This window comes from Gossypium arboreum, chromosome 4 (genome assembly GCF_025698485.1).
Source record: "Gossypium arboreum isolate Shixiya-1 chromosome 4, ASM2569848v2, whole genome shotgun sequence".
Taxonomy (NCBI): domain Eukaryota; kingdom Viridiplantae; phylum Streptophyta; class Magnoliopsida; order Malvales; family Malvaceae; genus Gossypium; species Gossypium arboreum.
Window position 1 is genome coordinate 118,167,690 of NC_069073.1, and position 135,873 is coordinate 118,303,562.

Genomic DNA, 135,873 nt, shown 5'->3' on the forward strand with positions numbered 1-135,873 from the left:
ATAATCAAATTTAGCTCAAAAAATGAGCAAATTAATTATATATATTGATTGCTAAATTTAATATTATAGTTTAAATTTTCATTTACATTAATAATGCTAAATTTTAATTAAATAATGCTAATCTTTCTATAAACTAACTTGGGACATTCCCAAGCATAGACAATTAAAAATATTAAATACATACATTAATTCTCAATACATTGAATCCCATACTAATCTCATACATGCATTTTTCTTATTATCTTGATTTCCATGCATTAAATTTCATACATGCATTTGATCCTCTTACAAGAACAAGCTTCTCATTTTTCCCATTAGGCTTTCAAAATCCAAAATGTGCTTAACTTGTTACTAGCAAATTAACAGATGCATCTACATCTAGGGTAGGTAAAATATAGGTGTATTTTTGTAAATTTAGAATTTATTTTTACACTTTTATTTTTAGAAATTTAGTTATTATTTATATATTTCAAAATTCAAATCTAATTTTTGACGTCATTAAAATTTTCCGTTAAATTTATTGATATGACATTTTGAAAGAAAAAAATATTCACCTAAAAATCATGTAACTAAAGAAATGATATTATAATGAACTTGAATTTATCGAAAAATTTTATGATATTAATAATTAATTTTACATTTTAAATAAAAAATAGAGGACTTATACCATATTTTAACCTAATGGTATGTATATACATATATATATATATATATATATATATATATATATTGTTGACAATCTTTTACTAAAGGGAATTTTCTTTTTAAAGCCAGCTGAATATGATGGTTGAAATTAAAGGTGTGTCTGTTGATTGGATCCAATGGCCATTTTATTCAGACACATTTTACTTTTAAGACGAGATGTAAAGTCGAACTTTAAATATAACTTTATTAAAAGAGATAGCTTCAAACTTTGAATATAAACTATAAAACCAACATAAAAAAATTAAAAAAATTTACTACTATGTCTCGGCAAGGAGAAATTATTTAATGACATTTCAACAAATTTTTTCATGTCATTGACAATTTTTTTTTACTCTGAACCAATAATCCTGAACTCAAAACCCTAGATCTTGAAACTTGAACCATGAATCTTGAACCCGAACCTCAAACAATATCGTTAAAAAAAATTAATGTTTTAGTTAGCATTTTCATTAAATGTTTTGACTCTTTTTTGAAAGGTTGAGCTAAATTTAACTCCAAAAAAAATAGAATAATTACCAAATTGATAAAAAAATTGTAAATATTGAGAGTTTAATTTGATATTATACCTTTTATGAATTAATATCGTGAAATTAAATTTTTTAGTGAAATCAATTACTTAATTACAGTAAAAAGAGTCTACTAAATTTTGAGTGTTAATTTTTATGTAACATGATATATTCAAGGGATTATAGTGAAGCAATTATTAACTTCAATTAATTGTGTGATTAATCTCACTAAAACCAACAGATTATGTTTTTTTTTAATTCACACAATCTATTTATTTTCAGGTTAAATTGTAAAAATAGTCACTCAACTATGATTTTAGTTTCATTTTAGTCATCCAAGTATTAATTTTTTCGATTTAATCATTCATTAAAATCAAATATATCTTAATTGTAGTTGGATTAGTGACGAAAAGATAACGTGGGCCAATTATTGGCTAATAATAAATTTAGCCTTTAATGTATACATATTCTATCAATTTGATTCAAAATATACCAAATCAACAAATTTAGCCCTTAATGTTTAAAAATTTATCATTTTAAATTCTAAAATTTACTAAATTTAACTATCAACATCTATAATATTTATCAATTTAGTTTTAAATTTAAAAAAAAGAGATAAACTAGTGATTCTTTTGGTGGTAAAGAAGATAAATTAGAGATAATAATAATAATTTGAAATGATTTTTATCTTATAATGTATTATTTTAAAATTATAAATGAAAATTTTAAGACAAAAGATTATTAGTAATAAAATTTGAACTAATTTTATGTACTTAAAATGTTTATTTATTTATTTTGAACTCATTTTTATATTATTTATCCTCTTATTTAATATTAAAAATTCAAAATAAAATATTATAATAATAAAAAAATTTATCTAATATTTTATCCTAATCATACTCATGAGTTGAAGAAATTTTTTTACAATAAATTATTTTATTATCATTTTATATAATAAACTATCACTTTTATCACATAATATTAATCATTTTAATTATTATTTAAGATAAATATCAAAACTATACATGAATTTTCATCCAATATGTGATGATGTACATGAACTTTGATTTGGTCAAATTTTCACAAATCAACGACAACATTATAATCGGATTAACACTATTTTATGTTTATATATCACATGTACAAACAATTATACTAATTAAATATGAAATTAAATGCATGTATTCATTTCTTTAATATATATACAATTGAATCAAAATCAAAATTTGATGTATACACGTGAATAACAATTCAAGTTTCATATATATAATTACCTCAAATCAAAATTAATGTATCAAATTGCACATTAAAAAAGTTCATGTATATATTTAATATTTATCCCATTTAATTCCAATATATACTGATTAAATTATGATATTAGTCCCTGCATTATGTATAAATTGCAAATTTTGACATACATACTGAATTATAGTATAGTTTATATTGAATTCAACATTTTCTTTGTACGAACAAATTTTGGTTCTTCTTCTTTTTTATCTTTTATTTGCTTGAAATTAGAGGTAGAAAAAATTCAAGTAATTTTATCTTTTTAAAAGATAAGTTGGAAAAATTTTATATTAAAATTTGAAGTAATTTATTTAAATTATGTCATGAACAGAATTTGTCCAATTTTTTTATTTTTTTATTTTATGTTAAATTATTTGAATATATATTTGTACTTATATTATATTCGTAAATATTTTGTATTTATAACTGTGAAACTTTAGATATATATTTAAAATCTCTAATCATTATTTATCATATTATTTAGTATTTACAAGGGTAAACTATAAAAATAGTTATTTTTGTTTGCTTCAAACTACTTTTTAGTCACTTATATTTGAAATGTTACGTTTTAGTCACTTATGTTATCGTTTTGTTACGAAGTGGTTATTCTACTGTTAAGCTTCGTTACCTCCCTAATGACGATCTTACGTGGCAGTCCAAATTAAATTTATTTAGTTAAAAACCTATTTCATCTAGCAATTGGATATTCAAATTGGCATTTAAAACTCATTTGGACTGCTACGTAGGGCTGTCGTTTGGGAGGTAACAGAGTTTAACGATAAAGTAACCACTTCGTAACAAAACGATAACATAAGTAAATAAAATGTAATATGAGGCAAATAAAAGTGACTATTTTTGTAGTTTAGCCTATTTACATGAAATAAATGATAAAATAAAAATTAAATAGTAAATTATTTTATTTTATTAACTCATTGCCTACAAGATTATCATTTTCAATTATTCTTGTCCATATTTTAATTATTATTTTAAGATAAATATAATTTTTTAAAATTAAGATAAATATTTATCTTCCATAAAAAAAGAAGATTAAATATTAAGATAAACATGTACCGTTATAATAACTGCTATCACAGCATTACAAAAATCTCCGCGGCCAGACCAGCATAATGGTCAATAGACCCGCAGTCACCGTATTAAATCGTTCACGCAAGGACTAAAACCCTAAAAGAAAAGGATTTGAGTAGTTTCTTGGTTTTTTAAAGAACAATTCCAAAATATTTGTTCTCCATTTTATTATTATCTCAATCCCCAAAAAATCTCTCCATTGTATCATTGAATTTCAAACCCACATTCATCTTCTTCCATTTTTACAAAAACCCATCAATGGAAGAACGAGAAATCAACAAGAAAAGAAAGAACAATCATCAAGAATTCACTGGTTTCAATAATGGAGGTGATGATGGTAATGAGCAGGACAACGATTTGCTTGAATTATCTTTATCGACGACGGCGGCGGCAAACAGAGTTTCATTTCCGATGGATTTGGTGACGTCGGCAATGTCTTTTCCGGTGGTACCGTACCAACGAGAACAGCTACAAATGGTTTCCCAACCGTCGTTAATGGAAACACTGCTTTATCAACCTCCACCTTCGTTACCACTACAGTTATCCCCTAACCATTCTATTATATGCCCCTCACAAGAGCTTGTCTTGTCTTCTTCTTCATCGTCGTCGTCTCCTGTGGCTGTTTCCGGCGTTGGATCAGTCACTGTCCCTGTCCCTGTCCCCTCTCCTGGACCTGGACCTTCACGGCCAATACGTGTTCGGAGGAACACAACAAACGCCTTACGAGAAGGTCAAAGCGAAACGGTTCCTCCACCGTACCCATGGGCTACATCCCATCGAGCCACCGTTCATACCCTAAACTACTTATTGTCGATACCGATACCAACCATCACCGGCGACGTTCAATGCAAGCGGTGTGAGAGACAGTACGAGATGGGGTACGATTTGAAAACCAAGTTCACTGAAATCGCCACTTACATTGCTCAGAACAAAGAATCCATGCACGACAGGGCACCATCTGTTTGGCGGAATCCCGTGTTGCCCAAATGCAAGTTTTGTGACCAAGAAAACAGTGCAAAACCAGTCATCTCCGACAAGAAGAAATCCATTAACTGGCTCTTTTTACTCCTCGGCCAACTCCTCGGTTGCTGTACACTTGAACAGTTGAAGTATTTTTGCAAACACACCAAGAACCACCGCACTGGTGCCAAAGATCGTGTCCTTTACCTCACTTACCTAGGCCTTTGCAAGCAACTAGACCCTAATGGCCCTTTCGATAGATAAAACCGCTTCCCATGGAGGATTGCAACTTGGTACGTATATCAAGCTACTATGTTGATGATTTTACGTTGATTATGTCGTTAATGCATAAACTATATTATTGGCAACATTTTCTTGTTCCATGAATGGGGGTACATATATATAGCAAGACAAGTGTTTGATAAAAATATTATTTTGCCTTTAAATATATTGTTTTCAGCTTGTTTCCTTTAATAGTTTGGTTAAGTCCATAAATGAATCATAAATTATTAGGAGATAAAAGTACAATTTTCTCATTATATTAAAATGTAATTTCATTTAAGAGGTCAAATAACAAATCTTCAAAGCCACTACTTGCACCCTTATCTTCATACTTGCCTGCAATATGAAAGGATGAAACTTTAATAATGTAGTACTTCTATTATCTATGTTATCCTGATTCGAAGAGAATGTTGAATATCGTATGTATACTTGGAGAGGGTGTCCGATATATGTCTATATCAGTTTGGTTCATAAGTAATGCTCAATGAAGCATGACGCTATCTAGATTCGAAGAGCATGTGCTATATTATATGTATATACACCGACAAGAGTATAAAGTTTTTCTTATATATAGAAGATTATAGTCTCCTGGTTATGTTTTAACATTAATGGAAAATGTAAATTTTGACTAACATAAACTATCTAGTTGAGGTTTTTTTATTCATAGGTTTATTTTTGGATGAAGGAGACATATGCTTTGAACCAGCTGCAAGGGAATTTGGTTGAATGAGAAAGGAGCAGAAAACAGTACCAAATTTTAGATTTTTATTTTGTGGAGGGTTAACCATCTTTGTTTTCTTAAATTCTCCAATGCAAAAACTCAAATATAGAAAGTAATATTTGTTCAAATCATATATAAGAAGATTGGTTGTTCTTTCTTTATCATGTTAATTAATATCTATATTACTCATACTATTCAGCATTGAATGTTGTATTCTATGTTTAAATATATATATTTAAAGGATGGTATATATCTTTAATCACAGAGTTGATTCTAATGGTTAAGGATTCAATCCTTATTTTAGGTATGTAACGGTTTTAAAACTCATGGCTAATATCTATTATTTTAATGGATTTACAAACGCATGTATAGTATTAATCACATTGGAAAACCCTAAAAAAATCGTATGTTTATAATTATGTATGTGTTTATGTTTTATGCAAATGTCATAAACATTGTGATATTTTAATGGGTCAATACTTGGCATTAAGAGGTAAACGAGACATAAATTAAAAAAAACTCTTAAATTCAGTTAATTTAATGTTAAGTTGAGTCTATAAAATATCCTCGTATTTTCATTATTGGCATGAATATTCTCAAATCTAATCCAACTTTTAAATTTTTTAATATGTGTTTTTAGTCTAAATTAATGTTAAAAATTTCAATTACAACTTTAAGTAACTCACACGCAAATAAATAAGTTAAAAAGTGATAATCATGAAGTTAATTTCTTTTTAACTAAATAAGTGAATAATAAAGTGAGTTCAAGTAAGTTAAAGGAATTTTATTTATTTAAGTCTTGAATTTTAATTAGAATTCCAACTCGATTGAGTTACACCTTTAAGTAGATATTTGGAAGTGTTTTTGGAGATAGAAGTACAAACTCGATTTTGTTGCCTTAATTCCTGTACTTTTATTATGTTAATTATATATTTTGTTTATATTTAATTTTATATATTTACAAATATTTCATTTTTTTCATATAATAATATGTTTTTATCACATTTTAATCACTCTTTTCGAAAGATTTTCCTTTATATGTTAATCATATAAATAATAGTTTACAGCAAATTGGAAACTAAAAGTTGGTGGAATTAGTTTTGAATAGAATTATATTGGTTCGTCAAATTGATTGGATTAAGAATTGATCGAAATATAGAATATTAGTCCGGAAAATGTTATTGATTAGTTGACTTAAGAATCAGTATTGATCAGTTGAATTGGACAAAACAACATTGAACTGGGTGATTAAACTGATTTTTTTTTTAATATTATTGAACTTTGTAATGATATATTTAATTGAAATGGACAGACGAATTGAACTAGTTGAATCAATGAACTGATGGCCTAATCGATTCGACCATGGATCCGATTTTGCTTTACAGTATATATATATTGAAGTGGAAAAAATTATCTAACAATTATATTTATAAAATATTGATAAAAGAAATAAATTAATTTTGATTGAAATGTTAAAGTTGAAACTTTGAAGATTATGATGTTTTTATGTAAAACTCATCATGTGTGTGCAATCTTATAAAGGCTAAAGAGGTATATATATAAGTCCCTTTGGTCAAAATATCAATTAAGCCCCTTCATGAAAAACACATTCAATTAAACCCTCAAATTCTTAAATTGCGTAAATTAAGCTCTTTAACCAAAGTTTTTCGTCTTTGATCATTACAACGCTAATGTGGCCGTTAATAGTGCAACGTGACGTTTCATGTCTAGATTCATTCTAGACTTAACTTTTAAATGGTTATTATTATTTTTTGAAAATTATTTAATATTTATATTGATAATGTTTTACAAATTTATAAAAAAATAAAAATCTAAAATCTTAAAAAATATTTTCTATAATTTAAAAAAAGTTTGAATGAATGAATGTTCAAGTTCATTACAGTAAACAATGTTCAAGTTCATTACAGTAAACATTTTTAAATATATTTTTTAAATTGAACCTTTTTTACTTACATGGCAGTTGGTGTGGCGTTGCCACATCAGCGTTGTAATGGTCAAAGACGGAAAACATTGGTCAAGGGACTTAATTGATGCAATTTGAGAGTTTGAACGCTTAAATGAGTTTGCTTTTCGTAGAAGGGCTTAATTAATTTTTTTTGCCAAAGTTCAGGGGCTTATATACCCCTTTAGCCTTTTATAAGGTTTATATAAAATGTAAAAGAGAAAAAACTATCTTAGTAATATTTGTTACTTTGAAACAATAATGAGTTTTTGGTAAATTCCCAATTAAATTGGGACTTGCTTGAAAGGTCACACTAACTCAGTTAAGGACTTATAAAAAAAATAGTGTAGATATCTATATAATCTATTCTAGTATTTAGTATTCATGTTGAATTCTGATTAAATTTAGAGTTAACTCTGGATTAGATTTTAAATGAGAGAAAAGTTCTTTAAGAACGTATTTAAAAAGCCATATTATAATTGGATATTTTGACTATAATTATATAAATGTGACCTGTTTGAGTAACCACTATAATTAATAGGTCTCACTGAATTGGGTGTAATCGAAACGTTCCACTAACACTCTTCAAATATCAAAATGAGGGTAAGAATTAGAGTAATTATGTGAGTAATTATAAACAATTACACTTAAATCTAAACACGTTCATACAATATTCAAGTTTTAAAAGTTGATTTTTATACAATAATGATTATATTTTAAATTTTAGGGTATATATTATATTTTTAAATGTAATTATATATTAATTTATTAATCTCATTTAAATAATTAAATAATTGAAAATTTTATTGACAGTAAAATAATTTTCTATACATTTTCACTTACTAGATAATTAACTAAATTATAGTTTATTTATACTAAATTAACTAAATTATATAGTTTTATTATTAATTATTTATATTTGGTTAATAATTAATTGATGATAACAATGAGTATATATTTAATGTTAAATGAAAATAGCTCAATAAATATGAAATTATATAGCGATAAAATCATAAAAATCTAAAAATGTAAAAATAAAAATAAAATCAGATTTATTTGGATTTTAGATTTTATAAAATTTTAATTATTTATTTAATTATTGTTGGTCGAACGGTCGAACTAATGAATCGAGAATTGGTGATCTAACTTATTCAATCATCGTTTAGTTATTAAAAACATTTAATATAAAACACATTGAGATTGTACCACATCATCATCTTTTTTTTTTAAAGTGATGATGTAACACAATCTCAAAGTGCGACATTATTAAACATTTAGAATTTTCAAGTTCAGGTATCATAATGGACCTAGTTGTCAAGTTCAAGTTCTAAAGTGAACAAAAAAAAAGTACATGTACCAAAATGAACCTAGTTGTTAAGTTCAGGGGCCAAAAGTTACATTATCCCTTTTTTAATACGCTCATTAATAGAATGGGCTTAAATGAATAATGATTTTCAAAGTGAAATTATTAATTAATTTTATTATTAGTAATTGTATTGTCAAATACTTTTTAAGACTAATGTATTACATATGATAGCTTGATTTTAGGTTTTGTTCCTTATTTAGATTTTTTTCCTGAAGTGTTATTGATGATTTTTATAATGACTAATATCCTTTTAGAATTTAAAATTATTTAATTATATAATTACAATTTTTACTATCAAACATAACATTGAAAATTACAACATAATTATATTTTACTAATGTCTAAAAATAAAAATTTCTATAATTATAAGCTAACGTAATTATTATTTTATTTCATCCGACTACTTTGTACCATCCAAACATACCCTAAATAAATAATACTTTGGGCACAAAATTCATTATCATTAGTATCAATTGGGTTGATAAAGTTGTTGAATATAAATGCGATTTAAATAAAAATAAAGAGTTAATTGCACTATTCATCCTTAAAACCATGACTTTCATTTTAAATTGTTTTTCAAGTTTTAAAATAGTCTAATTACATCTAAAAATATGGAGGTTATATTAGTTAGGTCATTTAAATTAGCAAAATTGTTAATTTAATCGTTAAATGACACGCCGATTTTATGTGGCATAATTTAAAATTAAAAATTTAAAGAGAAATGATTATAGTAAAATTTTTGGTTTTGAAGTTTTTAAAGTTTGGGGACTAATTTAAAATGTAGTTCATAATTTGGAGGTGTTTGATGTAACTATATCATATTATTTAATGTATTATTTGATGGTTTAGTTAACAATTTTAGTAATAGGACATAATTTATATAATCTCAATAGTTTAAAGATGTAATTAGAATAACTAGAAATTTGAGAACCAATTTAAAATATGTTGCCTGTCTTAGAGTTTATAACAATTTTACACTTTCTTTTCATCATTTTGGCCCATTATTGCTTATTCTTCACCTTTTACTTCAATCTTTTTCCTACAATTTAGTCATTTATTTAATTTCTTATCTTTTTAACCATTAAATTTATATTGCTTGTCAAATTATCTTAAAATAGATAAAAATAATATTATTATTTATTAATTTTGTTGACGTACAATCAAAGTGGATTGTTACGTAAACAATTAATTATTTTTAAAATTAAAATTTTAAAATTATTTGAAATATATTTTAAAAATTTTAAAATTAATTTATTGTTAATATAATAATTGATATACACATAGACTACCACGTGAATGTCGATCAAGAAAGTTAACATTTGCACTTCAATTTCACCAACTTTATCCAAGACTACTTTTTAATAGTTTTAGTTTTACATTTGAATTAATACTATGTATATTTATCATAATTTTGTTTTTTATTTTCATAAGTAGAAATAATTTTATTTAGAAAAACAATTTTCAATAAAATTTAGAGATATTATGCTAATTTTAATGTAAAATTCAAATATTCATTACTAGTAAAGAAAAGGGCGAAAACATCAATTAAGCCCCCTAAAAATAATTTTAAAATTAATCAAGTCCCTTGTCGAAAAGTACATCCAATTGATCCATTTGAACCATGATTTATACCCAATTGAGCCCCTTAAATTCATTTTGCTGTTGAAGCCCTTGATAACTGTTAACTGCTGATGTGGCGAGTGATATGGAAAAAATAACGACTTTTATCAAATCAACCTTAAAACTCGAATTGGATACTAAAAAGTTAACATCGACATTTTTGAATACCAAAATATATAAGTTTTATCAAATGCATGTATCGAGTTGGATAAAAATAATAATACAAATACTATATTAAAAAAGTGTCAAACTCGAATACCAAAAAATATATTAAACCTTAAAGAAATGGATATTTTAATTGAACTAATATTATATATTTTTGGTAGAAAATATTGTGTTTAATTCATGATGATATTCTAAAAGAGTGAGGTGGCGGATCAGATCTATCTATGCGAAATATACGAAATTAAATTTAATAATTAATACACCTGTGCCAGCCTGCCAGTTAAGACAAATTAAAGAACAAAAAAGAATCCGAGAAGCTCGAGGGGTAGGCGAAACAAAATTCGGCTTTAAATATTAAAATAGAAATGAAATGTTATATTTTTTGTATTAGTCCCTTTACTTTGTAAAAGTTACTAATTTAGTCTCTATATTTATTTCGATCAATTTTAGTCCCTACACTTTTTGAATTGGCCAAATTTAGTCTCTATGCTTTTCAGAATTTTAAATTTTAGTCATGACCCAAACAATACCATTTAAACACATTTGGTTATATTCAATTATTAGTCACATATAGGGGTGTAAATGAGACACTAGTGCTCGTAAGTTACTAACATTCGCCTCGAAAAAAAATTGAACTAGATTCGTTAGTTATCAAGTTGAGCTCAAGCTACTGATCGAGCCGAATTCAAGGTTAGTAATACTTGACTTGAATGATTCACGAGACTTATCGAGCTTTTTATGTGTTTATATTATTAAATTATGTTATGACCTTTAATATATATTATTAACCTAAGCTTAATTATTATTATTATTATTTTTTGGTGAAAACCCTAAGCTTAATTATTGAGTTGAGTTTGAGTACAAAAATTAGTAAATGAGCTTAATCGAGCTTGAGTAGTTCAATTATATCTCAAGCCGAGCTCACACTTAAAAATAAATGTTCTATTGAGCTTGAGCCGAGTATTGAGCTCCCAATTTTGAGTCAAGCTCTACCTCGAGCTCAGTAATATTTAGGCTCAGCTCGATTATTATTGGATCATTTGAAGTCCTTTTACTTTTTAAAATTTTAAATTTTATTATTGATGCAATTGATATTTATTAGTCCATTAACTGAATTTTTAGTGAGTAATATGTGAAAATAATAAATTAAAAATATAATTTAAGTTAATGAATTTAACAGTTATATGGATGAAAATTAAAAATTTGAAAACTGAAAACTACAATGACTAAAAGTACCAAATTAAAGTATGGGACTAAATCTACAACTTAAAAAAAAGTAAAGGACTAATAGCAGAAGTTAAATTCATTATAAACACATAATAAGAGGAAAAAAAGAAAAGAAAAAGAAGAGTACATGAAAAGCAGAGAAAGAGAGAGGAAATAAAAAGAGGCGACAATGGTAACAACGGCGACAAGTACATAACTGAACTAACAGCGACGTTACGAAGCTGCTTCTTCATATAGAAGAAGATATATGAGAAATCTGAAACCCTAATTTCTTTTTATTTTTTCTCATTCAGTTATGCGATCTTTTTAGTGACGAAATCTGGTGGCGAGAGTTGATTTTGATCGGATTTTTTCAGTCAGAATTTTGGTGATCGGAGATGGAGTCGATGATCGAACTGTGCGACATTATAGCGAATAATCCGGAGAAATTTAGCGATAAAATTGCCTGGATTTGCGGGAGGTGTCCACAGTCGGAGTTGTTACTGGGCGGATCGCCTAGAGTTTCGAGGTCACAGCTCAATGCGGTGCTCGTCGTCGCACGATTGCTCTCTAAGTGCCCCCATTCTACTGACAACCGCCCTAAATTGGTGATATTAGAGTTTATTCGGGCAATTCCGACTTCGTTTCACCGTTCCTTTTGGCCGCAGTCGTACAACAACGACTCAATTGCTTCCTTCTTCGTCGATTTCTTGAAATACGTGTCTGAATCTGCCGATTCGTCTCCTGATTTCGGTTTCGAGATCGCAGGGTTGGTTGGGGAGGTAGTTATGGCTGCGGTTAATAATCACGATACAAGCAGCAATGATTCGGCAATTTCTAGGGCTTTCTTGTTGGCTTTATCGCAGAATTTCCCTCCAATTTTACCGTCAGATGCTGATAATTTGATAAATTACCTTGTCGAGCAGTTGGCTATATCAGTTCCGGAATCACCGAGGGAGCTAATTCCAGGAAGCTCGGAGACATCGTCTTCTCAAAGTTCACCTTTGAGCGCCAAGCATTTTCAAGGCATTGAGATTTCAAGCCCGGCCAACGACTCATCCAGAGGGTCTTTGATGACAAATGGTGGTGGGGCTATGTTTAGGCAACAAGTTGCCTCCTTCGAGGAGGAGCCTGTGGAGAGTATGGAGAAACTAGAAATTGCTTTTAAATTGATTGCTCATATTTTGCACAAAGTAAGTATTGATCAAAAGCTTTTGGAGCAAGTGAGATTTATTGCTAAGAAGCAGCTTCAGTCTATGTCTGCATTTCTAAAGGTAAATGCCAACAAATATCTCGTGGCATTTTATTTCTCCTTTTTGGGCAACTGAATGATGAATTTTTAGGGAAAGTTATGAAATGAACACTATACAAGAAATGGTTAAAAAAGAGATGGGAGATAACTTGCGCTCGCAATAAATTTGTGTATTAAGTTGGTCTTTCAAATTTATATGAGCACTTAGTAAGGAAAAATGAGATGGACGTACTTTTTATTTTGACTTGGTTTGCAGATAAGGAAGCGTGATTGGACTGAACAGGGGCCACTTTTAAAATCCAGAGTAAATGCGAAACTTTCGGTATATCAAGCTGCTGTTAGGATGCAAATTAGAAGTCTTCTATCTCTTGAGGCAGATGCTAAGACCTCTAAGAAATTGGTTCTTGAGACTCTTGCGTTGTTGATAGATGCTGCTGAAGCATGTATAATCTCTGTATGGCGAAAGTTGAGAGTTTGTGAGGAGCTTTTCAGTACCTTGCTTTCTGGGATTGTACAAATTGCTGTCCCTAGGGGAGGGCAGCCTCTGCGTATTTTGCTCATTCGCCTTAAACCCCTTGTACTGGCTGCATGTATGCAGGTTTGTTTTATAGTTGGGATTTGGGTTCAGAATCTCTAAAATGGTCTTATAGGTTTATATATGTATTTTCTTTTCTTCTTTTATGTTTCTTACAACAAGATTACAACAGGCTGATACTTGGGGCAACAGCCAAGGAGCCATGTTTGAGAGTGTTCTTAAGACATGTTGTGAGATTATAGAATCTGGCTGGGCGAAAGACCGGGCTCCAATGGATACATTTATCATGGGATTAGCAACCAGCATTCGTGAGAGAAATGATTATGAGGAGCAGGTCTGTGTATAATATTAGCTTTATATTACCATATCTTCTCCGGTTGTGTTGTTATACAATCTCTTTTATCAATTTAGATTAAAATTCTTTTTTTTTTTTTCTTTTTCTGTCATTTCCTTTAGCTTGGATATTCTGTATTTTCATGTATAGAGGCTGCTCTCTCTCTCTCTCTCTCTAGGTGGTGGTTATGTTGCCTATATCTATGCTTGTATTAACCAACAAGTGATAACTATAAACTCCATTTAGTTTTGATATCTTGCAATGCCTACATGGGCAATTTGAATTGCAGGTTGATAAAGAGAAACAAGTAGTTCCAGCCGTACAGCTTAATGTAATACGTCTGTTGGCTGATTTAAATGTTGCTATCAGCAAGCCTGATGTGGTGGACATGATACTTCCGCTTTTTATTGAAAGCTTAGAAGAGGGTGATGCTATGACTCCTAGTTTACTACGGCTTCGAGTATGTATTTTCTAATCATAGATTTGAAAACTTTTTCCCCACTATCTACATATGCGAGTAACTTGAAGAGTTGACGTAATAATCATGCTTCTTTGAATATTGTTGGCATGTTTTCTCGGCTTTGACCTGTACTCTCAATTTGCTGCAGCTTCTTGATGCTGTTTCTCGCATGGCAAGTTTAGGTTTTGAGAAGTCATATCGGGAGACAGTTGTTCTAATGACAAGGAGTTACCTGAGTAAACTATCAAGTGTAGGGTCTGCTGAAAGCAAAACATTGGCCCCAGAGGCCACTACAGAACGTGTTGAGGTATGCATTATTTGTGAGATATACGTTACTATTTAGTTGTCTGGGAGTTTTTCTTCTTGATTAGATACTCACTGATTCAATCACATTCTAGACTCTTCCTGCAGGATTTCTTTTGATTGCTTCTGGTCTAAAGAGTGCTAAATTGCGTTCAGACTATCGCCTTCGCCTGTTATCTTTGTGTTCTGATGTAGGTTTGGCTGCTGAGTCAAAAAGTGGAAGGTAGATATTTTCTGAATAGCAATATATTTTTCTTGTTTAATATATTTCAAACATTGTGTTCTGCTGGTTCTGTGTCGTAAGGCTTACTTTCTACAACTTTTTTTATCCACCTTGTTGTGCATGCTTTAGATATTTTATGCTCGGTATTTCAAATTTTGCAGGAGTGGAGCTGATTTTCTGGGGCCCCTACTTCCTGCTGTTGCTGAAATATGTTCTGATTTTGATCCTACGCTAAATGTGGAACCTTCAATGCTGAAGTTATTTCGCAACTTGTGGTTCTATATTGCTCTTTTTGGACTGGCACCTCCTATACAGAAGACTCCAACACCTGCAAAACCAGTTTCCTCTACATTGAACAGTGTGGGAAGCATGGGTACCATTGCCCTTCAAGCAGTGGGTGGACCATATATGTGGAATGAACTTTGGTTTGCTGCTGTCCAGCGTATTGCTCAAGGGACTCCTCCCCTTGTAAGTACATCTTCAAGAATTCTTCCGTGAGCGCTGACATTATTTCCTCTGACAAATGAGTAGCTTATTTGAGAAATCATTAGCTTTTTCTTTAGTCTGCTGTCTTGCTAGTAACCTTTATCAGGCTGATTTATATTTAATAGTTGTATTTGACACTTTTTCTTATGTTTTTGATGTACTTGTTTATACACAAATAAGTTTGACATTAACACATTAATAAAGTTCTAATTGTCTAGTTGAAATGGTCTTAATCAGGTGCCTACACTTAGTAGTTGAGTTGATTAATAATATGTTGAACATTAGAAACTTTTTATGTTGGGCTGACTCATAGTGCAATGTCTCTTAAAGGCTTTTTCAACCTTCTACGTCTTTGGAGCAATGTGTATATTTTTTTGGATTGTGCTTGTATCAACTCAGTTTGAGTTTTTTTTGCTTCTGAAAATAGAACTGCATACCCATGCGCACAAATTATATCTAAGTTTGTGTTTCTTTGCAGGTTGTTAGCTCAGTGAAGTGGCTTGAAGATGAGTTGGAACTAAATGCCCTTCACAACCCTGGAAGTCGTCAAGGGAGTGGCAATGAGAAAGCTGCTGTTATCCACAGAACAGCTCTTTCTGCTGCTTTAGGTGGGCGAGTTGATGTTGGAGCAATGAGCACAATTTCAGGTCTGGTGAAGTTAATGCACTTTTACGGTGGATATAACTCTGTTCTCCATATTAATAATTCCTTGTGTTATAATAGCTTGTTATTTAGTGGAACTTATCATCTGCTGCTGTCTATACCATTATTTATTTATTTATTTGGGTTTTCTTTCCTAGGAGGCTCTTTCTTTTGTTGATAAAATACAATATTGGGGATGGGGAATGGGGGATTACAGGGTTTGAACCCATGTCATCTAGGTGACTAACGGGAGCTATAACCACTGCTTCACTCAAATGTCGGCTCCTAGGAGGCTCCTTTGATCAATGTCTCTTTTTGCTTTTTTAATTTTCAGGTGTAAAGGCAACATACCTTCTTGCTGTGGCTTTCCTGGAGATAATACGGTTCAGCAGTAATGGTGGCATCCTTAATGGTAGCACAAGTTTGACCGCTTCAAGAAGTGCCTTCAGTTGTGTCTTCGAGTACTTGAAAACTCCAAATCTTATGCCTGCTGTCTTGCAATGTTTGACAGCAATTGTGCACAGGGCATTTGAAACAGCAGTGTCATGGCTTGTATGTCTTCAATTAACTTGAAGTTTTTGGAGTATTATTTTATTCTTTTTTGTTGTACTTGTCAGTTTGAATACGATCTTCTTATTAGGAGATTTTATGAGGCATGCATCTACGCATCTTTGTTGTTAAAATTATAATTAATAATCTTATAATCAATGGACTTCTACTTTATTGAGCACTAGTTCCTTAACAAGTTGGATGTTCAATCTAGTGAACTGTCTCATTCTAAAAATATTTTACACTTCATTTCACTGGCTTACTTTACCTTTTCAGTTAGACATATGAAAAAGACACTTAGTGAAGAGTCATATACAAGATAGCATCAGGGCCCAAAAGCATAAGAGAATCAGTTATGCATCTATCATATATAAGTTCCTTGTTTCTTTTCCACTTTTTATTTAATTTCTTGTCAGCCTCAAATAAATTAAATAATCACTTTGAATGCTGATATATTTAAAGGGCCCAAATATATACAGATTGTTCTGCACATGATATTTTTTAGGAGAAGTACATTGAGAAGATCAGCATGTGCCATAAACTGTGGCTGTAGTATGAGGCACCTGTCTCTGGGATTTGGATTTCTACAACCATTTTACCTTCTTCTTTTTTTTTTTTTTATACTTATGATATTGTTGTTTTATTTTACTAATAAGCTCCCTTTTTCTTAAGTGCTGAAGATGGGATGATTCTTCTTGGGTAGTTAAGTTTCTTGTGCTCCAAAAATAGATTGTTCAAAAATATGTTATCCCTTGACGTCCTTTATAGTGCTGTCTGGGAAACTATTTGTTTTTGTGCTCAATCATCTGATTAGTTTATGCACAAGTACTCTGTTACTTTTCTTTCTCCTGTAAATTTTAAAATAAGTGCAACATTCTTAACGACAATGGTAAATAAATTTGTCTTTAACTTAATCCCTTCTTCCAATTAAGTTACATTCTCTTGGATGACATTACCAAACAGTACAAGGGCATCGTGTCTTTTGCTACCAGTACAATATTGGTTTCTTGTCCTGTTCTTTTATACACTTTCTTTCTGTGTTTTTCTGATTTGTGCATGCGCACTTAATCATACTATATGAACCTCACAATTTCTTCATATGCTTTCAGGAAGACCGAATAACTGAAACAGGCAATGAAGCTGTCCTTAGAGAATCTACCCTTTTTGCGCATGCTTGTTTTCTAATAAATAGTATGTCACAGAGGGAAGAGCGCATTCGTGATATTGCTGCGAACCTTTTGGTTCAGCTTAGAGATAGATTTCCTCAGGTGAAGTTATATTAGTGATGTTCTTCTTGCCTTGCAGTTATTCTACATTTTGCTTTCCCAGTATCCATGATTGGATTAACATGCTTGAGACAAATGGGCTAAATATGTGCAGGTTTTATGGAATTCATCTTGTCTTGATTCTCTGCTTTTTACTGTTCAAAATGACACACCTACTGTTGTCAATGATCCTGCTTGGGAAGCCGCTGTTCGCTCTTTGTACCAAAAAGTTGTTCGGGAATGGATTGTCATATCACTGTCTTATGCTCCATGTACTACTCAGGGTCTACTCCAGGTTGCTCACTGGATGACTGTATATGTTATTTGCTTTTTTGCTTATTATTCTCCCTCCTCCTTGAATATGTGAATCCTAAATGATTATTATGTAATATATCCATTGGGCATTGAATTTTAAACATCTCTGACAATTACTACTTTATTTTTTTGACTAATGACATTTAGTACTAGGATGCCTTGTCCCCCCCTTTTCAAAAGAAATTTGACTTCCCTTACATATATATAGAGACACACATACTCATTATTTAGCTTAACAAATTTCAGTTATGAATCTTTTGGTGGTTTCTTAGTTGTTTAAACATTAAGGCTGTTCTTTCTTTTTCTCTCTCCATCAAAACAATTCTCAAGATGACCTAGAGTTGTTCCTTTTTTCATATATCTTTTAGTAAGTTGTTTTTGGTTCCAAATATATACCACAGGAAAAGCTCTGCAAAGCAAATACATGGCAGCAGGCACGGCATAAAACTGATGTGGTATCTCTATTGTCTGAGATAAGGATTGGTACAGGAAAAAGTGATTGTTGGGCTGGAACACGAACTGCAAATATTCCTGCTGTCATAGCTGCAGCTGCTGCAGCATCAGGAGCAAATTTAAAATTGTCAGAAGCCTTCATTTTAGAGGTCCTCAGTACTGGTATTGTTAGTGCAACAGTAAAATGTAACTATGCTGGAGAAATTGCTGGCATGAGAAGGTTGTATAATAGCATTGGTGGGTTTCAATCTGATTCTCCACAAACAGGTCTTGGCGGTGGCCTCCAAAGGTTGATTGCGGGAGCATTCTCTCAACCGGCAGAAACTGAGAATGATTCATTTAATGAGATGTTGGTTTCGAAGTTCGTGCGTCTCCTTCAACAATTTGTCAATATTTCAGAGAAAGGTGGAGAAGTGGACAAGTCACAATTCCGCGAAACTTGTTCTCAAGCTACTGCTCTACTTCTGTCAAATCTGGTAAATCTGTCACTATTTTATATATGTATATACATATATATATTATATGTAGACTTAGTGCTGAAAAGTATTTTTAGTGCCATTCCACTCTTACCCTTTAAAAACATTCCAATTCTTTGCCAGGATTCTGACCGGAAAGCAAATTTGGAGGGCTTTGCAAAACTTCTGCGTCTTCTCTGCTGGTGTCCAGCTTATATTTCTACCCCTGATGCTATGGAGACTGGTGTCTTCATCTGGAGTTGGCTGGTTTCTGCTGCTCCGCAATGGGGGTCTCTTGTCCTTGCTGAACTTGTCGATGCATGGTTATGGACAATTGATACAAAACGAGGTCTCTTTGCATCTGATGTGAAATATTCAGGACCTGCTGCAAAATTAAGGCCCCACTTGGCCCCTGGGGAACCAGAGGCACTGCCTGATACTAATCCTGTTGACCAAATAATTGCTCATAGGTTGTGGTTGGGATTTTTTATTGACCGCTTTGAGGTAACAGATAATTTGTATTTGCTTTCTGACGCAAGTGTATTTCATGTCATTATGTTTATTGCTTCTTGTTTATCACTGAACTGCATTGGAACATAAATGGAGTAATATTTGTGTGTTTGTCAGCGTATATGCATGTGTGGTTGGGTTTCTTTTTCACCACCAAATGTTTTTGCACTTAATATTTATTATCTTGTGTTCTGAGGTCTGACTATATTTAGGTACATTCCAACATGGGATTCTCATTTTCTGATGGTAATCTCTTTATATTGTTTGGTTAATAGGTAGTTCGTCACAATAGTGTTGAGCAACTTTTGCTACTTGGTCGGATGTTGCAAGGAACAACCAAACGTCTCTGGAACTTTTCACATCATCCGGCAGCCACTGGCACCTTCTTCACTTTCATGCTTCTTGGTCTTAAGTTTTGCTCTTGCCAATCCCAAGGGAATTTGCAGAATTTCAGAGCTGGGCTTCAGTTGTTGGAAGATAGAATATACCGGTAACTGCAACTTACTCTTTTTTTTTTTTCGCTTTCAATATACAGCTTGTTAATTCTTTTGTTAAAATTTCTTTTTGGACAAGTAATTGACTTTTGGCTCCTGCTTTCTTAACTCTCTTTCACTTTCAAGCTATGCCTTTTCGATTATTTTTGCTTTGGTTTTCTTTTTGGACAATTCATTGACTTTTATTTCCTGGTTTCCTAGGACCCTGCAATCTCATTCTTCATATTATTCTAAAAATGTTTTTCCCCTTTGTAGTAAAAAACTTAAGAATCACTGTTTCAACACAAATGCACATGCAAATAAACACACATATACATGTACATGTATATGTACATATAATTATATATACCATTTACCCTGCTTATTTGAAGAATGTGCTACTGAACTTGTTATTAGACTCAAAGGATGATTACTATATATAGCCTATGGAAGTTTTGATTGCCAAAATGGGAATATAATGTCTGTATACTAGGCAACTGTCATGATTCCTAATTGGGATATTGCAATAAGTTTGGCATTTTATAAGATCACATATTTTTCCATTTCATTTTGCCTTTTCCATTTAAAATATCTATATGCTAAATGATAAAGTTCAAACACGTTAATCATGGTCCATGGTTGCATATGTTTTGCCATCAGGGCAAGACACTTATATTGATTTACACGGCTTCAGTTTCTGACCATTTACACATGCTTTTGAGTTCCATTTCTGGGACATTAATTGCTAATGGTGCATGTCAAGATAGAAGGAAATACAATTGATGATGGAGTTTTCAAACCCATCAAGGACTTTGGCTTTTGGTATTAAGGGATGAGATTGATTTTATTAAATTAAGTGTATTGAACAATCAGTGCTTGTCTGTTGGTCGTACCCCTTGTAAGGAGAGGTAAGGTTCTTAAGGTTTAAAACTGCCTTTTGGCCTCAGGCTTCATCATATGTGTGTGTAATTGCGTGTGTGTTATTAACTTCTATCTTTTGCAGCATACCTTTGCAATTGTATTCTAAGCTGTTTTTGGTGCATGCAGGGTCTCTTTGGGGTGGTTTTCCTATGAGCCTGAGTGGTATGACACAAACAATATAAATTTTGCACAGAGTGAGGCTCAATCCGTCTCTCTTTTTGTTCACTATCTCTCCAGTGGGAGGCTAGATTCTCTGCAGTCTGATTCCAAGGGGCGTGCAACTGAGAATGGGAACTCTTTGGTTGGGGCGGTAAGATGGTCATCTTTCAGTCCTGTGTTTTTAAAATGTTTCTACCTCAGAAAATTTATCTGGATTATATGCGTGTTCTGTTGTCATACAAATCCTAAAGTTATTTGAATATTTGCAGAATGATCAATATCACCCTCTCTGAATTGTATGTATGTTCTGTTGCCAATTGAATATTAAAGCTAGTAAAAAAATTGCAGAATGATCACCCTGTATGGGGCCAGATGGACAACTACATTGTTGGAAGAGAAAAACGAAAGCAGCTGCTTCTAATGCTGTGCCACCATGAGGTTGATCGGCTTGAAGTTTGGGCACAACCTCTTTCAAAGTATTTTCATTTTTCATTGGAATATATCTGTTGATATTTAGTTTCACAATAATTTTTTGGATCCTTTTGTTGCATTAATTTCTTTACTAATTTTTTTTTTTTTGTATTTATCTTTATATTCAGGGAAGGCACATCTTCGCGGCCCAAAATTAGCCCAGACAAATGGATCGAATATGCCAGGACTGCTTTCTCTGTGGATCCTCGAATTGCCTTTTCGTTAGCCTCAAGATTTCCAACAAACACTCATCTGAAGGCTGAAATAACTCAGCTAGTCCAGGTATGCCTTATAGAGTACGTAGCTGCATTGTAACGGCAAAGAAATGAAACTTGTAAATTACTGTGTGGCTATTAATTGTTTAGCTGGTAAGGTGATGGTTGCCACTGTCATTGTGGTTATAAGGCTGAGCATTTCAGAAACATCCATTGATTTGTTCTCTGATCTTCTACTTCTATTGTTATAGTTTTATTGTGCCATTATGGCATGATATTAGTTGATTGCTTCTTGATTTTTTGGCATTTCTCATGCAGTCACACATACTGGATATCCGCTGTATACCTGAGGCATTGCCATATTTTGTCACACCAAAGGCAGTTGATGAAAATTCAGTACTTTTACAACAATTGCCTCATTGGGCTGCTTGTTCAATTACACAAGCTCTTGAATTCCTTACTCCCGTATACAAGGGTCATCCACGTGTAATGGCTTATGTTCTAAGGGTTTTGGAGTCCTATCCTCCTGAACGTGTAACTTTCTTCATGCCACAACTTGTGCAAGCTCTGCGATACGATAAAGGGGTGAGTTATCACTGGAATTATGGGTATTTATCTATATTTTCTGTTGTCATTGAGGTGCAATACTAGAAAGTTAACCTCACATAGGGTAGTTTGTAGGCTTGATGCTTATTAGGTTAGGCTGAGAGCTTTCAGGCTCTATCTCAAAATTTTGACACAAGGTACTGAGCTATTCAAACGAATTTGGGCATGAGACATCATTCATACCAAGTGATAATCAACATTGCCTCTATTGCTGCATTTTGTATAAATTTATTTGGTACTAATCTGATTTTTCCATCCTCCTTCCCAAAACCACCAAAAAGACCTTAATATTTTTATCACTGTATGGTTTCCATTTATGTTTTCAAATGATTGGGAACTTGAGTCAGTTAGATGCATCAAAGTGTTTGATCATCGGGGTTAAAGGTTGGATAATCTTTCCTTGTCCTTATTGCCAGAATTGCAAACCTAAATTATCTTATTGCTCATACAACCTTCCTATTGTTTTTTACACATGTTAATTTTTGCATTGATGACTTTTCCTTTTTGCAGAGGTTAGTGGAAGGGTATTTGCTTAGAGCAGCTCAAAGAAGTGACTTATTCTCACATATTCTAATATGGCACCTGCAGGTGTGAAAAAAAAAAATATTTTTCCTGGAGTAGATAGTATGCCTTTTCAATTGGTTTTGTGGGGAATAGATGATCATCTTCACTTTTCATTACATCAGTTTTTGATTATATGTAAGTACTGAGTGCTTACTTTGTGATGGCAGGGTGAGACATGTGACCTTGGGAAAGATGCAAGTGGAAAGGTTTGTGTATTCGGTGTTCTCTTTTTATTGGAAACTTGCCTTATTGATTTGGAAAGCAGGACTGTACATTGGTTCCTAAAAGTGTCCGGATTTTGGGCTAGGGGACTGACTGCATATCTAATGGGGTTGAATGGTGACACAATCTAAGGTCATAAGCTACCTGTATTATATAACTAAGAAGGAAAATATGAATGAAAAATTACAGAGAAGTGTGAGGAGGTAACTAAAACTCTTCTCTGTATACATACTGGTAATTGACTCTAAAAGAGGGCATTTGTCTCAACGAGAAAAAAGTAGGTTATGAAAATGTTGATGACACGTGTACAGAATGGTAAAATTGCAATCTATCTTTAGACTAAAGGGAAACCTTGCATTCCTTTGGACAAGAATAATGTCAGTGGTTCTCTCAAATTATTTTTTTGTTCATATTTGAGGCTGCTTCAGATTGAACTCTAGTAACTGGAATTAAGAGTCTAGCACTCTACCAATAGATCACATGTTTGTTGGTAATGTCAATGGTTATCCTTGTCAAGTACCTTTTGCTTACTGTTGGTGAGGGCATATTGACTCTACTTAGCATCAATTCCGTACTTTCACTTCTATCGTTTGCCAAAAATTAAAAATTATATGATTTGAGTTATAGAGTCTACCGAACTGTTTTTTATAAAAAGTTAAATCATGCATTTTGTTCTTAAAACTAGTTTTGTAATTTATTAATTCTCCAATTTTGTTTTCTTTCATATCCAATTTTACCTTAGTGAATGCAAGGTTTTGATTGGTGATGGGTAGTGGAAAACTTATAATTGGGCTGGATTGGAATTTGATTAATGGTCCAATAAGATTTAAGGGTGTGGCATGGATTAGCATTGCTCAATCATATCAACAGAATTCCTTGTTATCAAGTGGTCATCTCAGACTGGGAATGTTCTGATGGGATTTTATGTTGAATGCTAAACATAACATGATTGTTCTGATGCCATTAATTTGTTGAACTTTTGAAGCTGTAAAGCATACGACTGTAGTCTTCCATTCTCTGATCAGTGACTTGTATACATTCTATTATTTCAGAATAGTGCATTTCTAGAACTGTTACCAATTGTTCGACAACATATTATTGATGGTTTCACGCCCAAGGCCCTTGATGCATTTCGAAGAGAATTTGAGTTCTTTGACAAAGTTACATCCATTTCTGGTGTCCTATTTCCTCTTCCAAAGGAGGAACGCCGGGCTGGCATCAGGAGGTATTTCCCTTTCTTAATGATTACAGTTATGTCATGTCTGATTTCTTTCTGGCAATTAAATTGGTTGAGTGGCATGCTATTGGTTTAGGGAGTTGGAGAAAATTCAAGTGCAAGGTGATGACCTTTATTTGCCAACTGCTCCTAATAAGCTTGTTAGGGGCATTCAGGTTGATAGTGGAATACCCTTACAATCGGCGGCAAAAGTTCCTATTATGATCACATTTAATGTGGTTGATCGGGATGGCGACCAGAATGATATAAAGCCCCAGGCTTGCATTTTCAAGGTAAACTCGTGTTTGAATTGGACAGGACACATTATGGGTTGAATTGCTTACACTTAAGCTCAAAATTCTATCTTGTACCAATAATTTTGGGATAATTCAAAACCCCCTTTATTTGCTTGGCTGCCCATGTTTGTACATTTATGCACCAATTATGGGGCCATCTCCCTTTTTTTCTCCTACAAAAGACAAGGGATACTGTGAGCACCAACCAGCTCTGAAAGGGGGTTTCCTTTTTAGTATGTTATAGGAGTTTTGGATTTTATAAAATTGATCTTTCCGCTGGATTTTAGTATGTTATAGGAGTTTAGCTTTCTTGTTTTGCTGGATAAAATGCATTATCTTGATTTCTTACATAAAGCCGCGCTGCCATCTTTTTATAATTGACTTTTATTCAAGGTTGGAGATGATTGTCGACAAGATGTTCTTGCTCTTCAAGTGATAGCTCTTCTAAGAGACATATTTGCAGCTGTTGGACTTAATCTCTATTTATTTCCCTATGGTGTTCTCCCAACTGGTCCAGAGAGAGGTATAATTGAGGTGAGCATATCTTCTAATCTGTTAAGCTCTTGTTTTGCATCTACATTAATTCTGTTACACTAGTGAAGGAACCTTTGTTGTGTAATTCTTTTTGACATAACTAATCTATAACAGCTAAATTTACAAGGAAAAAGACCTTTGAGGGAATATAATTCTCCCACTGCTGAGTTGTTTTTGGTTTTGTTTTGTCTTATTGTTGTCATTCTTGCAATTGTCTGTCCCAACTCGTAGGTCTTTCACCATCACAACAGAGAATGACTTTCTAAGAAGGTTTTGTTTAGTGAATTTAGGGAATACCACTGCTATTTTCACCTTGCTCCCCCAATGTGTACTATACAATCAAATATGACGATGTGGTTTGATTTATTAGTGAAGTTACTTGTGCATGTGTCTTGTTACAGGATAATCGTTCCTAGGGTACTATAATGAATATTTCACTTAATAAGTTCCCTCTCTTATTTTTTCCCCTTGATGCAGGTTGTGCCTAATACACGAAGCAGAAGCCAGATGGGTGAAACAACTGATGGTGGTTTGTATGAGATTTTTCAACAGGATTTTGGGCCTGTTGGCTCTCCTGGTTTCGAAGCTGCACGCAGAAACTTTATAATTAGCAGTGCAGGGTATGCTGTAGCAAGTCTTCTACTTCAACCGAAGGATCGACACAATGGCAACCTTCTTTTTGACGAGTATGACTCTGCTAGTTCCTTGACCAGTGATCGGTAGAATAGTTAAATTTTATAATTTATACTCCAAAACATGATTATAGATGATTGTAAAAACCGGCTAGGTCTTAATCTTTTACAAATCATTATACTTATGTTAATAAAAACTGTGAACAATTATTGCACTGATGTCATAAACACATAATCATATAGGAGTGAATTAGAAACAAACCAGCCATAGTACCAAACCCTATGTTGTCAGTTGATTTGCTTTTAGAAAACCTGAACCTGCGAAGAGGTAATCACTTAGGAATAGTTAAAAAAGACGCAAGTATTGAACTAATGACTGGAATACATAGCCATATATGAATTAATTAGATTTTAAATCCGGTTTGATGCACATGATTTTTTAATTATATTTTTTCATAACTCTAATTTGGCTTTTATTCTTTTAAATCATACTAATTTTTAGTTTATCTTAAGAGAACAATTAACATATTCTTCTAGATCTATTATTTATACAATCATATACATTTAAATTGTTAATTTTATGCGGCCATTTATTTTTTGGTAAACTTTGTACTTTTTTTTTTTTTTAATACAACTCAACCACTGTGATATGCATGCCAATGCAGTTTCGGGAGGCTTGTTCATATTGATTTTGGTTTCATCTTGGAAACATCACCTGGTGGAAATATGCGGTTCGAGAGTGCACATTTCAAGTTGAGCCATGAGATGACTCAATTACTAGATCCATCGGGAGTTATGAAAAGTGAAACCTGGGACAACTTTGTAAGGTGATTTCTTCTTTGCTCGATTTTATACTTCTATCTTATCTGCATACCCTTCATTTTATCTTTATTGTCCAAGTCGTGTTGAGTTTGTTCTTTGTCAAATGCTTGCAGCTTGTGTGTGAAGGGATACCTTGCCGCTCGCCGACATATGAATGGGATCATCAACACTGTGCTGCTTATGCTTGACAGTGGATTGCCTTGTTTCAGCAGGGGTGATCCCATTGGAAATCTTCGCAAGAGATTTCATCCTGAGATGAGCGAGCGTGAGGCCGCCAATTTCATGAAAAATGTCTGCACCGATGCTTACAACAAGTGGACAACTGCTGGCTATGACCTAATACAGTATCTGCAGCAAGGCATTGAGAAGTAGAGTCACGGGTAATTATCTTTGAGTGTACATTATCGTTTGTAATTTATAAATATTCTTTTACCCCCATAGTTACAGTTTTCTTGAGGAAATCCCACCTAAGCAAGGCTCGGAAGTATAAAATATGTGGCACAAGCAATTGATTTGATAAGAGAGAAAATGAGTTGAGTTCTTTGTAACCTAGTGGTGGACATCCTTGTTAGTTAGGTTTGTAAACGATTCCCCCCCAAAAAAAAAATGTTTGGGAAAGTAATAGTTTGAATGCACGTGGGGGATAGTTTCTGTTTGAAACAAAAATTCTATTGAATTCTTAATGTTTATGAACTGAGCCTGAGTTCCAAGGCTTATGATCTCTGTAGGAGATGATTGGTTAGCTTAGCTTCAGTTCTCAACTTCGATTGTGATGGATAGGGGTTCTTGATTGTACTGAAGATAGGATGTTTGGGGTCAGACCCTTAGCACGTCTGGTATTGTGTTCTTGCGGAGTCTATGCTCTGTTTTAGCTCCGAGATTTTAGCCTGCCACCCAGAAGAGCGGCTCAGGTGCACCTTTGTTTGTGGTTCACATGATGATGCCAAGAGCTAAGGGGTTCACAAGACCAAGCTAAGAGCCACCCATGTCGCAAATATGTCCTTTATATGTTAGACGCATGGGTTCGAACCCCACCTTGCGCCAACTCGTCAGTTTCTTGGCACGGTTGTGTTAACTCTCTGGGCATTCAACACCACTGTGTGAGCTATGACAAAGGCGCCTGCCTTCTTCAAGAATGGGGGACAAAACACAATGCTGGATGGGTTGATGGCCTGACCCCTTACCAGATTTACATATTTATTTTTGAAAGGTGACATCTAACAAAATCGACGTTTGAATTTCATCACTTGGATCTTATTCAATGCTTAAAACCTTTGAATTTTTACATCTATTAATGTCCTTAGCTACGTTAATGTTTTGAAGGTAATCATGAAAGGTTAACAGGATTTCGCGTTTGTTATATGGAAAATGCCCCGAGAATATATCCCCATGGTTGACGCTAGTGCTTCAATTTCTTGTGGTGCACGTATAATTCTCACCATTTTTAGCCGCACTTAGCTATACATACTTTTATACCTTTTCTGTAAGATTAATATTGTAAATATTTTGTTGTTATATTCCATCTTCTAATCTTTTACGTAATTGATTCATGAGTAAATTAAAATGTCCACTTATTTTTCGATTTAATAATTTCCAATCACTAAATATATATAAAATTAATATTCTTAATCAATATGATAAAATATTAGATTAATTCCAAGCTTCATGTACATTAACTGTTTTTATAAATTCAATGTAAAATTATTAAAATATTAATCATATAAAAGTTATAAAACGTATAAGATTATTTTAATTTCCTCTTCTCATAATTAAATGTAGGGTTAATGTTTTAATGTTTGACCTTGGTAAGTGTTCTTGAGATTTGAATTTTTATTTTCTTCAACTTAATTTTTAATTTGATTTTTAATTTGATAATTATTTTCAGGTTGAGACTTAGAAATTTATTTTCCTAAAATTAATGCCTAATATTTTTTTGAAAAAAAATTAGACGAAAGAAAATCCACATCCCAATGTAAGAACAAAATTCAAGATTAATTTATATATATATAAATTAAAACAATGTGGGAATCATGGCCAAGTATTTTCCTGTTAAAAAAAGTTTGAAGGAAAGCATATATATTAGTGCAACTACTAGCAGGGTTACTTTTGCCATTAAAGGAAAAGGAAAGAGAGATATAAACCCTCCACCTGGTCTTGGTTCCCAAGGGTGGAATCCCCTGTGTCATGATCCATTCCCGCCCTGTTGCGCTAGCCTGAATGTTCGTTGTTTAGTTCCCAATATCCTTTCTCTCGACACTGTTTCTGGTTGAAGACTTTAATACCGATTTCCCATTCCTGTTTTTGCATGAATGAGGTCGTTGAGAGATGGTTTAATATTCCACGTTCAATCAATCAAAGCTGGCTTGTCACCGCCCATTCTCACATCCAATCAACTCATTCATTTGTATTCTAAACATGGCCGTATTCATGAAGCTCGAAAACTGTTCGATGAAATGCCCGAACGAAACGTTTTCTCTTGGAACACAGTCATATCCGCCTACATAAAATTCCAAAACCTAACTCAAGCGCGTGCTTTCTTCGATGCTGCACCAGGGAAAGACTTGGTCACTTATAATTCCATGTTATCTGGTTATGTAAGCACCGATGGGTATGAAACTCCCGCGCTTGAATTATTTTACGACATGCAAACGGCTTGTGAGGATAAGATAAAAATCGACGAATTTACTGTAACTACAATACTGAACTTGAGTGCGAAGTTGGGTAAATTGAGCTATGGTGCTCAGTTACATTGTTTTATGGTGAAAACAAGGAATGACAAAACTGGGTTTGCTGTGAGTTCTCTCATTGACATGTATTCTAAATGTGGGTGTTTTAAAGAAGCCTTTCAAGTTTATAAAGGCGGTGGTGGGTTGGTTGATTTGGTTTCCAAGAATGCAATGGTGGCAGCTTTTTGTAGAGAAAATGAGATGGAAATGGCTTTGGAACTTTTTTGGAAAGACCCTGAGTTGAATGATGCTGTATCTTGGAATACTTTGATTTCAGGTTATCAACAACATGGTTATTTAGAAGAGTCCTTGAAGTTGTTTGTTATGATGAGAGAGAATGGGTTTAGATGGAATGAACATACTTTTACAACTGTTCTAAGTGCTTGCGCTACATTGAAGAATTTGAAAGCTGGAAAGGAAGTTCATGGGTGGGTTTTGAAGAATGGTTTGATTTCGAATCCGTTCGTAAGTAGTGGCATTGTTGATCTCTATTGCAAGTGTGGTAAAATGAAGTATGCAGAGTTAATGCATTTGTGTAGTGGGAGAAACAACTCCTTTTCAGTCACTTCAATGATTGTGGGATATTCATCTCAAGGTAATATGGTAGAAGCACGGCGGCTTTTCGATTCATTGGCTGAGAAGAATTCCGTGGTGTGGACAGCATTATTTTCTGGTTATCTCAAATCACGGAATTGTGATGCAGTGTTTCAACTCTTGAGTGAATATTGGGACAAAGAAGCAACTGTTCCTGATGGTTTGATACTTATGAGTGTCCTTGGTGCTTGTGCCATACAAGCTGCTCTGGACCCAGGAAAGCAGACTCATGGTTTTATGCTGAGAGTGGGAATTGAAATGGATGAGAAGCTATTTAGTGCTATGATTGATATGTACTCGAAATGCGGGAATATTGCATATGCAGAAAAGATGTTTCGAATGGTTAAGGTTAAGGATTCAGTCATTTATAATGTAATGATGGCTGGCTATGCTCACCATGGGCATGAAAGTAAAGTTTTCCTGCTGTTTGAGGAAATGCTGCATCAAGGAATCAAACCCGATGTTGTTACCTTTGTTGCACTTCTATCAGCTTGCCGTCACTGCGGTTTAGTAGAACTCGGAGAACAATACTTTAATTCCATGAAAGAAGTTTATAAGATATTGCCTGAGAATGACCACAATGCTTGTATGATTGATCTGTATGGGAGGGCTAACCGATTAGACAAAGCTGTGGCATTTATGAAAGCCATTCCGATAGAGCATGATGCTGCTATTATGGGGGCATTTCTGAATGCTTGTAGGGTAAATAAAAATGTGGAATTAGCCCGAGAAGCAGAAGAGATACTACTAAGAATTGAAGGAGATAACGGGGCTCGTTATGTTCAGCTGGCTAATATTTATGCTGCAGAAGGTAACTGGGCTGAGATGCGGAGGATAAGGAAGGAGATGAGAGGGAAAGTCAAGAAGTTTGCTGGTTGCAGTTGGGTTTTTGTGGAAAATGGAGTTAATACTTTTATCTCTAGTGACAGATCCCACTCGAAAGCTGAGACTATTTATGCAACATTAGACTGCTTAAGCAAAGAACTACAAGAACCTGTTGAGGCATTCCTTTGAAAGAACTCGAACATGTCATTCCATGTTGTCATCTGGTTTTTGTTGCTCATTCAGTGCCATGAATATTCAGGAGGTATGTTAATAGTTTCATTATGGTGAACAGGTTGTTCTTATACATATTCATTGTAGAATAACCATTCTTCATCTCTTTATTTATTATGTTTTTATTTTTAGATTGTTAAATGCAATACTATAACAGCATTTTTGCATCTTTGATGTCCTCTTAATACAAAGTTTGTACAACTTAATCCTTTATGGATGAAAATCATGTCTGTTTGTAATACTTTTTAGCTAAAATATTGGCACAATTATCATACTCTCCCTTTGTACTAGGAGTTGGATTGTATTTTACTTTTACTAAAAAATGAGCAAATTAGTCTCTGTACATTAGATCACATAGCAAATGACCAGTGTGTAGTAAAAGGAGCAAAATGCAATTTGACTTCTAGTAGAGGGCCTCCATGGTACTTTTACCATCATTTTTTGTTTCTCATCTTCATTTGCTTGCTTTTCCGACTCAAGGTTGTTGAATGTTACTCGGATTCAGGTTTGTGGGATCACATGGAATGTTGCATTGACAGTATTTTATTAACTTTGGCCTATGAAATCAAACTTGAAATTTACTGGTTTCATTGTTTTCTTTCTGAAATAGGTATCCTCTATTCGTTGTTTGGCGAAGAGTCGAAGCCAGAGATTCTTTTTAAGTGTCGTAGTTTTATGCATTGTATTAACTTATAATTTCATTATTTTTAAAGGAACTAACCCTTAAAAAATTTACAGGGCCAAGACTTTGGGAGCTTAATGATATAAACAATCAATTATCATTGAATTTGGTTCCATGGTGTCCATTCTGGTAATCCATTCATTTATCTTGTTTCTTCATAAAGATAGAAATGACATTTTACAACTGCAACAGCAATGCTAAACTAGGCCAAAATATGCAGAGCAAGACAAAGGTAGAGGCAGAGTTTATGTGAATATAAATTGATGTGTATTTGATTAACCCTTTATCTTTACAAATTTTATTCCAAATTTTATAATCATTGATTCCAAGGATATTATTGATTGTTAATTTTTTTTACACTCATATATCTTTTTTTAATATTTATTTTTAATATTTTACTATAACAACACTTGTCAAAAAATTTTACTTTAATATTAAAATCTAAAAATATTATATAAATATAATACTTTAAATATATAACAGAAAAATAACAAAATATTATATAAATATAAAAATTTTAAAGACCTTCAATTTACAAGGCCGATGCTCTACCACTAAGCTATTGGTACTTCCTTATAAAAAGCCCTTAAACATAAAAGATAGTTGGCTAATATACTAAAAAGCCCTTAAACTACTCCACTTTGTTTAAATAAGTCTTTAAACTATTTTTATAATTAAATAATCCTTTGAATTTTTACCCATAAAAGCATTTGATTTACATTTTATGCTGGTTCAAAATTTTTTTACTTTAATTTTAAAATCAAGTGTTTTCATGATAAAAATTATGGGTCATTTTGGTAGCAATACCAAAAACTCAAGCACCAAACTAAACATTAGAGTCAAATTCAGGTACCAAATGATAAATTAACCCATTTATTAATACTTAAGATTTTATGCGTTATACCAAATTGGAAAAAGTTTGTAACTACAGAGGCTAAAAGTTGTTTTATCCCTTTCTGGAAATAAAAGCAAAGAGATTAAATTGCAAAAGTTTGAAGATTTATGCGACTGGGGAATAGTAAAAAGACGAATTTTCTTATTGAATCCTGCTTCTGATTGTGAGTCCTCCAGTTTCCAATTCGAATTAGGGAATTCTTTAAAGCACCGCAATCGAAGTAATCAAACTTTCAACTGTACTCTGCAAATTCAACAATCTCCCTTCAAAACCCAATCTCTCTCTACAATTTCCAGAAAATTTCATGGATTTACCGAGCGAGGTCTCTCATTTCTTTTTTGTTTTGCAATTTATTTTTAATATTTAACTATGTTAACAAGTTTGAAATGGTTATTTATCAGTTAATTTAGGGTTTAGTTTATACATTTTCTGCATTCAATTAAGAATTAGTACTGTCTGCTTATTTTAACTTAAAAAGAAACGAAAAGAAAAGAAAATCATTGTTAAGAACAATTAGGGTTTAATTTATGTCGAGTTAGAAATAATTGGTTATTGAATTTGTCTAGGTTGGATTAAAACTGCTTTTCTCTCCAATTAGTTCCAATATTGTTGTTCGAACGGCATGGTAAGCTCTTAGTCAAAAATTTATCAAATCTTTTCTCCATTGATCATGATTCTGTTGCTAATTTTTTTTTTAAATTTTATTTCATAGTTGTACAGTTGGGACTGTAATACCAGTTTACTCGACTTTTAAGGCGATCGAAAACAAAGATCAAAACGAGCAGCAAAAATGGCTTCTTTATTGGACTGGTTACCCTGCTATTCCAATTTTTCAACTTATCTCTGTTTTACATGCATCATGAATTTGTTCAATTATATTATTGTCTAAAAGATGGCTTTTTATTGAATTTTGTTTCCGATGGACAAGTTATAGTTGGGAACAAACACGCACGATAAAGCACACAATGAAATCGCCATTTCACCGATGCATATACCCTATGCAAATTTTATTTTTATGTACTACTGATGGACTATGGAGTTAGATTATCCATTTTTTCATGCCCTGCTTGTCTTGTTTTCTTGTGCTGTTAATGTGTTTTAGATATTATATATTAAGATACATTTTGAGAAGTTAATAATGTGTTATATAGATTTAGACACATTCATACGTGTTCATGTTCCATTTTGTGTGTATTGTCTTCGTTTTGCGTAATCATGTCATATCCAAAAGTATTTGGTCTACTTGAAGCTGGGGCTAATGAACTTCATACTGATTAAGTTGCTTGAATGCATTATTCAACTCTGTTTTTACGTTTCACAGAAGTTCTTATTTTTTGTTTGCAGTTTATGGATCTTTTAGTGTTACTGAAGTGTTTGCTGACAAAATACTCTCCTGGTACCTTTTCTAAAACTTAATTGTTGCAGAAATGGTTTTTTTTTTTTTTTTTGGTAAAAAGACCTCTCCAGTCATTCTCAAATTTGAAATTGCGCAAATTGGTCCTTCTAAAAAAATCAGAGCAATTTAATCCCTATCAATTTCGAAAGTGAGCAATTAAGGACAATCAATCACGTCATTAATGTCTTCAGTCAATTGTACATAATTTTGATTGGTATAATAACAAATTTAGCTCTCGATGTTTACATGTTTTGTCAATTTGGTCTAGATTCTAAAAGATTCAACAAATGTTGCAGGCTAAATTTGTTTAATCATTGACAAATTGACAGAATGTGTAAACATCGAGGGCTAAATTTGTTATTATACCAATCAAAATTATGTACAATTGATAGAGGATTTAAACATAATGATTAGTTGTCCTTAATTGCTCACTTTCGAAATTGAGAGGAACTAGAGAGATCATTTTACCTTTCTTTTTTTTATGTTGTTCGGTTTTTTGCTTCATATTTACAAGTGAACTATCAGAATTAAAGTTTCATAATGAATTGTTCTTGCTACACTTTTTATGCAACTAATTTATTACATATATGGTTGATCAATGTTTGGATTTACTGATTATTTCTTTTGGTGCTGGTTCTTGCTTATTTCTAGGTTTAAAGCATTCTCTTTCAAGTGTTATAAGGAAGTTCATTTTGTTTGTTTCCTCAGGTTTCCTCTCTACTACCATGCAAAATTTGCTTTTCTAGTTTGGCTTCAACTTCCATCTTCCAATGTAAGCTCAGTTTTTGCTTCTGTTTCACAGATAGGATAGTTTATTACTTTGATCCTGCACGCACCAATTTTAAAAGGGTATCCATGTTTATTAGGGTATAATTGCACTGTTAAATCAAACCGAAAAAATAGATACTGTTATTCCGTATTTTTTGCAAACTGTATTTGAATATTCCTTTTTTGTTATTGTTTTTATATGCAACTAGATGAACAATATACACTTCATAACTGGTTGGTCTCTAACAGGGGGCCAAGCATTTGTATAAGAGCCATCTCCGTCCATTTCTACTTAGGCACCAAGCTACATTTGATAAAATATTGGAGTTCATTAACAGTGAAATGGTAAGAATTTGTTCCTTTGTTATATTACAAGTGTTTGTTGCGGCTCATGCCGATAATTTTCACTCATCAACCACTGGTTCGATCTTCATTCTTATTTCCACAAACATGATTTTGTCACTAAACTGGAGGGTGATTCCCTGGTTTCTATTTTAGACTAGGAATTTAAACATTTAACAGTAATTGTAAAATGTTGGAGGCCTGATTGATTTAATGAAACTGTAGAGCAAAATCGTTAGCGCACGCCAAGCAGAAATCAAGTTTGCAAGGACACTTATCGTGAAGCTCATGGCATCAGGTACATCATTGGACCATTATTAATTTTATTCTATGTTGGAAGTACCACGTTCACCTGCAAAGCTATATTTAAAGTTTCTGTATTTACATTTTTTTTAATTAAAGTACCTGGGAGATCCTTATATTATAGGGATTGGATCAAATTAGTCTCTCTTTCATTAAATTGATCAATTTACTCCCTATACTATTAAAAAGAATCAAAAAAGTCTAAATTGTAATAACAAAGTTAACATTTACAGTGTAAAAAATGTCTTGAAACTTATTTTTTCAGTTGCAGTTCAACAAACAGAAGACAAAAGACTTTGTTTATAGAACCATAAAAACTTAAAAAATATCAACTCTCTTAAACAGTAAATGTTAACTCTATTTCAATTTGGCCTTGTTTGATTCTTTTTAATAGTATAGAGACTAAATTGATCCATATAATAGTAGAGGGGCTATATTGATGAGGTCCCTATAATAGGGGGACCTCTTAAGCACATTCACCTATTTTTTTCTTAAATCTACCACTTCACTAAGCATTTTTCTAAACACATTGCTAGGTTTTAAGGCTCTAATTTGTTCTTATGGTTAGGTTTGATGCAATATAAAAGAAATTTAAAAAATCAAAATAAGTGTAAAAGCTTCAATGGAATTGAATCTCTCGTTTTCTTCTTATTACCAGTGAACCAGATTGTTTGGTATCTTATTCACCCTATGCAAACACCACAAAATCGTTCCATCGAAGGCCCAAGACAAGTAGATTCTTCAGATACACAATCAAACAGTGAAGACTGATGCGGTCATAATAAGCCTTAATTTGCAGACATAGCCTCTATTGGTAACCTCCTTACTCTACCACTTTTGGTTAAATACTTGTTTGTACCGATATTTCTCGAGTTTCGGATAAGCTTTAAAAAAGGTTCAGTATATACATACAGAGTTTCTGTTGGAAATATGATTTCTTGGATCCATCCTTCTATCATGTTTGTGTGTGTGTATATATATATTTGTAAATAGGAGTTTTTTATCTGTAATTTTTGCCTTTGCAGCTTTTGCTGAGGGAAAATGTGTACAAGGTATAGAAATTGTTATAGTCAACCCTTCTTCAATATCAATGTAAAACTAAAATATTCATAATCTTTTACATGATTTATATTTGTTTAATTTGGTGATTGTATTTCATCCTCTATTGATAGATTGTGTGCCTCCAGAATCATATATAATATATATATATGCATGCATTTAAGATTGTGGAGAGTTATATTTTGATGATTGAAATTTCAATATGCTATATCAAAGATTGAAGAGAAGCGATTAATTTAACATCACATAACATATCAGAAACATCTAATTATATAACAATATTATATTACATATTAAAAACAATCAAAATCTAGTGAAGTTTTTGAGTTGTTTGCTACTCTTGCACGGCTTGCTAAATTTTCTTGAAATGCATGCCAAACCCTTGGGCGGCTTTTGTTTGTCTAGGCAGAAAATATAGAGCCTTTTACAGCACTTATATCATCCATGCATAGTATATTGGCTTACCTCAAACTACACACCATTTTGTTGATCCGTGCAGCAAACATAACCATCGAAAATCTTGCTCGTGTTACCCGGAAACTTTAACTCATTTCCATCAACTCTAACATTAGATAGTGAGAAGGCGAGACAAAGCACATATTAAAAAACGAGGTTGATCTAACGGTTAGCAATAGAGAGCTGGAGTTAAGTGGTTCTAAAGTTGATTTTATTTCTAAAAATTGAGTTTTGAAGAAAAATGAGTGGGGATTTGTGAAGAAGCCATTGAGAGAAGCATTTTGATGCCTATTTTCGCTGGAGAAGGAACAGTTAAGATTCCAGAAAAAGGGAAAGGGTTAGATCGTCCATTGTTGCAGAGGAGGAAAGAAAAGAAATAATTTGATCAATAGTTTAGGAAATAATTTTTTAATCAAAGAAAACAATTCAGAAATAGGAAAAGGAAATAATTTTTTAAAATATGTGGAATAGTTAACATGTCACCTAAGATAAATAGTGTTAATGACACTGTAACAATTGGATGATTATTTTGTAATAATTTAATAATGTTAGTGATAATTTTATAAAATTTTGAAAGTTGGGTAGCTGAAATGTAATTTAAATCAAAGTTTAGGGATGGTTGTTGTAATTCACCCTTAATTATAATATTGTTGTTTAAAATAGTGTTGTTTAGTTTTAACTTGAAGAACACAACACCCCCACTTTACTCTCTCGCCTTTCAATATTTCCAAATTTACAGTTAAAAACACTGCAACTCCCCCCCGCCCCCGCCCTACCCAAAAAAATGATAGGCGGACGAAGGGAAGGTGGGTTGATGAGAAAAGCATCGCAGTCAGTGGTGAAATCAACAATATTAATAGCTGTTGCCATTGGGATTTCCATTGGTTGCCTCTTCGCTTTTCTTTATCCTCACGGTTTCCTCTCTTTCTATTCCCCTGCTTTCCACTCCCAGGTTCCTTTCATTTTCTGCATTTTCAGGAATTCAATTCACTTGCTCTTTAGATCGAATCTTGATTAACTTTATGCCTTAATTATATACCCTTTACTTCAATTTTCATTCCTTTGTTAATTGGGATGCTAAATTTGTTATTTATTTATATTTTTGCTTTGGACTGAAACTGGAGAATTCTGTATCGAGCTTTTAGCAATGTTAAGTAAAACTCCTCTATGTCCTTCTCAATCTCGATATTGATCAAATTGATCCCTCTCAAAAGATTAGAACAATTTAATCCCTCTCAGTTTTGAAAGTGAGCAACTAAGGATAGTTAATCATGGGGTTAACGTTGTCTGTCAATTGTACATAATTTTGATTGTTATAATAGCAAATTTAGCCTTGGATTTGTGTAAATGTTGCAGGCTAAATTTGTTATTATACCAATAAAAAATATGTTGTCTTTAGATGCTCGCTTTTGAAATTGATGGGACAAATTGCTCTAATTTTTTTTAGAGGGATCAATTTGCTCAAGATAGAATTTAAAAGTGACCAGAGGGGTCTTTTTACCGCAATGTTATGACTGACTTCTGCTCTTCATTTTTGTTCTTGGTTTATTGGAATTTTGAACCACGTTATTTAGTTAATTTGGTATTGAGAATTGATATATTTATGTTGTAAAATGTTTCTAAATCTGGTAATGGTTTATTTGGGTTTTTACAGAGTTTGTTGATGTTAGAATTGATCATCTAATCTAGTGTTTGTTAAGTGGGAATTTTTTTCAGCTCCAATGTGGTGATTAGTGAACAAAATGACTGCAATTTTTACTCGTCTCTGTGTTAGGTTCTATCTTCCAAATGTGAATCATCTCATAGGTTGAACGAGTTGAAAGCAGAGTATGCGGCCGAATTGGAGAAAAACGAAGAGTTGAGACAACAAGTTAAGGAGCTTACTGAGAAGGTTAGGTTGGCTGAACAAAAGAAAGATCATGCACAGAAACAAGTCGAGGCATTGGGTAAATGGCGTAAAGCGGGGCCTTCCGGAACTGTTAAAGGTTTAAGTACAAACCCCACAGTGATTCCAGATGAACCCGTTAATCCGAGATTGGCGGAAATTCTGGAAGCTGTTGCCGTCGGAAGAGAGCTTATAGTGGCACTTGCAAACTGGAACGTGAAGGAGTCGTTAGAGATTTGGTTCACAAACATTAAGAGAGTTGCCATAACTAATTATTTGGTTGTTGCTTTGGATGATAAGATCACTGAATTTTGCAAGTCAAATAATGTTCCAGTGTATAAGAGAGATGCAAATGATGGGATTGCTTCCATTGGGAGGACGGGGAATAACCATGCTGTTTCGGGATTGAAATTTCATATCTTGAGAGAGTTTTTGCAGCTGGGGTATAGTGTTCTCCTTTCGGATATCGATATTGTGTATTTGCAAAACCCTTTCGATTATCTTTATAGAGATTCAGATGTGGAATCCATGACCGACGGCCATGATAACATGACAGCTTATGGATTCGATGATGTCTTCGACGAACCTGCAATGGGATGGGCTCGATATGCACACACAATGCGTATATGGGTTTTTAACTCTGGTTTCTTCTATATCAGACCTACAATCCCTTCAATCGAGCTCTTAGATCGTGTGGCTGGTCGCCTTGCTAAGGAACCAAAGTCATGGGACCAGGCAGTTTTCAATGAGGAACTTTTTTTCCCTTCACATCTCGGGTACGAAGGGCTTCATGCTGCTCGGAGAACTATGGATTTCTATCTCTTTATGAACAGCAAAGTCCTTTTCAAGACTGTTAGGAAAGATGATAGACTGAGTAAGCTTAAGCCGGTCATTGTTCACATAAATTACCATCCTAATAAGCTCAAACGAATGAAAGCTGTCGTGGAATTCTACGTTGATGGCAACCGCGATGCATTGAAACCTTTTCCCGATGGTTCAGAATGGGAATGGTAAACTGTGCTTTACCCATCACAACTTCACAAGTCAGCAACTGGTGCGAAGGACTCATCCTGTAAATGGCTCAAACCGAAGCATATTCATTACACAGATACGAGTACACACATACACAAAAAAAAGGTGGTTCATTCTGTTTATTCCCTACTTGTGCAGAAAGTAAAAGCAACTACCCAAAGGTACATAGTTTTACTTTATTCTATCTTTGCTATTAAGATTTGTTCTTTGACTGCTTTGAGTTTTTCCTTTTGTAGCAGTTCAAAGTTTGTACCAATCGATACGAACTCCTTGATTCTTTCACCTTTTGATATGTCTATTCATGTGAAGAAGGCTTAACTAGGGTTTATGCTTGAAATTTTGAATATATTGAAGAACCTTTTTAGAACATCTACACTTCTTCCATTTAGAGTAAAAATATTACCCTTTTTCTTATTGAAGGATTCCCAAAAATAGGCGTATAAACGAGTGGCATGATCGTAGTGGATGTATTAATCTCATTTCGAATAAGAAAATGAAGACCTTTGTGTATATGAATGAGCGAACTACACATTTTATTAGACAAGTCTTTTTTGGTATATTCGATTTTGAATTAATCGGCTAATGGTTAATGATCAAGTAGAACTCACTTTTGGGATTCAATTAGTATCGAAATGAGCAAAGCCAGTGGATATATTGGTAAAACAATGAGAGTGCCTGAGAGGATGTATAGTAAGAAATTGTGGCTGCAATGCAATGCAATGGTCGCATTGTAACAGAAACGAACTTCTCCAAATCACGTCACGACTATTGCGGTCAAAATTCGTTACGTAACAGCCAATAAATAGTGGGACAACATTGCAACAATTTGTTACAAAGATGAGAGATCCTTAGGCAAGAAAGCATTAAAGCATAGCCACCCCCGTCTTTCCTATCTCTAGGCATTTTGTTGTATCTGTAAATTTTCAAGAATCAACAAGTTTCGTAACCGAATATCATAGTGTAAATTTTGGCTGTGACACAATGCATTTGTAACAAGCTTTTCAAAATCGAATTGAAGTTGAAACCGGTTCGACTATCAATTTTAGATTTGATCAGTCCGATCGGTTTTGTTTGGTTCAATTAATTAAATTATTAAAAATATATTTGAAAAAAGCGATTCAATTGGTTTGTATCGGTTCATGGATCAATTGGTTTAACCCCTTATTTCATATCAATATCCTGATTTGTTTGGTTTTGAAAACAATGTTAAGTAGATGAAAAAACAAAGAAATAGTGATTCTCAAATATCATTCTTTTATTTCTTCTTCTTTTTTTTTTTTATCATTCTTTTATTTCTTTTTCTTTTTTTCTTTTTAAGGGTGTTCTCCGATTTTCTATTCAACGATATCTAATCTCCTCAACAATTTGTAAATTTTATTAAATTGTTTTTCATTATGCTATTATGGGTTAATGTAATTTTTGAAAGAAAAATATCAAATTATAAATTTAAAAGCAAGTCAACCCTCAAGCTTTCAATATTAGAATTCGAGTCCGCCTATTTGGCTTATGTCACAATTTGACTGTTGAATTATATATATTTTCTCACTTTAGTATCTAAACATTTTTTTTACCAATTTAGTACTTAAGTTCAACTATCATTTCGTCTCAATTTACTAAAAAAAATAAAAGTTGCCTATAAGAACATAAAATGTGACATATTCGTATTGAACATAAGTAATTTTAAGGATAAAATGGGACAAAAATGACAATTTAGGTATCAAAGTAGGACAACAAAAGTTTAAGTGCCAAAATGATAAAAAAAAAATAGTTTAAGGCAAGGTTTTCAAAATCGGATTAGTAGTCAAATTAGTCAAGTTATCAGTTCGATCAATTCATTTAGTTTAATTAAATAAATTGTTAAAAATTTATAATAAAAAATAAAAAATCCAATTCAACTGATTTTTGTCTGGTTTAATCGCTTTGTACTAGTTCTTGGGTCAATCAGTCTAATTCTTTTCTCCTGACTAATATCTTAGTCGGTTCTCGATCTAATCAATCCAATCCAATTCAAACAACCATGGTTCAACGGTCTAATCATGACTTAAGCTTCTTCTTTTTTGTCAAAACTAATTTTTCGAGTCTAATATTTTTATCTAAATCTACTATTTGGTATTTTTTTAGCTATTTAAATTTGTCGGATAAAGTTAAAAATTAAAGTAGTTAACTGTAATTTTGTTAAAATCGCAGGCAATATTTGTTATTTTACCCTGAAGTTCATGGAAACCAGAAGTCCCCGAATCAAAGGCTAAGTCAACCCGGTGAAATAGTGGTAGTATATCCCAGAACCTGCCAAAATCCTCACACTTCACAGTTCAGTTCACACGACAAAAATCCCTAATCAAAAAATGGGGAAATTGTGGCTGATTTGCATTGCTTCGATCTCGATCCTTCTCCCATTTCTCTGCAATGCTTTCTCTCCCGAAACGCCGACGGATCGCCGAGTCCTTGTTCTCCTCGACGACTTCGCCATCATGTCGTCACATTCCCTCTATTTCAATGCCCTCAAATCACGTGGCTTCGACCTGGAATTCAAACTCGCCGATGATCCAAAGATCGCCTTGCAACGCTACGGCCAGTATCTTTACGATGCCTTGATCCTCTTCTGCCCCTCCGTTGAACGTCAGTTATTTCACATTACCTTTTTTCTTTCTTTCTTTTAATGTTTTCGAATTAATTAGAAATGTATTTTGTTTTATTAGGATTTGGAGGATCTATTGATGTTGCCGCCATTGTCAATTTTGTTGATTCGGGTCATGATTTAATTGTTGCGGCGGATGTTAATGCTTCGGATTTGATTCGGGAAGTTGGTACTGAATGTGGAGTTGATTTTGATGAGGTCTGATACGCATATATTTTTGTATAATTTTATGCTTCAGTCTTTGTTATCGCTTCGCTTGATTGTTCATTAAAGCTTGGTTGTTTGCCGTGTAGGATCCTTCGGCTATGGTTATTGATCACATTGGCTATGCTGTTTCGGGAACTGAGGGAGATCATACATTGATTGCCAGTGATGATTTTATTAAGTCTGATGTGATCTTAGGAGCCAAAAAAATTGAAGTAAGTATAAATGTCAGCCAGCTTTGTTACTCTTATCCTCTTATTAGGTTCTGGATACTTTTATGACCAAGTAAGTTTGGGTTGTTCCGATTATGATAATGATAAAATGTTATATGCTAGTGCACCTTTCTGAAGATGTTTTCTAGTTTGTTGTACTGAATTGGGGTTCTGGAGCCACTTGCTGATCATCTTCTAGGATGGATGCAGGATGGTAATCAATGGGACAAATTTATCGGAAGAACTCTGAATAATTTTATATAAATTTGTGCAAGCAAAATTATTGAATCATTTGCTTAGATTTAGTTTAAGTTGTAAAGAAGAAATGAAGTATCGAAACTTTTACCTGATTCTACTCATAAATGAAGATTAAAAGAAATGAAACTTTTAATCACTTATGATAGTTGTTAGAGATTTTGTTTTCAATTTAAGGGAACACAATTAATATATATATTGTTGACTGTTAACCCAGGAATATTCATATGCTCCAAATGCTAAATTTTGATAAATATTAGTGGGGAAAGTATTATTTTCATTAGAAGTTTTAAAATTTTCGATTTGTGGGGACTAAAATACTACTTCTATTAAATTTTAAAATTTCTATAATAATTTCAATATTATTTCAAAATTTAAGGGCATGATGACCTTTGATTATTTTTACCATAGCTGTATATTTTATGAGCCAACAGGAATTCTGATATATTTTTTTAAGCTCGTTGCATATTATGGACTTCTTAGATTACATCGATATTTCTGATTAGTTTTCATTAAACTTGCTGCAGGCTCCTATACTTTTCCGAGGCATCGGCCATGCAGTGAGTCCTGCCAATAGCTTGGTATGCTGCTTCCATCTGCTCTGAGGGAATTTAATCATGTACAATTTATCAATGACCACAATGGTCCTTTTTTCCCCCTTAACACATGCACTATTTTTAGGTGTTGAAAGTTCTCTCAGCTTCTCCATCTGCCTATTCTGCTAATCCCAAGTCGAAGCTGTCAACTCCTCCACCATTGACTGGTTCTGCTATCTCCTTAGTTTCAATTGTCCAGGTACATCTATGTAAACTGTTCATATATCTGCATGTCTAGAACATGAAAGTTTTGTCCTTTCCATCGTACTTTAAGATAGTTTCACTAAGGATGAAAGGAAGAAACTTAGGTTGTTGTGACTCAAATAACTATGCTGTTCAAATAAGTTTGTGATACTTTTTTTTTTTTTTTTTTCCTTTTGTAGGCAAGGAACAATGCACGGCTTCTGATTACTGGCTCACTAAGCATGTTCAGTAATAGGTATAATAACTGTTAACTGATTCCTCCATTGATGATTTTTTTTCTTTTTATGTTTTCTTTTATTATGAATTTAATAACATGTCATGTTTCTTAATGAACTTTTAAATATTTTCAGGTTTTTCAGATCTGGTGTGCAGAAAGCTGGGAGCCAAACTAAGTGAGTGAATTTTTAACTTTCTAAGCTACCTTTTCAATATAAGAACTTGAGTAATATTATCCAAAATTAGCAGTAATCTATCCTGAATAAATAAAAGGAAACAAATAAAGAAGTTTTTAGGTTGCCACCCTCATCATACAAAGTCCATATTAAAGCTTCAGCTTTTATATGGATCTTCTTATCTGGATGCATTTCCCAACTTGAGATTACGTTTTATATGTCTTTGCAGTTGCACCTGAGTGCATACTGGGTTTGTTGTTTAACTGATGTACTTAAAACACGATATATTTGAGAATGTTCTTTCTGATGGCAGACATGGGAAATCAGGCAATGAACAATTTTTGACTGAAATTAGCAAATGGATTTTCCATGAAAGAGGTCATCTTAAGGTAGGCATGTCGATCAATTTATTCATAAATATATGATTCTTTTATTACGGCATCATTTTAGGGCATGTTCTTGGTCTTTTTTATGTATATTTTGTATTCGTGTTTTTTACCCTTAGGCCATAAATGTGAAACACCACAGAGTTGGGGAAACAGATGAACCTGCATTATACAGGATTAATGATGAGTTGGTACTTTTTCTACCTTGTCTATTTTGACGTAATGCTGAGCTTCATTTTGTAGAAATTAACTGAAAAGAAATCTGTATATTTCAATCAGGAATACTCAGTTGAGATCTATGAGTGGTCTGGAACAAGCTGGGAGCCATATGTTGCTAATGATGTCCAATTGCAGTTTTACATGATGAGCCCCTATGTTTTGAAAACTTTATCATCTGACAAAAAGGTATTTCATTTGTCTCTTGAGCTCATATGGTTTGTGATATCAGTCTTCCCTCGATACGAAGTCATCCATGAATGGTTAAAAAAAATATTGGTCCATATTTTGTCTTGCAGGGTCTATATTCCACATCATTTAAGGTTCCCGATGTTTATGGTGTTTTCCAATTCAAGGTCGAGCACCAAAAGCTTGGTTATACAAGTTTATCCCTTTCAAAGCAGGTAACTAGTTTTGTTTTCTCATGATCCTGGATACAAATTTCTATCTTGAGACCGAAGTCTCTTACTAGTTATCTCATTTTATTCGAAGAATGGAAGCTTGTAACAGTAGAAGTTTAAATTCGAGAAACCTTGTTCTTTTTCTCTGTTCTTATTAGAAAAATTGTCTCAATTTCCCCTATCCAAATATTGTCATCTATGATTGCCTTTGTGGAGCTATTCCTTTGTGTCTTTCACAATTCGTGGTATATATTTTTCGAATTTGAGCGTAATTTGCTAATATATGGAATTGGATTGCAGATTCCTGTCAGGCCATATAGACACAATGAATATGAAAGATTCATACCTGCTGCTTACCCCTATTATGGAGCTGCATTTTCTATGGTACCACTTTTTTACTCTCTCAACCATTGTTTACGTTATAGCTTATAAGTAGACTTGTTAACACTGATCCGAACTTGAAAAAGCAACATGATTAATCTGAAACCGATTCAACCTGATATGACTATAAAAAGGCAACAGCCAAGAATTTGAACCAGGAATGATCCAAACTTGTTATGACCTGAATTAATCCGAAATGACTTGAACATGTGTCAAACTCAAATGACAGAACCCGAAATGACTTGATTGGCAATCCTGAATGTCTCTGACCCAAAATGAGGAATCCTGAAATGATCCGAGCTGACATCACCTGAATATTTTTGTAGATATCATCATCATCATCATAACTATGAGCTATTGTTTCTCAGAAAAATCACTAGGGTGACATATTAACTTTTGATATGGCCTTTTATTTTTGTAGATGGCTGGATTCTTTATCTTCTCGTTTGTTCATCTCTACAGCAAGTAAAACTGTAGCATCTCTAGCTTGCAGGCCGTGGACCGTTGGATTCGAAATTTTTGAGTGGCACAAATGATGCAATAGAAATGTTTAGGGTTTTGAAATTTATGCGTTATGTTATTTACTGGTTAGAGGAAAAAAATATGCCGTAGAGTTATCCGTTCAGTTTCCCCTACTTTCTCTTTTACGCTGTTATAATATTTCAGAAATACTATTATTATTTTTCATTTTTGACTTTCTTTGCTCTTTCTGGAAAACTTGCCTTTTACACATAACTTGATAATATCAATATATAAATGGAAAAGAAATGAGACAACAAAAACATCTAACAATGAATTTCTTTTCAATGAAAAATCATCAAAATTTGTTTTAAGACAAACAAATAATTAGACTTGTTCATGAGTAAAATTACTTGAAATTTAGAAGAGTTTAGATAAAAAATTTAGGTTTGAAAAATAAATTTAGGCAAAAAAATTAAGTTCGTTTAACATATGGATTGAACTTAAGCTTGAACATTTAAAACTTGAGTTTCTTGACTATTTTTAAGTTTATAATACTTTATATTATGTTATTTTTATATATTATGTAATTTATAATACATTAAAAAATAAACATATATTAAATATATAATACTACTCTAATATAAACATTAAAATAATATTAAGAAAATTATATAAAATTTCAATAAATAAAATTTATAAATTATTAAATTAAGATAATATAAAAAATTTAAATTAAACAAATATATGGTAGGCCTAAAATGAGCTTAAATTAATCTTTTACAAATATAAATAGATTTGGAGAAAATTTAAAGTTGATATTTCGGGTCAGGCCAAGCTTGGTGCTTAGCTAGACCTATGAACTATTCTACAAAGAATTTATTAAAACTTGGCAAAGAAGCGAAACTTTTCACTTTTTTTTACTTAATGCTCAATTTGACGCCCAAACTATGTTTCTTTTTTCACTTTGGTATTTAATTTTTTTGTCTCAAATTAATACTTAAACTATCATTTTATTATCTGGTTCAACTTTTTTTTGTATCGATGTTAAAAAAATTGGTCATCATGTGATGCTAATCGCAATATGTCATGTGGCATATCTAATCAATCACAATGTACCACATGATAGTTAAGTTTATTTAATTTAAAAACATTAAATTTAAATTAAAAACATTTTTTATTTTAACTCATCATTAAACGGTGTTGACCAATCATTGCTCGACGTTGGTCGTTATTAACCAGTCATTGATTAGTATTGGTCATTGTTAATAAGTCGTTGATTGATGTTGACCATGCACGTGGTCTATTAGAATGCATCAGTGTACTTTTTAAATTTTAATATTATATATATATATACTATATATATTAAAAATGTTAAAATTCATATATAATAAATTTTATTTTTAAATTTTCTTAAATTCTAGATTTAAAATAATATATTTAAATTCAAAACAATTTAAGTTTTTATAGAATATATATTTTTAAATTTAAGTTTTCCTTTTACAAATTTTTAAATTTAAATAATTTTTTAAAATTTTTTAAAATTTTTAAATATTATTTTGACATTTAAAATTATATTTATATATTTTTAATTTAAAAATTTAATTTTTATATATTATATATAATTTCTTTTACATTTTTAATCAAAATAATATATGATATATAACATATAATATGTAAGAAAATAGAAAAAGACACATGAAATGTTCTAATAACTGCATATGGATACTTAACAATGATAAAGGCCAATTAATGTTTGGTCAACGATAAATCAAAATCAAATATTTTTAAATTTAAATTTAACATTTTAATTTTAAATAAAATTAATTACCATGCGACATTTTGTGATTGATTGAATATGTTACATATATATCTTTATAATTTTTAAAAATTAAATTAAATTTTTATAATTTTAAAAAAGATTAAAATAATAATTTTTATTTTAAAGAAGCCATAATTTAAGTGTCAATATGAGATAAAAATAATAATAATAAGTATCAAAATGAAACATGAATAGTTTGAGGGTTAGCATTAAGCTTTCATTAATTTTACCTACCCTAAAACCTGAATGCAAAAAAAAAAACCAACCTTCCCTGGCTCCCTGCTGCAGTCGTTCCCCCGTCGCCTCCGATCCCCGTGCTTCACCTTTGTCCGTCGGCCTCTCCTCTCTTCTTTGCATCGTCATCGCCATCTGTCGGCTATCGGCCTCTGCTCCTCATATCTGTCCGTCGGCGTCGGAGTAAGGGCTCTCTCTCGTTTTCTCGCTGCCGCTGGTCAGTTCGCCTAAAAACTAACGCCTCTCTCAGTCTTTCTTCTTTTTTCTTTCTAATTATCATTTTCGTTTGCTGCGTTTTGGGGTTTATTGATATTTGAATGAAATGATTTCTGCTGTGATACCCATTACTTCATATTTGCATTTTGCAACTTCAATATTGGTTTGCAGGTTTGATAAATGATTTGAGCGTTAAGATTAAAAATAGTGGCTTGTTTTTTTGTATTATATATGTGTGTCTGTGGTTGATGGTTAATTGTTTGAAGCATGCATGTATGGCTGCTGCACAAACGCAGACAGAGAAAGCATATTAAACTCGGTTGGGTTGGTTAACCGACCGAAAATGACTCGGGTCGGGTTTTTTGGTTTTCTCTCATAGTCGGTTCGTTGTCGGTTTTCAGTTTTTCTGCACCGAACCAACCGACCTGACCGATTGCTCACCCCTACTTGTTTTAACAAATTTCCGTTCTCATTACTTTTTTTATCGGTTGTTTCTACAATAGGTGAAGCTTCAAGGTATCAAAGCAACGCGTCAATGTCCAGCAAGAGGCCTTTGGTTCTGTCCTTCAACTATCTCACCGCTTTATCTAAGGTACGTTCGTCACGGCGTTTCCCTCATTCAGTCACAATTTTCAGTAAGTTCCTCAGCACTGCCCCTGAAAGGTGGGATTTTCATAGGCCTAGTAGCACCTCTCAGTTTGAGGATTCTCCTTATGATACCCCAAGTTCACTAGGTTATGAGCAGAAACAAAATGGACAGGCCTTAAACCCAAACCAGGGTTTCATGGTATGTCCTATGGATGATTATGCGGGAAGTCCGGTTGGGGACAACCGTAATCGCTACAATAGTGGTTTGCAGCCAACAAGAAATCAGATGGGTGCCATGGGTCAAACTGGTTGGTATCATCATAGCCATGGGGAAACTAACGGGAACTTAGAGATAAGTCCAAACGGAATTTATGTAAATGGTTCTTGGAAGGGTGCTGAGCAAGGGTTTCATCAGAATCATGATGGAATGGACTGGGGAAACAAAAGAAATGAACTGCAGGATAACTCAGTTTATGGAAATGGAAACTTAAGAGGATATGAGGCTGATGCTCAAAGTACTTCCAATATGCAGAATCAAGTAGGTTCATATTGGGAAGGGCCTACAGAAATCAGACAGAATCAATATGATCTTAATTTACCAAGGTTTACAGAATCTCAAGGAAGCCATATGAATTCACAAGGCCCAAATTTCAGCCAGTACCGGCAGAAGCCACAAGATGTTTATAATTTTACTTCTTTTGGTCAAGTAACAAATAACATTAATTTTTATGGTCAAGTGTCTGCTACTTCTAATCTCAAGGAAGAGTTAACTGAGGATCCTGAAACTAACTCAAATAGTGCTACAGTTGAGATGCTAGAGGAATTTTGCAAAAAAGGGGATGTTAAAGAAGCTGTAGATGTTTTGGTGTTGATGAAACAGCAGGGTTTTCATGTGGATTTGGCCCAAATTTTGCAATTAATGAAGGCATGTGGGGAAGTGAAAGCTTTACAAGAAGCGAAAACTGTTCATGAACACCTCATAGGATCATTTTCACCTCTCAAAATAAGCATCTATAACAGGATTTTAGAGACATACTTAAAATGTGGTTCTACAGATGATGCATTTGATGTGTTTGAAAAGATGCCAAGGCGCAATCTGACATCTTGGGATACTATGATTACAGGGCTTGCTAGGAATGGGCTAGGAGAGGATGCCCTTGATCTGTTCTCTCAATTTAAGCAGGCAGGCTTGAAACCAGATGCCAAAATGTTCCTTGGAGTGTTTTACTCTTGTGGTGTCGTTGGTGATATTAATGAAGGAATGCTTCACTTTTCATTGATGAGCAGTGATTATGGTATTGTCCCTTCCATGGAGCATTATGTGGGTGTTGTTGACATGCTGGGAAGTACAGGGCATTTGGATGAAGCATTGGAATTCATTGAAAAGATGCCATTTGAAGCCAGTGCTGATGTCTGGGAAACTTTAATGAATCTCTGCAGAACTCATGGGCTCTTGGAACTTGGGGATCGTTGTGCTGAGCTTGTGAAGCAGCTAGATCCCTCTCGCTTGAATGAACAATCAAAGGCAGGTCTCATACCTTTGAAAGATTCAGACCTTAAAAAGAATGAGAAGAAGAAATTGGCAAGTCAAAGTCCTCTTGAAGTCAGAAGCAGGGTCAACGAGTATCGTGCAGGAGATACATCACATCCCGCGAATGATAGAATCTATGCACTGCTAAGGCGTTTGAAAGAACATATGAAAGAAGCTGGTTATGTTCCAGAAACAAGATTTGTTTTGCACGATATAGATCAGGAAAGTAAGGAAGAAGCTCTTCTTGCTCATAGTGAGAGACTTGCTCTTGCTAATGGTCTCCTCACTAGTCCAGCTCGTGGACAGATTCGTATTATCAAGAACCTTCGTGTTTGTGGTGATTGTCATGCTGCATTTAAGATCATGTCCAAGATTGTTGGCAGAGAGATCATAATGCGAGATGCCAAGAGGTTTCATCATTTCAGTGAAGGGTTATGCTCTTGTCGAGATTTTTGGTGATCAAAAATAGAACTTGAGGTATCATTTATCTTGACATTCTGTTTTACTTCTTCAATTTAAAAAAAAAAAATGAAATTTAGAAGCATCTGAAGCGAGTAATTTATAAGATAGTAAATTTATAGAGAAGATATAAATAACCTATCTAGTTATAATTCTCATCGTCTTGTTTATGATATTTACCTGCAAACCCTGTTTATATATCTTCTGCGTGTCTAGAACATGAAAGTTTTGTCCTTTCCTCATACTTTAAGATAGTTTCACTAAAGATGAATGGAAGAAACTTTTATTCTTTTATTCTTTTTTAGGCAAGGAACAATGCTTGGCTTCTGATTACTGGCAGTATGTTCAGTAATAGGTATGTGGTATAATAACTGTTTTAACTGATTCCTCCATTGATGATTTTTTTTTCTTTTGTTTTGAATTTAATAACATGTCATGTTTCTTGATGAACTTTTAAATATTTTCAGAATTTTCAGATCTGGTGTGCAGAAAGGTGGGAGCAAAATTGAGTGAATTTTTAACTAAGCTACCTTTTCAATGTAAGAAAGTGAGTAATATCATCCAAATTAGCACTAACCTATTCTGAATAAATAAAAGGAAACAAATAAAGAAGATTTTTTAGGTTGCCACCCTCATCATACAAAGTCCATATTAAAGCTTCATCTTTTAAAGAAGCTTTTTAGTTTTTTTTTTTTTTTGTCTTGCAGGGTCTATATTCCACTTCATTTAAGGTTCCCGATGTTTATGGTGTTTTCCAATTCAAGGTTGAGTACCAAAAGCTAGGTATAAAAGTTTATCCCTGTCAAAGCAGGTAACTATTTGTGTTTTTCATGATCCTGGATACAAATTTCTATCTTGAGACCTAAATCTCTTGCTAGTTATCTCATTTTATTTGAAGAATGGAAGCTTGTAACAATGGAAGTTAAAATTCGAGAAATATTTTTCTTTTTCTCTTTTCTTATTCGCAAATTTGTTTCATTTTTCCCCCATCCAAGTATTGTCATCTATGATTGCCTTTATGGAGGGAGCTATTGCTTTGGGTCTTTCACAATTCGTAGTATATATTTTTCGAATTTGTTACGTAATTTGCTAACATATGGAATTGGATTGCATTTTCCTGTCAGGCCATATAGACACAATGAATATGAAAGATTCATACCTGCTGCTTACCCTTATTATGGAGCTGCATTTTCTATGGTACCACCTTTTTACTCTCTCAACCGTTGTTAACTTCATAGAAGCTTATAGGTAGACCTGTCAATTTGATTCGAACTTGAAAACCCAACCTGATTAATTCGAATTTCAACCCAACCCAATTTGACTTTGGAAAGCCAACAAACCGAATCTGAAAGTGACCGAAACTAGGAATGATGGAGCCCAAAATGACCTGAACAGGTAATTCGAAACGACTTGAACATGAGTGTCAATTCTGAATGGCAAAACCTGAAATGACTTGACTGCAAACTCAAATGACCCAAACTCAAAGTAAGGAACCCATAAAAGAGCTTTAAATCCAGAATGATCCAAACCGAAATGAACTAGAAATTTTAGACCCAACTCAGACAGACATGATCACCATAATTATGAGCTTTGTTTCTCAGAGAAATCACTAGGGTGAAATATTAACTTCTAAAATGGCCGTTTATTTTTGTAGATGGCAGGATTCTTCATCTTCTCCTTTGTCCATCTCCACAATAAGTAAAGCTCTAGCATCTCTAGCATGCAGGCCATCGACCGTTGGATTCGAAATTTGAGTGAAACAATGATGCAATTGAAATGTTTAGAGTTTTGAATTTTATGCGTTATGATATTTATCGGATAAAGAAAAAAAATTCCCGTAGAGATATCCGTTCAGTTTACCCTACTTTCTCTGTTACGCTGTTATTATTATTTTTCATTTTTGACTTTATTTTGTTTTTTTTTTTATTGAAAACTTTCCTTTTACAAAATAACTTGATAATAACAATAAATAAATGGGAAAAAATGACATAACAAAAAGTATCCAACACAAATGTGATTAACTATTAAATTTTTCCAATAAAAATTGTTACTTAGTCAATTTTAATTATTAATTATTAAATCTTAGTTAAATTAGTCATATATTTTTATTATTGGCATATTTGATGAAATTTTCAATGATGTAATTCCTCAATTTATTTGATAATTTCTGATAAGCATGATAGACAAGTTCTGAAGTTGCAGGTGGTAAGTAGATGGAGTTAGGAGGATATCTTAAGTATTCAATTTTTTTATTTGAATTAAATTAAGGATAAATTATAAATTTTTGTTTGTCTTAGATTACATTTTAGTCACTTATATTAGAAATGTTAACTTGATGTTTAGTTGTTGAGATGAAAATAGGTTTTTATTTAATTTGGATTGTCACGTATGATATTTAAGTTAACATTTAAAACCTATTTTGATTGTCACGTAGGACCGTTGTTAAGGAGGTAATAGAGATTAACAGTAGAGTGATTACTTCGTAACAAAATGATAACGTAAATGAGTAAATGTAATATTTTAAATATAAGTAGTTAAAATATAATTTGAGGTAAATAAAAGTGATTATTTTTATAGTTTAAGTAATATCATAAATCAAGTTAAAATGAATGTTTATTTATTCTGTTTTTGACAAACTATTCAGAACATTACAAAAATGTTATATAAATAAAATTAAAATCTTAAAATTAGCACTTACAAACATTTGCAATTTATCAAACAAAAATAAAATTATATTTTAATAAATTATATTTAATTGTACTTTGTATTTTACAAAATCTGAGCAATGATTTTTATAGTGCTTACTAACTTCTCGGTTTTCTTTTAAGGATTAAATTGTGATAAATTAAAATAAAGAAGCTAATATCTCAATTTTTATAAAGTAGAAGATGGAATTCAAATTACACCAAAAAAATACTGTTTTACTTTGACAGTGAATAAAGAGAAGAAAAGACCGGAAAAGAAAAGAAATCCCATTAAATTAAAAAACAAAGAGAGAATTTATAAAAACTTGGCAAACAAGCGAAGCTCTTGACAATTGTTTTTTCTTTCTAATATTACTCCAATTTTAAAGAGATTTTTCACCGGTTTTTGTCACTCCCTAAAACCCCACGATGAGTTCCATGGAAATCGATTTCAAGCAATATGAACTCCGCTGCCAATTACGAGGCCACGAAGACGATGTAAGATCTCTATTTCCTTCGTTTCCTCTCAATTCCATTCGCCATTTTCCTTTTTAATTTCGAATCAGTTAGGTTTTGAAAAAAAATAGGGTTGCTGGAATTTTTATTTTTTAGGTTCGCGGAATATGTGTTTGTGGAAGTGAAGGTATAGCCACTTCTTCTAGAGACAGAACGGTTAGGTTCTGGTCTCTTGATTCGTCAGATAAGCGTAAGTATGTTTCGTCTAAGATGCTATTAGGGCATTCGAGTTTCGTCGGTCCATTGGCTTGGATTGCACCAGATGAGGAGTTTCCTGAAGGTAGAATTGTTTCCGGTGGGATGGATACCATGGTTTTTGTTTGGGACTTGAGGACTGGAGAGAAAGTGCAGTCATTGAAGGGTCACCAATTGCAGGTTACCGGTGTTGTATTGGACGGTGGGGATATCATTTCCTCATCGGTTGATTGGTGAGTTAATTACACTGTTGGATGGGAAATGGTTTGCATTTTGTGTGAAATAGTTATGTTTGGTTTTTTCATTTAATCTTCAAAATAGTTAACCATCTGTTTCGCAGCACTTTAAGACGATGGAGGAAGGGTCAACCTGTTGAATCCTGGGAGGCACACAAGTCAGCCATTCAAGCTGTAATAAAGCTTCCTTCAGGAGAGCTAGTTTCAGGTACATCTATTCTCTATGACATTGCAAAATTTAATGACACATTTTTTCATTGATCCTAATTCATTTACTTTGTTGGTATAAGTGTTGCCTTCTTGTCTGTCCATGCAATATAATCTTGCTGGCATTCAGTCTTTGTTATGCAAATTGACAAAAATTATTTGGTCATAACAGTTTTATCTGAATTGTGAATGCACACAAAAAGTTGGGGAAAAGAGTGTATGGTTTAAAATTTTTAAATTTACTCCAGGTTCAACTGACACAACCTTGAAACTTTGGAGAGGCAAGACTTGTTTGCACACTTTTTCTGGGCATACTGGTAAGTATCCTGCTCCCCAAATTTACCATGCTTTATTCTTACTGGATAGGTAGTTAGGTATGAACGCATTCTGTGTTTAATGGAATGCAATTACTCAGGAAGAGCATTTCTTGTTATAAAATGATGATATTAGTTTGCACAAGCACTCTCACACTTGTGGATTGTGCAGATACTGTTCGGGGTTTGGCAGTTATGCATGGATTGGGGATTCTTTCTGCGTCCCATGATGGGTTAGTATCCTTTACCCTTTCTTTCATCATTCTATCACTACAAGTTAAGACTACAAGGAGGCTTCTCTTTCAGTTCTAAATTCATCTTCATTTTCCCTCCTTTATCTCTCTTTTAGTTATTTATCATGTTTTTATTGCTTGAATGTATAGTTGCATTAACTCCTACCTGTTTTATTTTCGTACATTAGTTCCATCATGTTATGGGCACAAAGTGGTGAAGTATTAATGGTGATGGTTGGTCATACTTCCATTGTCTACTCAGTTGATGCTCATGTTTCTGGGCTTATTGTCAGTGGTAGCGAAGATCGTTTTGCAAAGATATGGAAAGGTGATTGTTTCTGCCATCTTTATCTCTGTTTAAAATAACCACACTCATGAATTAGTAACTAAGGGCTGAACCATATCTCACGGGGTCATAAGACAGAGTAATTTTTTAGTTGACTTCGGAGGACTATCAGTTCCTCATCATTAGATAGCTTAGTGAAGTTTTCAGGGAATCTTATTTGGTATTATTTATCAAGCATACCTGAAAGCATAACCTGTTCCTTAACTTGGGTATATTTCATCGCATAAGGGAACATATTATCTTCTTCTTCTTTTCGCTCTCGGTGGTAAGTTTTACTGATGTTTTACTTATCCCAAATACTCTGTAACTAACATAACTGGTTATAGGCTTTTATCTTTCTTATACTTATAGCTAAACATGGATTTTACATCATTGGAATTATTATTATCACAAGGATAAATCTTCTTATTGCAGATGGGGTCTGTGTGCAAAGCTTAGAGCACCCTGGTTGTGTTTGGGATGCTAAATTTTTGGAAAATGGAGATATTGTGACTGCATGTTCAGATGGAGTTGTAAGAATTTGGACAGTAGATCAGGAGAATATTGCAGATCCTGTGGAACTTGAGGCATATGCTTCAGAACTTTCCGAATACAAATTGAGTAGGTATGATCATATAACACTTTCCAATATCTTATGCTTACCTTATTGTTATAGTATGATCATCTCTGCTTTGTTCACCTTTTCTTAGTACAAACATGGGGACTGTTTGGTAACTATTTATGCCTTTTCCAATTCTCATTCTTCTTCTTGAATTTCAATAAAATATATTCTTCTCCCCAGTAGTTCATTGTGTAATTTTATGATTTGTATGTGGTCTTCCGGATCACTCAAGAGTTCTAAGGTTTTTAACTTTTCAGCTTTGCCTGATATCCATCTCTTACCTTTCTGTTTGTATTAGGAAGAGTGTTGGTGGCTTGAAATTGGTAGATTTACCTGGGCTTGAGGCTTTGCAGATTCCAGGTGTGTTCCCAATTGCCTGTACATAGTTAGTTTTCTTATGCTGTGCTTGAGTCATTCTTATTCTGTTTAATCTAAAGATGTAGAAATACTTAATTTCCCTTCTCATTGCATTTCTTTCTGATGATATCTTTGCTAGTAGCAGTTGAATATTGTTTAATGATTGGTGTATTTGGCCAGGAACTAGTGATGGCCAGACAAAAATTGTTAGAGAAGGCGACAATGGTGTAGCTTATTCATGGAATATGAGAGAACAGAAATGGGATAAGGTAACTTCATTCTAATACTTTGCAGTTATTTTCCTTATCATTTAGAAGTTTCGTTCTCACTCATCTTGAGTGCACTGTTCATTTTGACAATTAATATTCTGTGAGGAACATGAAAGCCTTGATGTTTTTGTTCCTATTTATTCTGCTCTTTTGTTTCATAAGTTGTTTTTATCAAATTGTTAGTGGTTAACATAAAAGAAATGTCTTTGTTTTTTTTTTTAAATTTCAAGACAAATCTGTTCCCATATAGAGGTAAAATTTCTGGTGGACCATTAACTGGTGATGTGGTCTGCCTTCTTGTTAATTTTGGCTTAACCATGCATCTACAAATTATTATATTTTGCATGTTGCTGTCTGATTCAGATTGGTGAAGTAGTTGATGGTCCAGATGACAGCATGAAGCGTTCAGTTCATGATGGAGTTCAATATGATTATGGTTAGCAGCTTTGCTTCTTACTCATTTAAGGTTAATGAATTAAATGTAAATGCATTCTTAATTTTATATATTCTGACTCAGTATTCGATGTTGATATTGGCGATGGGGAGCCTATTCGTAAGTTACCTTATAATCGATCAGGTATTTCTCTATTCTTAGCCTTGTGTTTTCTGTTTTTTCCAAATTAATGCATTTTGCTTCAGATCTTTTGGGTCTCGTTATCTTTTTGCCCTTCTCTCTTTCCCCAGCCTAGGTTCTTTGTAAAGCTAAAAAAATGACTACATCATCTTTTACCCTCTAATGAACTATAGGAAGCATGTGTTCTCCCAGCTTGTTATTCTTTGTGAAAATTTAACTATGGTTCAGGCATGCAATATTACCATATATAAACATGTTTTTAATGAGGAAAAAAACATTTTAAGGACTACCTCATTATTTCTTATGATCAAAATCATGATAGGGAACATGATTTTTAAAATTTACATTATAATTTGAATGACTTGCAAGTGGCATAAAGCAGACAAATTGGGAATGCAACATAACATAAAAGTGATAACATGGCCTGCTATCTTTCCAGATAATCCGTATGACACTGCTGATAAGTGGCTTCTGAAGGAGAACCTTCCTCTTTCTTACCGTCAACAAATCGTGGAGTTTATACTTCAAAATACTGGGCAAAAGGATTTCAATATTGATCCAACATTTCGTGATCCATATACTGGCTGTGAGTATAATATGTTTTCAGTCCTGAGCTTCGCTGTTGGAAGCCCTTTATGAGTTCCTACTCGTACTGGCTACTTTTTTGCAATGATTAATGTCTTCTTGTTTTTCATTGCAGCTAGTGCTTATGTACCTGGGCAGCCATCATATGCTTCTGGTTTGTACTTGGTTAATATATAGAGATAGATTCTTTTCTGTTTCCTTCTACCAGCTCTTGTTCTACTCTGCCAACATCAGGATTTCTTTTGAACCTTGATATATATTCACATCAATTTTGTATGCAGGTATTTCGGCTAAACCTACCTTTAAACATATCCCAAAGGTTTGTCACTACTCTCTACCTTTAAGCACATAACACTTACAAGTACAAAATAGATGTTCTTAAAATCTAACTCTTGCCTTCTCTACCAGAGGAGTATGCTCCTAGATGGAATTGATTGCTTAAAGTACCACAAATAATTGTGGTCAAAACTTTGCATTTAGTTAACTATGCTAAATATTCTCCCACTCCAAACCTATGTGTAAACTATCAGTATTGCATCTCTGAGCTGTTTTTTAACTTTCTTGTTGTCATTTTTCAATAAGAAAATTTGTTTTAGTTTATTCTTTGTTACTTTTTATTCCAGAGAGGAATGCTGGTTTTTGATGCGGCTCAATTTGATGGCATCCTCAAAAAGATTTCAGAGTTCAACAACACACTACTGGCTGACTTGGTAGGTTCTGCAATCAATAATTCTTATTTAAAAGTTTACATTTATTCTTAATTTTTGTCTATGATAGTCTTACGTTGTACCAGTATTCTTCATAATATTTTCTTAGCTTACTCTTTAACTTTTGAATCATCTTATACACGACTTTGTTGTGCTGATAGCTCATTCTTGTATATCAAACCTCAACTTGAGAAGCTATAACTTTTCTATTTGTGATTGCTTTGTGAGTCATAACAGTTCCCTTAATAGTATCCATCCCTGGTTTTAGTTTTATCCATTGGTTTCATAGGGACAAGTTTTGACTAGCCTAATGTTCTGTGTGCAATAACTTATTTGTCGGGATTTCCTCCCTGGTTTATTTTCGCTGCTACCTGCTATACCATTGTTATTCTGTTACATCTTTGTGGTTCTCTTGGATTGATATAATGGATCCATTGACATTCTTGTGAAGGAAAAAAAGGACTTGTCTTTGACAGAACCGGAGATCTCTAGACTGGGTGCTATTGTTAAAATTCTGAAGGACACATCACATTACCATACAAGCAGGTTTGCTGATGTTGACATTGCGTTGTTGCTGAAATTGTTGAAATCATGGCCAGTTGCCATGATATTTCCTGGTTAGTGTGGAGAAGATTTTAAGCTTTTAGTTTGCAGTCTCTTCTTTGGGTTGTTTATTTGGTATTGGGGTGTTATTTAAATTCTGCTTTGACGGAGTTTTGTTGGCAGTTCAACTCTATTTTATTCAAATTGAAGCACCACTCTATGTGAAAAGCTGATTTAGTTAATTATCCTTTCTTTTATTTTATGATTTTAGAGGGCTCTATGCTTGTTTATGTCAACTATAGTCCCCTCCTTACATGTTTCAAATCCTTTGTTCACCTTCCCAGTGGCTTGCTTCTATTTGTGCAGTTATTGACATGCTGAGGATGACCGTTCTGCACCCTGATGGGGCAACAGTACTTTTCAGGCATGTTGAAGTCAATGGTACCTAACTTAAAAACTTTCTCTGCTATTTAGTCTACCTTTCTCTTTGAAAAGTAATTGTTGCAACCAGAAATGTCTAAAAAATGTATATTTTACTTACGTCGTATAAATGAATCTATCCTAATATTATTTGACAAACTTCCAATGAACAGGTTAGCTCCTATTTTATTGGTGAAACCACTAGATAATTTTATATGCAACTATTCCTCTTTGTTATGTTCTGTTTTAAGTTTTAACTTTGAATTTATGTGCTGAACTAGATGCGGTGATGGAAATGATTATGAAAGCCACGACTGATCCTGCACTTCCTGCAAATCTTTTAACCAGCATCCGTGCTGTAACTAACTTTTTCAAGAATTCAAGCTACTATGGCTGGCTGCAAAAGCATCGTAGTGATGTAAGTTTGCCTCCTCTATTAACATTGAAATGTTATTTTGGTAAATCAAGGTTTTTGATATTGCTTTCGGATGCTTCTGGTCTGCTAGGTGTAGACTATTTTTGTTTTCCTCTTCAGTTTAGGGTTTTGCCTTATTCATCAAACAAAAAAATTTAATAATAATAAATTGTAATGATTTTATTCTCTTCTATTCTTGCAGATTCTTGATGCATTTTCAAGTTGTCTTGCATCACCAAACAAGAATTTACAGTTGGCTTATTCAACCCTGATACTAAAGTAAGCATTCTGTTTATGTAAATATGCTCACATGGGTTTACTTTAGTGAAACCATTTGGGACAGTTTAATTATTGCCCCTTCTTTTGGATATTGTTTGTCCTAAAAGCTCCTAGTTAACCTTTTCCTTAAGTTTTGTTAACTTTTTTACTATGGGTTTTGATGTTGAAGAGAAGAGGACGGAATTGCTTATATCTCCTTTATAAATTTGCTTTTATTTCTCAATTGTTTTATACATGTTTTTAGTTACACTCTTCGATGCAATTCTCATGAGTGTGCTTTGCAGTTATGCGGTGCTGCTAATTGAAAAGAAGGATGAAGAAGGTCAATCCCATGTTCTTTCAGCGGCTTTAGAGGTTTGCCTAACTCAATTATTCCCTAACTTTGGAATTGAATTCTATATATTCCTGATTTTATTTCTCTTCTCTAAGAACTCAACCTTGTGCATGTAGCAATCAAATGCACTGATATTTTGTTTAGTAACGATCTTCAGCTACAAAAATCATGAGCTTCTTTCATTGTTTTCCCTTTTGACACAGATTGCTGAACAGGAAACTCTAGAGATTGATTCAAGATTCCGAGCTTTAGTTGCCATTGGATCACTGGTATTGTCCTCTTAACTCATTCTTACCTGCAGCATGGTAGTTATGATTGACCCTGTTTTCATTTGGATTTGTTCACCACATGACTGCAAGCATAACAAACACTTTGTTCCTTTCCACTTGATTAGGCTAATAGTAAATAAAATATCCGCTAGCCCATTTCACAATCTACCTTTTGTTTCTTGGTTTGTTTGGCTTTCAAATGCTGTAATATATACATGTTCCGCCGTTTCATCTTTAAGGAAAAGAATATATTTAAACCCTGCATCAAAGTTGATGGAATAATTGATGTTTGTATCTTTGAGCTCATAAACATCTATAACCAGCTTTCTTTGAAGAAAATGCAATAAGATTTTTAAAATTATTTTTAAAAGGCTTATTCTCAAGAATTCTAAGCAGTGTTAAGTGATACCATTAGGCTTATTCCTCTTTATTTTGCAGATTTACTTGTTGGAGTTTTACTTAATTAACTTTTTTTCCCCAAAAGTAATTTTGGTTTTGTTTTGATAAATTAAATGCTCCATACAGATGCTTGAGGGTCTGGTGAAAAAACTAGCAATGGACTTTGATGTTGGGAACATTGCCAAAGCAGCAAAGGCTTCTAAGGAAGCCAAGATTGCAGAAATTGGAGCTGACATTGAACTGTTAACAAAACAGAGTTGAAAGCTGGTGGTTCCTAGTAAGTTGGCCTTTTATTTTCCTTTTCTTACCAAACTCGTATGAAGTTCGAACCTTCGAGTCACAGGGATTTTGTTGTATTATCCGAGGCATTTGCTGGAAAAGCTTAATACCTTTAATTTTTCCTAGAGGGGGGAAGTTTGGGGCTTTATTCTAGTTTGTGCACTGCAACAAAAAAATCCTTGTTCTATGGACTTATTAATAAATATGTCAAACTTTACATTGTTTGCAGGATGAGAGAGAATGGTCGAGAGTTTGGACAGATCTTCTGTGTAGGGATCAAATTGGAGATTGCGGAGAAAAGTGGGTCGGAAAAATTCATTTTAACCAATCATATATTCCGGGGAACTTGGGGGCATCATCTCATAAAACCCAACCGTTTGCAGCATATTTTGCTTGCTTTATATTACTGTTTACGGATGGTAAGACAGCTTGGGTGGTTGATCTTTAGGCTTCATTTGTTCACAGAAAACAGGCAAAGCAAAATGATGCAAAAATGGATCAAATTGCTGGTTTTCATTTGATTTAATGATGCGTAGTTTATGGTCACTTGCCAATAACTGGCGACATGAATGCACACATAAATAATTGAATACTTCTGCATCTGGATCGTATCATGCAAAAATGCCTTCATATTCAAGCGTATTCCAATTATAGTTTTAGTCCCTCGACTATGCTAAAATTTGAGATACAATACATTTGAAGTACATTCATCTATACGTGTGTTTGTATAAAAAAAATTAAGAGATCGTGGGTAAAAATAATTGTAAAAATGTTGCTAATCTAAATGAATGATAGTTTTGTAAATTATTGTATATTTGTAATTTAAACCCTCCAAATTTCATTTCCATTTAGAATAAAACCTATCATCACCTCCTAACAACATCCTATTCAATTTAATCCTAACATTCCTGTGTTTCAAATGCCAATGCCTTGGCTCAATCCTCTTATGCAAACTAAACCCAAAATACTGCGGAAACTCCTTCAATTCCTCCAAGCTCCTCTCCATTTCCCCCACTAAGAACTCATATTTCGGCCTCAAATTATCCTCCACATTGTACCCAAATATCGCTGGCATCCTCGCACAAACCATCGCTGCTTCTTCGTATCTCAACCCTATGCTCCTCAAGAACTTGATCTTAGCCTTCAATTTATCCACCCTCGTGTTCAATAGAAACGCCTTCTGTTTGCTCGGCTCGTTCAGTTTCTCGACGCCCAGTCCTTTGAGGTACTCGACCGTGGGTTTCAAACAGTATTCCACGTCTGAGAATAAGATGTAGGGGCAGTGAACGATCAATCCGCGGGATTCTTGTGCGGTGGCGTTTAGATCGGTGGTTAAGAAATCGAAAACCGGTTCGATTTCGGAGGTGGAGAAGTTGGAGGAGAAGAGTTGGGGACAAAGGAAGGTAAGGCGAGGGAAATCGGTATCGTGGATGCCTTTGGATTTGAGGAAGTTGACGGTGGAGATGAGGTAGTCGGCGGTTTGAGGGGATGGGAGATTGCGAGGGTTGGTGTTGGGATGGATAATGCCTATGGCTTTAAGGTAGCGGAGGTTTTCGCGGTGAGATGTGCGGAATTTGAGGTAGAGCGGCGGCGGAGGGGTTTTGGGTGGCGGGATGTGGAGACAAGGAAGCTGCATTGAGGATTTGTGTTTGGTTAGGCTGCGTTTATTGGAAGTAGATAAAGGAGCAAGTAGATAAGGCACGTATGAAGCTATGGTGCCACATAAGCCACTTGTTTATGGACTATGCTTCTTGCATGGGTAGGTAACAAATCCTTCTTGCAAGAATTTGAGATTTGAGTCATTTGACGACCATGATGGTGATTGGTGTGGCTGTCTGGCCTGTGGTAGCTGTGTCGGAGATCGGCACTCGACACTCGACAGTGTAATGGTTTAGCTTTTGGGAATTGGGAGAAATGAATTAGTCGATTAAGTTAGGCTTTTTACTTTTAGTTTTTTTAATTAAATTATTTACGTAATACATATTAAATTAATTATTAAATTGGGTTGGGTTTTAGTTTTATAAATTTATATTTATGTTGAGTTTATAATTAAATTTAGTTTATATTTATTTTTTAGGTTGGGTATAAAATTATTTTTTAATTTAAAACATTAAATTCGGTTTATTTGATTATTTCAGTTTAGATCCCAAAACCAAACTAAATTAATCATTTAAACTAAGATAATTAATCAAATAAATCGAAAACTGAGTTGATAAAAAATTTATTTATTTAATTCGGTGAGATCGATTTAATCAATTTTATTAACTAAGATTTCAACTGAAAAGATATGTTATGACTCAATTTTAACTGCAATATTGTAAGTGAAAGAAAATTACTATGAATACAAAATTATAAATTTATACCGTTTATTCAATTAAATTGATATCCAACATAATGGTTTAATTCAAAATTAACTATTAATTTATTTGATACAAAACATTATACTTGACTGGATTGATATGTCATGACTCATAATTTTAATATTTTTATATTTTAAATTAAAATACAAAAATAAGATTTTTTTAATGATTTTATTAATTGTTTTCTATAATTATGTTACAATAATAAGAATTTTATTATCATATATTAAATTAATATTATACATAAATTCGATTAATTGGAGAATTATATGCCCTACACCAGATTTCAATGGATGAAAAAATTTTAAAAATTTAATTGAATTCAAGTTTAGGGATAAATTAAAAATAATAACACGTTTTGGAATCAAAACGTGAAAAATTGTAAGTTTAGGACTAAATATTCGTGTTTTTTTTTCCCTTAACACTGAGGATTTGGTTAGGGTTTAAGGCCAGGAAACCCAGAGGTGAATAAAGAAGCACAAGGGAAAGAACTTAATAACCAAAAAGAAAAAAAAAATGGATACGGCTCAAAACCCAGATTCAGATCATAAAAAAACCGACCTTCCTTCATCGGCCTCGGTCTATCTTGATCCTAACTACTGGTAAACCATTTTTATGTTCTCCATTCTTGTCTCTCCATTTTTCTTTTGAATTTTTTTATTTATCCCAAAAAGAGAACTTTTTTTTTTAAAATTCTATGTGTGTTTTGATTTGTTATTCTTTGTTTGTATTTCAGGAACCAGCGTTTCTCTAATGAAGAACACTATGAATGGTTCAAAGATTATTCTCATTTTCGCCATCTCATGCAATCCCATATCAAACCCAATTCCTCAGTACATTCTCTCTCTGTCTCATTGTTTTAAATCCATTTTGCTTCATATTTTTTGTACTTATTTTGAAGGAAAACTCTAGTTATTCAGCTAAAAATCTATGCTTTAAGGCTTAAGAGAAAATGGGTAGTCGATTATTTTTGTTTCTGAGCTCTATTTGGGATACTGTATGAAATTCTTGATATTTTAGTTAAACATTGTAGCAAAATAGCAGTTAAATTTGTTGGGTTTTTGAGTTGGGGTTATAAGTTATTTGCTGCATTCATAATTATGGATTGCTAGTTCGATTTTCATTACGGTTTTGCTCAGTTCTGGTTAGAAAGGTATTCGGTTTACTTTAACATGATAATGATGAAAAGTTTTGCATGATGAAGGTGCTGGAACTGGGTTGTGGGAACTCACAGTTGTGTGAAGAGCTCTACAAGGATGGTATCACAGACATAACTTGCATTGATTTGTCATCTGTTGCGGTAGAGAGGATGAAGGAAAGGCTGTTGTCTAAGGGATACGAAGGTGTGTTTTGTGGATATTTTCTGAAGTTGCTATTGTGTTTTCTTTTCTTTTCTTTTCGGTTCGGCAGCCTATTAGAATTTGAAGCTTGATTTGAGTCTATGATGAGTATGCAAATATGAACTGTTGTCTGACTTTGTGATTCAATTTTATTGCCTTTGTCGTATGAGTTTTATTTGCTTATGTGGCATATCATTGAACTATTGCGCACAACATATTCAGAAAGAAACTCGTGCCGTATAATATGTTTATATGATATCTTATATGGTTAGTCTATCAATTCAATGTTCAAACTGAAATGATTGTATCGTAGATAAGTAGATGGCTTTTTTTAGTCTTTTCATTCGGAAAGTAGTAAGCCAGGCTCTAGAAAAATTGAGCATAAAACGATCATGTTGAGTGCTGAGGATATTAAGTGCTTGAGTGTGTTCGACCTCACATCCTCCAGGTTATTGCAACAGCAACAATGCCAACCGAGCTCAGACTCAATCGGCAGTGTCGGACTTTAACATTAAGTCTTCACTTGTTGGCCATATGAAAACAAAACTAGATAAGGTTTTAGGACTTAACCAAAAACCAAAACTAAATACCAGTGTCAACTTTCATTGGCAAATTCGTTCGTCAAATGTCCAAAAGATATCCATTTTCACTTAACTGTTACAAAAATATATGATTATTTTTCTTATTATCTTGATAATGGCGAAAATTGGTTTCATTCATCAGTTCTTTTTGCTTTCTTGTAACCTCTTTATCAGAAATAAAAGTCCTGGAAGCAGACATGCTAGACCTTCCCTTTAGCAATGAGTGTTTCGATGTGGTTATTGAGAAAGGAACCATGGTAAACCAAAAACCCAGGATGAATTTTCTTTCACATATCATATAATTAACATTTCTTTGCCACCAATTTACTTTTTAATTGCTTTCTCTTATTGAGTCCCATTATGCCGATACCTTTTTTCCCTCTTCGTTTTATCTTTTTTTGAAGGATGTACTGTTTGTGGACAGTGGGGACCCATGGAATCCACAGCCAGCAACAATATCCAAGGTCATGGCAATGCTTGAAGGTGTTCATAAAGTTTTGAAACCCAACGGCATTTTCATATCTATTACTTTCGGCCAGGTACAATAAAAAAATTCATTCAGATTGTCCTTTTAAAATGTTAAGCACATTGTTCTTACTTGGAACTTCATTCGTATAGCCACATTTCAGGAAACCTTTCTTTCATAATGCCAAGTTTACGTGGTCAATCGAATGGAGTACTTTTGGAGATGGATTTCACTATTTTTTCTATATATTGAGGAAGGTTAGTCTGGACTTCATGGTTGTTGCATGGCATTAATATGTTTAACAACTTTTCTTTCGAACATGCAAATTGTTTACTTACAGGATTTGAAAAGTCTGCTGTAAGCACTTCATGTTATATCATCTGAATTGCGTAATAAATAATACATCAACAAGTTTCTGTGATTAATCATCTTTCGAAGTTAAATTATGAACCGCGTAAGCATTGTATCTGCAATTTTCTGGTGTAAAATTAACACCTTTTCGCATTTTCAGGGAAGGCGGTCTTCAGATGATGAGGACTCCATCGAAAAGATCCAGATGCCATCAATTTCTCTATATCATGAAGAGTTAGAGGGTGAAGATTATATTTTTCGGACCAATATCGAAGAGTTAAACAGTTAGCTCGGGCAACTATCACTCTTCTACTTTCAGCTTCCCTGCCAGAACTGTGCTAATGAAGTCGAAACAAGGCAAATATGTACCTTGAATGCCATTCTATCTGTGCAATGTTTACATCGATGTGATAGGATTTAAGTTATCTGGAACTGTTGCTGACAATTTCGAGTCTGACTGGCTGTTCAACCTTTCAATTGTAAACTTCATCGATTCGGACCTTGTCTGAGTAATGTTACTATTGTAATGGAAACAAGTTACAGCTAAATGTAGTTTCTGCATTTTGAGCTAATGACTGTTCATTGTTGTAATGCAGGCTTCATCTAAAGGGTACTTTTATAGTTGTGTTAGATCCTGGATTGAGGTTGTCCCAAAAAATGGAAATTTTTTGATGCTTTATGTATCTTTTAGGTTTAAGCCATTTAGACTTCATCTCTGCAATAAATTTTTCACAATAAAAAATGGAACTTGTTTGTGATTTATTTATACTAGAAATCCTATCACACGTTTATACATGTAAAAACTTTGAATTTAGAATATTAAGGTGTATTTAAAACTTTGAATTTAGAATATTAAGGTGTATTTAAAAATCAGATGTAATAAATAATGAAAGGTGTGATTTAATATTAATTAATAATAACACTTTAAATATGTAAAATTTTAAAATAAAATTTAAATTAAATTGTGAGAAAAATTAAATTTAAACACATAAATACTTCAAGTTAAGAATATTAAATGAAAACAATTATTTATTATGGTATTGTTATCAATATTAAGTCAATATCGAGTTAATTTTGACGGAAGTAATAAAACTTTAATTGAGTGGTAAATTTAAGGTCTTACTAATACAATTTACATGTGTCAAAATTCTATCATATGCATATTTTTATATTTTTTAAATAAAAAGACTAAAGTATTCTCAAATAATATAACTTATCTTAAATATGAAAATATATTTTGTAATTTCCTCAATTGAGTTGGTGCTCAGTTGACTCGTGATATTAACTCAGTCAAGTTTAATAATAACATAGATAAGGTAGTCTAGTATAATTTGATGTGAAAAACCTTTAAATTAGAATGTAAAAATCATAATGTGTGAGTCTATCTAATTTTTAATCAGATTATGATTTGTGAGAAGTAAGCATGAGTAATACATTCAAATCCAAATTTTCAAACATTACCCAAACAATTGCTTCAACTTGATCCAAATATCCAAATAATTTAATTCAAAATAAATTTTGTTTATTTATCTATTAGTAAGTGGCCTTTTATCTTAATTATTTTTTCTTTTCATTTTAAATCACTTAACTGTAAAAATTATAAAAATATTCATACAATTATTGATAAATTTCTTTTTATCTACCAATTATACAAAGTTACAAACTAACTACTTAATTATTCAATTATTATTTTTAATCAATTTTTCATCTACTGCAATTTACTCTTTAAGATTCTGTCGTTTCCTCTCAAAACCCGGGCAAAATTGGTAGAAGAATTAACCGTTGAAATTGCCCAATTGATTGGTCCACACCTAGGGTCAAATAACCACATGAATCCATTATACCTGTTGAGCATTCACAAGTTCCCTTAACAATTTACTTTCAAATACACCCAACAAAAATATCAAGTTTCAACCCAAACACAAATAAAACATAAAACAGCATAACATACAGTAAACCATTTCAAGTCTTTAACAAGCTTCAAAGAATAGAAGCTTGCATAACACGGAAGCAACAGGTAATAAAAGACATCGTAAGCACACTCAATCACACGTACTTCTTAGTACTCATCATCTTCACCCTCATCACCCTCAGCTGACTCAGCACCAACTTCTTCATAATCCTTCTCCAATGCAGCAAGATCCTCACGAGCTTCTGAGAATTCTCCTTCTTCCATACCCTCACCAACATACCAGTGAACGAAGGCACGTTTGGCGTACATAAGATCAAACTTATGGTCAATGCGAGAGAAGACTTCAGCAACACTGGTGGAGTTAGAAATCATGCAAACAGCTCTCTGGACCTTGGCGAGATCACCACCAGGGACAACAGTGGGTGGTTGGTAGTTGATACCGCACTTGAATCCAGTAGGACACCAATCGACAAACTGAATGGTGCGCTTGGTCTTAATGGTGGCGACTGCAGCATTGACGTCCTTGGGAACAACATCACCACGGTACATCAAACAGCAAGCCATGTACTTTCCATGGCGTGGATCGCACTTAGCCATCATAGATGAGGGCTCAAAGGCACTATTGGTGATTTCAGCAACTGAGAGCTGCTCGTGGTAAGCCTTCTCAGCAGAGATGACTGGGGCATACGAGGAAAGCATGAAGTGGATTCTTGGGTAGGGAACCAAGTTGGTTTGGAATTCAGTCACATCGACATTCAAGGCACCATCAAACCTCAGTGAGGCAGTCAAGGAGGAAATGACCTGGGAGACAAGACGGTTAAGATTGGTGTAGGTGGGCCGCTCAATGTCAAGAGAACGCCTGCAAATGTCGTAGATAGCTTCATTGTCAAGGAGAACAGCCACATCAGTGTGCTCCAAAAGGGAGTGAGTTGAGAGAACACTGTTGTAAGGCTCAACAACAGAAGTGGAGACCTGAGGAGATGGGTAGACAGTGAAACCCAACTTGGATTTCTTGCCATAATCGACAGATAAACGCTCCAAAAGGAGAGAACCAAGACCTGATCCGGTACCTCCACCAACAGCGTTGAAAACAAGGAATCCTTGAAGACCAGTGCAGTTATCAGCAAGTTTCCTGATGCGGTCCAAACAGAGGTCGACAATCTCCTTGCCAATGGTGTAGTGACCACGGGCAAAGTTGTTAGCTGCGTCTTCCTTGCCGCTGATGAGTTGTTCTGGGTGGAAGAGCTGGCGGTAAGCACCGGTTCTCACTTCATCAATAACAGTGGGTTCAAGATCCACGAAGACAGCACGAGGGACGTGCTTCCCAGCACCAGTTTCACTGAAAAAGGTGTTAAAAGCATCATCACCTCCTCCGACAGTTTTGTCACTTGGCATCTGACCATCAGGCTGTTAACAGAAACAAAACCGTTCATAAGAAACTCAGCTTTCAAAGCCTAACAGCAATAAACAGATACATCCCTCATGGATTTAAAGCTAAAAAACAGAATACCAATTAAACCTGATGGGAAAAACCGACAAATTTAAAAACACAAACAAAGATTAACCGGATCCGGAGCAAGAAAAACCGACACCTTAAAGATTCAAACAAAGATTAACCAGATCTGATTAAACACGAACAACAGAGACCTAAAAACCTCAGATCTAGCTTTAAAACTTAACAAATCCAATAAAACCATATAAACGCATAGATAAAAACAAATACATCATTAGATTCAGAGGTAAAATACAGATCTGAACATAACTAAGCTACAAACGCTGAGACGAAGAAGCATAAAACACAGATCTGAATCAAAACGAAAGGTAACATTAACAAACGTAAAATCATAAAGAAAACGGGAAAAATACCTGGATTCCATGCTCGAGACAGTAAAGCTCCCAGCAAGCGTTTCCGACCTGGATACCGGCCTGACCGATGTGGATCGAAATGCACTCTCTCATTTTCGATTAAGAAAAATTCTAAAAAGCAATAAAGGAATAAGAAGAAGAAGAAGAAGAAAGAAGGCGTTTATTAAGACACCTTCTAAGATAAATTCAAATTTGAATATTTGGAGAGTGGTGAAGGGGGTTATTTATAGGCGGAGAATGGGGGGACAAATACAGGTATTTGAGGGTGATGTTGTAACTGTTGTGATTAAGATTAGGTCAAGACAGCCTTAAATGATGACGTGGCATAATGTTATTGGTCTGTTTAACTATCGTTTTAACTACGGTTAGTTGGCTTTTCTAATTTTTGAATATTTTCAAAATTTGCCGCCCGGCTGTGTAATTGGGTTTGTTGTAACCAGCAAGGTGAATCCACACGGTTGGATTTAACCAATGTTATTTGAATAGGGTAAATTGATTGGGTTAGAAATCAGTTAAGGTATCGATTTAAAATGTATTTTTGAACAAATTAGATTAGGAATAGTTGAATTGATTAAAATAATTTTTTAATTTTTTATTCTTTTAAGTTTTTAATCAAATTAATTATCTAAATGATTCAATCATCGATTCGATTTAAAAATATTAAATTTAATAGTTATGAAATTTGTATAAAAATAATAATGTAATTCAAAAATCAAAAATATATATTAAAAAATTATAAGTAGTTGAACTAATTAAACCCGATCCAACAACATTAAACTAGAAAATTCCTACACTCCACTAATATCATCAACGTTAAGAGATTAAAGAAAAAGTTTACCTTAAAATAATTGGTTGAAAGAAATAGAGCATAGTTATGCGGTAATAATGGAATAAATAAGTAAGAGGAATTATATAATTTTGTTGATTGAATTGAATAGATGAGTAATACTATTACATTATTTGGTTGAATAAAATGATTTAAGAAATATGTAAGAAATTGATAGAAAATGATAATTTTACTCTTTAATAAAAATTTTAATATTTTACTTAATATTCTTTTTAGTAAATAAAAAACAACAATAGCGAGATAAAAGTGCACTCTAATTCAAACTAGACAGATTAGACCCTATCATAAGCAGTTCCCTAATCGACGGCGGGGATCCTCCATCAAATTAAATCTCATTAACTCTGGACGTATAAATTTTGTCAACTGATCTACCATTGTAAGCGTACTATGTAACAACCTTAGTTTTGTTATCCTACCATTCGCAACACCTCCAGCAAGAATGGTCTCAACCAGCAAGACATTGTCACACTTCAACTCTAACTTTCGAAACCCTTTATCCTATGCCAAGCGAAGCCCTTCAAGCATCGCCCTTGCTTCCACCTGAAATATAATACCCTCTCTAATTGTCATTGTAAAACCACATCGCCTGTTGCCATTAGCATCTCTAACAACACCTCCAACAGAGGCATAATTCCTTAGTGAGAACACAACACCATCAGTATTAAGTTTAACGTAACCCTTCTCAAGACGAGACCAATGTGAAGCTATTGCCCTTGGATGAAAAAAAGACGGCCTAAGTTCCTAAGATAAAACACTCCGCGTTCAACTTGTGCCTTTATCCACAAGTTATTGCACACAACTGTGATCATTCGAAAAAACAAACTAATTCTGATTCTTCCAAAATAGCCAACACATAATGGAGAATAAAGAATTCCAAGGGATCCTATCATCAAAGCAAGAAGTAACATTTTCTAAATTCCATTTCAGCCAATCCTCAAGAGAATGAGAAAAGAAAAGTACATGGCTCTGACATGGTACTAACGTCATCCAAACTGCATGTGGAAAGGAGCAATCCCTCTCCGCATGGAGACTCGTCTCAACCCCACATCCACATCGCAAATAATGACAATCAGTAGTCATATGTCTTCTTAATCTTTCCCTATTAGTCAGGATCCTATTATGCCAAATGAGCTACAGAAAAACCTTTACTCATTGTGGTTTCTTGGCCTTCCAAACTATATTCCATTAAATAGAAGAGTCAGTAGAATCAACTTGGTATAGATTCTTAAACATTTCATTGGATGAAATGTAACAGCCTAATTTTCAATGGTATCGGGAATAGAGATTTGAGATCACCAAATCCGACGGGTGAGTTAAAAATTTAATAAATTAATACCTATGAGTCAAATGCGAATATAAAAGCATTTTTGAATTAGTGAATTTGGTGATTTAAAAGAATTAATTAGGTAAATATGGTCGAGAATGAGGTATCGAGACCTCAACTTCATAAATCGAGCCATAAATATTTTTAGAAATATTTATGGAGTGTTGGTGAGGTAGTATTAAAATTTAGTCAGAAAATTTTTACGTTTGGGTGGTTAATTAAATAAAAAGGACTAAATTGAAAAGGGTGTAAAAGTTGCTAGAAGGATTAAATAGCTCAATTGTCAAATGAGGAAGGACCTAAATTGAAAAATAATTAGGGGCTTAAATTTATATGTTTAGAATCATGAATGAGTCTATTTTCAAGAGAAACAAACGAGGACATCATTCGAATCCTGTACAAGAAGATAATTAATTTTTAGTGAAGAAAGGTTGGAACTATCAAACAGCAGAACAGGGGAGACTTCAATGAATAAACTGTATTAATTGGCCTAACCAAAAATTATGAAATTTTTATGGTAAGAAGGTATATGAGTCTAGTTTCAGAGAAAATTAGCGGATCTTAATTTGGAGTTCTGTAGCTCAAGATAAAAATAATTTAGTGACTATGACACAGATGTATAGCTTGAATATTCACATAAGTAGATAATGAAAATTATGGATAATGTTACTTACAAGTGTGTTGTTTATACTAAGGATGTGGATGGAGAGGAGGAGGAGGAAAAATATACATATATATGAATAACTCGTGTATAAATTGATCACATGCCCGGTTATAATCGATGAGTGTTGGATTAGAAATGATATAATGTTTTATTTGGAATATTTATTATGAAATTATGATTATCGTTATAATACAAAAATTGAACTTGTGAATTTATATGGCTAAATTTTAGTGATTATTTGTTAATTTTATGAATTTTATGATGAGTTATTTCATATGTATTGATGATAAAATCGTGAATAATGTAAAAGCATGAAAATTGAATAAATGATCAAATTGAGCATTTCAGTTCAGTGACAAGATGAATTGAAGGAAAAAACCATGGTTGGACCATGGAAACAAGTGATAAGTGATAGCTTCGGCTACACTTATCTGATCAAGGACAAACGAAAGTGATAAGTAATAACTTCGGCTACACTTATCTGATTAAGGACAACTGAAAGTGATAAGTGATAGCTTTGGCTACACTTATTTGATCAATGGCAAATGACAACTGAAAAGTGGTAGCTTCAGCTACCTGATCAGTGAAAAGTGGTAGCTTCGGCTACCTGATCAGTGAAAAGTGGTAGCTCCGGCTACCTGATCAGTGAAAAATGGTAGCACCAGCTACCTGATCAGTGAATAGTGGTAGCTTTGGCTACAAGTGATAAGTGACAAGCGATTTCTGTATAACACCATATCTGGGATATGGTATCAGTGTGATATATGCTACTGTATAAGACCATATCTAGGATATGACATCAGTGAGATATGTGATTACGTGTAAGACCATAGCTGGGCTATGGCATCATTATGTAAAGATGTGTGAGACCATAGTTGAACTATAGCATCGAAAAAAAACCCGAAATACTCAATTCCGTAAGATGTTCACTAATTTGAAGAAGTTTGGTAAGTATTACATGGAATTATGTGACATAAGGAAATACGAGTTGATGAGACATGAGCATAAAACTTGGTTGATGGATGAATTCATTTGTGATTATATATTTCTACGCCTTGAGTGTATTATCCGTATGAATTGGTATTCCAAATGGGTTAATGAGAAAACTTCTAGTATGAAATAATCTAAGTTCGAAATGAAATATCATGAAAACGTACTTGAAATACATTGGTATGTATTGTATATGCTATTTGAATTCATAAATGTGGAAAGCAAATGTATGTGGAAATATAAGATGATGATATTTGTACATGGAATTTATTGATGAATCGTACATCAAAATTTATATGATAAATTTTAGTGAACATTGAAATTGAAATTTGAATAAGTGATTTGGCAATTTAAATCGTAATTGGTAGGAAGAGTTAGTGAATTGCATATTTATGAATTGTTACACGTATTTGTGCGAAATACGAGGAAGTGATGGTAATTGATACATGGAAATATGAAACTATGATATATATATAAAAACATGGAATATGTTTAATAAATGTGTTCATTCATAATTATAGAATTATGTACCTCATGTGTGCTAATTGCATAAAGATGATATTTCAAATACTTTAGTGAATAAAGCTTAAATATGAAATAGTATGAAATCGAAACAAATTGTTATGAAAATGTATTTAAATTATCTGTAAGTGTTTCGTGCTTCTCGGTAATGTCTCGTACTCTATTCCGGCGACAGATACGGGTAGGGGGTGTTACATGAAAACTCATCACTTGCCCTCCACTTCCAAATTAATTGATCTGGCATGCTTAATGATGACGGAGGAATCATCTCTGCAATATAATTCAGAATCGAACAAGGAGCCACTTCTTCAACCGCACCCAATCCCAATCTCATACATCATAAATACACAACGTATCGATTGGTTATCCTGTACCAATATAGAAATCTCTAAGTGGTCTATGCAATATTAGCCAAATGTCATTCCAAAAATTAATCGTTCTACCATCTCTAATAGTCCATATGACATTATTTAGAACATCAAGCCAAACCTTCGACAATGACCTCCAAACAAAAGAGCAATTGGTTATTGTAATAGACACCAGTAGAATCCCATCCATCTTATACTTTTTTCCGCAGAATGCGAACCTAAAACGCCTTTATATTAGTTAACAATTGGTAGCCGAGTTTGAGGATAAAAACTTTGTTCTGATCAACTAAATTTTGCAATTCCAGGCCCCTTCTCTCAACAGGCCGACAACAATCTTCCAAAACTAAAAGTGTTGGTTTACGTTCTAATGAAGAAGATCCCCAAATAAAGTTCTGAGCGTGCTTCTCAATTTCTCGACATATGGAAATAGGCAAGTGAACGGTGCCCACAAAATAATGGGTATGACTAACAAAATAGATTTAGCTAAAGCAATCCTACCCACAAGAGAAAGCTTATTCGCATCCCATCCATTGAGCTTCTTTTGAACTTTATCCACTACAAACTCAAAGTTCTGCTTTCTAACTCTCCCATGAAACAATGGCATACCTAAATACATACCCAAATTATCTACATGTTCAAAAACGACTATATTGCAAATATCATTCACAATATCAACAGGAACATTAGGAGAGAAGAAAATTTGGGACTTACTTCTATTGACTCTTTGCTCCGAAAAATGGCAAAAATATTCAAGATATCGTTGATTAAGCAAGCTTGCCTCCTATCAGCCTCCCCAAAAAGGAACAGATCATCCGCAAAGAAAAGGTGTGTTAATGCTGTTCCATCCTTAGAGAAACGAAGCGATTTCCAACCACTTAAATAAATATAAATATTATGAAAATTAAATAAATTATATTCATTAAAAATATTATGCTTGTTTGACAATTGGCTAATAATTGATTGTTGATTGCAATGACTGGTTTGACCAACCGATTCTATTAACTAATTTGACCAACCGATTCTATTAACTAAATTGACCAACTCATTCTATTAACTGTTTATTTAAAAGTGTTTGCTAAAACTTAGCCGATAGTGAAAGTTGATACGTGTAAAATGACAAATAAGGGTATGATACATTTTATTTTTAAGTAATGTTTTGTTTATAATACTTTAGTCTTTATTGGATGAACTTGTTGAAATAAAACACTATTACCAATGAATTAAAACATCCATTATGGAAAGTAATTAGTGAATATTTTAAAATATTAAATAAAAACTTAAGTTCCTTATTTGTAAATATTAACATGTGGAAATTGATAAATAGCAATGGTGTATTAATATAATTGTAAATTATATTCTTATTGATAATTATGTCATGTTCTTAGTATGTAATTAGTGATAATTATGTCACACTTTGAATAAATTTGTCAAGTAACATATTTCAATTAATATAAAGTTGAGTAAGAAATCATTTTATACAAGTAAATTGAAAATAAATTAATAATACATAAATATTCAAGGACTTGATTGAAAATTTCTTGAGGCAATATTAATTTTTGTAGATTCACTGTAGAATTTTTTTTTTAGAGAAAACGAGAGAATGGAAGCTACTAATAAATTGAGTATTAGGTTTGAGAGCATGTGGCAAATGGGGTAATTTTTGAGTAAGCACGGTCAAATATGTCATTCCATATATCTAGTTCCCAATCAGCTGTCGAATCCCAATGTGTTTTGTTTTGGAGGTTTTAGCTCAACAAGCTCTTCTAAACCTTCATTCACCAAACACTACAATTAAAATGTTTGACTACTTAATCCTCCATTTGTGCCCAAATAAGCTAAAAAAGACTCAAAACTCTATTTACTAAACATCCTCGTTAACTTATTATCATAAATCATGTTAAAATTTTTTAACCTATTTTATTACAATATTTGTATAATTATATTAAAATAATCTGAAAGGTTATCAAAATAATAATTATTTAAAATTAAATAATTATATATTCATAATTTATATTTTTATTAAATATTATAACATATTTAATATTTAATAATAGATATTAAAAGTAATAATACTGTAGTTTCATTAAACAAAAGATTATTATAATATATTTATGTATATAAGTAAACTTGTCCATAATCGGGCTATCCGTATGCTATAGTAGGCTCAACTCGACTTGAATCAAGCTTAAAAGAAGATTTTTGTTTCTCAAGATGGCTCAGCTCGACCCAAAATCGATTTAAAAATTAAAAAATAGATTAAAATTCAAGTTTAATTATAAATATATAAAAATAATATAAAAATATTAATATTTGAACAGTGAAATGTTCTAATAGGTTAGGTTGGGTCTAGACTTGTACATGGGTTAAACAATTCAGCCCTGCTCAAAGGCCTTCTCGAAAAGTGGGAGGATTTGGGCAAAAATATAGGTATGAAAAGTGGGCTTGAGAAAAAAAAAGGACCATTTAGAAAACGAGTTGGGTCTCATGCAAAGTTTTTTGGCTCGGGCCGGCCAGACTTGAATTTGGAAAAAGGGAAAAAATTTGTTGTTGTTTTCGCACTATTTTGCTGTCATTTCACTATTATGTTGCTACTATTTTGTTGTTATTGTCTGGATATTGATAACTTTTATTTTATTATTATTTTTGCTACTATTTTAGAGACATTTACTTATTAAGTTGCACCTATCTTAGTGTTGTTTAAGTATAAAGACTTTTTTTAGTTTATTTTCAATTTGTTGGAGAACATTTATTTTAATATTTTTAGTTTTTTTTATGTATTATGTATTTAATTTTTTATATAAAAAATTGTAATATTGATGGGTCGGTTTTAGCATTTTTATATAGACCAAGTTTGGACAAAATTTTAGGTCCATTTTTGGACCAAGTACGACCCTATCAAACGAGCCTAAAATTTTGTTAAGGTCGGTCTTGAACCCGACCTGCCCCAACTCATGGACACTTCTAATCGGGTCAACCTGAAAACAAGCCTAGTTTTATCTTGTTTTTTAAATTGATTCACAACTCGACTTAATCTCTATATTTAAGTGATAATTTTAATTGAAATTATGAAATTATATTTAATATAATATATTTTAAAATTTACTTAATATTATAGGATATATTATTTATTTATTCATATAAATACTTTTAAAGGCAAACATGTATATTTTTTATTTGATATTCAATGTTGCGCGGAATAAGTATCACCAAATAATTGCTATTAGAAGAAAAAAATAAATAGAAAAGAAATAATCACCCTATTAAATGAGTTATTCTTCCAACCAAACTAATAAATCACATCGTTCATTATTGAATAAGAGTGAATAGCTATTCGATTTCCCCAACCAAATATGTTGTAAATGCAGTGATAGGGCACATCTCAAATTAAAAAATAAAATATTATTAGTAACGACAATCACAAAATTAAAAAAAATAATAATCTTTCATTCACCATTACATTCACGTTATATATAACCAAAAAAACAAATGCCCATAAACAACTCAATTCAGAAAAAACAAATCAAAACAACAAGCCAAGAGAAAGCTTGCCCTAAAGGAGCTTCGTCTGACCTAAAGATCCCATGGTCACTGCAAATTCCAAAGGAAATTTATTCAATATTATCTCACGTCTTCTCCCATCACTTCCCAAAGACTTTAGTAGTGATTGACTCCCCTAAAGTTCATGTTAGGTCCCATAATGTAACATTCAATTGCATCCTACTAGGATTATTTATGATTCAACCTTTAATCCTTCTCAATTTTTAGGGTACACATTTTAGTCACCCAAAAAAAAAATCATTTCAATTTTGTCAGATTAAATTTTCATTTTAGCCATTCAATCATTAACTTTGTTAATGTAAGTTGTGTGATTTTGTGCTAAATGGCACTCGATGGTGCTCACTACAACCTGCCACTAAGGTAATAAAGATACTTGTCATATTTGAGTTGACAATTTTATACAAAAAAAAATAATATTTGGACTAGTTATTGTGTTGATGTTTTAAATATACTATAGTCCATCTATGGAAACCAATTTGTGACTATTAAAGATTGGTTAGATTCGAATGAATCAACACGACCTCTGTTTTGTGGAGAATTGGTCAGGATTGTAATGCTGATTTGGAATGTCATATATTCATAGGATTGTGCTTTTGTTGGTTGTATTATAATTTTTATTTTCAACGAATTGCTTTGTATTCATTTAGATTCTATGTTCGCAAGCCGAAATTGATATATGATACGAGGTTTGTCTAGGTGATGTATGTGAACATATTGAGAACACTTGTATTTGTTCATTAAGGAACTATTTGTGTGAATGTGCAAACTAATTTGTAAACATTGGGTGTTTATTGCCCAAATTATCAGGGGAGAATTTAGAGGTAAGTGTTCTAGTATTTAGGTACGAATGTGATATCTCTATACCTTAGGAGTAATAGAGTGTGATTCACTTGGTGTATTATGGATTAAAGATAGTGAAATAACTCACATTGTTAGGCTTCGTAGACGTAGGAAAGCCGATTTATGTAAACAAACTTTAGTGTTCTTTGTATTTGTTTGCACAAGTTTTGCAATGTTAAGCTATAGTGGCTATTGCAATCAAACACTTCCATTAATTGTTGCATTATTCAATAAACATCAACCATAGGTAGCAATAAAGTTCACAATAACATCCGACTTAACACGCCGCATCATCATTTTTTTTACTATTTTCTTTTGCCATTTGATGACGGTAACTTGGTGGGTATGTATAAAAAGATTCAATTAGGGAGTTTAAGTTTCCATCTTGGATATCAAAGCAAACAAAAGCTATAACATGATAGGGTTTAGATCCAAATCCTATCACGAGAGTGAGTTTAGTGAATTTAATGGAAATTTCATGGCTTAAGAAAGCTTTAGCTGCATCATCAAACAAGCATCAATGAAGTTTGTTATATAGGAATAAGTTAAAACATGATTTAGTTTGTAGTGGAGTTAATGCTTTTAACATAATATGTGTATACGGTGATGGATTGTTAGGTCTTTTTGAAGGAGGGAATGATGTTAATAGGAAGGAAAAGAGGCATATTACTTCAATGGAGTTGGATGAGGTGATGGAGAAGGTTGAAGAGGTTGGGGAGAGATTAAAGTATGAAATGAAGAAAGGCAAGAGAGGGATTTCGGGATTGGAGAAAAGGAGGATGGTGTCGATTGTGGAAGTGGCGGAGATTGCAGAGTTGTTTGTTTTGTTTGAGGTTAAGGTGGTTGAAGGCATGGTGGAGTTTGATGAAGGGCAATGGTTGGATTTAGAAGGCAGCCTTGGAGACATTTGCTTATTGGGATAATTATGTTGTGAGGTGATGGTTTTATTTTGTAGTGTATGAAGGTTTTTTTTTCATTCCTTTATTCTTTCAGTGAATTATTTCAGGGTTGGTAAGGTTTAATTTTAGCATGAATCAATGTAAATATGATTTTAACTAATTTGATTTTTAGTTGCCGAATAAAAGTTTCTTTTGTTGATTTCTTGACAGCTTTTTATAAATTTCTGAAATTTGATATTGAGGAAGAAAGTTATGGTGAAGAAGAAGATGAATAGTAGTGAGTCCAAAATTGAAAAAAAAAAAAAGAGAATATATGGCATGCTAAGTCAATCATCATTATGGAATTTATGGTTGAGTGACTAAAATGAAAAAAAATTCTAATGGTGGTGACGAAATTGAAATAATTTATTTTTGGGTGACTAAAATGAAAGCATCTTAAAATTGAGTAGCCAACTAATTAGTTTACATTTTATTTTTTATACATCACGTCTAAAATAAACTTTTTAAAATTTTAGCAACATTTTTAAATTGTTAGTTGGTGGATCTGTCAATAGCAGAATGGTGGAGTTACGTTTGATTCATGGTATCATTAATCGTGAATGGAAGGTGCACATTCTTCATGTTCCAAGATCCCAAAACGCGGTTGTTGATCATATGACAAGGCTTGCATTATCTGATCCTCTAAGTCTAGTCATTTTTGAAGAGCTTCCAATTTCGGTCCAAAGACTTCTATTAACTGATAAAAAAAAGATGTGTGTTCTTTTCTACTACAAATAAAATTGACAACATTTTTAGCATTTTAAGTAAATCTTCACAAAAAAAACCTTTTTAACTACCTCTTAAGATGGATATTACAATGTAAATACTTCAACCAAATGACACGGTATCTTTTATAGTTTCATTTTAAATAACATTTTATATTTTTTATTATTTTATCATGATTTCTATTACGCTTCCTTTTGAGTTAATTGAATTTTTACTAAATTATAAAGCTTGAAGATTAAAATTATAAATTAGTCAAATGCAATGGAATTAAATTTAAAGATTAAAATATAATCTACATACAAAATGCATTACATTTAATAAAAAGTAAATGACCTTCCTTATAGATATACTGGGGTCACAAATAGATAGGTTTTAATTTCTTTATGGGAAGAGTAGCTGCTAAATTAATATTTAAGTTTTTATTTTCAATTTAATAAATAGTTTTTTAATATATATTTAATAAAACATATGATATATTTATTCATTTTCATTTAAACCCATTTATTTATTTGCATGTAGGTGTTATCATATCATTTAACTGTATATATCTATACAAAGATAAATTTTTACATACTTCATGTCTGCTTTTAGAATTTATGTTAGGGGTTCGTGGCTATCTATTCTAATAATGGTATTTTTAAGATTCGAATTGAGTTCTCTCATTGAGAGTGCAATATGTCTTACCATTGCACCCAACTACTTATTGGCATAAGAATAATTATTTGGTATACTTACATTAACTTATTTTAATTTTATCATATATTATTAGGTTGTATTTTATTTTATTGAAAAATGACATGCAAAATCTCAACTCTACTTGCCTTTTTCATATATATAAATATCATATTTTATTTGATGTAAGAGATTATTTGGTGTAAATAAAAATATTAATATGAGCGGGGATGAAAGAAGTTCGATGTCTTTTAAACAAAATATGAAGTTTGATTTTTCTGATTATGGATGAAAAAAAATAGCTAAAAGATATTTTCCTCAAATTACAGATAACTCAACATGGTTATTAGATACTAAAAAGTCCCAACTATAATAAAATAAGAAAAACTACTATTAAATTATTAGTAAGTTTATAAAATATCACTAAATTATTTGAGAATTTTTGTTTAAGTCACTAAATTATTCAAATTTTTTTACTTAGCCATTATCTTTGTTAATATTTTTTAAAAGTTCAACTAGCAAGCTCTAAATAACGATTTGACGACTAGTACCTATTGACTAGTAGAAGAACATATCTTAAATTCGAGTCAATCTGATGGTTAGTGTTGAAAATCAAATAAGAAAGCAGTTTTAATTTTAGTTTACAAATTCATGAAGTTTAAAATTGTTTCATGAGAAAAAAACCTAAACTATGAAAGAGATTGGAAGGAGAGCTTTCAGTTGGTGTAGGCGGTGAATAGAAAAAATCATATAACAACAATTTGAACAATTCAGTGACTTAAACAAAAACTTTCGAATAGTTTAGTAATCATTTTGTAACTTTTGAAGTTAAGTAACTAAAATATAAATTTATTAATAATTTAGTGACCTTGGGTGTAGTTTAACCAAGAAAATATAAACCATCAAATAAGTAAAATTGTAAAAGTATAGGAGCCTATTAGCAATTTAGCCATCATTTCTGATTCATCCCAGGAACGAAAAGTAGAAAGAACACAAAGGAGGCGCGCGGCTATATAAAAGTATTCTGCAGTTCCTTCATCCTTCTAAATTATTTTTCAGTGTAGTCACTTTCTTCGATTCACCTCACTCGTCTATTTATTTTCTATTATATAGTTATGCTTTATCTCCTTCACTAGCCTACGCTACAAAGTACGTTTTTATTTCAAATTTTCTTTTTAATCAGCCGCCCATTTCAAATTGCAGAGTGATATTTGAATTAGTTTGGTCATTAGGGCTGCGAATGTTTTTGTTGTTGTCTTTTTTAGTTCTTTGTTTGGGTTTTGGCATGCAATGATTTTGATTTTTGGGGTAATTGAGTAATCTGGGTTTTTGTTTGGATGGAATCAGTTAAAACCTAAACAAATTGATTTCATTTATCAACATTCTGGTTACTGTTTAAATGCTCTACCCAATGACTCAAAATTTGATCTTTCCATTGTTTCTTTGTATTTTGGGTATATGAAACTAATTGAGTCATATGCATAATGCATGTATGACTCTTTGTACATTTAGTTTTAGTTTTTATTTATAGAATCAATGGATGCCCAATAGGGATTTTATAGATGTATGTATTTTGCCGTTTTAGGTTTTCTACGGGTTTAATTAGACGTCTCTGGTTCTTGGTATTTTTGCAATGCTTTCTTGTTTTTGTTAATCTAATTAGTCTTAATCTAATTAGTCTTTTGATCAACTTTGTTATCAGTCAAGAGAAGAAACGAAATGGCAACTTAGAGTTTCTTAGACATGCATGTTCAAGGTGGACAAGTATATATATACTTGGTTTTTAATTATGCCTTTCTACTGAATTTGATGCAACCCGTTATTGTCTCAATTGCAAGTGAAAAGTTTTAATGCTTAATTACCTTTATAAGTTTGAACCTTGAACTGGTTTTAAGGGTTTTTATATTTTCTCTCAGCATTGCCTTTTGTTATTATCAGGACACTTAAGATAAAATCTGTATGATCTCTTAGGTGGTGAAAAAAAATGAGAAATATATGTTTGTAAAAGTGTTAAAAACTGGCCAAGCGCTAGGAGTAGACTATCTAACTCTTTTAGGCTTTCCAATTTTTATTTTGATTAGACTTATGATGAAAATATTATCTTATTCAACAGCTGACAAAAGGGAAGCAAGAAGCATTTGTATCTAAAGTGCATGGTGGAGCAATCATCTTGTTGTTTTGAGCTTTTAGTTGGTAGGATCATTAATTCATGTTTGATTTTTACTTTCCTTCATGTTTTCTATGGGACCTTGTGCAATTTGTAGGAGTCACTCAATTATATTTGACTATTTTCATGAAGTTTCTCAGTTTCATTCTTTCATTAATCTTTCTGAAAACACATGGTTTTTGGCCCTAGTTGCTGTTATTTTGCAAACTCTCTTCCCTCTCTAGATGCTGCTTAAAGGGGAAAAAGGGTTGCTCTGTTTTCATATGGAGGCTTCTAAGATGATCATGATGGTTGTTTGTTTTGTACTGATTTAGGCTAACCAGATTGCTGAGATGGCCAATAACCCTCAGGTCTACTGGTAGCATGTGATTGAAATAATGTTTTTCTGATAGAGGTTGGTGTGAATGTGGTTATGAAAAAATATTTTTTCTTCACTGGGCTTTTGTAACATTCATAACAATCTTCCCACGAGCACTGTGACTAGTTTTATTTTCCTCAGCTAGAAGTGGCCATGCTACAAATAGATGCTAATTGCTTCACTTTTCTTGAATTAGCCTCACCCGCCTCCTAGCGTTGGCTCAATGGACCCTTCTCAAAATTTCCCCCCACCTATGACTGGTCAGGTAATAACTTTTCTTCCAGTTATTCCTAATGTTGATGTCATATTATTCAGTGCTATCTATCTAAACTCTTTTTCAATTTTTGTGTGGGTGTGTATATATTATGCAGTTCCGACCTGTTGTTCCGTCTCAGCAGCCACAACAATTTGTTTCAGTGCCTCCTCAGCAGTTTCAACCCGTTGGCAGAGGAGTTACTGTGATGAATGCTGGATTTCCTTCTCAGACCCCACAACCCCAATTTCCTCAAGTAATGCAGCAATTACCTGCTAGACCAGGCCATATTCTACCTCCGCCACCCTCAGTTTCATTGCCAGCTGCTCAGCCTAATCAACATGTTAATCCAGGGGCATCGGTGCCTCAACCTAATATTCAAGCTCCAAACAACTATTTTCCTGGGGTCCCAGCATCACACCTCTCTTCATCATATACCGTAAGTGATTGAGAATTTACTGTATTTAATGCTACAATTATTTTGTAGAGTTTTTACCTTGATTTTCTACATTCATGTTGTTGCAGTTTGCACCGTCTTCTTATGGCCAGGTAACGGTGTCTCATAATGCCATGGCTCAATATCAACCCATGGCACAATTGCAGGCACCTAAGGTTCCTGTTGGAGGCCAGGTGGGTATCCATGTGAGTCAGAGTACTTCTGTCACATCTGCACAGCAAATTGGTGAACATCCTTCTGCTTCCACAGCTACTATTCCGGTAAGGACATTCATTTGCCTCCAGCATTTTCTACACATCTAAACCAAACACTTTTACTTGTTATATTTCTTCTGCTGCTATTTGTGCGAGTACCACGTTAAGCTGACAAAGTTGTGAACTTTCTGGCTCCTATCCTTCAGCCGAAGCCCACTGAAGAGGCTTTAACAGACTGGATTGAGCACACTTCTGCAAATGGACGAAGGTACATAGTACTCTAGGTTTGGGCTGCTAATAGATGAGTGCTTAAGGCTGGGATTTTGGTTTCAGTAGTGTAAAAAGGTTATATTGTATATTTGAGATGATTGCTTTGTGAGAATGTGGTGGGAATAAGGTATCCTACCAACTTAATTGACATGACTCCTGAAATACTCATTTTCCCTTGTTTGTAATGGTGTTTAGAGAATGTCCAATGTCCATCCAAAACAGGCTGCTTCTTATATCTTGGGTCAATTAATACTACGTAAAAAATTACTAGATGTATTTGTTATGACATTGCCGTTTTTAGCATAGGATTTTACCTATGCATTTTTCTACTTCGTATCCATCGCTTGCACTCTTTATTCTTGTATTTATTTAACCATGGATCCATTTTACCATATGCAGGTATTATTACAATAGGAAGACACGGCAATCTAGTTGGGAGAAGCCATTGGAATTGATGACACCGATTGAGGTTAGTAATGCTAAAGATACAGCTTTTTCTATATTTTTCAGTCTCTGGTTTCTTGCTTATACTATTAAACTGTGTTAGATCCATTGTCCCTTGTATTTTATCTGTTCCAGCCTTCGTGGCAAGTACTTTGCATGATGAGAAAATTAATCTAGGTCCAATGTGGAAATGTATTTCGTTAGCTTGCTTGTAAAGATTGGAATCAAGATTTCCAAGTGCTCACTAATGATTTTTAGCTCCTCAGTCCTTAGTTCTCGCTGTTTTTACAGAACTAGTAGAATGGACTGCCAAAATGTTGTGTTGTTAGGGGTTATTTGGAGAAGCTTTTGTCTATGTCTAGCTTTGATGGAGGAAAATAAATCTTGTACAGAGCATTTTGTCCTTCATCAAGTTTTACTTGATTTTTATGACTGAACCTTTAGAACTTGAGTTCTTTTTCTTTTTCTTTTTTTTTAATTTGTAATTTGTTGAAAGTCTCACTTTCTTGCTTGTCATTAGCTTTCTCATTGTTTCCTCTCTTTCTTTAATTATGCATAATAATTAGCTATTCTGCTCTTTGTCACAAAAAATAAGAATTCATGGGCAATGCTCTAGTAATTTTGACCAATACATCCTGATGAGGCTCTTTAGCATTTGTTTCACTTGCTAGAGATTTCCTGGAGAATGGTTTTGAATTATGTGGTAGTAATCACCATGATGCTTGTGTATTCTCATATAATTTTCTTTCTGCAACTTTCTACTTCAAAGGCATTCTTTTCTGCCTGAGTACTTAAAAAGGTATTTTGTTATTTATATTTTGCTGGTATCCGTGCATGTTAAGTTGTATTAGTCAAATGGTACGTTCTTTAAAGCTCATCTATTGTTATATCTTTAAATTTCTTGTATGACTTCCATAGCTTTAAAGGTGCTTACAGGTACATGCTGTGCTACTCTATTGAGAGGTAGGATATGGTGTGGGTCTTTGCTGCTTGCTCTACCTACTTTTTATCATGAATGTTAGTAATTCTGTCATTCATATTCTTTTCTAGATTCTTTCATTCTATAGAAGGATTGCGTGTTAATCTTTTGGTAAGTGTTGTTTACCATTTTTCATCTGTAAAAGCTGCAGTGCACTTCACTCCTAAGTTTGGTGCCATCTTTGCATGGCCTGATAAAGTAACATTTTTATCTGATTCCCGAAAAAAACTAAAATTTAATAGATTAGAAATGTGGCCATTAGTTATCATGCCTATGATTTTGCTTTTGAAGGTGAAGGCCGACTTTTTGCTTCTACTTCATTTGTTTTTTTAAAAAAATCCCATTGAAGACAAATAATTTAGTGGAAGGTAGAGAAATGGCTTTAAGGTTGTCATCTTAGTTTCTCACTTTTCTTCTAATGGAAGATTTCCTTTTTGTTGGGATGGCTTTTGAAGAATATGTTATGGTAAATCATCTTTGCTTCACCTGGAAGATTCATTCAATCTTGAAGGTCATGAAATTTAATAACCAATGATATAAATGGATGGATTTATGAAAGTGATGGTGAAAAGAGATAGGTGCTGAAAAGAGAGGTCTTTTTCCATTCAGAAATTTATATATAGCATTTTGCTTGTTCTTCCTTGTTATTTGGATTAAATGAAAGCAGTGTAGGTTTGCCTAAATTTGAACTGAACAAGTTTAGGAAGAAGAATTATTCTTATTTTTTCTAATCTGACTATAGCCTTTTAAAGAATAGCAGGAAAAATAAAAAGGAAATAATCTCTAGAAATTAGCCTATCCCTAAAAACTAGTAATTTGATTATGGCTAATAGTACAAGGAAATTCCTAGAACTAAGGTAGAAAATCTGCTTAATTTAAGGAATTCCAACACTCCCCCTCAAGCTGGAGTGTAGATGTTAATCAAACCCAGCTTGCCCATAATTTCTTCGAACATTTTTCTGCTCAAGCTTTTGGTTAACACGTCTGCTACTTGCTGTCTTGTAGGTAGATATGAAACACAAACTTCCCCTTTGTTAATTTTCTCTGTAATAAAGTGGCGATCAATTTCCACATGCTTGGTACGGTCACGGTGTACAGGGTTATGAGCTATGCTAACTGCTGCCTGTTTGTCACAGTATAATGTTATAGGTTTTGTATAGGATAATTTTAGTTCTCCCATTAGCCGTTGTAACCACATTCCTTCACATATACCGTGGGACAAAGCTCGATATTCAGATTCAGCACTGCTGCGTGCCACAACAGATTGCTTTTTACTCCTCCATGTCACGAGATTACCCCAAACATAGCTGCAGTAACCGCCAGGAGCGCCTGTCATTAACTGCCCTGCCCAGTCTGCATCAGTGTAGACTTCTATGCTTCGATTTACATCTTTCTTGAAATGCAACCCCTTACCAGGAGTCCCTTTTAAGTATCTCAATATCCTGTAGGCAGCTTCCAAATGTTTCTCCCTAGGAGCATGCATAAATTGACTTATAACACTTACTCCAAAAGCTATGTCCGGACGAGTGTGAGAAAGATAGATAAGTTTTCCCACTAACCGTTGATATCTCCCCCTGTCTACCTCTTCTCCATCCTTATCAGTTCCTAATTTAAGGTTGGGTTCCATAGGAGTCTCGGCTAGTTTGCAACCCAACAGTCCGACTTCAGAAAGTAGATCAAGAACATACTTTCTTTGAGAGATTGAAATGCCTGCCTTTGACCTTGCTATCTCCATTCCTAGAAAATATCAAAGATTCCCCAAATCTTTAAGTTGAAACTCAAGACTTAAGAACTCTTTTAGTCTTTCAATTTCAATAGAATCATCCCCTGTCAATATTATGTCATCTACATAGACAATGAGAATACAACACTTCCCATTATCCGAGTGTTTGTAGAATAAGGTGTGATCAGCTTGACCTTGAGTATAATGTCTACTAGTCATGGCTTTGGCAAAACGATTAAACCAAGCCCTAGGGGATTGCTTTAGTCCATACAAGGACTTCTTCAACTTGCATACTTGGCCCTTGCTTCCTTCGAATCCAGGCGGAAAATCCATGTAGACTTCTTCGTTTAATTCTCCATTGAGAAAAGCGTTCTTTACATCCAATTGGATCAAAGGCCATTCTAAGTTGACAGCAATTGAGAGAAGCACTCGAATAGTATTCAATTTGGCCACCGGTGCAAATGTTTCCTCATAGTCCAACCCATATGTTTGAGTGAAACCCCTGGCCACAAGTCTAGCCTTGTATCGATCAATGCTCCCATCTGGTTTAAATTTTGTGGTGAAAATCCACTTACAACCCACGGTCTTCTTCCCAGTAGGTAGTTTAGATATTTCCCAAGTTCCATTGTCTTCAAGAGCCTTTATTTCTTCCAACACAGCTTGCCTCCATTTGGTTGACTTAAGAGCCTCTTCTATGTTTTTTGGAGTTTTTATAGAGTCAACATTAGAAACAAAGGCATTGTAGGATTTAGACAAGTTTCCATAGGATACAAACCGAGAAATGGGATGTTGAGTGCAGCTCCTAGTGCCCTTTCTTACTGCAATTGGAAGATAGATGGAAGATGAAGGAGGTGAAACTTCTTCCTCAAGACAGTCCTCGGGTAAAGATGGCATTGGCACTGCTGTTTCTGTTTCAGGCTGCTGATGTCTCCGAGAGTATACACGAAGCCCCTGAGTTTTTTCTTGTTGTTTTTCAGAATGAGTGGGCTGTTTTTCTTCATTAGTATGGTTAATCACCCTTGTTTCTTGTTGCTGAACAGTGGAGATAGGAAAAACAGGTTCCAAAACAGGAAAAACAGTGGCTGTAGGATTTTCAGCAGGTTTTGTAGTGGTGGTAGGGCTGATAGAGTCTTGAGGTATAATGAGAAGATTGCTCAAGGTCTCATCTTCACTAAGTATCTCCCCCTGAAGATGAGAGGCTGAAAAATATGGCTCATTTTCGAAGAAAGTAACATCAAGGGACACAAACATCCGGTGTAAGGTTGGAGAGTAGCACTTGTACCCTTTTTGTGTAGGTGAGTAACCAATAAAGACACAAGTGTGGGCTCTAGGATCAAGTTTAGATCGGTTAGGTTGATGGTTGTGGACAAATGCTTTGCAACCAAATGTTTTGGTTGGGAGATTAGGAACACGAAACAAGGGAAAATTTTTTTGAAGAGTATGTAAAGGTGTTTGAAAGTTTAATACCTTAGATGGGAGTCGGTTTATAAGATAACAAGCAGTGAGGACAGCTTCTCCCCGTAAATACTTTGGTACACCCATAGTAAACATACGAGCACGAGCCACGGCTACAAGGTGTCTATTTTTCCTCTCGGAAACCCCGTTTTGTTGAGGGGTGTCAGGACAAGAACTTTGATGTATGATTCCTTGCTCAGAAAGATAAGGACTTAGGATAGAATTAAAGTACTCTCTCCCATTATCAGTTCTAAGGGTGTGAATTTTTGAATTGAACTGGGTTCGAATCATTGAATGAAAATATTTGAAGACTCTAGAGACTTTGGATTTTTCTTTAAGGAGATAGATCCAACAAACTCTAGTGTGGTCATCAATGAAAGTTATGAACCCCCAAGCCCCTGTGATGTTTTTTACTCGACTGGCTCCCCATAGATCACTGTGGATTAAAGAGAAAGGTTGAGATTGAAAATAAGGTTTCAAAGGATAAGTGACACGAGTGTGTTTAGACAGTTGGCAAACTTCACAGTTCAATGAACTTATTTTCTTATTTAGAAATAGTAGAGGAAACATTTTCTTCAAGTACATGAAATTTGGGTGTCCTAGTCTACGGTGCCATAGCATGATAGAATCTTCTTTTGATGTAGATAAGGGCATCCCTTCTTGTGAACTGTTTTTGTTCCAAAAAATAAGCCATCATCAACTTTAGCAGTGCCAATCATCTTCCCCGATTCCTGTTCCTGAACCACACAACCTAAAGCAGAAAATTCAACAAGTACTTTTTGATCCTTGGTAAGCTTGCTAATTGAGAGTAAATTATAGGAAAGATTTGGAATATGTAAAACTTTATCAAGGGAAAAATTTTCAGTAAGTCTAACTGTCCCAATTCCAGCCACCAGCTAGTAAGATCCATCAGCTATGCGAATCCGAGAGTGATCATGACAAGGTAAATAGGTGTGAAACAAACTTAGATTACCTGTCATGTGGTCGGATGCACCCTAGTCTAGTATCCAGGAAGTTGTGATAGGTTCGTGTGTAGTATTTAAAGCAGTACCTTGAATAGCTAGTGACCCACTGGCTGTAGGAGTCCTGAGTAGTTTATGAAGAGCCTCAAGTTGAGTTTTGGTTAGCCGAAGTTTATGAAGAGTCTCAGAGGAATTTTTGGTGTCACCCATGGGAGTAGGGTTTCTAACAGAGAAAACAGAACAAGAAAAGAGAAGAAAGAGTAGTATCAACTGAATTCCTAATGCTCTAGATACCATGAACAGGTTTAGGAAGAAGAATTATTCTTATTTTTTCTAATCTGACTATAGCCTTTTAAAGAATAGCAGGAAAAATAAAAAGGAAATAATCTCTAGAAATTAGCCTATCCCTAAAAATTAGTAATTTGATTATGGCTAATAGTACAAGGAAATTCCTAGAACTAAGGTAGAAAATCTGCTTAATTTAAGGAATTCCAACATGAACTGACAACTTCCTATTTCACTCCATTTGGCTAAGATGAGGATATTGAACTTGGAAAGATTGTCAGCTGGTTTAGTTGGGTGCAATTTGCAATGCTAGTTTTATGCAACTTTTTTTTTTTGCTGCTTCATTTAGTAATTTGGGCTGGTTAGAGTCTTTAAAGATATTTAATGCTCCTATATTTTAAAGTATTCTTCCCATTTTTTAACATCTGTGTTTTAGTTGCTACCTTCTGCAATTGTAGTGTATACAGATACATTATAGAGAATTTGCTGCTGAATCCCTAAAGAATTGAAAAGGTGGCCCAGGAAATGGGAAGGGGAATGTAAAATAGTGGTCTTCTTTGTGGTTTATTGTATCTTTCATTTTTTGTCACAGTAGATTCATAGTGATTATAAATTTTGATGTGAGCTTTTAGTTATTGTTGAAACTTTTCTTATTTGTTTGTTTACTAAATTCTGTCAATGGGCATTCCATTATGCATAAAAGTTGTGAAGGTTGGTGATACACTAGTCTTTTTTCTTATTTGACCTTTGTAAAGTTTCTAATATCGTCTTTACTATTGAAGTTAAACTTATATGATTGTCAAATAATTTTGTTTGCTATTTGATGGAGTTTTGGCCTGGAATGGGAACCCTCTGAGATTTTTCTTCCCTTTTTGAACTTTTTTCTTTTTCCTCCTCTCAATTTATTTTGGTGATTTTTCCCCCAAGAAAGTCGAGTGTCTACTTACCTCTTATCTTCATGACAGAGGGCGGATGCATCGACTAACTGGAAAGAATATACTAGTCCTGATGGAAGAAAGTGCGTAACTAGAATGATTTCTTTTAGGCTTCTATAAAATTTTGGCATTTTTTATCAGATTCCTTTTTGAACATTGCAGGTATTACTACAACAAGGTTACAAATCTATCAACATGGTCACTCCCTGAAGAGCTGAAGGTCTTCTCTTAAAACAACCTTTTAACTTACTATTCCTGTGATTCTTATCATGGCCATGGCCCCTTACCTTCTCTTTTTGCATTGGTGTTATAATATTCAAGTTGGCCCGTGAACAAGTAGAAATGGCGTCTGACAAAGGACCACAGTCAGAAGTTTCTTCTCATTTTCCAGCTCCTGTACCTCCTGCAAGTAAAGCACAATCTGGTGCTGATACATCGTCTACAATAATTCAAGGAGCTTCCTCAAGTCCCGTTCCAGTGGCACCAGTTCCTTCTACTAGTAAAATTGAATCTGTGGTGGTTTCTGGGTCAGATTTACCTGTTGCAACTTCTTCAACAGTGACCAATGTAGATGTGGTTCAGATAGTTGAGGATACTGTCACACCATCTGTTGCTGTTTCAGAAAGTTCTGAAGTTTCTCTCTCAGTGGCTGATGCTGCTACGACACCGATGTATTGTTATCTTAATTGGTTTTGAGTGATCTTCTTTTAACTTTACATTTTTCATCTTTGAATGATTTTCTGTTCCTTAAATTTTAGGAATAATATCAGCAAAGTTTCTTCTTTGGATATGGTTAGTTCTGAAGGAGTTTCAACACAAAATGCAGATGTATGTGATGGATTTATTCATATTTTCTTCGAGCAATAATTTCTGTATATGCTTAATTGGCAAGATCAGAAGTGATTTCTGTTTTTTCAGGAAACTGTAAAAGAAGTGGTAGCGAGTGAGAAAATTAACAATGCATTGGAAGAGAAAGCAATTGATCAAGAATCTTTGACTTATGCCAGCAAGCAAGTATGTAGCAGAATTTTCCATACCCTTCAGCTAATGTTCCTTTTACAGTTCCTGACCCTTATTACTGACAAAGTAATTTTCACTTCTAGGAGGCTAAAGATGCATTCAAAGCTCTTTTGGAGTCTGCAAATGTTGGTTCTGACTGGACATGGGATCAGGTATCAATAGGTAGTTTGAAGTATGTCAATACCGTTAAATGTATTTCTTGCATTTCTGCGAGCATCTGATATTCTAATTGATTATGATAGGCCATGAGAGTAATAATAAACGACAAAAGATATGGTGCTTTGAGAACACTTGGAGAGAGAAAGCAAGCTTTTAATGAGGTAGATCCTTGTACTGTTTTCAGTTTTAGTCACTCTTATTCAGTGTGCATGTAGCTTGATTGGTTTCAAATTAAGTGACAATTTATGTTGTTCATTATATTTTCATCAGGTGTTGTTTATAATTATCATAAAATTTTCCCATTTTTCAGTTTTTGGGTCAAAAGAAAAAACAGGACGCTGAGGAAAGGCGGATTAAACAGAAAAAAGCCCGGGAAGAATATAAAAAAATGTTAGAAGTAAGTTATTTGCCGCACTAGAGATTGTATAATCTCTTTTTACTAGATTTAATTTTTTTCTTACTCTTGTGATAATCATTGATGTTGTACAGGAGTGCTTGGAGTTGACGTCATCCACAAGATGGAGGTTTGTTTGTTTTATTCCCTACTTTAACATTGATAACGTTCTGGTTTGGGTCTTATACGAAGGTTTGGTATAGCATGGGTATTACATGGCAAGTGGTCTTTGCTAATCGGGTTGTTACACTATCATATTTCAGCAAAGCAGTTACTATGTTCGAAGATGATGAGAGGTATAAAGCTGTTGAACGGGAGAAGGATAGGAAGGATTTTTTTGAGAATTACATCGATGAACTCAGGCAAAAGGTCTTTTTTGGCCCTTTAACTCTCATTTATTTCGGCTGGTGTGTCTCTAAAATGTATATTACCCTCTCATTTATCTGCTAAAACTAGTGCTTTTGGTACATACCAATATGCTTGATTATTTGTGTTTACATGGATGCATGTGCATGCATCACACGTTGTTTGTCTCCTTCCAACTGTAAGCCAAACATCGGTTTGAGATTGTCTGTACTCAAGCCCTATATTCCTGCTCATTGTTTTACCCTGTGATTCCATAAAACTATGCTGTTGGCCCTCTTTTTTAAAGGAGAAAACCTAGGAAAATTGAAAATACTTGAACTTCTAAACACCTTAGTAATCATGTAATCATTTATCTTGGATGAGTTTAGTCGACATAAGCTAAGTTGTGTGTTTATATTTAGGCTTAATTCACGATTTAGACCCTAAAGTGTACTCATTTTCCCACTTTGGTACCTCAAGTATCAATTTCCCCTATTTTGGTCCATTTTGTAAGGCCGTTAAAAAAAGATCTGTTAGGCCACTTTGGCCAATGGAAAAGTGCCACGTGGCTTTTTTGGCTATTGGAATAGTGCCATGTAGGCAATTAGATTTATTTAAAATAAAAATATTAAATTTAAATTAAAAAATAGAAAATTATAATATTAAATATTTAAATACTAAAAAATACTGTTGACTTTGACTGACCATTGATTGGCCTTTACTGACTGTTGACCTGTGTTCCGACCATTGACCAACTATTGACTTGCTTCATGGTGCTATTAGAATCGCCATGTGTCCTTTTTATTTTTAATATTATATATATTGTATTGATTAAAATGTAAAAACATATATAATATATAAAAATTATAAAAATTTAATTTTTTATAAAATTATAAAATATATAATTATATATTTTAAAAATAAAATAATATATAAAATTGAAATTTGTTATAAAAATTAAAAAGTATTTAAATTTCAAGTAATTGCAAAAAACCTTGAAATTTAAATACCTTTTAGAATTTTATAAAAAATTATTTTAGACTTTTTTACAATTTTAATTTTTTTACATTTTTGTAATAATATTATCAATTTCAACTAATTTCTTTTCAATTTTCGTATTTTTGTAAATTTTATTTTTATAATTTATCTATAATTTATTTATTTATTTTCTAGATTTTATATATTTTTCTGAGTTTTTATATATTTATTTCCATTTTTCATATTTTTAATGTGTATATACATTTAATAAAAGAAAATATTTTTTTAACATAAAGCCGGTACATGGTATTTTGTGATTGGCTATCAGTTTCTTTAACGTCTGTAACAAAAAAAAGGACTAAAAATTATAACGGAGGCATACTTTAGTATCGAATTGGGAAGTGATTGATACTTTAGGTGCCAAATTGGGACACAAAAAAATTTTTAAGTACCAAAGTGGGAAAATGGGTATACTTCAGGGGTCAAATCATGAATTAAACCTTATATTGATTGATTTAATAGGCCAAAGGTTATGCCATCCTTTGCAAGTGCATTATCGTTTGCTTATTTGATAAATGTCCTCTTTGTGTGTGTTGGAAAATAGACTTTTTAGGCTTTTACCAATTTTGGGACTATGTTTAAAAATTTGTCATGATTTTTTTTTTCTTGAATTTGTTTATTGCCCAGGAACGGGTGAAGGCACAGGAGCAGCGTAAGCAGAATGTTATGGAGTACAGACGATTTTTGGAATCTTGTGACTTCATTAAGGTACCTTTAAGCTAGTTTCAAGTTTTGCATTTACGGTTTACATTGGGCTCTGTATGAGGTACTACTATTACACTGTAGGCAAATAGCCAGTGGCGAAAAGTTCAGGACCGCTTAGAGACTGACGAAAGATGTTCACGTCTTGACAAAATTGACCGCTTGGAAATATTTCAGGTAATATACTTCATTTGACCGTCAATAGTTCTTATTTTCTAATTGTACTTGCATTTTCTGTGTACTTTTCAATTCTAATTTAAGGAAGGTTTTACAGGAATATATACGTGACTTAGAGAAGGAAGAAGAGGAGCAGAGGAGGATACAAAAGGTGACCTCAGTTATATACTTTGGTAATCATACTAGATGTTTGCATTTTGGGGACTATGATCTGATTTGTGTCTTTTATCAAAATAGGAAGAACTGAGGAAGACAGAGCGTAAAAATCGTGATGAGTTCCGCAAGTTGGTGGAAGGACATGTTGCTGCAGCAACACTTACTGCCAAAACCCATTGGCGTGATTATTGCATGATGGTTAGCATAGTTTGATACGGTTTTGGGGGAAAAGTGCACAAGTAGCTATTATCTTGCTTTCTGATGTGTCTTTCCTGTCTTTTGTTTTCAGGTTAAAGATTCGCCTCCCTTTCTAGCAGTTGCATCCAACACCTCAGGTCCAACTCCAAAAGATTTGTTTGAAGATGTAGCCGAGGAGCTTCAGAAACAGGTGATTCTCGATCCTTTGTAGTCTGGTTCGTTTTCTGTATTTTACCTTGAAGTTACCACAGTATCTAGTAAACCATTGGCTTTCTTTAGCCTTTTCTGGACTAAAGAGCGGTCCAAATGTTCATGTCTTTTATGAGATGTATTATTTCTCTAGTTTTGTCCGAATCATTGGCTTTCTTTTACTGTGAGACATATGCTGGTGGGGTTTTCATGAAAGATCCTTTTCTAGTGCCTATGAAATTGTTCTTGTGACTGTCTTGGTAATCATGGTTACTTTCATTGAGCAAACAAGTAATACTTGTTATAACTTACCTACGTATGTTCAATTTACAGTACGATGATGATAAAGTTCGAGTAAAGGATGCAGTGAAGTTGAGAAAGGTGTGGCAGTGGCATTCAACTGTGTTATTTTGTCTTGGTAAAATGCCCTAATGAATTTTTTGTCTAATATTCTGGTATGTTTTCAGATTTGTTTGGCATCAACTTGGACTCTAGAAGACTTGAAGGCTGCCATTTTGGAGGATATTAGCTCTCCACCTATATCGGATGTTAACTTGAAGGTATATGCATGTTTTTGATAGTTCTCATTTGTTTATATACCAAAGTGGTTTTCCAGGGCATGCTGTTGGAATTTAGGGCTGCTCTAAATTTTTTTTTCCTTCTTCATGAACATTTACGTTGCTTATACTTGCATACCATATCGGCGTGGATATGCGTCAAAATGTCTACATTTTCATTGGAATTAGACACATCGGGTAAAGGGTCTGAAAAGAGGGCATGGGTTTCACGGATTCATTGTTCAAACTATGGCATTGTTATGTGACTTCAATTGATGTTGAGGTGAGGGAAAACCATCTGGCTATTTAATTGAATTGCTATCTTCAATTGCAGCTGATTTTTGAGGAATTACTTGAAAGGGTCAAGGAGAAGGAGGAGAAAGAAGCTAAGAAGCGTAAACGTCTTGCTGATGACTTCTTTGATTTGTTGCATTCTATGAAGGTAAGGCGGGCTTTCCTTAAAATTTGCTCTAATAGTTCAATTTCTTTTTATTCAATCTATATGATTGTTTAACCTTTGCAGGAGATTACATCATCTTCAGCATGGGAGGATTGCAAACATCTTCTTGAAAGTAGTCAGGAATTCAGGTACTTGCTGGTTAGATTGGATTGTGATAGTTTTAAATAATAACTGTTTATCACGTTGAATCTTTTCTGAGTATTTTCGAGAAGAGTCTTCTTAAGGTTCACAAAGGTTTATTAGATTTGGAAATGCTTGTGTCATTCTCTATCGGTGTCCCAGATCTTGACATGGACCTTCTGAGTTCGGAACTTTTATTAGTTGTTCCTCCATGCTTCTTTTATTTGTTGTTATGATGTCATTTCTGTGAAAATTTATGAACTTGAAGAAATAATAATTACGCTTCTTTCTCTGATGTTTTGCATCAAACTTCCTAAATTTTCCTGAATCATTTTCTGTTCCATCAGATAATTGCTTACTTGAAGATTATTTGTTGAATGCTTGCATGTAGTTCCATTGGGGATGAAGACATCTGCAAGGGGATATTTGATGAATACGTAAAACAGTTGAAAGGAGATGCAAAAGAGAAGGAACGAAGACGGAAAGAAGATAAGGTATTAGTTCAATTTGTATTACATATTTGCATATCATTTCCCCACTTAAAATACGAGCTTTTGTTTTCTTATTGTGAAACAAAGGGAAGTCTATGCTTTGATTTTCATTTGGATTTTGTTTTAGCCATAAATATGTCATTATTCTTTTCTTCGTGTGCTCAAGGGTCATGATACTCTCCAAAGTAACTATATGTACAAAAAATGAGTCCATGATCCTCCTTATTAATGTTTGTTAACACAAAATGATTGTAAAACTGCATAAATCATTTAGTATCTTTTACCCATGTCCAACCATATGTTAGATATGGGTTTTGGACACAGGTAGTTTTGACTATCCAGTCTCCAATTGCTGTTTAGAAGCGTGCAGAAATGAGGAAATGATGATGATTAGTATTATTTTTCATGTTTTGTCCTGCAGGCAAAGAAGGAAAAGGAGAGAGATGAGAGGGAGAGGAGGAAGGCGAAGCATGGAAGGGACAAAGAGAGAGGATACGAAAGAGAAAAGGAGGAACACTCGAGGGAGGGACCTTCAGAAGCACATGGTGATTTAAGTGAAGTTCATGATGAAAATGAAAATAAACGGTCAGGAAAAGAAGACAGCAAGAAACATCGTAAACGACATCAAAGTTCAGTGGACAATTCAAACGAAACTGAAAAAGATCGGACTAAGACCCACAGGCATAGCGGTGATCGCAGAAAATCAAAAAAGGTATTGATATTCACTTGTATTTTATATCTTTGAATTGGCTGCAACTTTGATCTTAGAGCACCTCACTAATGACTGTTACTGCCGCAGCACGCATCGACACCTGAATCCGATAACGAAAGCAGGCATAAGAGACACAAGCGAGACCATCGGAACGGTTCACGTAGAAATCTTGACCCTGAGGAGCTTGAAGACGGAGAATTTGGTGAAAGGGAAAGTCAGTAGGTATTATCATCCTACAAATTTCTAGCTCCTTTTTCATGATCATTTTTTAATGTATTTCAATTTTCAACAATGGAAGGTAGCATGTTTTTAGCAGTTTCTTGATTTTGACAGTGGCAATGTTGTATTAGTTTGATAATCAAATAGCTGGTTTATTGATTACAAGTTCTAAATTATCGTAAGGTAATTTCATGTTTGGATAAATTGCTCCTGTTTTTGCTAATCTCTTAGAACTTTTCTTTTTGAAAATTATTATTCGTAATATTAATTTTCTTGTTCCAAGTGATGATTTGCAATAATCTATGTTGGAAATTGGTTAAAAATCTTTAAAAGTTATTTTTTTTCATACATATATATTGAAATCAGTGTTCTATATATATTTGATACCAAAACATATATTAAACACAGGTATTTTAGGAAAAAAAAAATGAAGGCGACATGCATGCATGCACGCAAGTAATTTAACTTTACGTAATAAGGATATTATTTAAATATAAATAAAATACTAACTTGAAAGTAATACTATTTATTTATAATCTTGGCCAGGGTGTGTACACAAAGAAAGCATGGGAGAAGGTGTAAATGTCACTGTATACGTGACACGCCATGCTTGTATCTATACATCACCTGCCGATTATCGGTAACCATGTATGACGGACGGGCTCCCAAGTTATGACTTGAGCAGCTTCTTAGTCTTGAGACAAGGTGGTGGTGAGAGAGAGAGGGGGGCATTTTGATGCTAGTGATGAAAATCTGGTGGCCGCGAATACGACTGTCAAATTGAGGGCTGGTTACGACGGCCATGGAATGGGACAGGGGAGAGTATGTCAATGTTGGTGGTGGTATTTGGTTTAAATGGGGAGCTTTGCTTCTTGATTTTAAATCTTTCATAGTTTATTTTTTAATCGAAACATGTTAATTATTGTAATAAATAAAATGATTAAAGTGAATTAATTTTCCTTTTGGAGTTATAATTATATTAACAATTTCAATCATATTTTTACTAAATAATTCTGTATCCCATTTAGTTTCATTAATTAATTTTACTATTTCATATATACAGAAAAATAAGGTGTTGTAGTTCAAAGGTTTTTTTTTTAGTATATTAACCATAAAAATATTTTAATAATTCAATAAATTATTTTGCATAGAGTGTTTGTTTTTTCCCATCAGTCAGCAACTAAGGCCTTGTTTCTTAGGTGCTCTTGCTGCCGTCTTTTCTCCTCACAAGTTGAAAGGTTGCTTTTAGGTAATTTTCAACTGGTTGATTCAATTTTTTTAATAATTTATCCAATTGAATTGGATAAATTAATTTGATTGATTTAATTATCAGTTTGATCGTGAAAATCGTGTTTAACATGAGTTAGGTGGCTTTTTAGTAAAGGTGACAATTAACGGTATCATTATAGAAGTGGGAAAGTATGTGAAAAAGACATTATTGATAATTTTTAAAATTGTTTAAAAATGAATAAATAAATTGAATAAGAGAAACTAAAAATTTGTTAAAAAATATGATGGCTTTGAGACACGTAAAATACTTTTGTTAAAACTTCAATATAAAATTATTTATATAGGATACTAAATATATATATCTTTTAATGATATACATTTTCATAATGTTATATTGCTTTTCAAAACAATTTTATATAGTATTATGTTTGTATATGACAATTTTACATACAAAAGTTACATCTTTATAATACGATTGGTTATTAATAATTATAAGGGTAAACTCCATCTAAGATCACGAAATTATTAGTAAGTTTATGTTTTAGTCTTTTAACTTCAAAATGTTATAAAATGATTCTTGATCTATTCGAAAGTTTTCATTTCAATCACCAAATTGTTAAAATTGTTGTTATATGACATTCTCTGTTTGTACCACTTGTTGATGTAATCGATTTTTGCTACTTTAATTTCTTAAAAAAAGAAAGAAAGTTTACAACCATAATAATTAATAATTAATGATAAGTATTCACTAACTCCAAAACTTATTACTGTTAAATCCAAAAATAATAAAATAATAATAGTAGGTTTCTAATTTTAAGATTATTTCCAATTATAAGAGGTAAGTTTGTGCTGTTAGTTATTATTAGGCGCAATTAACACCCATAATCTGCTAATTTAATCTACACATCATTTTTCCCTTTTTAAAACCCTACTATTAATACTCTCCTATTTTCCTTCCTTTTTGGCTCATAACATTTTCTTTTCAACTTTCTCTCCTACATTTTCCTAGGAAAAAGGAAAAAAGAAAAAAAAAAACTTTCTATTCAAAGAAAAGAAAACAAAAGAAAGAAAAGTAAAATATCTCTCTCTGTGTCTTTTTTTTTTTTACGTAAAGTATTAGCAAATAATATAAAAAATAATAATGAGTTATTACGATCATAAACCACCTCCCGTTGGTGTTCCTCCTCAATGTTAGCTTTCGTTTTCTTTTTCTTATAATATCTTGATCATTGTGATTGAATGTAATTGCTTGTCATTTATTTTTAAATTTTTTTTGTGGATTGAATTATAGGTTATCCACCACCGGGATATCCACCGCAACAAACTTATCCACCGGCAGCGTATCCACCGCCAGGATATTCTCCTCAAGGTTATCCTCCTCAAGGATACCCTCCTCAAGGATACCCTGCTCAGGGATACCCTCCTCCTTATGCTCCTCAAGAGCAAAAGCATTTTGGTTGCTTACAGGGGTGGTAAGCTCCTCATTCTATACACACGTGTGTATATATATATATATGGTTATATTAGGAATACTTACCAATTCAATTAAGTATCTACTTTTCAATAAAACAAATACATTTTTCACTATAAACATTTTTATATATTTTCTCAAGACATCGCTAGGTCGACCACCACATATAAAGATCTCATTTTGTTAACCTCTAAGATAACCTTATCAAAATATTGCATGACTATGGTCACATAGACCATACATGACCTACACATGACTTTATGCAACCCAAAATTATTTTATGGGACTTGAGGGTTGTATAAACCACTATATATGATATTGAAAAAATTTTTATTCTCTCGATATAATCTATCAATCTCAGAAATAACCTTATCAAAGTGTTACATGACTACGAACGCATAAGCAATACATTACCTATACGTAACTTCATGCGCCCACACGGCTGTATAAATCACCCTTTATGATCTGGGACTTCTTCAATCTCTCGGCACAAGAAAATCATGAGAAAGGGGGAGTTTCCTCCTGCTCTTACAGGTCCACTTACAACTTTCGGCTTTCAAACGAACTGCCATCAATCGTTAAACCCATATTTGACCATCAAAAAACATAAATAATTATAATTTAAACCCTTTGAATTCTAACTTTTTATTATTATTTGCATTTGCAGTTTGGCAGCTCTTTGTTGTTGCTGCTTATTGGATGCTTGTTTTTGAGGAACCAACGTGGAATCAAATGGCATAAACTCAAATACTTCAAATCCTCGTTGTTATGTTGCAAAAAAAAGCAAGAACAAAAAAAAAAAAAAAAAACCCTCTCGTTAAGCATCAATAATTGAACCTTTGCATGTATTTCAACTTTTTTTTTTAAATAAAACGTAGTAGTATTTTCCATTTTATTTACTCTTTTTAATCTGAAAGTTCATGCATTTGAGCTCGCACCATTGTGGATATGTAAAGTTCGATGAAAAGAAAAAAGAAAAACAATTCGAGAAACAAGCTGACAATCAAAGGTGTCCATGGGTCAGGTTACTTGGTCCGGCTCGAAGATCCGCTTGAAAAATGAGAGAGGTTTGGGCTAAGCCTCGCGTAAGGATTTCTGGTCGAGCTCGACTTGAAATTGCAAAAAAGAAAAAATCATGTTGTTTTGTCACTATTTTGTTATCATTCCTTTATTATGTTGCTACTATTTTGTTGTTATTTTTCGGATATTATATAACCCTAGTTTTATTGTTAATTTTATTACTTTTTAGATGCATTTACTTACTAAGTTGCATCTATATATTAGTATTATTTAAGTAAAAATATTTTTATAATATTTTTTAATTTGTTAGGAAATATTTATTTTAATATTTGCAGTGTATTTAATGTATTATATTTTAATTTTTTAAATATAAAAAATAAAATAAAAAATTTTATAATATAGCCAAGCCGGTCTTGATCCGAGTTTTAGTATTTTTATCTTTGTCGGGCTTGGACAAAAATCTCATTTTTCAAACTGAGCCCAAGCCTATCAATCGAGCCTAAAATTTAGTTAGAACCCGACATGACCCATGAATACTACATTTTAACCTGGTTGATTGCAACTGGTTATATTATTTGTGTTGCTTAAAAAACATGTTTTCTACGTGTTAATTAAGTATAAATATAATATAAACATGGAAAATATCATTCAAATGTTGACAATATCAGTTTGGTGGGATACAAGGTGGATAATCTTGTATCCAATACATATTGTGATCAACGTTGAAGCTAAAATATAACTCGTACATAGGCTGCTTGGTTGCCTTCCCTTCTTGTATTCCATGTCAACGATGTTTCAATGGCGATAACAGCGGCCTATGCCTCGGCCATTTTTGGACTTGCTGTTTTGGTAATTGTAATAGCGGTGGTCCCGCCTAGCACAAAGCCGTCGTCGTCTCTAATAACTTTGGCCCTTCCCCTGTTGTGAACCTCATTGTAGCTGGCGTCGTAGCAGCAGTCGCACCTACATGGGCGAACTCTGTGAAGAAATGTTTACCATTCTTGAATATTCTCATCCGAGATTTCGAAAAATTGCAATATTCTTCGACTTGTAAAAAGACATCTAAAATTATTAAACTATTAGTAATTTTACTTTTAAATCACTCAACTTCAAAAAGTTATAAAATGTTTACTTAACTATTCGAAAATTTTCATTTAAGTTATTGAATTATTTGAAAGTTTTTATTTAAGCACGAGGTCGTTAAGTTTTTTTTTTTTAAATCCAACTATTGAGCTCCAAACGAAGATTTGACAATCGATGCGGTGGATCAGTATCTATTGATGAGTTTCATATACCTTAGATCCAAATTGATTTGACAATTAGTGTCGGAGATCGAAGAAGAAAGTTGTTTAGATTTTATTCGCGGCTTCGTGACGTTCAAAGTTATTTTATGAAAAAAAAATTGAATTATAGAAGAGAAAGGGAATGATAACTTTTTATTGATGCAGGCGGTGGGAAGAAAAAAGGTCAAACAATCGCGATTTTAACATTCTAATGACTTAAATGAAAACTTCTAAATTATTAAATGACTATCTTGTAATTTTTTGAAGTTGAATGACCAAAATATAAACTTACTAATAGTTTAGTAATCTTGAGTATAATTTACTCGATAAATAAAGATGAAATACCAAGAAGTGTTGAATGCCATAATAAGGCATATTGCATTACTTGGGAGAGAACTCATGTTCAAGCATCATTATGGGGTAGTTACAAACATTGAAAAGATTAATAATCATGAATCGTAAAACAAACATGAAAGATACCTTGATCATATAAAAAAAATGATGAAATCAAAATTGGTTTTGCTTAGTCTCTTCACTGCTCTTTCAACCCAATCTGCCCTGTTTTTGACGTAATGGTTGTGGGAATTGAGGAGGCTGAGGTGAGAGTGGAGGTACTGGAGCTAGTAGTGAAGTGGGAGATGGAGGGTTAAATTTATTATTATACCAAATTAACATAATGTGTAAATATTGATAGTCATTTTTTTATAAAAATGACCAAATTAACATAATGTGTAAATATTGATGGTTAAATTTATTATTATACCAAAATTTGAACTACCACATCATCTCCCATCACAAAGTTAACCACCATTAATGAAATTGGATAAAAAAACGACAAAGGCGATTAGATAGATGACTATTTTATAACTTTTTATATCTAGATGATCAAAAATAAACTTAGGGCTAGTTTAGCAATACTTTTTAAAAGTACTTTTGAAAAGTGAGGTGAAAAAGTGCTTTTAATAAGTGCTTTTGAAAAGTTCGGTTTAAAATTTAAGTATTTAGCATTGCTTTGGTTTAAAATTTAAGTGTTTGTAATAATTTGGGTTCAATACTGGGATTATAATAATTAAATTTTTTGAATGGAAGGAATCTCTCTGAACCCTGGTAACACTTCTTCGCATCCGGTTATAGATGATGGAGATAAGGCTAGGTCAGATGCCGACCGGACGACTGAGAAAGTTCGTTTCAAGGAAGGAAATGGTGAGCAAGATACTGACATGGTGGTGGTTTCTGGCTCGAGTATAATGATATCATGGAAGGATAAACTTCTGGGGGTCAATCCTGGAGCGACCGATAATGAAAAGTTGGAATCTCCTAGTACCGTCATTGATGATGAGTTGAAGTTTTTTGAAGGAGACATTCAGAGATCTATTGTTAATGGTATTCCTGCCATTGATTTTTCTGAGAGGATCCAAAAAATCCTCTTCAAAGAGATGGAAGTCACGGTAGTGATTAAGCTACTTGGGAGAAACATTGGATATGGGGTCCTGAACAACCGAATTAACAGTCTTTGGAATCCCATCAAGCCGTTCCATCTCATAGATATTGAGAATAGATATTATCTGGTTAAACTTCAATCTATTGATGATTATACTAAAGTTTTATCCCAGGGTCCTTGGATGATTTATGGCCAGTACTTGACAGTCCAACCCTGGACAAAGGATTTTAATTCCTCTCAACCTTACCCAAGCATTGTATTGGCATGGATTCTGTTACTAGGCCTTTTTGGTTTTTTATATAAGAGAAAAATTATTGAAGAAATTGGAAGCACCATTGGGAAGGTAGTTCGGTTGGATTTTAATACTGATAACAGGACAAGAGGCAGGTTCGCTAGAATGGTAGTCTATATTAATCTGAACAAACCTTTGATTGCTCAACTTTTTGTTAATGGCAGAATTCAAAGGGTTGAATATGAAGCTTTACCGACTATTTACTTCACCTGCGGGAAGTATGGCCATACAAAGGAGATATGTGGCTTGATGAAACCGATTTCTGGCCGGGAGAAGGTTCAAACCGATGGCACGTCAACGGAAAAGGGGGAAGAAAGTGAATCGATGACCTACGGACCATGGATAGTGGTCGAAAGGAAAAATCGGTGAAATTCTTGGGTCAAACAGGATACTAAAGAAAAAGGGAAATCGGGGTCCAGATTTGGTGTTTTGGCTAACATGGAAAGTATGGCTGGTTTGAAAAAAGAGCAGAATATAAGAGAGGAAGGGAAATTGGCTGATTTCCAAGAGAATTTTAAAGCTGGGGACTTGAAAGGAAAGTAGAAGCAAATACCTCGGGATAGTCCCATTCTCAATAGGTATATGCGATTGAGGGAAGATTTGATGGATGATGTGCCTTCTATTTTAAAATCGGTGGATCCAATTTTTAATGGGATGTGGGACGAAAGCCTGCTGTTGGGGATTTGGGCCTTGGAGCAGCTGGGTCATCTGCTAGTAAGCAGATTTTTAACCCATTAATAATTAATCAATTACAAGTCACCAAGCAGGCGGGCCCTAATGCCATGGATTTGGACACTATGTCCACTGAACCAGGGAGTATTTTAACGCCTATTTCGATTCCTGAGTCTAGTCCTTCGGTCTGCATTAGTTTCAGTAAATTACAATTTTCTAATCCTATCTCAATTCCTATTAATTCCATGCATATTAATCCTATTTTTGTTGGGCAGGAGCAGATTTTAAATGAGGATTCAGCTTTGGTTTCTAGACCTGTTTCTTTAGAACCGAACTAATAGAAGTCCAGGATATTAATTCCCAGGATAGATTAAAAGCCCCCAAACATACTGCTGTTTCTTTTAACGTTAAAGGGTCAGTTGATGGTGCCAGTTTGGGTAAGGTCTCTTCATTAAATTCGGTTGGTAGTAAAATTTGAATTACTAGAAAATTAATGGGGAGTAAAGAAGGGGGGATCCGGGCCACCAGAAAAATTAATAAAATCCCTTATGGGAAATGCATTAGTTATAAAAATAAAAATTCCTCAAAAGTTTCTTTGAGTGATTTTATGTCCAAGTTGGTCCAGTCTGTTTCCACTATTCAGAGCTCTAACCCGGATGCGGTGATAGACGATAGGATATTAGCAATTAATTTTGTCTTGTTTTTCTAGTTTGGTTGTTATTGTGGCTTTTTTCTTTTTGGATTTTTTCTTTTGCTTTATTATCATATTCTTATGGATATTAAACTTACAATTTTTTCTTGGAACTGCCAAGGTTGTACGAGCAGTAAGTTTCTCTGCGCTTTTCGGGAGTATTATTTAGAATATAATCTTGACATTGTATGTCTTTTGGAGTCGAGAATCAGCAGTAAAAAAGCTTATTCTATCATTGAAAAATTGGGGTTTGATTTTTCTCACCGCATTGAGTCTGTTGGTTTTTCAGGTGGCATTTGGGTTGGATGGAAGAATTATATATCCATTGATATTATTCATAATCATCCCCAATTCATGCTTTTACGTATTCAGGGCAATAAATTTTTTAACTCTTTTTTATTTTTGTTGTGTACGGTAATCCTGACAGTACTAAGAGGAAAACACTTTGGGTGGATTTATTAGAGGTTTTGCCTCAGGATCCTTTGCCTTGGGTAATTTTGGGAGACTTTAATGCCATTCTATCTGATAAGGATAAAAAAGTGATCGCTCCATCGGTAAGAGATGTAAGCTTTTTGGCAATTTTTTGACTCGTGTAAATTACAAGATCTTGGTTTTATTGGACCATCCTTCACCTGGCAAAGAGGTAATACGCAAGAGCGACTTGATCGAGCTATGGCTAATGATGCATGGATTTTGTGTTTCCTCAGACTCTGGTTTATACCACCTCCCTTGCATTAAATCGGATCATAGACCTATTCTTTTAAATACTAATCTTGAATTTAGTTCTCAGAGAGGGAGACCATTTCGTTTTCTTGCAGGTTGGACGAAGCATGCGAATTTTAAAGAATTGGTTGTGGAGAAATATAAATTCTCAAGTAATATGGTAGAATCTTTATCTGATTTTACCTCACATGTCAAAAATTGGAATAGGTCTGTCTATGGCTTTATTGGAACGAGGAAAATACAGCTTTTGAGATCGCTTGGGAATATCCAAAAGGCTAGTGACCAGTCTATTTCTAGGAGACTAGTTAATCTGGAGTTAGAGGTTCGTGATGAACTGGGGAGTGTCCTTAATCATGAGGAGCTTTTATGGAGACAAAAGGCGAGATGTGACTGGTTACAATTTGGGGATTGTAATACCAAGTTCTTCCATTCTCGCACTTTGCAGAGGAGGAAGTATAATCGCATTATGGCCTTACGAATCAGCAATGAGGAGTGGTGCTCGGATCAGTCTATTCTTAGTGATAAGGTAGCCAGGTTCTTTGAGAATTTGTATGGTGAAATTTTTAATTCCATGTCTGATCTTCCTTTGAATTCCATATTTTAAGGAACAGGACATTGAGTTTCTTAATAAGCCGGTGTTGAATGATGAAATTAAGAAGGCCCTTGTTGATATGGCCCTGCTGAAGACGCCGGGAAGTGATGGTTTCCATGCACATTTTTTCCAAAGTCAGTGGGACTCAGTTGGAGGAACTGTCTGTGAGTGGGCTCAAGAAATTTTCGCTGGTAATAGCATCGAGGTGGAATTAAATAACACTCATATCATGCTTATCTCGAAGAAGGATAGCCAGGAGGATTTTAGTCAATTTCGGCCAATTAGCCTCTGCTCAGTTATGTATAAGATAGTGATGAAGGTGATTGCGAATAGATTCAAGGTGGTGTTTCCTAATTTTATTTCTCCTGAACAAGCGGGTTTTATTGCTGGTCGGAGCATCTCGGATAATATCATCATTGCACAAGAAATCATCCATTCCATGCGTAGTAGAAAAACGGGTAGGAATTGGATGACCATTAAGCTGGACTTTGAGAAAGCTTATGACAGGATTAGTTGGGATTTCATTGATACCTCTCTTGCTGTTGCCGGAATCCCAGAGTTTCTTAGGAAGGTAATTATGGATGCTATCTCTTCCTCTTCTATGCAGATTCTTTGGAATGGAATTCCATCCAAGTCCTTTAAGCCGAAGAGAGGGATTAGACAGGGGTGTCCTTTATCGCTCTATCTTTTTGTCCTTTGTATGGAATGGTTAGGTCACTTAATTAGTTCTGAGATCTCTATTGGTAGGTGGCATCCTATTCAGTTATCTAGATCGGAGCCATCTTTATCTCATTTCTTTTTTGCTGATGATCTTGTCATTTTTTGTAAGGCAGAGATGAATCAAGCCATTGTGCTAAAGGAGATCCTTAATCAGTTCTGTACCTTTTCTGGACATAAGATTAGCGCTAGGAAGAGTAACATGTTTTTCGCTAAAAGGGTGGATACCAGTTTAAGTGATCAAATCAGTTAGTTTTTTGGGTATCAGAAAGTGTCTAATTTAGGGAGTTATTTGGGGGTTCCGCTTCTTCATGACCGGGTCACCAAGAGTACTTTGAATTTTGTGGTAGACAAAGTGAGGAGCAAACTTCATAACTGGGAAGCTAGGAAACTTTCTTTCGCAGGACGGATTACGCTCGCTCAATCTGTTCTACTTGTGGTCCCAAATTATTTTATGTAGTCCTTGTTGGTTTCTAAAGGTATTTGTGATGAGATTGAACAGATTGCTAGACAGTTTATTTAGGGTGGTTTAGTTGGGCATTTTAAAACAGCTCTAGTTGGTTGGGACTCCATCTGTCAGCCTAAATCTTGAGGAGGATTGGGATTTAGGCCTCTTCATGATCAAAATAATTCATTTCTTATGAAAATTGGGTTCAACCTTGTGTCTCGTAAAGATGCCTTATGGGTTAGAGTTCTTCGTGCTAAATATGGATGGAAAAGTCAACTTCCGGATTCGATTCATAAAAGTAATAGCTCTCATATTTGGCGATTTATCACTAAGGTATGGCCTATTTTATGTGAGAATCTTATGTGGTCAGTTGGAGATGGTTCTACGATCCGCGATTTGAAAGATACTTGGATACCTAATGTTGGACCTCTATCCTCCTATGTCTCTGCCCATGATAGACTCAATCTAGATAGTACGCTGAAAGATTAGAGACTTTAGGATGGCTCTTGGAATGTTGATATGTTTCGTATCTGGTTGTCTGATGATATGATTAGATGCATTGTAAGTATTCCTCCTCCTCACCCGGATGGAGGAGAAAATAGAATCATTTGGGCTCGCTCCGGTTCTGGATCTTTTTCTATTCAAAGTGCGCATTGGGCCTTAAAAGAAAACTCTTGGAGCCCTAAAGATGACATTTGGATGTTCATTTGGAAATATCAAGGTCCTCAGAGGGTTCGGCTTTTCCTTTGGTTGGTGGCCAAACAGAGACTTTTCACTAATTCGGAACGAGTCAGGAGAGGTATTGGGCAAAGTAGTGTGTGCCCGTAATGTGGGCATTATACTGTGGACATCTTGCATGTACTTCGTGATTTCTCGATAGCCAATGATGTTTGGAAGCTTGTAGTTCCTCCAGAGAAGCAAACCAGGTTTTTTTCTGATCCCTTTCAAATTTGGTTTTCTCCTAACCTTTGTTTTTATATTAAGATGCAGGATATGGGTACTACTTGGTCGTGTCTTTTTGGTCTTATTGCTTGGAGAATTTGGAAAAATAGGAATCTGTTCATCTTTCAAAACGTTAAGTGGACAAATCATGATGTCCTCAAGTCCTCGATTAGTTGGGCTCATCATTTTGAGCCTTTTTTATGTGGGAACAAGGATAGACCTAACTCTTCGGTGATTTTTCATCACTCTTCACAAGATTGGATGAACTTATTTACGGATGGAGCAGTGGCAAGAATCTCCGGAAATGCCTCAGTTGGTGGTGTGGTGCGAGATCGAAATGGGAGTTGGATCTTAGGATTCACACACTATCTAGGCAGATGTTCACCTTTAGATGCTGAATTGTGGGGTATTCTTGATGGTATTTTTATCTTATTAAACAAAGGGTTTAAGAAAGTTAGGATCCAGACGGATAATCTAGAAGTGATCAGGGCCTTGAATATAGAAGATAATGTGGATTCTGGTTTTACCTTACTTAGAAGAATCAAATGAATGTTGCGAGTTGATGTCTAGTGGGAAATCCAGTATGTGCTTAGAGAGTGCAATTTAATTGCTCACCAATTGGCGAAGATCAGTCTTCCTTGGCAGACTCCCCTTCAGATTTTTGAAGTACCTCCTGACGTGGTGGTTACAACTATTCAACAAGATAAAGCTTTTAGTGGCTCTTAGTTCCTCTTAAGTTTGTTGTTCTAAATACGTGTTGTTTTTTCACCAAATAAAAAATAAAAAAATTTAAGTGTTTAGCATTTCTATCAAAAAGTACTTTTGAGAAATAAAATGTCCATTTTAGACATGTTCTTATCAAATAACAAATATGCATTTAAATAATATTTAAATTAATTAATATTATTATATTTTAGTAAGAATATAAAAAATTATTATAACTTGTTAATATTTTAATATATGAAATATAAATTTTAAATATTTTCAAGCAATAAATATTAATTATTTATAAAATTTAATTAGAATATATAAAATATATTTTAAATATTTAAATATAAACATTAAACATTTGTAATTAGTATTTTAAAAATATTTTTTAATTAATGATTTTAACACATTTGTAATTAAGCACCAATAAAAAAATAGAAAGTACCATGTTATTAGAGGAGTCAAAAGGTAATTAAGCACCAAAAGTGCTTTTGGAAGAGAAAAAATTAAAATTTTTAGCTTCTCCTTTTCAGAAGTACTTTTGAAAAATTTTAGCCAAAAGCAGCTTGTTTAGCACATCTTTTTCTTTTAAAAGTGCTTTTGGAGTCAGAAACACTTTTTTTAAGAACTACTAAACAAGCTCTTAAGCATCGTTGGGTGACTTGGAATGAATGAAAAAAAAAAATTCTTCCTAATTTTCCATATTTCTTATCAAACACACTAATAAAAAGAAAAAGTAGAGTATTTTTTAAAGGTTAAATTTTGTTATTAGTCTCTATACATTATGCGTAAGTTGCGAGTTTTATTTTATACTTTAATTTGATTATTTTTATTCCTTATACTTTTTCAAATTTTTAAAATTTCAATTATGACTTAACAATAGCTTTTTCACGCGATTAAATTTGTTGAGTTATACTATTTTCAAAATCTTATGTAACAAACATATTATCACATGTGTAATACTATATTAACTTGCTATTTCTACACAATAGTCACAGAAAGCCCATGTTATTTCAGTTAATTTATTTAGCGGTTATTATCTCAGTAAGGATTTAAATTTCAAAATTCGAAATGCATAGGGACTGAAAATAATCAAATTGAAGAATATGGACTAAATTCACAACTTTAAGGGCTAGTAGTAGATTTTGACCTAGCAAATTCAACTATTAGGGTTTTATTCAAGACGAAAATTTTAAAATTCAAAAAGTAAAAATATTAAATTTGATCGATTTGAAAAATATAAGGACTAAAATTAACCAAAATTGAATACAAGACTAAATCTACAACTTATTCATAATACAATGATTAATACCAAATTTTGATTTTTTTAAAATTAAATACAGAAGAACATAGGGATTGAGAGCAAAGTTAGACCCTGAAAATAATTCTATGCACAGTTAAGATAACACATAAAAATAATGTTATTGAATCCCATATATTGACCTGATGGTCAGGGTATTCACAGCTTCAAGTGTGATTTGGGTTTAAATCATGTAAGTCATGTTGCTGTTAGGGCTTTAACTGTAATTCAACAAGAAAACATAAAAAACAATGTTATTTGACAGGTAGGGATGAATTTGTTAATAATTACAAATCGGGTATTCCTTAGCGTAAAAAAAAAAAAACAGAAAAAATACAAAAACTACAGAGAGATTCGAAAAAGATATGGCTTCTTACGAAATATAGTTTATTCTTGAATTTCCCCTTCTTATCACGTTATCACTCGATTTCTATTCAATCCGTAAGAAAAACCCTAATTTTCAGCTTTCCTCCTGGATTTCCTTATACCTGAGGAAAGATGGGGACGAGCTTAAACGACAACGAATCATTACTTGCTCGCATCAAACAGTTAGAACATGGTACAACATTCTTTTAATTTATGCTATTGTTGTTGTTTTGCCCCATTTATTTATTTATATTTGAATTTGTGGTTTGTAGAGCGTGACGAATTGCGTAAAGATATAGAGCAATTGTGTATGCAACAAGCTGGGCCAAGCTATCTTGGTGTGGCCACTAGAATGCATTTTCAGAGGTTTAATTTTTATTTTTATCTCGATATTTGATTGATAAATTCATTGTTTTGTTTCTTTTTCCTTTTTTTTTTCTGGGTTTGTTTATCGAAAAATTAATGCCCTATTAGGACAGCTGGATTAGAGCAGGAGATTGAGAATTTGAGAAAGGAATTAGCTGCTTGTGTCCGGAATAACCAAAATCTTCAAGAGGAGCTTTGTGAAGCTTATCGAATTAAAGTCTGTTTTTCTTTGTCGTTCTCAGTTATTTTATTTTGCCTTAACCTCTTGTACGAGTTAATGTGATTGCTTTCTTGTTTACAGACTCAGCTGGCTGATCTACATCGTGAGGAGGCTGCTAAGGTATTTCCTTTGTTTCTCTCATTGTGTGCAGTTTTCGTTTTTGTGCTATTATGTTGCTTCATTTGTGTTTTAGTGAATGAATGGAATTCCAGCTTGAGTTTTTCATTTGTCTCACTAATTTGTTTCTGTTTCTTTATCCAGAATGTGGAAGCTGAGAAGCAGGTTAAGTTTTTCCAAGGTTGTGTGGCAGCTGCTTTTGCTGAACGGGATCATTCAATATTGGAGGTTCTTCCCATAATTAGTTTAAGCTTAATGCGTTTGTGATTGGCCTCTTGTTATTGTATACTATTTTATAAATGTTCCCTGAGTTTCAAGATTCTACATGGATGGTAACAGGCTGAGAAGGCTAAGGAAAAGGAGGAGCTTATGGCTCAGAAGTTTAATGAGTTTCAGTCAAGGTATTCTTATATCTTTCTAGGAATCACTCACTTTTGGGTTTGGGGAGATTGCTGCCACTATTGTTGCTTTCTGTTTCATGTATGGTGGTGGGCTTTTGGAAGGAAAAATTTCGAATGTTAAGAACATATATATGAACTCTAGAAATTATTTTATTTAAAATTTAAATTTCAGATTTGATCCAAATTGATTGAATTCTTTCATTTGGATAATGTTTGAACATTTGTAATACAGGATAGAAGAGCTTGCATCAAATTGTCTTGAACAGAGCAGATGTAATGATGCACTGCAAATTGATCTTGCTAAACAGAAAGAGGAAAATGAAACTTTAACGAAGGTAACAGTTAGAATTCTTTATGTTCTTATCTTGAGCTGATTTCTTAACTAAGATTTGTGCCGTCTTGAATTAATATTATTGTATACGTTACATAGTGATTTTGTTGGTATTGATACCAAATATGGTTGATAACCTACGTTGAACCTGTCTCCATGCTGTCCAGAAGATGTGATTTAGGTTGAATAGATTAGATTACAGATCATTTTACTCTATTTTGGTTCTTGAGAATTGATCTGTTTGCTTGGAACTACAATAATTGCTTGTATTCTCTTTATGGATTGAAAATTATCTTTTTAAAAGTTTTCTCCTAATACGAGGGGGGGGGGGGAAGAGACAAGAAAATAAAAGAAGAATCCTAATAAGAAGCAATGCCTCCCGGAATAGTGCCACATGCACCTTGTCATTTTTTGTTACGGATCACAGCCTGCTTCACATATTACCTTGATAGTTCCTACCGCTAGCATTATTATTGCTTTACTAGTTAATCTATTTACCATTTAGCCTTTTTCTTCAAACGAAAACTGAATGGCTTTATTTCAGGGTCGCACTGTCTTTTACATGATCTTTATTTGCTGTTTTTCTTTGTTCCTTTAACTTTATTACTTTAAAAGGGCTTACACATTTTCTTACCTTTTGTAAATTTGGGACAGGTTATCAACAAGTTTTATGAGATCAGGCAAGGAACTATTGGGGAAGTAGAGGATGCTAGTTTGGATGATAAATGTGCTTGTCTTTTACATGATCCTGGAGAAATGTGGAGTTTTAATGATTCTTCCACCGCTAAATACATTGTGAGTTCCATTAAATTCTAAATGTTTCCCTATTAGGTTTTGCAGTGACCTTATTGTAAATAATTTAAATTAACATTAAATAATGTCTTTTCTTAGTTCCCCCCTCCCCCATTTTTTGATATCTAGTATTTCCTTGTTACTTTGGACTATTAATGCTATGGACTAAGGTGCCTAGATATCTATGATTTTTTAAACTCCAAAATTAAACGTTAGAATCCAGTATATTGGCTTTGTTTTGTTTTTTCCTGCTTATGTTGTTAAAATAGATCAATTGAATACTAGATCCAATGCGCATGTTCTACATCACGTTTCCATATAATGTTAATTAAACTTGTCCTTGGCTGCCAAGACTAATATGGTGAGAGGCTTCGAAAAATTTTCAGATTTAAATAAAAATTTAAACTTTCTTTAGATTGAATTTTATTTCAACCTGCAACTTGAATAACTTTTCCTCAGACAGAGTTCATTGGAAGAAGAGCTGGAAAGAGTAAGGAGCTCTGTCGATGATCTTCGAAACAAGTTGCGAGTGGTATGAATTTGTTTGAGGTTCAAAGGCTTGCTTTACATGTTTCATATTGATAAAAATTGATTATTGATATATAGGGTTTGGAGATTGAAAATCATTTGAAGAAAAAAGTTCGTGGATTGGAAAGAAAGAAAGTGAGTCGTTACAGCCTTGACGTTTTCCTTTTTAGTTTCTTTTCTATGGTTAAATCCTTGACCTTATGAATTTTATGCAGATTGCTTCAGACAAAATGATTTTGGACAGGGTCACAGAACTACGCCATTATCATTCTGAGCACAAGATTCAAATTATGAATTTACTTGATATGGAAAAATCACATATCAAAAGATTTGTTGAGCTAGTTGAAGAAAAAATTAGGCAATTTGATGCAAGAGGGCAAAATGTGCACTGTGTCCTCAAACCAGATGAATATGAGCATGTAGATGTACATCTAAGTACTGATGCTGAAGCCGAGTTGGTATCTAAGGTTTGTTACTTAGAGATTAATTGCTTGTTTGTTCTCTCTCTCATTGTTGCATTTATGTCAAAACCTAGTGCTATCTTTTTCTCAGGGCTTTGAATGATGCAGTTTTTTTTTTGAAAGAAACATCCTGAGCTGCTTATGAGTTATAGAAAGATAAATTGATTGATATTTATTTTTGGTTTGAGTATTTTTTTTATGTTTTCTTTTGGTGTTTTATTTTGAGTATTGACTTTGTTGTCTTTTGAAGCTAAAGTATTTGGTTTTGGAAGTTCTAATTTTTCAGGAATAGCAACTGCAGACTGACAGAAAAAAAAACTTTTCTCACTAACGTTTTTTGAATAAAGTTACATGAACCTGTTATGTTAAAACCCATATTTTAACTTTGACAAATTTTGACCAACTAAAAACCATTCATATTTATAGTATTTACTAAGGGCGCGTCTAGATGTAAGGATGCTGGCTGTGGTTATTATTTCACTGTCATTGTACCATGTAGTTTCAAGTTGTGATTTCTACTTACATCTGTCATATTTGTAGGGGGATATGCTGAATTTAAATATTGCTGAGACTAAAGTTCATGCCGCAGAAGCCCTTGCACAGGCATTGCAAGAAAAGGTTTTAGACGTATCTTCTGTCTATAGTCTGGTTTCTGGTAATTTGTACATTTCTATTTATATCCATCATATTTTGTAGAGGGATGTGCTGGATAATATTGCTGAGAGTAAAGGTGATGCCTCAGAAGCCCTTGCACAGGCATTGCAGGAAAAGGTTTCAGACGATTCTTCTGTCTATAGACTGGTTTCTGGTAATTTATACATTTTGTTTTCTCATCCTTTAAATCTTCTGTCAGGTGGCAGCACTGTTACTTTTATCACAGCAGGAAGAAAGACATTTACTGGAGAAAAATATTAATGCAGCTCTCCAGAAAAAAGTAGATGAGCTTCAGAGAAATTTGCTTCAAGTAACTTTCTCAGTTCAACTTCGGATTGATTCACATTTTATTTTCCATAGTCATTTGTTACAGCACATAAATGAATGATCATACTTTGCCTGAACTAACATTTAGTGTGTGACTTTGCTTAGAGGCCTTAATACTACGGACTAGATTTATTAGGTCTATTTGGTTCAAGTCCATGGGACCTTTTAGAAAAAAAGAATGATGAGCTTCAAGAAATACTATCTGTTGAAGACTTGGAGGATTTTGTTACATTTCCTTGTTGTATGGGAACAACAAGCCTCCTCATTTGGTCTTCAGCATTGATCTTTAGTTTGAATTACTGTTATTTACAGCATACACTTTGTCCCTACTTGGTTGTTAAATGGCTTCTATCTTTAGTTGCATTGTACCCTTTGCTTCAAAATGAACTTTTAAGAAATTTGTTGAACTCAGGTTACCAATGAAAAGGTGAAGGCTCTCTTGGAGTTGGCACAATTTAAACGGAAATATCAGTTATTGCAAGAGTAAGATTGTCTTCTTTGTTTCATAATACTGTTATGTTGTTATTATTATCTTATTATACATTTATGTTCTCGTGAGTAGCTCCAAGTTGGATAGTCATTATATCAGGCTGCCCTTATCATGAATAAATGAATGATTTAGATTAGGAATGGATTTGTCAAGCTTTTTTTCTGACAAATGATCATTTCTCAACAATTCAGGATAGGCAAAATCCTCTTCTAGTTGTCCTTTCTTTATTCACATATCTGGAGAAATTAACTTTGTCCCTCTTTTTTCTTGGTTTCTTAAAGTTCTAGCATCTTATCTCTGAGCAACATATTTCTTAGAAGGTGACGCTTTGTGCAGGAAAATCAATAATGAGGTGAAGCAAGGGAATGTTTTGGCTGAAGTTGCTGACAGAAGAATTGCTACTTATGAAAGAGATGGAAAGCTAAAGAGTCTGCTAAAGAAAACATATTTGAGACGTTGGGTTGGTGCACTAGATACTGGAGGAAATGAAGCTGAAGCTTCGCCAAATAGCATGGATTTCGTTAGGTATCAGTAAATATCATGGATATTTGAATTGCATGGCATGCAACATCTGATTCTAAGATAGGTTGTTCTTATGCATGCAAATTATAAAGTGATTTCTTCTACTTGTATAATGGATACTTGACACGGATTATGTTATTACTATTCTTCTTCTAGAATGAGAATTGAGAATGCTACACTCAAGGAGAGCATGGAAAGTATGGACCACCTGACTTCTACACTTCATAGATTGCGTCTTTCACTTCTTAAGGTAATCTTTCAGCGTTTCTTCATGCATACAAACATAGTATCAAGAATGTTAAAGGCTTGCTGTTTCTTTGCTACGGACTTGGGTGGAATGTTATGCCGATATATTATAGATGGATGATTTGAAGCTAAGTTGTATTCGGCTGTTATATCTTTCTTATTTCTTGTTTGAATCATATGACAAATAACAGTTTTATTCGGTTTTCTAGGTAACAGAGTCGATAAATTCTAAAGATATTGATACTAATGCATCAGAACTTGATGAGATCATTACTGAGGCAAAACTTGTGAAGACAGCGCTAGGCAGCTCCCTGCCCATTAGTTGGTCAGCTGAGGGAGATGGTGAATCTATTGGAGAAAGAATAGACACTGAGACAGGCGATATGTTTGAGGATTCTGGTGGTCAGAAAATAGATTCAGTTACTGCAGCAGGGTTTGAGATGCTGGATCTGCTAATACTTGCTGCTCAGGTATTAAAGGGAAAAAACCAAACCTGCTCTTTAACCACACCCTGATATTATTCTGGTACCTGCTCACTCTCGATTTCAACTTCTACATACATACATGCGGTCCAAACTGTTTGTATTGAACAATTAGGAATTGTTGAAGAAAAAAAGTTCTCGGTTTCCCTCACTGCAGCCTGCAGGCAGGTAAGAAAAGCTAAATTTGTGCAAAATGGGGGATAATGATGGGAGGAATTACATGGCTGTGTCAACAGTTATCTTTTTTATTTTAATTACTACATTACAATGTAAAAAGGGTGTTGTCAACATATTAAAAAAAAGGGGGGGGTGTTTGAGCAGTATCTCCCCATCTACCATATATCTTTTGTAATTAACCTTTTTCTTTCCCTAATATACAGTGATATGTTTGTTGTGTTAAGACCTTAGCCTTTGCCTTGTCTTGAAGCTAAATATGCACATGCACCTATATGATGGTTTAACTAATAGTATAGGGACTCAATAATGTTTCATCTGTTTCAAAACTTTATCAGACAATATCAGATATTTAATAAATGCAAAAATAATGTAATAAGTAAAGCATATTTGAATACAATTATTTCATGTTTAAGTTTTAAACATATTTAATATTTTGTGGTACATGAGATGCCTATACTGACTACCAGCTACATTGTTGAATTAACACTCGCAGGTTTTACTTTTACAACCCCAAAATCTGTGGGTCCACAAACATGACATCCCATAAACTACATGTAAAGATGGTTTTAGTTGGAAAATTCTACCGTGTGCTAAAAAGGAATTTGTTCTCATAGCATTAGAAATTTTAGTATTGATATATTAGAAATTTTTGGTATGCATTTTTCTTTCCAAGTGTACAAATTTTGTAACTTTTGTTCCACTCTAATATCTATTTTTATTAAACAATTTTTAAGTAAACTATAAAAATAATTATTTTTATTTGCCTCAGATTATATTTTAGTCACTTATATTTGAAATGTTATGTTTTAGTCACTTACGCTATCGTTTTGTTATGAATTGGTCACTCTACTGTTAAATTTCGTTATTTCCCTAATGGTGGTCCTAAATGCTAACTTGGATGTCTTACGTGGCAGTCCTAATTAAATATATTTAATTAAAAACCTATTTTCATCCCAACAACTAGACATCCAAGTTGGCTTTTAAAACTCATTTGGGCTGCCATGTAGGACTGCCGTTAGGGATGTAGTGGAGCTTAACGATAGAGTGACCATTTTGTAACAAAACGATAACGTAAGCGACTAAAACGTAACATTTCAAACATAAGTGACTAAAATGTAATTTAAGACAAGCAAAAGTGACTATTTTTGTAGTTCACATATTTTTTAATATTTTATATTTTAATAATAAAATGGATCATCGTATTGGTTTATACAAATTATAAACATTTATTTGTTCAGTTTAAGCAAAGGATATAGGGAAAATAAATCTACCGGTTGATACAAGATGTGTTGATGAAAATTACGACAAGTTTATACTATGGTGGTGTTGAGAGCTACTAGTAGTGTTCATGGAGAGCTTAGATTGGATGGAGTTGATATAAGAAGAGAGCCTTGAAGACTTTTTGGTGATGGGAGGATCTTATATAGAGAGACAAGTATGGAGGGCATCATTAGGATGCTATAGACTTCAAAGTGAGGTGGTAAATAGTCTTAACATGGAGTTATAACAATAGTTCCTAATTGAGAGGAATATTATAAAATGATTTTTGTCAAGAGGATGTTTCTATCTTTTGTTTATGGTGATATTTATATTCTATTATAGCCTCGACTATTTGAAAAGAAAAAAACTTTTTGAGCCTATTAAAAGAATCTTGCCAAACCTGTAGAAGTAAAAGTAGATACATGCAGAGGTGATTCTGACGAAGCAGGCTTGAAGAGACAAAATGAGATGCCTTGAAAGCAAATTTGGCAAAGTGAGCCTAAAGAGGTAAAATAAGACATTTAGAGATGAATCTGGTAAAGCAGACTTAAAAGAGGCAAAATGAGATGCCTCAGAGGTGAAGTTGCGAAGCAAGCTTGAAAAGACAAAAAAAGACGCCTAAGAGGTGAATTTGGTGATATGTGCTTAAAGTTGCAAAATAAGACGTATAGGAGATGAATTTAGCGAAACAGACTTGAAGAGACAAAATGTGTAATAGCCCAAAATTGGGTCTAGTTGGAACAGAGGTTTCAGGACCACAAAATCTGAGATAAAAATAATTATTTTATGATTATTTTGAGGTCTATGATATGATTGCATGATTGTGTGAAAATTTCGTGAAGAAATTCTATGCATAAAGTGCTCAATTTGAAGTTAGGGACTAAATTGAATAAGTTGCAAAACTTGCATTCTAGAAGTTTCTAGTATGAAATTGCTTTGAAATATTAATTATGAGGTCTTAAATAGCAATTTGACCAATTTCTAAGTGATGGACAAAAATTGGACATGGATGGAATTTTTGAAAGTTTAGTAAGGAAGGGCATTTTGGTCATTTGGTAATTAAAAGAAATAAAAAGGAAAAATAAAGCCAAAATTTACTCATCTTTTTCATGGAGGCCGAAATTAGCATGGGGGAAACCATGGCTAGGGTTTTCAAGCTTTCCAAGCTCAATAGTAAGTTTGTTCTAACCCCGTTTTTCAAGTTCTTTACGTTTTTGGAATCCCGGTAATTTGATTAAGCTTATTATAGTAATAATTTAAGCTAGGGTTCATATTTGGAAAAATACCCATAGGTTAAATGTGTTTATTTTGTTGTTTTATGATAGAATATGAGGTTTTAAATTATGTTAGACAACTTGTGCTACTCGGTTTTGAGTGAAAACGAGTAAAAGGGCTTAATCGGTAAAAATACCTAATAGTCATAAGTATATGCTAGAGTGAGAATTTGATGTTGCCATAGAAGGGAAAAGTGATCAGAATGTCATAAAACATAAGAATAAGGGATGAAGTTTAATTCCCGAGCCTAGGGGCAAAAGTATAAATATGCAAAAGTTTAGGGGCAAAATTATAATTTTTCCAAAGTTTGAGTTAAGGACTGTTTTGAATAGTACATTAATTAAATAAGTAAAATATGATGTTTTAGATCCCGGAAAATGAGATTTGAACCTAGAATGAGAGAAAAATCGAAAATTTGGAAAGTTGGTAAAATGATCGTTTTAGTATCGAGGTAAGTTCATATGTATAATAAGCATTAATTTATGCATGTTTCAATGTAAAATTGATATATTTATTAGAATTTCCGAGGTGTTGAAAGTATGTAAGTTGGTATGATAATAATACAGCAATAATGTTGTTATTTATATTTGAAAGTTAAATTTAGTGAATTAATTGAATTATGTTAAATTAAATGATTATGGTGCCAAGTTTATGAATTGATTTAAAAATATGTCTATGGTACATGAAGTGCATTGAATTATCATACATAAATGTGATTTCTATGATTATGGATATTATGGGAAATTGTAAGTTCATATGATTTTTAATAAGGCAATGTGTAATTTAATGTTATTGCCTTGATATTAAATGAGATGTAAGTTTATATGTAAGTAATACATCAATATTACTTGTATTATGATATTTTATAATAATAATATTGGAAATATGTTTGTGGATAATTACTTGATTGGTGAAATTGTTGGAAAAGAGAGAAATCCGGTTGAACCTTCGGAAAGATTGGATGATCAGATAGTATGTAGCTAGGTCACATGTATGGTGCTGGCGCACATCATGTGTACAAGAGAGCTACAAGACATTATGATGTAGCTAGGTCGCATGGGTGATACTATGTGTACACCATGTAGACAAGAGAGCTACGGGATATATGTAGCTAGGTCGCATGCGTGGCTCCAGGTGAAGGACACCATGTAGACAAGAGAGCTACGAGATAAATTGGCTAGGTCATATGGGTGGTACTGAGTGTTCACCATGTGTACAAGAGAGCCGAACTCTATGATGGGTGGAGCTATGTGCTGAAACCACCAAGTATTGAGGATTGATCCGAAGTGTTCAACGGGAGACTCTCTATGTATTGCTTTGTGAGTTTTGTGATGAATAAGTGCATGAACTTGGTTATGTGAATGATGTGTTCATTAAGTGACCAGGATGTGGTAAGATTATAAACAAGTAAGTTATACATGAGGATGATTTTATGGTGACCTTGTGATCATGGGCCTATACTTGTGATGTATGAAATGTGGTGAAAATGATTTGTGATATGTATGTTAAAATGAGGTTAATACAAAGAAAGAGTGAATTAGCAATAAAACTGCTTTTGGACAAGATAAAGAACGTGATTTTGAAAAATCACCAAAAATAGTAAAAATTGAATCGAGACTGAGTGAGATATTAAATTAAAGCTTAATGAGTCTATTTTCATATAAAAGAAACAGACAAGAAAAGGAGTTCTATATTTTGATATATTTATGTTTTTGTGAGACTGGTTCAGAATGATTTCTAACTTTGGAAAATCACAAAAATTTGGATAAAAATAATTAGAGGCTTAAAATTATATTTTTAAAATCCTAATGAGTCTATTTTCAATATAAATCAACAAGAACATTATCCGATTTCTTTATTGTGAGATAATTAATTTTTAGTGAAGAGAGGTCAGAACTGTCAGAATGTGAAACAGGGGAAATTTTAATGAATAAACTGTACTAATTGGCTAAACCAAAATTTATGAAAATTTTATGGTGCAAAGATATGTGAGTCTAGTTTCAGGGGAAATTTACGGATCTTAATTTGGAGCTCTGTAGCTCGAATTATAAATAAGTAAGTGACTATGACTGGTGTGGACAGTTTGATGTGAGCATTTATTAGTAAATTGTGAAATTGTACTTACAAGAATGCTACATACATTAAGGATGTGGAATGGAGAGGAGGATGAGGAAAATAAATATATGTGGAATACATGGAAACTATGGTATATGAAATATTGTTATAATGAAATAAATGATATGTGTTTATAAGAAAAGAAAGAGAATGATATGTATCATGACATGTATATATATATATATATATATATATATATGACTAGTCTCAATGTAATGCTTGTAGGGTATGGAGTTGAATTAAAATGTTTTAGGTAAACATGTTATTTATGATCTGAATTATGGTATTTTATAAAGATATGATCTAGTTTTAAATATGAATGCTTGATGATTAAGTCAAGATATTTGGTAAGATGATAATCTTGGTATAAATGTATAAGTGGTACTATAATAAACAAGGTAAAATGAGTATGAGAGACACATGTATGATGATATACAAATGCTATGTTTGTGGTTTAATTGAGAATATTTAATCATTAAATGAATACCATGTTATATGCTTTTGATTTTGTATAAGTGTGTAAGAGATTAAGGTTGACCAAAGCTTGGAAAATAGCCTAGGTATATTCCACACAGGCAGAGACATTGACCATGTGTCTCACCGTGTATGGAACATGACTTTGGGACACGGGCGTGTGGAGCCTTAAAGCATGAAATTTCCAAGATTTTCGTAAGTTCTCGGTTTAGTCCCGAACCCTTTCTAAAGTATGTTTTGGGCTTCGTAGACTCAAATAAGGGACTATGTGTAAGTGAATAAACGTTTTTAAATATGAATGAAATTTTATGGTTCGTATTTTAGTTTAATGTTTGTATGTTTGTCTGGTAACGTCTCGTACCTTATCCTGGCCTCGGGTACGGGTAAGGGGTGTTACAAAATGTTTGGTCATACACTGTAAATTTAAAGCTCAATAGAATACTTTATGATTTGGGAGAATTGGTTTGTATCCAAGGGGGAAACGTACCCTACTACTTGACTTTAGGATTTTTTTTCGACATCTTTTTTTAAGGTATCAAGAGGATAATTTATTTCTCTTTAACATTGGGATTCTTTTCCTGTTATCCCTTTTAAGGCATCAAGAGGGGTTGTATCTCTCTCATTGGCATTGAAATTTTTTATCACATCTTTTTTAGGGCATTAAGGGGGACTATACCTCAAACTTTTGCATCGAGAACCCTCATGCAAGGGTGGAGGTAAGGGAGTAGGCAGTGCCCTTTGCCCCCCACCCCAACCCCCAACATGATAAATTTGCCCCTTAGCCCCTTTAAAATTTATGAAACTACAAATAAATATAATGATAAAATTATACCTTGGTCTCCTCAAAAATTTATTATTCAATTCTAGTCCCCTTAAATAATATTCTAGCTTTTTCCCTACCTTCAAGATTATGCATAAGTGATGTAGGGTAAGAATATCAAAATAAGTCTCCTTAAAAGAGCCTCAAGGACATGGGCTAATGACAAATAATAGTTAACATCTTTTGTGAATGACAATGGAGTACCTTAGAATCATAATACCTAATTTACGTTATCTACAGGTTGTTTTGGTGTGGTTTCCATCAATTTTTCATTTCTTCGAGTGAATCTCGATTAGCTTTTAAGACTTCATCATTTTATTAAAAGTAGCTTTTCTAGCATACAATTGGGATATTAACAACCTTTTCTCTTGGCACATGTGCTTAATAGTGGATAAGCATTAATATAATAAATAATAACTTGAGTTTCAACACATGGTTGTTGCGTGTCCCTAGTATGCAAGGGTTGCTTCTAGTAGTAAGCACTTAATGTGTAGAGCGTGACTTTGTAGGTAACCTCTTAGTAGCAAGGTGACCCCTTTTTGTGGCACGAGGGTGACCCCTTAATGAGAGGGGGAGGCTCCTTTTTAACAAACTCTTCTAGCTACTCTCTTTTCTATTTAACTAACTCTTGTAGTTAGTTTCCTTTTAGCAATCTCTGGCTATTTTACTCAAATAACCCCAAAAAAATAATTATTTACGTAAATGATCCTAGTTAAAAAACAATCACCTAAATGAGCTGGAATAAACAGTGAAATTGGACTATGGGGACTAGATGGCCGGCACCACTTTTTTATTAAAAAATAATTTTTGGGATTTTGGACACTAGATGGCCGGCACCCATATTTTTTTTTTCAAATTGTATCATATTGGTATATATTTATACCAGTATTTTTTTTAAAAAAATTGAGTGCTGACACACTGATGGTCGACACCCCTTTATCTGATTAAAAAAAGATATTTTGGGCATGTCAAGTGTTGGCCAATAAAGGCCCATGCTGACCCAACAAAAAGGGATGGGAATATTGCAACATTAACCCCTCCACTTTTTCCCATCTTTTTTATTTTCCAAATTTGATTACAAATATTACATTTTAAAATAATATTGGACTACTTATCATGTTGTAATTAGTATTGCATCATTCATATTATTATTAAATTTAAAAATAAATTTAAATTTAATATGCACAATTAAATTAGATTTTTTCCATAAAATTAGGACCTACTTTAATTATTTTCATCTTTTATAATAATTCAAAAAACTAATTTTAAAATAAAATAATCAATAATCTAGCAATGTTTATTTGAATTATTAAAAGATGAAAATCATTAAAGCATATTCTAATTTTATGGAAAAAATCTAATTTAATTGTGCATATTAAAGTTAAATTTAATAATAATGTGAATGATGCAATAATAATTAATAACATAATAAGTATTTCAATATTATTTTAAAATATAAAATTTTTAATCTAATTTGGGAAATAAAATATGAGAAAACGAAGAAGGGTTAATATCGTAATATTCCCATCCCCTTTTGTTTGGTTAGCATGGGCCTTTGTTGGCCGGCACCTGGCATGCTTAAAATATCTTTTTTTTTTAATCAGAGAAAGGGGTGTCAACTATGAGTATGTTAGCACCAAAAAAAATATTTTTTTATCTAATAAAGAGGTGTCGGCCATCAGTGTGCCAACACCCTAATTTTTTTAAATACTTGTATAAATATATACCAGTATGATACAGTTTGAAAAAAATATATGGATGCCAGCCATCTGTGCTTAAAACCCCAACATTTTTTTAACAAAAAAAATAGTGGTGCAGGCCATCTAATCCCATAATCAAATTTTACTATTCATTTTAGGTTATTTAAATAATTATTTTTTAACTAAAATCATTTACGTAAATAAATTTTTTTTGGAGTGATATGAGTAAAATAATCTCAAAGTCTTCTGCCTAGTTCTCTATTTTTGCTAACTCTTCTAGCTAGTCCCTTTTAGCTAACTCTTCTAGTTAACTCTCATTTTAACTAGCTGTTTTGGTTTTTTTTTTTTTTCCTAATTAACCACGTTTTAGTTCACTCTTCTGACAGGGCACTTTTTTTGGCGAACTGTTTTGACTAGTTCTTTTTCCTTTTAGTTCATCCTACCCAAGTCTTTATATTTTACCTTATATCTTCTAGAATTTCATGGTTTTGCATGTTAGAAAAACTTTTGTTTGGTAGAGAAATAACTTCTTTTTTTGGTTCTCATAGACAATATCAATTGTTGATACAAAATTTGGTGATGAATGTTGCTAGTGATTCACACTATAGTGATGTTAAAAGCCACTAGCAATGTTTATGAAGATTGGGTGAGTTGAGAGATTTGGGTAGGATATTGATATAAGAAGAGTCTTTTAAGCCATTTTAGTAATAATTAAGATGGGATATATAGGACCTTTAACTAGGGTAAGCCTTTAATGGGAAAAAGGAGGGGAGCTTGACATGCATAGGTTTCCATTGAATAATGTCCTACCACAAAAGGTGGCTGTAGAGGTATAAAGTACTTCGTTAGGATATGATAGATGATACGTTTAAGTTAGTGAAGATATAACAAGTCTCTTTGCTTTTAAATTTTTTTTTTTATATCATTTAAGTATAATTGCTACATACACAACTAAATTATCATACACGTTAAACTTGTAGATCAATCCTCACGTCTCGGAGATGGATTAAATATTTTTAACCAATGAGTTTAATGTTGGGTGTGCTTTCAGAATTTAGTTTATATTCTTGTATAATCAAAATTAAAGTTAAACTGTTAATATTATAAATAAATTTTCGTTAAATTTAAAAATTAAAGTATAAGAGCATAATTAAATTATAAATTAATAATATTCTCTTTTCATGAATCTTTGTTCATTTATGCTAAAATAAATATTTGGTTTTTAGTTTATATAAATTTCTTTTAGAATAAAAAATTATCAATACTCTAAAAAGTAAAATTACAAATTTAAGGTTGAATGATATTCACCTTGGTGAGATTAAAAATAATAGTGATAGTATAATTAATGACTGCAACGATAAGATTAAACATACAAAGATATTACCGTTTTTGTGTGTTACTAAAACATTGATAAATTTCAAAGTATAATTGCCCACGTGATCTCCATATCTTAGACGGTCATAAGTTCGACCCATGCTTTCAGTTTTCCACACCACTATAAATTTCCACCATGTGTCGATTATTCATTAGTGTGGAGGCACTCTTAAAGTTCTCTTTAGAGTCAAGTGACAAAATTTTTTAAAATAAATCGGTTATTGAGTGACATTACGTTATCAAACACGAAAAAACCGAAACTAATGCAAACAAATGTCAATGTTTTAATCAAAGCCACATAATAAACCAATGCTGGAAACACAGACAGACAATGAAAGAATCTTTATTTTTCAAAAGCTGAATCCACTTGGAACATATCACCTTCAATCCCATCTTTGAAAGTGGGAAATTTATGTAACATATTATGAACCAAGAATAATATCCGGATCAAAGAAAAAAATAAAAATAAAAAGAACCCCATTGCAGAAAATCAACACAGCAATGACATTGGATCGTTTTACAAAGTTTTTTCATTGAAGCAGTAGTGATGCACACTAAGATCATTACGACTCAGTTGCAATCTCCGTGGTTGTGGTTGTTGTTGATGTTGCAGCAGGGGAAGGAACCTTACTGGCGGCGGTGGCGGCTTGTTTCTCTCGTTCGGTCTCGAGCTGGCTGTAGTTTCCTTTCTCCTTGAAGAGTTGGATATGGTGATGTTTGCAGTAGAGTTTACCTTCATGTGCTATATAGTTTGATGGGCTAATGGTACACCCTCCATGGGTACACTTGAAGCAGCTCTTGTGGTATATTGTCCCATTCACAGTAACCTTCAAACAAAGACAATAATGAATAATATTCGAATAGCCCGAGAATCGCTGGAGGTCGAGACAATAAAATTGAAAAGCTTTTAATGGCCAATGCTAAAAAGAATTTATTAAAATAATTTAAATTAAAATTTTAACTCTTGAGAGAGGTAAAAAATGCAGTTTTTTCTATTTAACAGAGAAGCCAGAAAGGATTAAACTGAATTATAAATATTTAAGAGGGACTAAAATTGAAAATTTACTATTTAACCAAGGCCCGTCTACAATGGGTGTAATCATAGTGGCAAGCTTGAGTTCTACTTATATATTAATCCCTGACCCTCAAAACAATCATTTAACTCAAGTTCAAGCTTTGATTAAGCTCATTTATCAATTTTCATATAAAAAATCAATTAAGTTCATTTATAAGCAAACTCTCTCTATATAATAAGGGTAAAAATATAATTTTATAATAAAAAAGTATACCAAAAGGTAAAGTTCAATTAGGCTTGTAAGTTGTTCAAATCGAGTATTACAATGCTCAAATTCAACTCGATTAGTAGATAAAGTTCAACTCTACAATTACCAAATCGAACTCGAATAATATGTGACCATCAGTATCAGACACGAGTGATTGAGTATGTGTCAAAGAGTACTAAAAAGATCAAAGAAGTATTAGAGTAAAATAGGTTAATACTTACCCTCTCAATTGGATACGCAGTCTTTGAACAGGCGGCACATTTTTCTCTGGTGCCACCAAACGAGTTCATCACTTTCAGTGCACTCTGTTGGATCAAATTCAGTACAAAATCAATAGCAAAACAAAAAGTAAATCTTATATCATGATGAAAAATAAAACATACATACATACAGTTAGTTTTGAAGAATTACCTCACTATCGATTTGTCTTTCAGGTCTGACAACCTTTGGTGTTCCTGAAAGAATATTGAAAAGAAATATATTATATATATAGCAGATTGTTTGATAGAGTGAAACATTATTAAATAAATAGAGAAATAAAATACCTTCAAAACTCTTGTCAAGACTGCCAGTTCTCTTGAAGAGTTGATCATAGTGTGGCCTGCAGTATAGCACCCCTTCAAATGAGTTGTAGTTGCTAAGCTGCACAATTTTTAAAATAAAATTAAAATGATAAATAAAATGATTTCTTGAAGATTTACCATATTAATGTACTCAGTATATATATATATATAAACAGTGGTGGAGTCAGAATGTCAAGGAAGAAAGTTAAAATCTTATATATACAAAAGGAAAAATTAAAAAAATTTTAAACTTTGAGGAAGCCTACTTATATTTTTGGGAGGGCCATAAAATATTTACTAAAGATTAAATTTGGGATGCCATTGCCCCTTGAGCCTCTACTTGATTCCGCCATTATATACAAAGTTAATTTTGTAAACTAAAAAAAAATTTAAATTGAATTATTATTTTTCATAGGGTCAAATATATATATATATATATATATTTCATTTAATAAAGAATTAAAAAAGGAATAATTTAAAGAATAGGTAAATTAATTCATATACATTAAGATAAAAAGTAAACTATTAAAAACTTCATTCATTTCTAGTGTTTAACAATTCAAATAGATGAAAATTTTAATAGAAAGAACCAATTTGATCTTTGATTTAATGTATATAGACTAATTTACCTATTTTTGAGTAGAGAAGACAAAATGTAATTTAAATCTTAATATATAGGCCTTCATGGTATTTTTACCAATTTATGATCAAACATTTTGAAATCAGTTAATGAAAATTTCATTTTTGAGAGATCAAAATATAATTATATCATATATCAATTCTAGTGATTAGAAAAAGAAAGAAATACCTTGAGGGTACCCTTGCAATGGTGGCAACGGAAGCAAGCCTTATGAAAAACCCTATTATCAGCCGTCAACTTATCCACCAAATAAACAGTCTTGTTGCATGCATTGCATTTTTGTTGAGTTCCTTGGAATGTCGCCATTTTTTATTTCTTTTTCAACACAGATCACCCAAATTTTTAGTTTCTTTTTGTGGAAGAGCCCCAAAAAGATCAGCAAGGCAGGAAAAAAAGAGTGAACCCAGTCGTTTTGAATTGATTTTCTCAAAACCCAAATCTTTCACTCTTTTCTTCCTTTGCCTTTCCGATCTGATTTCAACGATTTGCTCCTCTGCTTCCAAGCTTTAAATCCTGTTTATTAATGGCTGTGAAAAATGCAGGGGTGACCAAAAATATTGTGGACCGTAGTGAATTCAGGGCAAAAATTATAGGAATATACAGATGATTTTGATATTTTAAGGAAAAATGATCTCACTTTTCCTACTTTAGCTATCATTTTTGTCCGGTTTTAAAGGAATTACCCTCTACCTTCCAACTTTGTTTTCATTATTTTTTACATTTCATTCTGTTATTTTCTTTTGGTCTAATTTTGTTTCCCGTCCTTGTACTCTTAGAACTTTTAAAATTTAGTCCTTCTGCTTTCGAAATTGGGGGAGGGAATGACGACAACAGGATTGGGTGCCAAACACGAGCCTTAATCATGGCTCCCTTATTTTATTGTTGGCCAGCCTAATTGCTTTTTAACTTTAAGAATTTAATTCACCTATTATCCTATTTAAGAATTAATCAAGATTTTCAAAATGGATCGATGGTGAAACTAGAAATTAAATAAATTATTGAAAAAATAAAATAATTAAAAATAATTAAAAATAGAGCAATTGGCAAATTAACTGGTCTAACCTTTCTCTTCAAGTAGATATTTTGACAATTTCTCGATCTAACCAGAGGTCGGTCCAGTCTAATTTAAACAATATTGCTATTAACTGAACTTTTGTTAAGTTTTAATGTGCATTATCGATGAGACTTTAGTTTTTAAATTAGTATTTAAACGAAACACATTTGAATTTAATGAAAATCAATTAACAATGCTATTGATTAAACTTTAATCATCAAAATCTAATGTTTCCTTTAAAGGTTAGTTATATATAAAAGTAAAAGGATTAAATTTCAAGAGTCTGAAGAATAAAGAAAAAAATAGAAAAAAATTACGTTGAAAAAAAATGGAGAAAAGAGGAAAACAGAGGAAGAAGAAGAAGAGAATGGAAAATAAAGCAAAAAGGAAAGTTAAAAAAAAACATAAAAGAAAAAAAATTAAATTGTTCAAAATGAAAAAAATGTAGGGACCAATTGTATAAATTAACCTAAAATTTTTATTTGAAATGATGATTTAACTTACCACATCATCTTACCATTACACCGTTAACGGCAATTAACAACTCAGTGACTAAAAGATTACAATGCAATAACGTAAATAACTAAAATGTAACATTTCAAATATAAGTGACTAAAATACAACCCGATGTAAACAAAAATGACAATTTTAATAGTTTACCCTAAAAGTAAAGGGATTAAATTTCAAGAATCCGAAGAATATGCATTAAACCTTTTTCTTTTGGTCAAAGTTTATCAAATGTATTGTATGATGTGTTTTCGATGGATTTAATCCCTCTCTTATAATTTGATTATTTCTAATCTCTTTACTTTTTTCGAAAAGTGTATTTTCAATCTTAAGTTCTATTTTTTTACCATTAATTCCTTAAATAATTTTATGTATTCTTGGTGTCTTTTAGGAATAAATATTAAAGCGCACATGAATTTTGAATCAATATGTAATATTATACATTAACTTTGATTTCGTGCAATTTCATATATGAAATTTTAATTTGATTCAATTTCTAAAATAATTAACATCATTATCGATCTAACATAATTTTATGTATACATATTTCCTAAATAAATAATTATATTTATCTAATATAAAAATAAAATTAGTATATTTATTTAAATGTATGTAATTAAATTAAAATCAAAATACAATGTATATAATAGAATCACAATCAAAGTTGCATATATAAATTGTACAAAGTTAAAATTTATGTATCAAATTACATATTAAATCAAAGTTTATATATAATTTTGAGATTTCTCTCGATTTTGTACCATTTGATAAATATTATATTTTTTCCTTTTATATTTTTAAATATGCAAAAAAATATTTAATTTGTATGAGAACGAGAGTGTATATATCATGTCATCATTAATCTTTAAAAAAATCATGTCAAATTATTTGATAGAATTAATAAAAATAAGCTCATCTCAACTCTCAAATACTAAGAACACGTACCTCGAAAAATATAGATTAGAAATGATCAAATTATAATAAATATACTAAATTAACTAAAAACACATAGTACAAGGACCTTATGTAACATTTGACCCTTTCCCCAAGAAAAAATGATCCCATAGGAAAGTTTTGGCTATAACTGAAATTGAGTTGTAAAATGATGGTTTGAGGATAAGAATTTAACATTGATGAAATTAGTTATAATTGACAGTTCATTAACTAACTAAATTTTTGTTCACAATTTATCTTCACTGTATAGATAATATTTTAGAGAATTGTAGCAATTTGATTCTAGATTAGTCAAATAGGAGAAATTATTTTATAGATCCTTTCCACTATATTATTTATAGTCTCTTTTCAATTATTTAATAATATTTTAGTATTTTTTCATATTATTAACACATAATTTTAGTAATTTTTTTATCACGAACCTTAAACCCAGAACTCTGAACCCCAAACTTAGGGTTTGAGGTTCAAGGTCTGGGTTTGGGGTTTAAGATTCAAGGTTTTGGGATTCGAGTTCATGGTTTAAGGTAAAAAAATTACCAAAATTATGTGCCGATGATATGGAAAAAATTATTGAGATGTCATAAAATAATTGGAAAAGGATTATAGATGATGTGGTGGGAAGGATCTATAAAATAATTTATTGTTAAAAGGGTTTTTATTTCTAATTACAGACACTTTTACGTATAAAAAATTAAGATAAAATAATTCAAACAAAAATATCAAAACTATTTTTCCCCAAAGTAGAAAAGTTTATATGAAGGGCAAAGGCGAAATTAAATTATGTATTTTTATATGAGTTAAAATTTTATTATTTTAATAATTTATATATTTTTAATTTTAAAAATTAAATCAAAATTTTATTTATTTTGAGATCAAAGTACAATTTTTTCATTTTAAGAGAGTCACAACTAGTTCCCTGATGTGCCCCTAATTTATATCAAAATTGGTAACTCACTTTATGATTGAACTCAGATTCAAAATAAAAATTAATAAAATAAATAAATTTGATTAACTCAAGTTCAAATCAAAATAAAAAAATTTATATATATAAATTTAATTAAAATTCAAAATTATCAAATATTCAAATATTCAAATACTCAAATTTTATCTATTTTATAGCTTGAGCTAGAATTTGATTGGATGATTAAGTCAAATTTGTTTTTATTTTCAATCAATAATTGTGGAGTATGCCTCGTATTCCGGTCAAATTAAGACACAAACAGAGAGCGATATCGCAACGAGGAGCCATGTGACATTGAGATGACACGATAAGGGATGCGGCGACGTGGAATGCAATTTTCAAGGTTTTCTTCTTCCAGTCAAATCCTGATTAGTCCTAGTTGAACTCTGATTAGTGCAGACTATTTGACCTATGAATTTAGTCTGTAAATAAACCATTTTCTACCTTAGAAAGACTAATCCATAACACATTTAAGTATTAGCTTTTACAAGTTTCTAGGGAATTTTGTGTTTATATTTTTGAGTATTCTTATTTTTAAGTTTCGAGGTTTAATTTTTATCTCCATCTTTGTACTATTTGTTTTTGCCGATTTAACAAAATTATATTTGTCCATAATTTTTTATCCTCTTCGATGAGATTTTTTCACGTAAAATTTGTATATTGAATCTTTTCAATTTCTTCACTATTTTTCTTATTCGTTGTTTATAAATATTTATACCCAACACTAATCATAAATGCCAGTGAAGTTGCATGTTTAAGTAATGAAATTTGATTAAACTAAAGTGGAAAAAGAGAGTTGGAAACTAATGTTTGATGATAATGTTTTAGCTAAGATTTTATTTTGATTTTAATAAATTATTAAAGCATTTGCTTTAGGCTCAAAGGAGGTGATGGAGCTTAGGTTCTTTTAGTATAAGAAATTAATCATGAAAAGGCCTTCCCACCTGGAGATTCCTTGTTGCTTTTGCTTTTGATTTTCTTTTAACTTATTGATTATTTTAATTTAATTTAAGATAATATATCATGATTAAGAGCACTTCAAGGTGTTCATATATTGGTCCACTATCACATCATTTCATTATCTTCCTGCAAAGATTTTTATTTATTTCTTTATAAATTTACTATAGGACTCAAAGGTCTGGGCTTTTACAGTTTGGTAACTAATGACTAATCACCTCTAATGACTAGTAAAATAATAATAATAAAATC

The 135,873-nt window shown here is 32.9% G+C and overlaps 14 protein-coding genes across 27 annotated transcripts; 11 read left to right on the top strand and 3 right to left on the bottom strand.

Annotated features, from left to right (window-relative positions):
• Positions 1 to 3,842: 3,842 nt before the first annotated feature.
• LOC108458545 (uncharacterized) lies at positions 3,843 to 4,808 on the top strand. Its single transcript, XM_017757965.1, has one exon. It carries the CDS (start codon positions 3,843 to 3,845, stop codon positions 4,806 to 4,808), a length of 966 nt encoding a protein of 321 aa, XP_017613454.1.
• A 7,146-nt stretch (positions 4,809 to 11,954) lies between these two features.
• LOC108460211 (phosphatidylinositol 4-kinase alpha 1-like) lies at positions 11,955 to 27,473 on the top strand. Its single transcript, XM_053026560.1, has 26 exons — positions 11,955 to 13,141; positions 13,376 to 13,717; positions 13,827 to 13,988; positions 14,278 to 14,448; positions 14,597 to 14,755; positions 14,847 to 14,974; positions 15,136 to 15,442; positions 15,939 to 16,107; positions 16,437 to 16,654; positions 17,761 to 17,919; positions 18,032 to 18,211; positions 18,633 to 19,160; positions 19,284 to 19,643; positions 19,925 to 20,139; positions 21,170 to 21,353; positions 21,551 to 21,678; positions 21,802 to 21,955; positions 22,207 to 22,473; positions 23,005 to 23,082; positions 23,226 to 23,264; positions 24,333 to 24,505; positions 24,594 to 24,789; positions 25,186 to 25,326; positions 25,804 to 26,012; positions 26,624 to 26,785; positions 26,894 to 27,473. The coding sequence occupies exons 1-26, from the start codon at positions 12,266 to 12,268 to the stop codon at positions 27,150 to 27,152; spliced, it is 5,964 nt and encodes a 1,987-aa protein (XP_052882520.1). The 5' UTR covers positions 11,955 to 12,265; the 3' UTR covers positions 27,153 to 27,473.
• A 1,342-nt stretch (positions 27,474 to 28,815) lies between these two features.
• LOC108460357 (putative pentatricopeptide repeat-containing protein At3g18840) lies at positions 28,816 to 32,170 on the top strand. 3 transcript variants are annotated; one of them, XM_053026561.1, is made up of 3 exons: positions 28,816 to 31,187; positions 31,767 to 31,967; positions 32,059 to 32,170. In XM_053026561.1, the coding sequence occupies exon 1, from the start codon at positions 29,090 to 29,092 to the stop codon at positions 31,112 to 31,114; it is 2,025 nt and encodes a 674-aa protein (XP_052882521.1). In that variant the 5' UTR covers positions 28,816 to 29,089; the 3' UTR covers positions 31,115 to 31,187; positions 31,767 to 31,967; positions 32,059 to 32,170. The 3 variants fall into 3 exon arrangements, with proteins under 3 accessions (XP_052882521.1, XP_017615307.1, XP_017615308.1); XM_017759818.2 differs by having other exon boundaries at positions 31,767 to 32,170; XM_017759819.2 differs by having other exon boundaries at positions 31,895 to 32,170.
• Positions 32,171 to 32,774: 604 nt separating this feature from the next.
• On the top strand, positions 32,775 to 36,682 carry LOC108460361 (HVA22-like protein k). 2 transcript variants are annotated; one of them, XM_017759823.2, is made up of 9 exons: positions 32,776 to 33,055; positions 33,300 to 33,358; positions 33,446 to 33,543; positions 34,078 to 34,129; positions 34,838 to 34,901; positions 35,147 to 35,242; positions 35,465 to 35,537; positions 36,201 to 36,356; positions 36,568 to 36,682. In XM_017759823.2, exons 1-8 carry the CDS (start codon positions 33,038 to 33,040, stop codon positions 36,311 to 36,313), a joined length of 573 nt encoding a protein of 190 aa, XP_017615312.1. In that variant the 5' UTR covers positions 32,776 to 33,037; the 3' UTR covers positions 36,314 to 36,356; positions 36,568 to 36,682. The 2 variants fall into 2 exon arrangements, with proteins under 2 accessions (XP_052882522.1, XP_017615312.1); XM_053026562.1 differs by having other exon boundaries at positions 32,775 to 33,055; positions 36,201 to 36,682.
• A 1,034-nt stretch (positions 36,683 to 37,716) lies between these two features.
• LOC108460359 (arabinosyltransferase RRA3-like) lies at positions 37,717 to 40,484 on the top strand. 3 transcript variants are annotated; one of them, XR_008281302.1, is made up of 3 exons: positions 37,717 to 38,009; positions 38,832 to 40,135; positions 40,214 to 40,484. XR_008281302.1 is itself a non-coding variant. In XM_017759821.2 (2 exons), exons 1-2 carry the CDS (start codon positions 37,842 to 37,844, stop codon positions 39,954 to 39,956), a joined length of 1,293 nt encoding a protein of 430 aa, XP_017615310.1. In that variant the 5' UTR covers positions 37,717 to 37,841; the 3' UTR covers positions 39,957 to 40,484. The 3 variants fall into 3 exon arrangements, 1 of the variants encoding a protein (XP_017615310.1); XR_008281303.1 differs by having other exon boundaries at positions 40,395 to 40,484; XM_017759821.2 differs by having other exon boundaries at positions 38,832 to 40,484.
• A 1,683-nt stretch (positions 40,485 to 42,167) lies between these two features.
• LOC108458000 (dolichyl-diphosphooligosaccharide--protein glycosyltransferase 48 kDa subunit-like) lies at positions 42,168 to 46,576 on the top strand. Its single transcript, XM_017757223.2, has 13 exons — positions 42,168 to 42,593; positions 42,674 to 42,810; positions 42,906 to 43,031; positions 43,811 to 43,864; positions 43,965 to 44,078; positions 44,263 to 44,318; positions 44,434 to 44,475; positions 44,789 to 44,864; positions 44,981 to 45,052; positions 45,141 to 45,266; positions 45,377 to 45,481; positions 45,779 to 45,862; positions 46,281 to 46,576. The coding sequence occupies exons 1-13, from the start codon at positions 42,320 to 42,322 to the stop codon at positions 46,326 to 46,328; spliced, it is 1,314 nt and encodes a 437-aa protein (XP_017612712.1). The 5' UTR covers positions 42,168 to 42,319; the 3' UTR covers positions 46,329 to 46,576.
• Positions 46,577 to 48,316: 1,740 nt separating this feature from the next.
• Positions 48,317 to 53,120, top strand: LOC108461006 (pentatricopeptide repeat-containing protein At4g32450, mitochondrial-like). The gene is made up of 7 exons (XM_017760756.2): positions 48,317 to 48,591; positions 49,094 to 51,186; positions 51,474 to 51,523; positions 51,636 to 51,715; positions 51,876 to 51,979; positions 52,293 to 52,365; positions 52,823 to 53,120. The coding sequence occupies exons 1-2, from the start codon at positions 48,387 to 48,389 to the stop codon at positions 51,166 to 51,168; spliced, it is 2,280 nt and encodes a 759-aa protein (XP_017616245.1). The 5' UTR covers positions 48,317 to 48,386; the 3' UTR covers positions 51,169 to 51,186; positions 51,474 to 51,523; positions 51,636 to 51,715; positions 51,876 to 51,979; positions 52,293 to 52,365; positions 52,823 to 53,120.
• Positions 53,121 to 54,105: 985 nt separating this feature from the next.
• LOC108460444 (uncharacterized) lies at positions 54,106 to 62,487 on the top strand. 2 transcript variants are annotated; one of them, XM_017759937.2, is made up of 23 exons: positions 54,106 to 54,350; positions 54,465 to 54,796; positions 54,904 to 55,007; positions 55,255 to 55,323; positions 55,493 to 55,553; positions 55,742 to 55,881; positions 56,314 to 56,503; positions 56,799 to 56,860; positions 57,038 to 57,126; positions 57,490 to 57,562; positions 57,644 to 57,703; positions 58,140 to 58,286; positions 58,401 to 58,439; positions 58,567 to 58,604; positions 58,909 to 58,995; positions 59,444 to 59,609; positions 59,902 to 59,976; positions 60,237 to 60,373; positions 60,573 to 60,649; positions 60,934 to 61,003; positions 61,187 to 61,252; positions 61,778 to 61,928; positions 62,160 to 62,487. In XM_017759937.2, the coding sequence occupies exons 1-22, from the start codon at positions 54,282 to 54,284 to the stop codon at positions 61,910 to 61,912; spliced, it is 2,286 nt and encodes a 761-aa protein (XP_017615426.1). In that variant the 5' UTR covers positions 54,106 to 54,281; the 3' UTR covers positions 61,913 to 61,928; positions 62,160 to 62,487. The 2 variants fall into 2 exon arrangements, with proteins under 2 accessions (XP_017615426.1, XP_052882523.1); XM_053026563.1 differs by having other exon boundaries at positions 59,453 to 59,609.
• A 238-nt stretch (positions 62,488 to 62,725) lies between these two features.
• Positions 62,726 to 63,866, bottom strand: LOC108460446 (transcription termination factor MTEF1, chloroplastic). The gene has a single exon (XM_017759938.2). It carries the CDS (start codon positions 63,564 to 63,566, stop codon positions 62,769 to 62,771), a length of 798 nt encoding a protein of 265 aa, XP_017615427.1. The 5' UTR covers positions 63,567 to 63,866; the 3' UTR covers positions 62,726 to 62,768.
• A 703-nt stretch (positions 63,867 to 64,569) lies between these two features.
• On the top strand, positions 64,570 to 67,711 carry LOC108458487 (uncharacterized). The gene is made up of 7 exons (XM_017757909.2): positions 64,570 to 64,892; positions 65,027 to 65,123; positions 65,495 to 65,633; positions 66,386 to 66,468; positions 66,616 to 66,750; positions 66,830 to 66,934; positions 67,189 to 67,711. Exons 1-7 carry the CDS (start codon positions 64,807 to 64,809, stop codon positions 67,315 to 67,317), a joined length of 774 nt encoding a protein of 257 aa, XP_017613398.1. The 5' UTR covers positions 64,570 to 64,806; the 3' UTR covers positions 67,318 to 67,711.
• A 1,155-nt stretch (positions 67,712 to 68,866) lies between these two features.
• On the bottom strand, positions 68,867 to 71,033 carry LOC108460255 (tubulin alpha-2 chain). The gene is made up of 2 exons (XM_017759687.2): positions 70,807 to 71,033; positions 68,867 to 70,347 (listed from the first exon to the last, which is right to left on the bottom strand). Exons 1-2 carry the CDS (start codon positions 70,897 to 70,899, stop codon positions 69,088 to 69,090), a joined length of 1,353 nt encoding a protein of 450 aa, XP_017615176.1. The 5' UTR covers positions 70,900 to 71,033; the 3' UTR covers positions 68,867 to 69,087.
• A 12,148-nt stretch (positions 71,034 to 83,181) lies between these two features.
• On the top strand, positions 83,182 to 99,878 carry LOC108460330 (pre-mRNA-processing protein 40A-like). 8 transcript variants are annotated; one of them, XM_017759779.2, is made up of 30 exons: positions 83,210 to 83,274; positions 84,369 to 84,448; positions 84,737 to 84,816; positions 84,977 to 85,045; positions 85,152 to 85,472; positions 85,559 to 85,750; positions 85,891 to 85,952; positions 86,354 to 86,423; positions 92,768 to 92,820; positions 92,900 to 92,957; positions 93,059 to 93,408; positions 93,496 to 93,565; positions 93,656 to 93,751; positions 93,841 to 93,909; positions 94,000 to 94,077; positions 94,227 to 94,313; positions 94,406 to 94,440; positions 94,574 to 94,679; positions 96,321 to 96,401; positions 96,480 to 96,572; positions 96,670 to 96,723; positions 96,810 to 96,926; positions 97,018 to 97,116; positions 97,449 to 97,496; positions 97,583 to 97,675; positions 98,007 to 98,114; positions 98,196 to 98,260; positions 98,644 to 98,746; positions 99,165 to 99,455; positions 99,543 to 99,878. In XM_017759779.2, the coding sequence occupies exons 4-30, from the start codon at positions 85,004 to 85,006 to the stop codon at positions 99,675 to 99,677; spliced, it is 2,976 nt and encodes a 991-aa protein (XP_017615268.1). In that variant the 5' UTR covers positions 83,210 to 83,274; positions 84,369 to 84,448; positions 84,737 to 84,816; positions 84,977 to 85,003; the 3' UTR covers positions 99,678 to 99,878. The 8 variants fall into 8 exon arrangements, with proteins under 8 accessions (XP_052882526.1, XP_017615272.1, XP_017615268.1 ...); XM_017759778.2 differs by having other exon boundaries at positions 83,232 to 83,404; XM_017759783.2 differs by lacking the exon at positions 84,737 to 84,816 and having other exon boundaries at positions 83,208 to 83,274.
• Positions 99,879 to 113,355: 13,477 nt separating this feature from the next.
• On the top strand, positions 113,356 to 119,907 carry LOC108457657 (uncharacterized). Its single transcript, XM_017756716.2, has 18 exons — positions 113,356 to 113,763; positions 113,843 to 113,936; positions 114,045 to 114,153; positions 114,238 to 114,276; positions 114,418 to 114,501; positions 114,613 to 114,674; positions 114,907 to 115,009; positions 115,660 to 115,800; positions 116,261 to 116,329; positions 116,404 to 116,460; positions 116,541 to 116,792; positions 117,327 to 117,404; positions 117,483 to 117,557; positions 117,640 to 117,750; positions 118,180 to 118,250; positions 118,594 to 118,782; positions 118,936 to 119,029; positions 119,235 to 119,907. Exons 1-18 carry the CDS (start codon positions 113,703 to 113,705, stop codon positions 119,538 to 119,540), a joined length of 1,995 nt encoding a protein of 664 aa, XP_017612205.1. The 5' UTR covers positions 113,356 to 113,702; the 3' UTR covers positions 119,541 to 119,907.
• Positions 119,908 to 129,029: 9,122 nt separating this feature from the next.
• Positions 129,030 to 131,827, bottom strand: LOC108458443 (LIM domain-containing protein WLIM1-like). Its single transcript, XM_017757840.2, has 5 exons — positions 131,357 to 131,827; positions 130,531 to 130,627; positions 130,397 to 130,440; positions 130,207 to 130,290; positions 129,030 to 129,529 (listed from the first exon to the last, which is right to left on the bottom strand). The coding sequence occupies exons 1-5, from the start codon at positions 131,492 to 131,494 to the stop codon at positions 129,266 to 129,268; spliced, it is 627 nt and encodes a 208-aa protein (XP_017613329.1). The 5' UTR covers positions 131,495 to 131,827; the 3' UTR covers positions 129,030 to 129,265.
• Between the last annotated feature and the right edge of the window lie 4,046 nt (positions 131,828 to 135,873).

Excerpts from the sequence above, each read along its gene's own strand:
- LOC108458545 (XM_017757965.1), top strand. The coding sequence starts at position 3,843 with ATGGAAGAACGAGAAATCAACAAGAAAAGAAAGAACAATCATCAAGAA.
- LOC108460211 (XM_053026560.1), top strand. The coding sequence starts at position 12,266 with ATGGAGTCGATGATCGAACTGTGCGACATTATAGCGAATAATCCGGAG. Across the intron at positions 25,327-25,803 it reads CAGAGAGAGGTATAATTGAG|GTTGTGCCTAATACACGAAG; the intron begins GTGAGCATATCT and ends CCCTTGATGCAG. Across the intron at positions 26,013-26,623 it reads GGCAACCTTCTTTTTGACGA|TTTCGGGAGGCTTGTTCATA; the intron begins GTATGACTCTGC and ends ATGCCAATGCAG.
- LOC108460357 (XM_017759818.2), top strand. The coding sequence starts at position 29,090 with ATGAGGTCGTTGAGAGATGGTTTAATATTCCACGTTCAATCAATCAAA.
- LOC108460361 (XM_053026562.1), top strand. Across the intron at positions 33,359-33,445 it reads ATTGTTGTTCGAACGGCATG|TTGTACAGTTGGGACTGTAA; the intron begins GTAAGCTCTTAG and ends TTTATTTCATAG. Across the intron at positions 33,544-34,077 it reads ATGGCTTCTTTATTGGACTG|TTTATGGATCTTTTAGTGTT; the intron begins GTTACCCTGCTA and ends TTTTGTTTGCAG.
- LOC108460359 (XM_017759821.2), top strand. The coding sequence starts at position 37,842 with ATGATAGGCGGACGAAGGGAAGGTGGGTTGATGAGAAAAGCATCGCAG. Across the intron at positions 38,010-38,831 it reads CCCCTGCTTTCCACTCCCAG|GTTCTATCTTCCAAATGTGA; the intron begins GTTCCTTTCATT and ends TCTCTGTGTTAG.
- LOC108458000 (XM_017757223.2), top strand. The coding sequence starts at position 42,320 with ATGGGGAAATTGTGGCTGATTTGCATTGCTTCGATCTCGATCCTTCTC. Across the intron at positions 44,319-44,433 it reads CTAAGCATGTTCAGTAATAG|GTTTTTCAGATCTGGTGTGC; the intron begins GTATAATAACTG and ends AAATATTTTCAG. Across the intron at positions 45,267-45,376 it reads CTTTATCATCTGACAAAAAG|GGTCTATATTCCACATCATT; the intron begins GTATTTCATTTG and ends TTTGTCTTGCAG.
- LOC108461006 (XM_017760756.2), top strand. The coding sequence starts at position 48,387 with ATGCAAAAAAAAAAACCAACCTTCCCTGGCTCCCTGCTGCAGTCGTTC. Across the intron at positions 48,592-49,093 it reads TCGTTTTCTCGCTGCCGCTG|GTGAAGCTTCAAGGTATCAA; the intron begins GTCAGTTCGCCT and ends TTTCTACAATAG.
- LOC108460444 (XM_017759937.2), top strand. The coding sequence starts at position 54,282 with ATGAGTTCCATGGAAATCGATTTCAAGCAATATGAACTCCGCTGCCAA. Across the intron at positions 55,324-55,492 it reads CACTTTTTCTGGGCATACTG|ATACTGTTCGGGGTTTGGCA; the intron begins GTAAGTATCCTG and ends TGGATTGTGCAG. Across the intron at positions 56,861-57,037 it reads TGAGGCTTTGCAGATTCCAG|GAACTAGTGATGGCCAGACA; the intron begins GTGTGTTCCCAA and ends GTATTTGGCCAG.
- LOC108460446 (XM_017759938.2), bottom strand. The coding sequence starts at position 63,566 with ATGCAGCTTCCTTGTCTCCACATCCCGCCACCCAAAACCCCTCCGCCG.
- LOC108458487 (XM_017757909.2), top strand. The coding sequence starts at position 64,807 with ATGGATACGGCTCAAAACCCAGATTCAGATCATAAAAAAACCGACCTT. Across the intron at positions 66,751-66,829 it reads TATCTATTACTTTCGGCCAG|CCACATTTCAGGAAACCTTT; the intron begins GTACAATAAAAA and ends TCATTCGTATAG. Across the intron at positions 66,935-67,188 it reads TTTTCTATATATTGAGGAAG|GGAAGGCGGTCTTCAGATGA; the intron begins GTTAGTCTGGAC and ends TCGCATTTTCAG.
- LOC108460255 (XM_017759687.2), bottom strand. The coding sequence starts at position 70,899 with ATGAGAGAGTGCATTTCGATCCACATCGGTCAGGCCGGTATCCAGGTC. Across the intron at positions 70,348-70,806 it reads GTCTCGAGCATGGAATCCAG|CCTGATGGTCAGATGCCAAG; the intron begins GTATTTTTCCCG and ends TTCTGTTAACAG.
- LOC108460330 (XM_053026566.1), top strand. The coding sequence starts at position 85,004 with ATGGACCCTTCTCAAAATTTCCCCCCACCTATGACTGGTCAG. Across the intron at positions 85,953-86,353 it reads ACTTCTGCAAATGGACGAAG|GTATTATTACAATAGGAAGA; the intron begins GTACATAGTACT and ends TACCATATGCAG. Across the intron at positions 92,958-93,058 it reads CACTCCCTGAAGAGCTGAAG|TTGGCCCGTGAACAAGTAGA; the intron begins GTCTTCTCTTAA and ends ATAATATTCAAG.
- LOC108457657 (XM_017756716.2), top strand. The coding sequence starts at position 113,703 with ATGGGGACGAGCTTAAACGACAACGAATCATTACTTGCTCGCATCAAA. Across the intron at positions 113,764-113,842 it reads CATCAAACAGTTAGAACATG|AGCGTGACGAATTGCGTAAA; the intron begins GTACAACATTCT and ends TGTGGTTTGTAG. Across the intron at positions 114,277-114,417 it reads ATCGTGAGGAGGCTGCTAAG|AATGTGGAAGCTGAGAAGCA; the intron begins GTATTTCCTTTG and ends TTCTTTATCCAG.
- LOC108458443 (XM_017757840.2), bottom strand. The coding sequence starts at position 131,494 with ATGGCGACATTCCAAGGAACTCAACAAAAATGCAATGCATGCAACAAG. Across the intron at positions 130,441-130,530 it reads TCTTGACAAGAGTTTTGAAG|GAACACCAAAGGTTGTCAGA; the intron begins GTATTTTATTTC and ends ATATTCTTTCAG. Across the intron at positions 130,291-130,396 it reads AAAGACAAATCGATAGTGAG|AGTGCACTGAAAGTGATGAA; the intron begins GTAATTCTTCAA and ends TTGATCCAACAG.